General features: G+C 47.0%; 1 protein-coding gene across 2 annotated transcripts; it reads left to right on the top strand.

The window, feature by feature from the left end:
* The first annotated feature begins 47,954 nt into the window (after window positions 1–47,954).
* Window positions 47,955–102,302, top strand: LOC144596073 (collagen alpha-3(VI) chain-like). Of its 2 annotated transcripts, XM_078404192.1 has the most exons (10): window positions 47,955–48,031; window positions 53,710–53,817; window positions 70,583–71,185; window positions 74,005–74,613; window positions 75,593–76,198; window positions 87,017–87,619; window positions 91,646–92,248; window positions 92,766–93,350; window positions 99,304–99,888; window positions 101,767–102,302. In XM_078404192.1, the coding sequence occupies exons 2-10, from the start codon at window positions 53,739–53,741 to the stop codon at window positions 101,772–101,774; spliced, it is 4,281 nt and encodes a 1,426-aa protein (XP_078260318.1). In that variant the 5' UTR covers window positions 47,955–48,031; window positions 53,710–53,738; the 3' UTR covers window positions 101,775–102,302. The 2 variants fall into 2 exon arrangements, with proteins under 2 accessions (XP_078260318.1, XP_078260319.1); XM_078404193.1 differs by lacking the exon at window positions 87,017–87,619.
* The last annotated feature ends 41,877 nt before the right edge of the window (window positions 102,303–144,179 follow it).

Below are 144,179 nucleotides of genomic sequence, written 5' to 3'. Positions count from 1 at the left end.
TCTACGGGAGGGCTCCAGGCCATTTGTTCTTTTAAAGGGAAGATAAATCTGTGGTCCTTGGCTAACCTTGGCTATTATTTGAACACTGAAATGAGAGTTCCAGATTGCTATCCGAAAGAAATATATGTGCCAATTACTGCCCTTTAGAATAGAAAGGGCAGTAAACATAACATATCACTTCAAAATACGTTTCACATCACATATCACTTCAAAGAATCTGGTGTGGACAAGCATATCCTCAGAGTAGGACAAAATGGTCAAAACTAACCTTAGATTAGTGCACACCCTACTCCGACGGATCTCCTGCTGGTGATCGCAGGTATCGCACCCGCCAAGCTTCGCAGAGAGTTCTTCACTCATAGGCTGGTGTGCAAGGCCCCATCGGACGCCAAACATCCTTTGCACCACCTCGCCCGGGATTCACAGCAGCTGGGACCTCAACGCCTGTCGTCTCGTCACCCTTTCTCCCGTCATGCAGCGACCCTCTGGCTCCGGTTTCAACATACTAGGAGCATGGGTCTGTACGGTCAAACTCCGTACAGACCGCAACTGACTATGGGTGCGGTCTGTACGGAGTTTGTACGTTCTTCCCGTGACCTGTGTGGGTTTTCTCCCGGTGCTCCGGTTTCATCCCGCATTCCAAAGACATCCAGGTTCGTCAGTTAATTGGCTTCAGTAAAATTGTAAATTGTCCCTAATGTGTGTAAGATGGTGGTAGTGTGTGGGGATTGCTGATTGGTGTGGACTCTGTAGGCCGGCGGGCCTGTTTCTGCACTGTACCTCTAAACCAAACTAAATGGGGTAGAATTTGTAAGAAATCTTCTAGTTAAGGATCCTCTAGGTATTATAAGTGATCACAAGGTAATAGAATTTGAGATAGAATGTGTGGGTGAACACATCAGATCTAAAACAAATGTCCTCGGTGTACAGTGCATTCAGAAAGTATTCAGACACCTTCACTTTTTCTACATTTTGTTACGTTACAGCCTTTAAAAAAAATGGATGAAATTCATTTTATTTATCATCAACCTACACACAATACTACACCCGCTAGATAGAGCTCTTAAGGATAGCGGAGACAGGGGGTATGGGGAGAAGGCAGGAACGGGGTACTGATTGAGAATGATCAGCCATGATCACATTGAATGGCGGTGCTGGCTCAAAGGGCCAAATGGCCTCCTCCTGCACCTATTGTCTATTGCCTATTGTCTAATACCTCAGAATGAAGAAGCAAAAACAGGTGTTTAGACATTTTTGCAAAGTAATTAAAAAGAAATAACTGAAATATCACATTTACATAAGTATTCAGACCCTTTGCTATGACACTCAAAATTGAGCTTATGTTCATCCTGTTTCCATTGATTACCCTTGAGATGTTTCTACAACTTGATTGGAGTCCATCAGTGGTAAATTAAAGTGATTGGACATGATTTGGAAAGGCACACGCCTGTCTATACAAGGTCCCACAGTTGACAGTGCACGTCAGAGCAAAAACCAAGCCATGCAGATGAAGGATTGTCCGTAGACCTCCGAGACAGGATTGTGTCGAGACACAGATCTGGGGAAGGGTATACAACAATTTCTGCAGCATTGCAGGTCCCGAAGAGCACAGTGGCCTCCGTCATTCTTAAATGGAAGAACTTTGGAACCACCAGGACTCTTCATAGAGCTGGCCGTCCGGCCAAACTGAGCAATCAGGGGAGAAGGGCCTTGGTCAGGGAGGTGACCAAGAACCCGATGGTCACTCTGACAGAGCTCCAGAGTTCCTCTGTGAAGATGGAAGAACCTTCCAGAAGGACAACTATATCTGCAGCACTCCACCAATCAGGCCTTTATGGTAGAGTGGCCAGACGGAAGCCACTCCTCAGTAAAAGGCACATGACAGCCCGCTTGGAGTTTGCCAAAAGGCACCTAAAGGACTCTCAGGCCATGAGAAACAAGATTCTCTGGTCTGATGAAACCAAGATTGAACTCTTTGGCCTGAATGCCAAGCGTCACGTCTGGAGGAAACCAGCCACCGCTCATCACCTGGCCATTACCATACCTACGGTGAAGCATGGTGGTGGCAGCATCATGCTGTGGGGATGTTTTTCAGTGGCAGGAACTGGGAGACTAAGGATCAAGGGAAGATGAACGGAGCAAAGTACAGAGGGATCCTTGATGAAAACCTGCTCCAGAGCGTTCTGGACCTCAGACTGGGGCGGAGGTTCACCCTCCAACAGGACAACAACCCTAAGCATACAGCCAAGACAACGCAGGAGTGGCTTTATGACAAGTCTGTGAATGTCCTTGAGTGGCCCAGCCAGAGCCCGGACTTGGACCCGATCGAACATCTCTGGAGGGACCTGAAAATAGCTGTGCATCGACACTCCCCATCCAACCTGACAGAGCTTGAGAGGATCTGCAGAGAAGAATGGGAGAAATTACCCAAATACAGGTGTGCCAAGCTTGTAGCGTCATACCCAAGAAGACTTGAGGCTGTAATCGCTGCCAAAGGTGATATTTCAGTTATTTCTTTTTAATTACATAGCAAAAATTTCCAAACACCTTTTTTTGCTTTTTTATTATGGGGTATTGTGAGTAGATTGATGATAAAAAAAAGTGAATTTAATCAATTTTAAAATAAGGTTGTAACGTAACAAAATGTGGAAAAAGTGAAGAGGTCTGAATACTTTCAGAATTCACTGGGCAATACATCAGGGCAACTGCTGAGGAATGAAGGAAGGTTTGTCTCAAGTGGGCTGGCAAAATAGGCTTAAGCATAAGTCAAAGATGAGCAGTGGCATGTATTTAGGAAATGATTTCATAACACTCAGCAGAATTCATCTCAAGCAGATTAAGGGGCTCTATGAGAAAGATGAACCATCTGTAATTAAAACAAAGAAGGTCAAGGAAAATATTGCATTAAAGAAAAACAAAATCTCACTTTTTTATCGTAAGAGGGGAAAGATTTAAAAGTTGCCCGAGGGGCAACTTTTTCCACAGGGAGTGTGGAGAACTAGCTCCCAGAGATATCGATAGAGGTGGGTATAATTATATTTAAAAGACATTTGGGCAGGTATGTAGATATGGGCCAGATGCAAGATTGGCTGGGAACTTGGTTAGCATGGACGAGTTGGGCAGAAGACCCTGAAGACTCTGTGCTGTATAGTTTGATGACTCTCTTACACTATAAATGTCAAAAAGCTGCTGTGGCACGGTGGTGCAAGGGCGCAGCGGTAGAGTTGCCGCCTTACAGCGCCAGAGCCCCGGGTCCTGGGTTCGATCCTGACTTTGGGTGCTGTCTGTCCCAAGTTTGTACGTTCTCCCCGTGACCTGCGTGGGATTTCTCCGGGTGCTTTGATTTCGTCCCACAGTCCAAAGATGTTTGGGTTTGTAGTTGAATTGACTTGGTATAAATGTAAATTATGTGCCTAGGATAGTGTTAATCTGCAGGGATCGCTGGTCTGTGCAGACTCGGTGGGCCGAAGGGCCTGTTTCTGTGCTGTATCTCGAAACTAAACTAAACCAGAGGACCAGGTCTTTGGGTGTATACAGGATGAAGAGTAGACTGTGAAATTAAAAATGAAAAAGAAGGAAATAACAGATAATAAATACCAGCCAGTCTCATGGTGGAGAAAGCTATAAATACCCTGAGGATAATAGCTGGGCCAGTTTGAAATAGGCAGAAAGAACTTGTAGCAATCCCTACAAAAAGAGATGAGGTTTTAGAAAGTTTTATAGGACAGAAGGATGACAAGTTGCCAGGATCTAGTGGCCTGCAGTCAAAATTGTCAAAAACAAAATGGCTACACAGACAGTGAAAGCATTACTTTTTCAAAACTGAATATACCAGCTGATTGTAAAACAGCAGATGTGATGTCCTTTAACGAGAAGGGCAGGTGACAGGAGGCTAGTTAGCTTAACATCTATTGAGTCTATAGTCAAGAAAGAAATAGGCAATTGTTTGGAAATGCTTAATGCAAACAAAGCAAATCAGCCCAGTTTTTATCAACAGGGAATCAAGATTCAAATATTTGCTGGTGTTCCTTGATACAACAAGCCGAGTCAAGAGAGGGGAACCTGGTGAAATTTGGAGTTCCAAAAGGCATTCAATAAGGTGGCACATAAACGGCTCATCGCACTGATAGTACGCACAAAATGGCGACCGTTCAAATAGACTGAAGACTGTTCACCACATCGAAGGCAGAGAGATGAACTAAGTAAATCTTTTGTAGGTATCACAAATAGCTGGAGTAACTCAGCGGGTCCGGCAGCATCTCAGGAGAGAAGGAATGGGCGTCGTTTGGGGTCGAGACCCTTTTTCTCGTCAAAGTTTAAAGGAGATGTGTGGGGCAATGATTTTGCGGAGAGGGTGGTGAGTGCCAGGAACGCACTGGTTGAGGAAGATACGATAGTGGCATTTAAGAGACTTTTGGATAGGTGAATGGATATGCTGGGAATGGAGGGACCTGTGTAGGAAGAAAGTGCAGATTCTGGTTTACACCGAAGATAGACACAAAATGCTGGAGTAACTCAGTGGGACAGGCAGCATCTTTGGAGAGAAGGAATGGCTGACATTTCGGGTCAAGACCCTTTCTTCAGATTCGCCAGATAAGAGTTGGTGTTGGCAAGAGACTGTGTTGTGCTGGACTGTTCTATGTTCTATGTTCTTTCGAAGAGCAACAAAAGTTAACTAAAAAGGCAATACGGGGAGAAAAGATGAGGTACGAGGGTAAACTAGCCAATGATATAAAGGAGGATAGCAAAAGTTTTTTTAGGTACGTGAAGAGGAAAAAAATAGTCAAGGCAAATGTGGGTCCCTTGAAGACAGAAGCAGGGGAATTTATTATGGGGAACAAAGAAATGGCAGACGAGTTAAACCGTTACTTTGGATCTGTCTTCACTGAGGAAGATACACACAATCTCCCAAATGTTCTAGGGGCCGGAGAACCTAGGGTGATGGAGGAACTGAAGGAAATCCACATTAGGCAGGAAATGGTTTTGGGTAGACTGATGGGACTGAAGGCTGATAAATCCCCAGGGCCTGATGGTCTGCATCCCAGAGTACTTAAGGAGGTGGCTCTAGAAATAGTGGAAGCATTGGAGATCATTTTTCAATGTTCTATAGATTCAGGATCAGTTCCTGTGGATTGGAGGATAGCAAATGTTATCCCACTTTTTAAGAAAGGAGGGAGAGAGAAAATGGGTAATTATAGACCAGTTAGTCTGACATCAGTGGTGGGGAAGATGCTGGAGTCAATTATAAAAGACGAAATTGCTGAGCATTTGGATAGCAGTAACGGGATCATTCCGAGTCAGCATGGATTTACGAATGGGAAATCATGCTTGACAAATCTACTGGAATTTTTTGAGGATGTAACTAGGAAAATTGACAAGGGAGAGTCAGTGGATGTGGTGTACCTCGACTTTCAGAAAGCCTTCGACAAGGTCCCTCATAGGAGATTAGTGGGCAAAATTAGGGCACATGGTATTGGGGGTAGGGTACTGACATGGATAGAAAATTGGTTGACAGACAGAAAGCAAAGAGTGGGGATAAATGGGTCCCTTTCGGAATGGCAGGCAGTGACCAGTGGGGTATCGCAAGGTTCGGTGCTGGGACCCCAGCTATTTACGATATACATTAATGACAGACGAAGGGATTAAAAGTACCATTAGCAAATTTGCAGATGATACTAAGTTGGGGGGTAGTGTGAATTGTGAGGAAGATGCAATAAGGCTGCAGGGTGACTTGGACAGGTTGTGTGAGTGGGCGGATACATGGCAGATGCAGTTTAATGTAGATAAGTGTGAGGTTATTCACTTTGGAAGTAAGAATAGAAAGGCAGATTATTATCTGAATGGTGTCAAGTTAGGAGGAAGGGGAGTTCAACGAGATCTGGGTGTCCTAGTGCATCAGTCAATGAAAGGAAGCATGCAGGTACAGCAGGCAGTGAAGAAAGCCAATGGAATGTTGGCCTTCGTAACAAGAGGAGTTGAGTATAGGAGCAAAGAGGTCCTTCTACAGTTGTACCGGGCCCTGGTGAGACCGCACCTGGAGTACTGTGTGCAGTTTTGGTCTCCAAATTTGAGGAAGGATATTCTTGCTATGGAGGGCGTGCAGCGTAGGTTCACAAGGTTAATTCCCGGAATGGCGGGGCTGTCGTATGTTGAAAGGCTGGAGCGATTGGGCTTGTATATACTGGAATTTAGAAGGATGAGGGGGGATCTTATTGAAACATATAAGATAATTAGGGGATTGGACACATTAGAGGCAGATAACATGTTCCCAATGTTGGGGGAGTCCAGAACAAAGGGCCACAGTTTAAGAATAAGGGGTAGGCCATTTAGAAAGGAGATGAGGAAGAACTTTTTCAGTCAGAGGGTGGTGAAGGTGTGGAATTCTCTGCCTCAGAAGGCAGTGGAGGCCAGTTCGTTGGATGCTTTCAAGAGAGAGCTGGATAGAGCTCTTAAGGATAGCGGAGTGAGGGGGTATGGGGAGAAGGCAGGAACGGGGTACTGATTGAGAGTGATCAGCCATGATCGCATTGAATGGCAGTGCTGGCTCGAAGGGCTGAATGGCCTACTCCTGCACCTATTGTCTATTGTCTATTGTCTATTGTCTATTGTCTATTCTATGTCTTCTGACTGGAAAGACATAAATTGTGGAGTCCCCCAAGAATAATGGCTTGACCCTCAATTATTTACGACCCATGTCAATGATTTGAAGATGTAGGGAGTGTAAGGTATCCAAGAAGCTAATGACGTTAAAAAGGCGGGAGGGTGTGAATATTTGGACTCTGCAAACAGGCCACAGATAAGTTGCGTAAGTGGAGAAACCTTGGCAAATGGAGTTTATTGTAGGGAAGTGTGAGTCATGCACTTCAGCACGAGTAATCAAAAGAGAAATTATTATCTAACTGAAAAGAGATTGTAAATGAGATTTAGGTGAATCATAAAAATATAGCATGCAGGTGAGGCGAATAACTAAGAAGAGAAATTGCACGCTGGCCTCTTTGCTACCAAATAGTGAAAGGCTTAGATAGAGTGGATGTGGAGAGGATGTTTCCACCAGTGGGAGAGTCTAGGGCAGAATACAGAATAGCTTTTATTGTCATTCGTTTTACCGAACGTAATTAATTTGCCAGCAGTACAAAAAAACAAAAAAACACAAGACACACAACCCCAACACAAACATCCATCACAGTGACTCCAAACACCCCCTCACTGTGATGGAGGCAAAAAAACTTCCTCACTCTTCCCCCATGCCCCTCCCACGGACAGACAGCTTGACCCCTACCGAGGCGACCGACCCGCACAGCCCCCGCAAGGAGATGGAAAGTCCCGCGGCCGAGCCGCACCGGGTGATGGAAAGTCCCGCGGCCGAGCCGCACCGGGCGCTGGAAAGTCTCGCGGCTGCACCGGGCGATGGAAGGCCCCGCGGCCGAGCTGCACCGGCGATGGAATGTCCCGCGGCCGAGCCGCGCCGCCCTGGAAAGTCCTACGGCCGTACCGTGCGATGGAAAATCCCGCCCGAGCCGCGCCGGGTGATGGAAGACCCTGCGGCCGAGCCGCGCCGGCGATGTTAAGTCCCGGGGCCGAGCCGCACCGGGCGTTGTTAAGTCCCATGGCCGAGCCTCGCCCCGAGGAAGAGACCTAAAAAAAAAAAGAATTCCCCCACCCCACCACCCCCCCCCCCACACCCCCCACACATACACAGCCAAAAACAAAACACCCCAACACCAACACACAAACAAAAAAGGCCAAAGGACAAACAGACTGCCAGCGAGCCGCAGCCGTTAGGCGCCGCCACAGGGCACTGCCTCAGATTAAAGGACGTTCCTTTAGAAAGGAGATGAGGAGTGATTTCTTTAGTCAATAGGGTGGTGAATCTGTGGGATTCATTAAAACAGAAGACAGTGGAGGCCAAGTCAATGATATTTTTAAGGCAGAGATAGATAGATTTTTGATTTGTACACGTGGCAGGGGTTATGGGGAGAAGGCGGGAGAATGAGGTTAGGAGGGAGAGATAGATCAGCCATGATTGAATGGTGGGGTAGACTTGATGGGCCGAATGGCCTAATTCTACTCCTATTACACTGTGGGCGGCACGGTGGAGCAGCGGTAGAGTTGCTGCCTTACAGCGAATGCAGCGCCAGAGACTCAGGTTCAATTCTGACTACGGCCTAATTCTACTCCTACCACTTATGAACGAACTTATGAAAATAGAGAAATATATTTCAACAATTACACATAGTGTTGTGAACACGTTTGGTCCCCTTAATAAAGAATAACACGAGACGAAGTCCAGAAAAGATTTCCTCGGCTGAATCCTGGGATTTGAGTCATTTTAGTTTAGAGATACGGCGCGGAAACAGGTCCTTCGGCCCACCGAGTCAGCGCCGACCGGCGATCCCCGCACACTAACACTAAATACCTGAGATCATCACCAATTGGGTGCAGACTAATCAGTTCTGCATTCTGTCGGTTCGATAGCAGTTCTGAGTTCTGTCGGTCCCAGGTCTATATCTTTCAGTTCCATTTGAGTTCGGATTTTGGGTTTTCTTCAGGACTTCTCGGTGAGCCTGCATTCGAGTCCTTTCCATTTCTGAGCCTTCGGACAAGCCGAGTCTGTGCTGACCAGCGATCCCCACATATAAACACTATCCTACGACAATCTAAACAAACACCAAGCCAATTAGTTGGCTTTTAGTTTAGTATTTTATTTAGTGAAATTCCCCCACATATCAAGTGGTCAGGTATTTGAGGGGGGAGCTGAGTGATCAGAGGACACAACAAGGCAGTGCAAAAAGTAGCAATTGATGATATTAGACAATAGGTGCAGGAGTAGGCCATTCGATCCTTCGAGCCAGCACCACCATTCACCGAGATCATGGCCTTCTCCCCATACCCCCTGACTCCACTATCATTAAGAGCTCTATCTAACTCTCTCTTGAAAGCATCCAGAGAATTGTCCTCCACTGCCTTCTGAGGCAGAGAATTCCACAGATTCACAATTATCTGACTGAAAAAGTTCCTCCGCATCTCCGTTCTAAATGGCCTACCCCTTATTCTTAAACTGTGGCCTCTGGTTCGGGACTCCCCCAACATTGGGAACATGTTTCCTGCCTCTGATGTGTCAAATCCCTTAATAATCTTATGTTTCAATAAGATCCCCTCTCATCCTTCTAAATTCCAGTGTATACAAGCCTAGTCGCTCCAGTCTTTCAACATATGACAGTCCCGCCATTCTGGGAATTAACCTCGTGAACCTCCGCTGCACTCCTTCAATAGCAAGAATGTCCTTCCTCAAGTTTGGAGACCAAACTTGAGGAAGGACATTGACTGGGTTTTTGATGCGGCCTCCTGTAGATCCCTTTTCCTCTGGGGAGATCAGCAACCGGGATGGATTTGCTAATGTTTCCCACTCTCTGTAATCTCCTTCATTCTGGGTACCTGAGTTGCCAAACCAGACCGTGCTTCATCCAGTCAATATGGTGTCTGTTGTAAACCTGCAGAAGTTCAAGAAGATTTGTCAACGTGTTGAATCTTCTCAATCTTCTAAGGAAATATACACCGATGAGCCAAAACATTATGACCACTGACAGGCGAAGTGAATAACATTGATTATCTTGTTACAATGGCAAGGGGTGGGATATATTAGGCAGCAAGTGAACAGTCAGTTCTTGAAGTTGATGTGTTGGACGCAGGAGAAATGGGCAGGAGTAAAGACCTGAGCGACTTTGACATGGGCCAAATTGTTATGGCCAGACGACTGGGTCAGAGCATCTCTGAAACGGCAAGGCTTGTGGGGTGCTGCTGAAGGATCTGCTGCTAATATTTTGGTGCCAGATACCACAGGACACCTTCAGGGGTCTTGTAGAGCCCATGCCTCGGTGGGTCGGCGCTGTTTTGGCGGCACACTGAGGACCAACTGCATATTAGGCGGGTGGTCATAATATAGATGTTGGTGAGTCTGAAGAAGGGTCTCGTCACCTATTCCTTTTCTGCAGAGATGCTGCCTGACCTGCTGAGTTACTCCATCTTTTTGTGTCTATCTGAGGTGTTGGTGGGCTTGTTTTGCGATTGCATTAACGTGCTGGGCCCAGGACAGATCTTCGGAGGTCTGCAACCTCGTTCTTTCATCCAGTTTTGCCTTTGGTTGGGGCTGAATTGAGATGGGTTGGGTGGGGGGGGGGGGGCGGGGGGGCTGGACAAATGGCTTTTCTTGTACTGCATTCGCGCTCTCCCATAAACCCAAGGTAAATGCTTGGTCGAATGGGGTGGAAAGGGATCAAATTGCAAACACATTCCATTCCCTGTTTGTCTGCCTGTATTCTCTCTCATGGCTATTGCCCAGCAGTGAATGTTTCAATTGGATATGATTGATAATTTGAAGATGTCCTCCTAAATCCATCATATAATCTTAATCCCATGACTCTGACTTTCCGTTGCGAGAATCTAACACCACTTGTCCTCCTCATTCTTCATCTGAAACCTGGATGGCCTCTGAGGCTGTCAAAATGTTCAAAACTAGTAGAACAGTCTGCCTTTTTTTTTTACCACAGCATGAATCATGATTAGTAACAGATGCTTAAAGAGATGTGTTGCATAAACTGGAAATATCAGATAACCTGATAGTTTGAACGTGATTTATAACTTTTAATTGGATTACCGACAAAACATTTTCAAGTCAACTTTAGAGATACAGCGCGGAAACAGGCCCTTCGGCCCACCGAGTCCGCGCCGCCCAGCGATCCCCGCACGTTAACACCATCCTACACACACTAGGGACAATTTTTACATTTGCCCAGCCAATTAACCTACATCCCTGTACGTCTTTGGAGTGTGGGAGGAAACCGAAGATCTCGGAGAAAACCCACGCAGGTCACGGGGAGAACGTACAAACTCCGTACAGACGGCGCCCGTAGTCAGGATCGAACCTGAATCTCCGGCACTGCATTCGCTGTAAGGCAGCAACTCTACCGCTGCGCTACCGTGCCGCTTTTAATTCGACAGCTTTAAGTCTACGGGCAGCATGGTGGAGCAGCGGTTGAGTTGCTGCCTTAGAGCGCCAGAGACCCATGTTCGATCCTGGCTTCGGGTGCTGTCTGTGCGGAGTTTGTACGTTCTCCCTGTGACCTGCGTGGGGGATTTTTTTCCAGGAAGCTCTGGTTTCCTCCCACACTCCCACACTCCACAGATGTACAGGTTTGTAGGCTAATTGGCTTGGTATAATTGTCAATTGTCCCTAGTGCGTGTAGGATAGTGTTAGTGTGTGGGGACCGCTGGTCGGCGCGGATTCAGTGGGCCAAAGGGCTTGTTTACAATAGACAATAGACAATAGGTGCAGGAGTAGGCCATTCAGCCCTTCGAGCCAGCACCGCCATTCAATGCGATCATGGCTCATCACTCTCAATCAGTACCCCGTTCCTGCCTTCTCCCCATACCCCCTCACTCCGCTATCCTTAAGAGCTCTATCCAGCTCTCTCTTGAAAGCATCCAATGAACTGGCCTCCACTGCCTTCTGAGGCAGAGAATTCCACATCTTCACCACTCTCTGACTGAAAAAGTTCTTCCTCACCTCCGTTCTAAATGGCCTACCCCTTATTCTTAAACTGTGGCCCCTTGTTCTGGACTCCCCCAACATTGGGAACATGTTTCCTGCCTCTAATGTGTCCAATCCCCTAATTATCTTATATGTTTCAATAAGATCCCCCCTCATCCTTCTAAATTCCAGTCTATACAAGCCTAATCGCTCCAGCCTTTCAACATACGACAGTCCCGCCATTCCGGGAATTAACCTAGTAATTTACGTGCTGTATCTCTAAACTAAACTGAATTGAAAGATTCTAACAGTTTGAGCTCAGGTTCCAGAGGTTAATCTTGGTGTTCGAGGCATACAGCACAGACACAGGCTCTTACCCCAACTTGCCCATGCCAAACAAACTGCCCCATACTAGACCAATCTGTCTGTATTTAGCCCAAATACCTCTAAACCTTCCCTGTTCATGTAACTCTCCAAATGTCTTTTGAAAGTTGTCTTAGTATCTGGCTCAAATACCTCCTCTAGCAGCTCATTCCATACACCCATCACCCTCTGTGTGGAAATATTGCCCCTCCGATTCCTCTTTAATCTTTCCACTCTCATTTTAAACCCATGTTCTCTGGTTCTTGATTCCCCAACTCTGGGTAAAAAGACTCTGTGTATCTACACTAAATATTCCCATCATGATCTCGTATACCTCTAAGAGATCACACCTCATCCTCCTGCACTCCAAGGAATAAAATCCTAGCCTGTCCAACATCGTCTTATCGCTCAGCCCCTCAAGGCAACGTCTTCATAAATCTTTGCTGCACTCTTTCTGCACTGCCTGCGTTCTTTCCAGCTTAAATCTTGGTACCAAATAAGGAGATCTGGTGGGCAGACTGGGACAGTTAATCTTGGTGTTATTAGTTACTTTTGAGCTACATCTTAGCCATACGCATTTCACAATAAATGACAGAGCAAAAGGCCAAAACAAAGTTTAGTTCCAAGAGAAAGCAGAAAGCCAGAAAAGATAGTTCTGGAGATAGACACAAAAAGCTGGAGCAACTCAGCGGGACAGACAGCTGCTGTATGACAGACAGCATCTCTGGAGAAAAGGAATAGGTGATGTTTCAGGCTGAGACCCTTCTTCAGACTGAGAGCCCGGGGAAAGCGAAACAAGAGATATAGATGGTGACTAGACCAAGACGGTTGGGCCCAAACCACTCCTGCATTGGTGCAGCACCCTCTCCTCCTCTCCCTCCGCTCTCCCCTCCCCTCTCCCTCCCCTTTTCCCCTCCCCTCCCCTGCCGCTCCCCCCTTCCTCTGCCCCCCCCTCCCTCCCTCCCTCCCTCCCTCCCTCCTCTCTCCGCCTCCTTCCTTCCCCTCCCTCCATAGGAGATAGATTTAAACTTTAAAATGTGAATAACTTAAAAAATATAACACCGATTTCAATGAAACTTTTTCCATTAGCACTGAAGGGACGACGGTGTGTAAGGTGGGCCTAAAATTGTCGCGCTATCGTGTACCGTTTTAGCTGTAGTTCAGGAACAAACAAACAAACGAGAGTTTTAAGGGCCTGTCCCAGTTCGGTGATTTGTAAGGCGACTGCCGGCGACTAGGCTGTCGACGCATGATCGCCGAGGTGTCGCGGGCATGGTCCAATAAGTCGTAGCAATTCTTGGGTCGTCGCGTAAATTGAATTCTGTTCAAAAATTTTCGCCGTCAGCTGGCTTGACGCCAATGATCGCAGCTTGTCGTATCCTGTCGTGGGCGCTGTCGTAGGTTGGCGCCAGGTTGGCGCCAGGTGACTTTGGTTGTCGCCCGTGCTGATCCGCCTTTTATAAGAATTTTGTTTGTTTGAATAAAGTAAATTTTTGGACATTTTGACCAAAGATTGACGTTTGAAGTTATTGTATTTCAGAGTAGTTTCTCATGGCATCTCTTTCAAATATTTTAATTTCATTTATTTTGACCATTAAAACAAAATAAAGCAAAATCAAATAATTTAATTTCAGATGCTGGTTAAACCGAAGACAGACGCGAAAAGCTGTAGTCAGGCAGAAGGTCAGGCAGCATCTCTGGAGAAAAGGAATAGGTGACTTTTGAAGAAGGCTCTCGGCCAGAAACGTCACCGATTCCTTTTCTCCAGAGATGCTGCCTGGTGCGCTGAATCACTCCAGCTTCTGTGTCCGTCTCAGGTGGATAGGTTAATTGGCCTCAGTAAAATTGTAAATTGTCCCTAGTATGTAGGATAGTGCTAGTGTGTGGGATGATCGCTGGTTGCCATGGACTCCGTGAGCCGAAGAGTCTCTGAAGTCTACTTGTCCCAAAATGACCACTTTGCGCAAAGCGGGAAATCTCCATTCTTTCACGGGTCAGGAAAGTATCGCGAACGAGCACCTTGTGTGGATCGACGTTGCTGTCGAATAGTTTTTTCTCATGCGCGTTTGTCATGCAAGGCGGCCGAGCAGAGCACGGCAGTCACGTGTGTAGGTGTGTAATGGTCGTTTCTAGATGATCTTGGCATATATCCGCCATCGGGAAATGAAACAAAGGCATGCTGCATCCCAGTGATCATTCTATCCGCCCACAATTGTCAAATGGATGAATATTGTGTGAAATGGGAACTGTGTTTTCTCCTACAATCCTCGTGCCTTTGTTGTGAGGTAGATATACTGACTGGTACCATTTTCTTATCGTGGGTCGCCGGTTGTTGTAGCTGCCCTTCGCCTAGGTGGTAGCTTGTCGTAGGCATTGTCGTGGTCATTGTCGTAGGGTTAAAAAAAACGAAGGTTTTTCGGTGATCTGCTACGACTTTGGCAGTCGCCTTAAAAATCGCCAAAGTGGGACAGGGCCTTTAGTATATAGATGTAGAGTGATATAGAACAAATTAATGAAAGATATGTAAAAAGGTAACGATGACAAAGGAAAATTCTATCGTATCGTACTGCATCATATCGTATTGCATCGTATTGAGAGTGTGATCTCGCTCAATAGGTTTTTGTAAATATAATCTTAACATGATAGACCGATAGCCACTTGGTAATTCCTGGCCCAAGCCAGCAGAATAACTGGGTCATGTCGAACAGTGCAGTCCTCTGATCTATGAGCTGCCCATGATACCTCGAGATAATCTGTATCCCTTCACCCCCCCCCCCTCTGTTCATGTACCTATCTAAATGCCTCATAGGTGCCACTGTCATCTCTGTGTCCCCCACCTCCCCTGCCCTTGCAGCACATTCCAAGCAGCTACCACACTCTACGGAGAAAACCTGCCTACAAATTAACCTCAAATTTCCCCCCTCTCAGCTTAAATCAATGCCCTCTAATATTTTACATTTTCACCCCGAGAAAACTGATGACATAGATACATAGGTGCAGGTATAGGCTTTTCAGCCCTTCGAGCCAGTGCGAATCAATGTGATCATGGCTGATCATCCACGATTACCTACCTGATTTATGCCTCTCATAACATTGTGTATCAGGCCACCAGGCCATCAGGTCACTGCTCCTTAAACAATCCAGGCTTGTCCAGTTTCTCCTTATTTACTCTCCAATACTCTCCAATCTAGGCAATACCCTGGTGAACCATTTCTGCACCTTCTCCAAAGCTTCCACATCTATTCTGCCGTGTGATGACTATAGTTTTACACCATGCTCCGAATATGGCCTGATCAACGTTTTACACAACTGCACTTTTATACTCAAAGCCCAGATGAAGGCAAGACTTACACCCTCTTTATTTCACTCTCCACTCGTCTTGCCACATTCAAGGAGCTATGGACTTCCTTTTCCAGATGTAAATCCTGCTCCTGCCGATCCCAAAAGTAAATCCTATCCCTAAGAATCTTCTCCAATAATCTCCCCACCACTGATGTAAGGCACACTGACTGACCTTAATCCTGCTTGCCAAGGACATTTTATTGCCCCTTCAAGGGCCTTTCCAATTTCATTTTTATCGCATCCTAAACCAAGTTTTGTAATACCTACAGCATTGTAGTTCCGTATACTGAACCAGGCCTTAAACTCAGTTGCTTTAGCTGTCCTATTACTTGCATTACAATAAATACATTTTTGCCCATCATTCCAACTGTGTTTATAGCCATGACATATTGGATTTACTTGACCTGACCACATAATAATAATAATAATAATAATAATAATAATAATAATAATAATAATAGTATATCTTTATTGTCATTGTACAAGAACAACAAGATTAAGATTGCAACCTCTGTATCGATGCTATAAAAATAAATAAATAAGGTGAAAATAAATAAATAAATAATAAGGTAAAAGGTCCTTATTAGGTCCATGTACACTGAGGTTAGGTCCATGTACACTGGACCTAATAGGTCCATGTACACTGAGGTTAGGTCCATGTACACTGAGGTTAGGTCCATGTACACTGAGGTTAGGTCCATGTATACTGGACCTAATAGGTCCATGTATACTGAGGTTAGGTCCATGTACACTGGACCTAATAGGTCCATGTACACTGAGGTTAGGTCCATGTACACTGGACCTAATAGGTCCATGTACACTGAGGTTAGGTCCATGTACACTGGACCTAATAGGTCCATGTATACTGAGGTTAGGTCCATGTACACTGAGGTTAGGTCCATGTACACTGAGGTTAGGTCCATGTACACTGGACCTAATAGGTCCATGTATACTGAGGTTAGGTCCATGTACACTGGACCTAATAGGTCCATGTATACTGAGGTTAGGTCCATGTACACTGCACCTAATAGGTCCATGTATACTGAGGTTAGGTCCATGTACACTGAGGTTAGGTCCATGTATACTGAGGTTAGGTCCATGTACACTGGACCTAATAGGTCCATGTATACTGAGGTTAGGTCCATGTACACTGGACCTAATAGGTCCATGTATACTGAGGTTAGGTCCATGTACACTGAGGTTAAAAATTACAGCAGCTGTCAGTGTGTTGTGATAAAGTCAGTGGTGCCAGATGATTATGGGGGCAAAGACAGATTATGGGGGGCACTTAGCAGACTGATTCAGTGCAGTTATAGCTCTAGTGGAAAAGCTATTTCTCAGTCTGGAGGTGCGGGCGTGGAAGGCCTTATAACGTCTGGCAGATGGAAGGGGTTCAAACAGACTGTGGCATGGGTGTGTGGAGTCCTGACAGATGCTGGTGGCTTTCCAGAGACAGCGTGCATTGTAGATGTCCTCCAGGGCTGGGAGCTGGATCCCAATGATCTTCTGTGGGGGCAGAGCAGCTTTTTTTTCACCATCCTTCTTCACAATCTCCCTGCCTGCTGACCTACTGCTCTGTTTGCCCCACTTTCCACACGAGTTTAAACCCTTCTGAATAGCACCTGTAAAGCTTCACACAAGGATACTGCTATCCCCGCCAGTGTAGGTGCAACCTGTACACTTGTATGGGTCTCACCTCGCCATTGCAGAGATCTCAGTATTCCCTGAAAGACAGACACAAAATGCTGGAGTAACTCAGCGGGTCAGGCAGGATCTCTGGAGAGAAGGAATGGCTGACGTTTTGGGTCGAGACCCTTCTTCAGATTGAGAGTCAAGGGAGAGGGAGACACGGAGATAAGGAAAGGTAAGGTGTGAAAACGAGACATCAAAAGAGATGGCGTTCAAGGAAAACGTGGAATAGATCATTGTTTGGTAGGAGAAGGTGTCAACAAAGCAATCAGAGAACAAATGTAACCAGGGGGACAGTCAGTATGGTCGAGGAACTAGGAAGGGGGAGGGATGGAGAGAGAGGGAAAGCAAGGATTATTTGAAGTTAGAGAAGTCAATGTTCATACCGCTGGGGTGTAAGCTGCCCAAGCAAAATATGGGGTGTTGTTCCTGCAATTTGCGCTGGGCCTCACTCTGACAATGGAGGAGTCCCAGAGCAGAAAGGTCAGTGTGGGAATGGGAGGGGGAGTTAAAGTGCTGAGCTACCGGGAGAACAGGTAGGTTTAGGCGGACTGAGCGGAGGTGTTCAGTGAAACGATCGCCGAGACTGCGTTGGGTCTCGCGATATATAGTAGTCCACACTTGGAGCAGCGGATACAGCAGATGAGGTTGGAGGAGGTGCAGGTGAACATCTGCCTCACCTGAAAGGACTGTCAGGGTCCTTGGATGGAGTTGAGGGGGGAGTTGAGGACAAGCCCTGGAGGATGTGCCAGTGGGAGAGGGTGGTGAGCAGGGCTTCCAACAGGATAATAATAATAATAATAATAATAATAATAATAATAATAATAATAATAATAATAATAATAATAATAATAATAATAATAATAATAATAATGATGATAATCCATTTTATTTGTCATATGTGGGTTGGCACAGGGTCAATGGAACAATGAAATGTATTTGACAAGACAACGGGTCACCTCAGCAGTAATATTCCAAGGATAAATAAGATTTAAAAAATGACATTAGTAAGGTAAAAAGACAATATTAAAAATAGATAAAAAGACAATATTAAAAATAATCAACATATCTGATGTGAAATGTGTTTATGAGTTCAGAAGCCTGATGGCCTGATGGTAGAAACTGTCCTTAAGTCTGGTGGTACGCGCAGTCATACTCCTGTATCGTCTGCCTGACGGTAACAAGGGGAACAGCCTGCGTGCTGGGTGGCTGTGGTCCTTGATGATGCTGCGTGCCTTCCGCAGGCACCGCCGGTAGTGAATGTCCTGAATGGCCGGGAGACAGTTGCCAGTGATGTGCTGTGCCGTCTTCACCACTCTCTGTAGTGATTTGTGGCTGTGGGCAGAACAGTTCCCGTACCAGACTGTAATGCAGCCCGTCAGCAGGCTCTCGATGGTGCGTCTGTAGAAGTTTGTGAGGATGCTGGCGTTCATGCCAAACTTCCTCAGTCTTCTCAGGAAAAAGAGCCGCTGGTGGGGCCTTCTTTGTTATTGTGTCCGTGTGCAGTGTCCAGGAAAGAACATAAGCTCAATGTGCTCCAAGTGATCCTCTACAACAGAGATGAGAGGTCCATCAATTACTGAAGACCCCGCTCCAGAGACTGCTACCTGCTGCCTCTTCAACAAATCTTAACTCTTTCAAAGCCCATCTTTAAGGTCACTGGAACCACATCTTGTGTGTATAAAATCATGAGAGAAATAAATTGGGTAGATGCACAGAGTCTCTTGCCCAGAGTAGGGAAATCGAGGACCAGAGGACACAGGTTCAAGGTGAAGGGGAAAAGATTTAATAGGAATCTGAGGGGTAACTTTTCCACACAAAGGGTGGTGGGTGAATGGAACAAGCTGCCAGAGGAGGTAGTTGAGGCTGGGACTATCCCAGCATTTAAGAAACAGTTAGGACAGGTTTGGAGGGATATGGACCAAGCGCAGGCAGGTGGGACTAGTGTAGCTGGGACATGTTGGCCGGTGTGGGAAAGTTGGGCCGCTCTGTGACTCTATGACTCTCTGACTCTATCTTTGCATTAACTTTCTCCGGTGCAAAGATGTTTGCTATTTTTTGAACGAGCCTCGCTAATTCTGGCTAAGACACTGGTCCTGGGTCTTATCCCACCATCTGGTGGTGTTGTTTTGGTTGACACGGCTATTGATGCAGTGAGGCGCATACAGCTTAATGCATTTTGATGCATTGGTAGTGATATGACTGGAACTGGTCTGAGGTCAAATCATGACTTCACCCAAAACTGCTTGTGGCCAGCTAGTCTGAATCGGATTTATCAAAAAAAAATGATTCAACGATCATTTGGGCGATTTTGAACTTTAGTAAAACTGGTATCAACCATTTACAAACACAAGCCACAGAACCTCTTGTGTTGCTCTCTCACGTTCTATTTGATTCTGTTGGTATTTTCCATTGAATTGAGCAGAACAGAGTCATAGAGTGATACAGCGTGGAACCAGGCCCAACTTGCCCACACCGGCCAACATGTCCCAGCTACACTAGTCCCACCTGCCTGCACTTGGTCCATATCCCTCCAAACCTGTCCTATCCAAGTACCTGTCTAACTGTTGGGATAGTCCCTGCCTCAACTACCTCCTCTGGCAGCTTGTTCCATACACCCACTACCCTTTATGTGAAAAAGTTACCCCTCAGATTTCTATTAAATCTTTTCCTCTTCACCTTAAACTGTCCTCTGGTCCTCGATTCACCTACTCTGGGCAAGGGAATTTGTGCATCTACCTGATCTATTCCTCTCATGATTTTATACACCTCTATACGATCACCCCCTCATCCTTCTGCCCTCCAAGGAATAGAGTCCCAGCCTACTCAATCTCTCCCTATAGCTCACACCCTCTAGTCCAGGCAACATCCTTGTAAATCCTCTGTACCCTTTGAAGCTTGACACCATCGTTCCTATAACATGGTGCCCAGAACTGAACACAATACTCTCAATGTGGCCTCACCGACGTCTTATACAACTGCAACATGGCCTCCCAATTTCTCTGCACAATACTCTGACTGAGCAGATATGATAGTGACGTTTAAGGGGCTTTTGGATAGACATAAGGAAATGCATTCAACGGAGGGATATGGATTATGTGCGGGTAGATAAGAACTGGTCTTTGCATCATGTTTGGCACAAACATTGTGGGCTGAAGGGCCTGTTCTTGCGGTGCACTGTTCCAGGTTCGATGTTCCATGTATCTGAGCTAAAGCTCCTGCAATTTCTTCTCCCGCTTGGATATACAGTGTCCTTGGATATATTTGATCATGCCCAGGGATATTTTACTGTTATGCCAAATGATTATGATTGAAAACCACTCATGAAGAGTTGAAATTGCTAGAGAAAGCATTAAGCATCAGATGGCTCATGAGATCCCAAAGCAGAACCCTCATTCTCTTAACTTAAAACAATTACAAAGTGGTGTGGAAAGTAGTGTGAATGAACATGCAGGGGAAAAGATGATACAAAAATGCCTGGTTTTGTAGATAGTGAAGATGGTTGTGAAAAATTGCAGCAGGATCTTGATCGATTGGCCAGGTGGGCTGAGGAATGGTTGATGGAATTTAATACTGAGAAATGTGAGGTGTTGCATTTTAGGATGTCTAACATGGGCAGGACCTACATAGTGAATGCTAGGCCTCTGGGAAATGTTGTAGAGCAGTGAGATCTAGGAGTGCAGGTGCATGGTTCCTTGAAGGTGCAGTCGCAGATAGATAGGGTGGTCAAAAAGGCCTTTCATCCAGTGAATTGGCCTCCACTGCCTTCTGTGGCAGAGAATTCCACAAATTTACAATTCTCTGGGTGAATTTTTTTTTCTCACCTCAGTTTTAAATGGCCTCCCCATTATTCTTAGACTGTGGCCCCTGGTTCTGGACTCCCCCAACATTGGGAACATTTTTCCTGTATCTAGCTTGTCCAGTCCTATTATAATTTTATACGTTTCTATAAGATCCCCTCTCATCCTTCTAAATTCTAGTGAATACAAGCCCAGTCTCTCCAATCTTTCCTCATATGACAGTCCCGCCATCAACTCATGAACCTACGCTGCACTCCCTCAATAGCAAAGATGTCCTTCCTCAAATTAGGAGACCAAAACTGCACACAATACTCCAGATGTGGTCTCACCAAGGCCCTAATCAAATGCAGAAGGACCTCTTTACTCCTATACTCAATTCCTCTCGTTATGAAGGCCAACATTCCATTAGCTTTCTTCACTGCCAACAACCTCGAGCATTCCGCTAAAAACAATCCAGGTCTGCCCAACCTCTCCCTATAGCTAATATCCCTAATCATTCTAGTAAGCCTCTGCACCCTTTCTAAAACCTCCAAGTCAAATCAGGGCAAGATCTTGACAGTGAATTGTAGGGCCTGGAGAGTTGTAGAACAGGGGGATCCTGGAGTGCAGGTGCATAGTTCTCTGAAAGTGGCGTCACAGGTAGCAATGGTGGTGAAAAAAACTATTTTGGTACATGGGCCTTCATCAGACAGGGTAGAATTTTAGATTTAGATTTTTAGATTTAGATTTAGAGATACAGCGCGGAAACAGGCCCTTCGGCCCACCGAGTCCGCGCCGCCCAGCGATCCCCGCACACTAACACTATCCTACACGCACCAGGGACAATTTTTACATTTACCCAGCCAATTAACCTACATACCTGCACGTCTTTGGAGTGTGGGAGGAAACCGAAGATCTCGGAGAAAACCCACGCAGGTCACGGGGAGAACGAACAAACTCCGTACAGACCGCGCCCGTAGTCAGGATCGAACCTGAGTCTCCGGCGCTGCATTCGCTGTAAGGCAGCAACTCTACCGCTGCGCCATTAATTAGTGTTAATGGTCGGCGCGGACTCGGTGGGCCGAAGGGCCTGTTTCCGCGCTGTATCTCAAAAAAAAAGAGAGTGGGAGGTGTTCATGGGCACAGATTCGCCCAAGGTTGTCCTCTTTGATGTGTTGTTTAGTTTAGTGTAGAGATACAGAGCGAAAACAGGCTCTTCGGCCCACCGAGTCCGCACTGACCAGCGATTCCCGCACGTTAACACGACACTCCAGGGACAATTTTGCACTTACACCAAGCCAATTAACCTACATACCTGTACGTCTTCTTAGTGTGGGAGGAAACCGAAGATCTCGGAGAAAGTACATGCGGTCACAAGGTCTGTTCAGACAGCACCCGGAGTGGGGATGGACGGAGAGGCGCGTCTTGTACAGGCTGCTCCTGCACACTCTCCACTTCCTCGCTCTCGTCTTCCATCCGGACACGCCCTGGCGGTCCGTGTTACCACCTGACGGCGGGAGCGGTCCCCAGTGGAGGTCTTTCTATAAGGGGGTCCTCCCGCTTTACATCGGGGACCTGGGGTGGAGAGTGTTGCATAAGGCTATAGCCTGTAACAGGTACTTGAGCCGGTTCACGGTCTCGTCTGCCGCCTGTCGCTTCTGCGGTGAGGAGGAGACCGTGTGCCGTTTGTATACAGAGTGCGTGAGGTTACAGCCCCAGTATCTGAAGGGGCTGCTCCTCACGTTCTGGCTCCATTTTAGCCCTACGCTTTTAATTTTTGGGCACCCGGTACAGAGGGGGGAGGGTCAGGAGGGAGGAGGGGGTCTCCATGTCGGTCTGCTCCTGGGCCTGGCCAAGATGGCCATCCGCGGGTCCAGGCAGCGGGCAGTCGACGGCCTCACAGAGGTCGGCTGCCTGCCCCTGTTCCGGGCTTACGTCCGTGCCCGCGTGTCCCTGGAGAGGGAACACGCACACGCGGTGTCCACGGGGACTCTGGAGGCCTTCCGGGAACGCTGGTCGCCGCGGGGGGGTCGAATGTATTGTTGACAGAGATGGCGGGGTTTTAATGTGATAATTGTTTATTTCGTAAACTGCCGATACAGGCGGCTTTTGTTTGATCACATTTTGCTGAGTATGTTTGTATGTTTTTCTTTGGAATAAAACTTTTATATTAAAAAAAATAAAAAAGGAGTGGGGATGGAACCCGGGTCTCCGGCGCTGCAAGTGCTGTAAGGCAGCAACTCTATTGCTACGCCCTGTACTATCTTCACTGCCCCTAATTCTAGGATGAACAGCCAGTGTCATCCTCCCAGTATCCTGAACTTCTCCTGAACACAACCCATAACCTCCGCGCTCCTGTATTTTTTCCCCTCCTTTTCCATTTTTCCCCATTTCTGGATGCTTATCCCACTATTTCTCCCCATTCCCTAGTCACTCCTCAACATACAGATATCCCCAGACACAGTCTTGAACTCTGCTCAATGCCTTTTACCTGATGTATCTCGGGGGTGAAACTGCCAACATGTTGACGTGACATTAAGCACTCGAGATTCCTGCATTTTGGGCAAACGAGTCGAAACGAGTCCAGTGAACAGTAGCCAAGAGGTTTAGAAAAGGGTCAGTGGAAAATTAATTGCCGGCTGGCACACTCTTTTGTTAGTTACATTTCATACCGCAAACTCTCTTAAGAGCAACCAATGGAGAGAAATAATCAAGCTGTTGCTGAGAATTTGGAATCCGACTTAAAGCCAGGCTCATCTGTCTTTACTTCAGGAAATTGTATTGCTTTCAAAGAAGGCTTAGGAGTTCAGTTTAGTTTTGTTTAGAGATGCAGCGCAGAAACAGGCCATTCACCCCCCCGAGTCCACACCGACCAGCGATCCCCGTACACTAATGCTACCCTGCACACACTGGGGACAATTTACATACATACCAAGCCAATTACCCTATACGTTTTATACGTATATAATATACACGTCTACATATTAAACGTATACGTTTTTTAGAGTGTGGGAGGAAACCCAAGATCCCGGGGAAAACCCACGCAGGTCATGGGGAGAACGTACAAACTCCGTACAAACAGCGCCCGTAGTCAGGATCGAACCCGGGGCTCTGGCGCAGTAAGGCAGTAACTCTACCGCTGCACCACCCAGTCCAATAAACCAGCAGTCCAAGATCCTTCTCCTCAGGATCCTGCCGTTTACTGAAAATGTTCTTCTGCATTTAACCTCACACCAGTCTGGGTTAAACTCTTTTAAGCATTTCTCTCTGGATATTCCGAAACAAACTCAGATAATTGGAGGTGTGGCATTTGAGAACTTCGCAATAGGACCACAGAGAGTGTTGTAGAGCAGAGACGTACAGATACATAGTTCCCCTGAGAGTAATGTCACAGGTAGAAAGGGTGGTGAAGATGGCTTTTAGCCTTCATCATTTAAGGAATGGCGTATAGAATCTGGGACGTTATTATACAGCTGTACAAGATGTTTGTGTGGCCACACTTGACGTATTATGTTCAGTTTTGATCATCAAGCTATATGATCGATATCAATAAACTGACAAGAGTGCAGAGTGGCCACTTCCTCTCCCCCCCCCCTCTCCCATCAGGCAAATGGTATAGAAGTGTGAAAACGCACACCTCCAGATTCTGGGACAGTTTCTTCCCAGCTGTTATCAGGCAACTGAACCATCCTATCATATCATATCATCACATCATATATATACAGCGCGGAAACAGGCCTTTTCGGCCCACCAAGTCTGCGCCGCCCAGCGATCCCCGCACACTAACACTATCCTACACCCACTAGGGACAATTCTTTACATTTACCCAGTCAATTAACCTACATACCTGTACGTCTTTGGAGTGTGAGAGGAAACCGAAGATCTCGGAGAAAACCCACGCAGGTCACGGGGAGGACGTACAAACTCCTTACAGTGCAGCACCCGTAGTCTGGATCGAACCTGAGTCTCCGGCGCTGCATTCGCTGTAAAGCAGCAACTCTACCGCTGCGCTACTGTGCCGCAATCACAACTAGTCCTGAACTACTATAGACAAAAAAAATGCTGGGGTAACTCAGTGGGACAGGCAGCACCTCTGGAGAGAAGGAATGGGTGACATTTCGGTTTGAGATCCCGAAGAACGGTCTCGACCCGAAACGTCACCCATTCCTTCTATCCAGAGTCGCTGCTTTTGCCGCTGAGTTACTCCAGCATTTATTGTCTATCTTCGGTGTAAACCAGCATCTGCAGTTTTTTCCTACACAGTCCTGAACTCCTATCTACCACATCGGAGACCCTCGGACTACCTTTGATCAGACTTAATCTTGCACTAAATGTTATTCACTTCAATCCGTTTATTGTGGATCTGTACACTGTGGACGGCTCAATTGTAATCATGTACGCAACAAAAGCTTTACACTGTACCTCGGTACACGTGACAATAAACTGCGCCACACCATGGCGGCACGGTGGCGCAGCGGTAGAGTTGGTGCCTTACAGCGAATGCAGCGCTGGAGACTCAGGTTCGATCCTGACTACGGGCGCCATCTGTACGGGGTTTGTACGTTCTCCCCTCCTGCATGGGTTTTCTCCGAGATCTTCGGTTTCCTCCCACACTCCAAAGACGTACAGGTATGTAGGTTAATTGGCTGGGCAAATGTAAAAATTGTCCCTAGTGGGTGTAGGATGGTGTTAGTGTGCGGGGATCGCTGGGCGGCCCGGACTCGGTGGACCGAAGGGCCTGTTTCCGCGCTGTATCTCTAAATCTAAAAAGAAATCTAAATCTAAACTCAACTAATCGTTAGGAACAGCAAGGGACAAGAATGTTTACGAGAATGTTGCCAGGACCTCATGGCCTGAGCTGTAGGGAGAACGGACAGGTTAGGACTTTATTCTGTGAAGGCCAGGAGGTTATGGGGTGATCTTGTAGAGGTGTATAAAATCAGAAAGGACATAGATGGGGTGCCTAGGTAAGGGAACCGGAAATCTGTTTATCCATATTCAACTGAATCCCCGACTTCCTCTTCAACTGACCTCAATTACCAACTGCGAGGGGAAGGAGGGTCTCGACTCGAAACGTCACCCATTCTTTTCTCTCCAGAGATGCTGCCTGTCCCGCTGATTTACTCCGGCATCTTGTGTCTATCCCAATTACGAACCTATTAGCAACAGCGCCTCCTCCTGGCTGACCATCAGCACAGGGCACATCAGGGCAGTGTGCAGACTCCCCTCTCTACTCTCTCCACGCGCTGACCTTGCGTCGAGACAGTGCTCCTGTGCCAGCTTCCAATCCGCTGATGGTACCACCTCATTCCTGAACTACTGTCGACCTTATACTACTAACATTGCATTATGTATAGGTTGGAGCTGCAGATGCTGGTTTAAACCAAAGATAGACACAAGAAGCTGGAGTAACTCAGTGGGACAGGCAGCATCTCTGGCGAGAAGGAAGGGGTGACGTTTTGGGTCGAGACCCTGCATTATATACTTTGGCTAGCATCATAATGGTCTGGTTTATTGGTATATATGGTAACGTTGTGTATTTATTTGTTGTGTCATTGCATTTAATGTGGCTATAATGCTGTGTAGAATGCAAGTAAGAATTTCCAGATTCTGGCCCCAGCGCATATGAAAATGAAATATTCTTCACTTGACTGTCTTAACTAATGAGTAGCTTTTTGGACAGGGCTGCGTAGAGATTTACCTACAAACCAGCTACGTCTAAGGATCAAACAGTGTTTGTCGTTCCTCTGCAGTCCTTCACAATAGTCTTCAGGGCCAAAACTGGTCGTCTTTTGTGGATCCACCAACACATGCCTTGGGCCCCATAAATCTGCATTTTGGAGTCACAAATGGCTTTAGCTCATTCATTCCACTGACTCACAAAACATATTATTATCAACAACGCACAGGAACACTCTGTATCGCTGGCAATATTATACACATGCCAAACATTTTCTCATCAATCTTCTGTGAAAACTGTGTTCACGCTGTCTGCATGAACAAAATTATTTGCCTCACAGACCTCATCTTCAATATGTCATTCCTGGGTTTGCCAGAGTCAAGGGCAAGACTTCACCAAGCCGATTTTATAAAGACGACAATGGGCTTTAGTTGTGGATTTCTGTGGTCTGCATGTCGAAGACTGTGACTTCCACAGTGATTTCATGTTTTGATTCTGAGGCACCGAGAGAAAAATAGAATGGGATAGGGCCATTTAAGATGGACAGCATTCTTCCTGTCTGTTAACAGGCAACTGAGCCATCCTATCACCAACTGGAGAGCAGTCCTGACCTACTATCTATCTCAGACTTTCGTTAATCTGACTTTACTGGTCTTTATTGAGGGCGTGCAGCGTAGGTTTACTAGGTTAATTCCCGGAATGGCGGGACTGTCATATGTTGAAAGACTGGAGCGACTAGGCTTGTATACACTGAGAATTTAGAAGGATGAGAGGGGATCTTATCAAAACGTATAAGATTATTAAGGGGTTGGACACGTTAGAGGCAGGAAACGTGTTCCCAATGTTGGGGAGTCCAGAACAAGGGGCCACAGTTTAAGAATAAGGGGTAGGCCATTTAGAACGGAGATGAGGAAAAACTTTTTCAGTCAGAGAGTTGTGAATCTGTGGAATTCTCTGCCTCAGAAGGCAGTGGAGGCCAATTCTCTGAATACATTCAAGAGAGAGCTAGATAAAGCTCTTAAGGATAGCAGAGTCAGGGGCTATGGGGAGAAAGCAGGAACGGGGTACTGATTGAGAATGATCAGCCATGATCACATTGAATGGCGGTGCTGGCTCGAAGGGCCGAATGGCCTCCTCCTGCACCTATTGTCTATTGTCTATTGTTTATCTTGCACTAAACATTATTCCCCTTTATCCTGCACACTGTCAATGGCTTGATAGTAATCATGTATAGTCTTTTCACTGACTGGATGGTATGTAACAAAAAGCTTATCACTCGACCTTGGTACATGTGACAATACTAAAGCAAAATAAAGTAAAATAAAGTAAATTAAACTATTGTGTAGGAAGGAAGGAACTGCAGATGCTGTTGGATTCATGGGTGGTGGTCTTGGAAGGGAGGATGCTCCTCAAACTGCGGAGCATCTTGGACAATACAGCTCACCCCCTCCATGACTACACTGGTCAACCTGAGGAGCACCTTCAGCAACAGACTGGTCCCACCAAGATGCAGCACAGAACGCCACAGGAGATCCTTCTTCCCTGTGGCTATCAAACTGGACAACTCCTCCCCCTTCTGTCGTGGGGTAGACGGACTCCCCCCCCCCAATCTTTGCACATCCCCAATCCTTTCCACTTGTCACTTGAATGAATTTCATGTTTCACATATCTTTTGTTTTATGACTGTTGGCAGATCAATTCTTGCTATTGTGGGCGTGCAGCGTAGGTTTACTAGGTTAATTCCTGGAATGGCGGGACTGTCGTATGTTGAAAGACTGGAGCGACTAGGCTTGTACACACTGGAATTTAGAAGGATGAGAGGGGTTCTTATTGAAACATATAAGGTTATTAAGGGGTTGGACACATTAGAGGCAGGAAACATGTTCCCAATGTTGGGGGAGTCCAGAACCAGGGGTCACAGTTTAAGAATAAGGGGTAGGCCATTTAGAACGGAGATGAGGAAAAACTTTTTCTGTCAGAGAGTTGTAAATCTGTGAAATTCTCTGCCTCAGAAGGCTGTGGAGGCCAATTCTCTGAATGCATTCAAGAGAGAGCTAGATAGAGCTTTTAAGGATAGCAGAGTCAGGGGGTATGGGGAGAAGGCAGGAACGGGGTACTGATTGAGAATGATCAGCCATGATCACATTGAATGGCGGTGCTGGCTCGAAGGGCCGAATGGGGGCTATCAAAAAGGATATGGCAGTAGAAAAAGATGAAGTTATGTACATACATTTTCAAGATAGAAGGTGGGGATGTAATTGGTAAAACAAGTACACATAGAATGGATGAAGCCCTTGATTTGGATGGACTGCATCAGCCTATACTGAAAGAAGGTAGACAAAGTAAGCAATTGAAAAAAAGGGAAATTGTCAGTGCTCTGACTCATGGCTATTCTTGAAGATTGAACAAGTTTAGGAAATGAGGAACCAATCAGGTTAACATTGGTGACAGGTGCGGTGACATCTGCAGACACCCACAGCTATTTAAAACCATTTACAACCTGAAAATAGGCTCCAGCTGGCAGATTACATTTCACAATGCAAGTTATGACTTGAGTTTTCCAAGGAAGTAAAAGAAAGGACAGAGATATAGTCATAGAGTCATGTCGTGACACAGCATGGAAACAGACCCTTCATAGAGTCATAGAGTGATACAGTGTGGAAACAGGCCTTTCATAGAGTCACAGAGTGATACAGTGTGGAAACAGGCCCTTCATAGAGTCACAGAGTGATACAGTGTGGAAACAGGCCCTTCATAGAGTCATAGAGTGATACAGTGTGGAAACAGGCCCTTCATAGAGTTATAGAGTGATACAGCGTGGAAACAGGCCCTTCGGTCCAACTTGCCCACACCGGCCAACATGTCCTAGCTACACCAGTCCCACCTGCCCGCATTTGGTCCACACCCCTCCAAACCTGTCCTATCCATGTGTATAAGAAAATAACTGCAGATGCTGGTACAAATCGATTTATTCACAAAATGCTGGAGTAACTCAGCAGGTCAGGCAGCATCTCGGGAGAGAAGGAATGGGTGACGTTTTGGGTCGAGACCCTTCTTCAGACCTTCTGTCCTATCCATGTACCTGTCCAACTGTTTCTTAAAGATTGGGACAGTCCCAGCCTCAGCTATCTCCTCTGGCAGCTTGTTCCATACACCCACCACCCTTTCTGCGAAAATGTTACCCCTTAGATTCCTATTAAATCTTTTCCCCTTCACTTCAACCTAGAAACTGAAGGTGGTGGATGTTTTATACGTGGATCCTAGGAAGGCTTTGGCCTCACAGCAGAAGGGTCAACGTGGTGGGGCTGGACACTGCAAGTGTCCTGAGCTAATCCTGCTACCACCATCGTCTACTGTACAAGTGATGGCTCCCACTGATTGTCGCTGGAAGCTTGCGTCCTTTTCAGGACAAGCGATGACAGTGATGTAACATTTGAATGATGGAAACGAAAGAAAGGCTTTTGTTGATGTCCCTCATGGTAGGCTGATCATGATTTATGGCATTCATGATGATTTGGTCGTATGGATTCACAACTGGCTTATTCATAGAAGTCAGAGGGTAGTGGTGGAAGGTAGGAGGTCCATGACCAGTGGAGTTCCACTATGACCGGTGGACTCTGGACTGGACTTGCTGGACTGTGCATGACCTTTCATTTCACTGCACATCTTGTTTGACTTGACTTGACCGATGGAGGCAAGAGACTCTGTGCATCCTGGCCAGAGATGTGTAATGTTGTTGATGAAATATGCTTCCAATCATTTTCAAAAAGCATTTAGTAAGTGACATAGCTAAGATCGGAGCACATGAATCAAGGGTGACAAGTGCCAAAGCAGAATACACTGAGGGCGGGTCCGACTTTGTACACTGTGATGATCGACACGGACTGGCACTATGGACATGTTAGTCCACAGTTTCGGGATGATGTTCTATGAATTGGAATTTTAAGTGCAATTTTGAATCACAGCCAACGCCAAATTAGGGAGTATAATAAACACAAAGTAAGAATATGATAAAACCAAGTAAAGAGGAGACCTGGGTAATTGCAGATGCGACAGAGGAAAGTTTCAACTAGAGTGGGCTGGGAGTGGGAGCCAGAGTAGTAAGTCAGCAATTGGAAGGACTTAATGTGAAGTTTAGTTAATGTGAAAGTGGTTAGGAGCAGTAAGTCTCAAAGGAGTTACAGGCAGGGAGAGGTTAAGGAATATGGTGGAGCTGATGGGCTGATGTGTGTTTATTTCAATGTAAGGAGTATCGTGGGGAAAGCAGATGAACCTAGAGGCTGGATCGGTGCCTGGGACTATGATGCAGTGGCCATTGCAAGAGGCACAATCAGCAGATTAATGTCCTGGGGTTTCAAAGTTCCTGACATGATCGAGAGGGAGGGAAAAGAGGTGCACTTCAGGGAGACACATGGCAGCACTCAGAGAGGACAGACTGGAGGCTTCATCCGCCGAGGCGAAAATGGTAGGCCTCTGTTGTAAGAAAGATGCAAGCACCCTTATTGGGATTATACTATAGGATAAAGGAGGGATGTTGTGCTTGGTGAAGTGCTGAGCGAGGTACTAAATGAGTACTTTGCATCTGTGTTCACCAAGAAGCAGGGTTTGGAGGGCAGTGGGCTCAGTGTGGAGAATGCTAATGTGCAAGGGCAGTTTGAGATCAAGATGGAGGGCATGTTGGGGGCTCTTGATTGGTGTTAAAGTGGATAGATACCCAGGGCCTGTTGGGATCTGTCCCAGGAGGCAAGACAGGCAAGAGAGGAGATTTCAGGAGCCTTGATGAAGATCTTGGCATCACCTCTAGCCAGCGGAAAGATCCCAGAGGACTGGAGAGCAGCCATTGTTCAAGAAGAGAAGTAGAAATAATCCATGGAATCAGAGGCTGGCAAGCCTCGTGTCAGCGGTAGGAAAACTATTGGAGAATATATTTCGGAATAGGATTTATTCCAATTTGGAAGAGAACGGGTTAAGTAGGGAGTCTCGGCATGGAGTGTCGGCATGGTGATGTGTTTGATGTGTTTGTCGAAGGAAAGGGTTTGATCAAGGATGATTCCTTATCCTGGGGGATTTAGTTCTTCCTGTTATTGCTACAGCCATTAGACAGCCAACGTCAGTTGGAAGCAGAAATCATAGACGGCACATCCACTAATTTCCCTCACACACGCTATCCCTTCCATCTTCAAACAATTACAGTCCAGTTGTCAAGTGTGATCAATCTTGGTGGTGAATCCATGGTTTGCTTAACAGTTTGACAAGTCTAGTCACTGTTTCCCAGATGCTCAGTATTGACTGGGCGATCATTTCACTGGACATCTCCGCTCAGTCCGTCTGAGCCGACGTGATCTCCTGGTTGCCAAACACTTTAACTCCCCTTCCCATTCCTTTTCTGTTCTGAGCCTCCTCCATTGTCAGAGCGAGGCCAAAAGCAAATTGGAGGAACGGCAACTCGTATTGCGCTTGGGCGGCTTACAACCCAGCGGTATGAATATTGATTTCTCTAACTTCAAATAACCCTCGCATCCCCTCTCTCTCCGTCCCTCCCCCACCCAAGTGATTGTACTAGTTTCACTTGTTGTCCTGGTGAAGTTCATTGCCTGTATAACTCGTTATCACAGCCAACAATGGCCTGTTTCCTTTGTTATCGTTACTTTTTCACATATCCTTCATTCATTTGTTCTATAATCTCTCTATATCACCGTCTATATCTCTCTTTTCCCTTTCCCCTGACTCTCAGTCTGAAGAAGGGTATTGACCCTAGGGTACTGACTTCAAACACTTCACTTCCAATTTCCATCCTTCCCTTAAATATACCTGGACTATCTCCGACATCTCCCTCCCGTTTCTGGACCTCACCATCTCTATCACAGGAGACAGACTAGTGACGGACATTTACTATAAACCCACCGACTCCCACAGCTATCTGGACTACACTTCTTCCCACCCTGTCTCCTGCAAAGAGTCTCTCCCCTACTCCCAATTCCTCCATCTACGCCGCATCTGCGCCCGGGATGAAGTGTTTCACACTAGGGCATCGGAGATGTCCTCATTCTTCAGGAAACGGGGCTTCCCCTCTTCCATTATAGATGAGGCTCTCACTAGGGTCTCTTCTACATCCCGCAGCTCCGCTCTTGCTCCCCCTCCCCCCACTCATAACAAGGACAGAATCCCCCTCGTTCTCACCTTCCACCCCACCAGCCAGCGTATCCAACAAATCATCCGCCAACATTTCCGTCACCTACAACGGGACCCCACCACTGGCCATATCTTCCCATCCCCTCCTCTTTCTGCGTTCCGCAGAGACCGTTCCCTCCGTAACTCCCTGGTCCACTCGTCCCTTCCTACACAAACCTCCCCATCTCTGGGCACTTTCCCCTGCAACCGCACGAGATGCAACACCTGTCCCTTTACCTCCCCCCTCAACTCCATCCAAGCAGTCTTTCCAGGTGAGACAGAGGTTCACCTGCACCTCCTCCAACCTCATCTATTGCATCTGCTGCTCTAGATGTCAACTTATTTACATCGGCGAAACTAAGCGCAGGCTCGGCGATCGCTTCGCTCAACACCTGCGCTCGGTCCGCGTTGGCCAAACTGATCTCCCGGTGGCCGAGCACTTCAACTCCCCCTCCCATTCCCAGTCTGACCTTTCTGTCATGGGCCTCCTCCAGTGCCATAGTGAGGCCCACCAGAAATTGGAGGAACAGCACCTCATATTTCGCCTGGGCAGCTTGCAGCCCAGCGGTATGAACATTGACTTCTCCAACTTTAGATAGTTCCTCTGTCCCTCTCTTCCCCTCCCCCTTCCCAGATCTCCCTCTATATTCCTGTCTCCACCTATATCCTTCCTTTGTCCCGCCCCCCTGACATCGGTCTGAAGAAGGGTCTCGACCCGAAACGTCACCCATTCTTTCTCTCCTGAGATGCTGCCGACCTGCTGTTACTCCAGCATTTTGTGTCTATCTTCGGGTTAAACCAGCACCTGCAGTTCCTCTCCACACATTGTATCTTTCGTAATGGACTCCATCACTTTCCCCATTGCTGATGTCAGGCTAATGCTCTACAATTGTTTGTTATCTCTCTCTTACTTGTTTTAAATCATGAGTGCACATTAGCCACCCTCCAGTTCAGAGTTTAAAGAATGTTGATCCAGAGTCAAAAATATGTTCCCTAAATATTCCCTAAATACCCACTGATGATTCAATCAGCTTCCACTCCCATTAGTTTTCCTCACAATATTTTCCTACAAATAATGACTCCCTTCATCTTACCAGTTCCTGGATTCCCTGACATATCCAGAGGTCATATGGAGATGAGGAAAAACTTTTTCAGTCAGAGAGTTGTAAATCTGTGGAATTCTCTGCCTCAGAAGGCAGTGGAGGCCAATTCTCTGAAGGCGTTCAAGAGAGAGCTAGATAGAGCTCTTAAGGATAGCGGATATGGGGAGAGGGCAGGAATGGGGTACTGATTGAGAATGATCAGCCATGATCACATTGAATGGTGGTGCTGGCTCATACAGCCGAATGGCCTCCTCCTGCACCTATTGTCTATTGTCTATTGTCATTGAAAATAGCAAAACAAGTGATTTTCCTTGTTGGCCTGAGCGTGGAACACAAGAGGCAAGAGGTCATGCTGCAGCAGTACTAAAACAGCCAGCCACAGTTTATTATTGCATAGTGTTCTGGACTCCATGCTGCACCAAATGATGATCTAGCACTCGAGAAGATACAAAAGAAACTGTTGAAAATGATGCCAGGAACTGGGAATTTTAGAAATGGGAGGAGAGCTGCTTTCACCCTTTCACACAAAGGGTGGTGGGTGTACGGAACGAGCTGCCAGAGGAGGTAGTTGAGGCTGGGACCATCCCAACGTTTAAGAAACAGTTAGACAGGTACATGGATAGGACAGGTTTAGAGGGGTAAGGGCCAAACGATTGCAAGCGGGACTAGTGTAGCTGGGACATGTTGGCCACTGTGGGCAAGTTGGGCAGAAGGGCCTGTTTCTACACTATGACTCTAATAGCTATGTTGGGATTGAAGAGAGATTACATTTTAATGTATAATTAAGAAAACCCGATTTATCATAAGATCATGCGATCATAAGTGATCGGAGTATAATTAGGCCATTCGGCCCATTGAGTCTAGGCTGCCATTCAATCATGGCTGATCTATCTCTCCCTCCCAACCCCATTCTCCTGCTTTCTCCCCATAACCCCTGACACCCGCACTAATCGAGAAATGCGGAGAGAAAGTGGAGATATGGGGAGAGAGAGGATCATAATTGTCAGCAGAGAGGCCAATGATGAGGGGAGGAAGAGTTAAGGTATTGGCTCAAGGATCAGAGAGTAATGGAGGAAATATTTTACTTGGTGGCTGGGGAGAAGGATAATCTGGAGCTTGCTGTCATGAACAGAAATGTCTATTGCGTGTAAAAGGCTGGCGTATAAATTCTTGCCATACCACAATCTACATAGCAAGGACAATAGACAATAGACAATAGACAATAGGTGCAGGAGGAGGCCATTCGGCCCTTCGACCCAGCACCACCATTCAATGTGATCATGGCTGACCATTCTCAATCAGTACCCCGTTCCTGCTTTCTCCCCATACCCCCTGATTCCGCTATCCTTAAGAGCTCTATCCAGCTCTCTCTTGAATGCATTCAGAGAATTGGCCTCCACTGCCTTCTGAGGTAGAGAATTCCACAGATTCACAACTCTCTGAGTGAAAAAGTTTTTCCTCATCTCAGTTCTAAATGGCCTACCCCTTATTCTTAAACTGTGGCCCCTGGTTCTGGACTCCCCCAACATTGGGAACATGTTTCCTGCCTCTAACGTGTCCAACCCCTTAATAATCTTATACGTTTCGATAAGATCCCCTCTCATCCTTCTAAATTCCAGTGTACCGAAGGCTGGGAAATGGAACTAGCAGGGTATGGCTTTCATGATTATTGTGAGCACTGGAAATGAAATGGGGTGTTTAGTGCTGTAAATGTGTACGACTCTGTGAAGGGGTTGCGAATGGCAGTGTGGTTCTCAGTGGCCATGTCCTGCTACTGTGCTTGTACTGGATTCAAGAGCCAGGCAATGAGAGGATGCTGTTTGTCTCTCTTACATAGAAAGATAGAAAATAGGTGCAAGAGGAGGCCATTCGGCCCTTCGAGCCAGCACCGCCATTCACTGTGATCATGGCTGATCGTCCCCAATCAATACCCCGTGCCTGCCTTCTCCCCATATCCCCTGATTCCACTAGCCCCTAGAACTCTATCTCTCTAACTCTCTCTTAAATCCATCCAGTGATTTGGCCTCCACTGCCCACTGTGGCAGAGAATTCCACAAATTCACAACTCTCTGGGTGAAGAAGTTTTTTCTCACCTCAGTTTTAAATGGCCTCCCCTTTATTCTAAGACTGATCACGTTATTCATGGTGGATCAACTATGGATGTGAGGATGGGCTCACACAATACAAGGTTTGCTCTGCGACCTCTGGCTCACCTCATCCATGCTGCCTAAATATGCAAACTCCATTGGCCCACAATGGGGTTATGTCCATTTTTGTGCATTTCCTATCCAAGTACCTGTCCAAAGGCCTTTTAAACATCGCGATTGCATCTGCCCCGACCAACTCCTCTGGCAGCTAGTTCCAGATATTCACTACCTTCTGTGTGAAAAATTTAACCTTCTGATTCTCCTTTAAATTTCCCCACTCTAATGTTCAATCTGTACCATTTTGTTCTAGACTCTCCTGCTCCGCAAAAAAAACCTCTGGCTATTTATCCAACCTGTCTGTATGGATTTCAGCAAAGTATTTGACAAGGTTCTGCATGGTAGGCTGCTTTGGAAGGTGAGATCTCCTGGGATCCAGGGAGCGCTAGCTGACTGGATAGAAAATTGGAGATATTTATTCACAAAATGCTGGAGTAACTCAGCAGGTCAGGCAGCATCTCGGGAGAGAAGGAATGGGTGACGTTTCGGGTCGAGACCCTTCTTCAGACTGATGCCGACGAGAAAATTGGCTTCATTGAAAGAAGCTTTTTCCTCATAGAAATGCCTTTTAAGTTAAACAGCTGCACGGAAGCAAGGCAAATGTGAATGGGACTAAAGACATTGTTCTGCTGGAAGCTGGAATGGACTCCGTTGGCTAAATGGCCGCCTTCTGTTTATTCACAGAAGGACACAAAGTGCTGGAGTAACTCAGCGGGTCAAACAACAGGAAGTGGATAGGTGGCATTCTGGGTAGAAATCCTTATTCGGACCCGTGCATGTTCTCCAGAGAAGTGTAGGAAGGAACTGCAGATGCTGGATTAAACCGAACATTGACGCAAAACGCTGGAGTAACAGGCAGCATTTCTGGAGAGAAGGAATGGGTGACGTTTCGGGTCGGGACACTTCTTCAGACCGTTCTTTTTTCTTTCGTCACCTCTGCCTCCACGCCTTTTTCTATGGAAAGGAGTCCTCACCACCCAGTGATGACCCCTTCTCCGGTCTCCACCGGCCCCCCTCCTCTTGGACTCCCCCGAATGACCTTCTCCAGAGATACTGCTGAGTTACCTTTGTGCACTTTGTGCCCTCTTGTGTATTCAACCAGCATCTGCAGTCCTTTATTTCAATTTCTTATGTTTATTGATAGGCATGTGTTAATGTGAAAATGTCTGTCAGTGCACTTTTCCAGGGCAAGTATTTTACAACAGTCTTGCAAAAAAATAAATAAATATATTTTTAGGGTCCTGGTGGTGGGCGAGGGCTGCATTTATTATCCAGCCCTAATCGCTTTGAACTAAGTGACGTGAGGGTTATATCATTTGCCTCAGAAGGCAGTGGAAGCCAATTCTCTGAATGCATTCAAGAGAGAGCTAGATAGAGCTCTTAAGGATAGCGGAGTCAGGGGGTATGGGGAGAAGGCAGGAACGGGGTACTGATTGAGAATAATCAGCCATGATCACATTGAATGGCGGTGCTGGCTCGAAGGGACGAATGGCCTCCTCCTGCACCTATTGTCCATTGGTGCCTCTGGAGTAATACAAGTATGGGCTGGACTGGTTAAAGAGGGCAGGGTTCCTCCTTTGAAATACTGCACAGTGGTGAATCAAATGGGTTTTTACAATGATCTATTCTAGCAGTTTAACGATTCTCTTCTTCTTGCGTTTGAGGCAGCAGAAGTTATGAAGCTGCTTCTGCTTCTGCTGTCTCTGTTTGTTGTCGTTCGCTTGACTGAGGTCAGTTGACAGGGCTCACCACGGGGAGGTCCACAACGTGAGCCCCTTTAACGATCTTCATATAGACACTTCTCCCCTTCTCCCCTTCTCCCCTTCTCTCCCGAGATGCTGCCTGACCTGCTGAGTTACTCCAGCATTTTGTGAAATAAATACCTTTGATTTGTACCAGCATCTGCAGTTATTTTCTTACACTTCATAGAGAGAGACACACACACACACACACACACACGCACACACACACACACACACACACACACACACACACACACACACACACACACACACACACACACACACACACACACACACACACACACACACACACACACTCACTCACTCACTCACTCACTCACTCACTCACTCACTCACTCACTCACTCACTCTCTCTCTCTATAATTAGGTCATTCAGCCCATCGAGTCTACTCTGCCATTCAGTCATGGCTGATCTATCTTCCCTTCTCAACCCCATTCTCCTGCCATCTCCCCATAACCGCTGACACCTTGACCAATCAAGAATCTGTCGATCCCCGCCTTAAAAAGTGTCCACTGACTTGCCCTCCACAGCCTTCTGTTGCAAAGAATTCCACTGATTCACCACCCTCTGACTAAAGAAATTCTACCTCAACCTTCCTAAAGGAACATCCTTTAATTCTGAGGCTATGACCTCTGGTCCTAGATTCTCCCACTGGTGGAAACACCTTCTCCACATCCACTCTATCCAAACTTTTCAATATTCGGTAAGTTTCAATGAGGTCCCCCCTCATCCTTCTAAACTCCAGTGAGTACAGGCCCAGTGCCATCAAACACTCATCTAATGTTAACCCACTCATTGCTGGGATTATTCTTGTAAACCTCCTCTTGACCCTCTCCAGAGCCAGCACATCCTTCCTCAGATATGGGGCCCAAAACTGCTCACAATACTCCAATACTACAGTCTGACCAGCGCCTTATAGAGCCTCAGCATTGTATTCTAGTCCTCTCAAAATAAACGCTAGCATTGTGTTTGCCTTCCTTACTACCAATTTGACTTGCAAATGAACTTTTTGGGAATTCTGCACCAGCACTCCCAAGTCCCTTTGCACCTCCGATTCCTGAATTCTCTCCCCATGTAGAAAATAGTCTACGCCTTTATTCCTGCTACCAAAATGCATCACTCCACACTTTTAAACTATGTTCCATCTGCCACTTCTCTGCCCACTCCCACAAGCTGTCCAAGTCCTTCTGCAGATTCCCTGCTTTCTCCACACTACCTGCCCCTCCACCGATATAAGGAAACCTGCCATCTTTAACCAGTCCAGCCCATAATATTACTCTAGAAGCACCAATGCAAATGAAATAGCATTATCCTGTGGCGGCTCCCAATAAGTATGTACAGTAATTGGTGCCTCTCGAGCAATATATGGGCTTGACTGGTTAAAGATGGCAATAGGTAGGTAGATAGACAGGTAGTTAGGTAGATAGATAGGTAGGGAGCAAGGTAGGTAGATAGGCAGATAGGTAGGTAGGTACTTAGGTAGGTAGATAGATGGGTAGATAGATAGGTAGATAGGTAGGTAGTTAGGTAGGTAGATAGCTAGGTAGATAGATAGGTTGGTAGATAGGTAGGTAGATAGATTGGTATGTAGGTAGGTAGGTAGATAGGAAAATAACTGCAGATGCTGGTACAAATCGAAGGTATCACAAAATGCTGGAGTAACTCAGTGGGACCGACCGGCAGCATCTCTGAAGAGAAGAAATGGGTGACGTTTCGGGTCAAGATGCTTCTTCAGTAGGTAGGTGGATAGATAGATAGATAGTTAGGTAGGTAGGTAGGTAGGTAGGTAGATAGATAGGTAGATAGGTGGATAGATAGGTAGATTGGTAGGTAGATAGATAGATAGGTAGGTAGGTAGATAGGTAGATAGGTAGATAGGTAGATAGGTAGATAGGTAGATAGGTAGATAGGTAGATAGTTAGAAAGGTAGGTAGGTGGAGAGGTGGATAGATGGGTGTATAAATAGAAGATAGATAGAACAAACCTCTGGTCTCTGGATTGTTGTTACCTCCACCATGGACATGAGCAGGTAAGTGGCAGCCATTATGTTTGGAACTTGTCCTGTTTCCTTCTGATTATCTGATCTGTCTGGACATTCCCAGTCAGATTGGATGCCTCACTGCCTGACACTGTAATCCAAAGAGTAATGTTTGGATGGCTTCCTTAAACTTTTCTGTGTTCATCTTCTGATTGGCAGCAGCCATAAAGAATTTCTCAGGCTTTCTGGTAAATACGCTAATAATTCACAGCAGGAAGAATGAATTAAGCTCCTTCATCCTGGATTTCTTCACCTCCCAGTTCACTGTTGAAAGTATTGCTATGTTAAATTGGAATTGTTAGTTCGAACAAATTGTAACTATATCATTCATTTTAAATAGTAAGATGTTATAAAATGATTTATAGAATTTATCACAACGTTTAAGCAACATTTAGACAGGGACATGGATAGGAAAAGTTGAGAGCAATATGGGCCAAATGCAGGCAGGTGCGACTAGTGTAGTATGGGACGTTGGCCGGTGTGGGCAAGTTGGGCCGAAGGGCCTGTTTTCATGCTGTAAGGCTCTATGCCTGTATAATAACTGGTATCAATTAAAATTTAACCCAACTTCTAGAAAATATAACATGACATCATATGAGTCATAGAGTGATACAGTATGGAAACAGGCCCTTCGGCCCAACTTTCCCACACCAGCCAACAATGTCCCAGCTACACTAGTCCCATTTGCCTACGCTTGGTTCATATCCCTCCAAACCTGTCCTATCCATGTACTTATCTAACTGTTTTTTAAACAATGAGATAGTTCCAGCCTCAACTACCTCCTCTGGAAACTTGTCCCATACACCCACCACACTTTGTGTGGAAACGTTACCCCTCGGATTCCTATTAAATCTTTTCCCCTTCACCTTGAGCCTATATCCTCTGGTCCTCGATTCCCCTACTCTGGGCAAGAGACTCTGTGCATCTACCCGATCTAGCAAAAGGTTTGTGAAGAGTTGGCTTCTGAAGAAAGAGAGAGAGGACGAGGAATAACTAGGTCCATCGGAAGAAGAACTCAAGAGTTAAAGAGATAAGTAGCTAAGAAGCCAAGTGCCAATGACGGAGTGAGTAAAATCAGGAATGATAACAGTCCAGAATGCAAGGATTGCAGGTATCTAGGAGAACTGGGTAAAAACCCAGGCAGAGATTAAACCAAGAAATGATTTGCAAACATGGATAATAATTTTGAATTCAAAGCACTGTTTGACAAGCAGGGATTCTCCCAGGTAAATTAATGGAGCCTGTTGAAAGTTAAGATACAAGCAGTTGTGTTTAGGATATCAGCAAGTTCATGTAGGGTAAAATGAGGGAGGGGACCTTGGTATATTGCAATTAACCTAGAACATAGAACAGTATAGCAGAAAAACAGATCTCCAGCCATAATAAGATCAACCTGAACATAATCCATAGCCTGCATATCCATTTGCCTATCCAAAAGTCTCATGAATGCCACTATCGTATCTGTTTCAACCATAATCCCTGGCCTTGTGTTCCAGGTCCTGGGCACCCTCTGTGGAAAGGAAATATGACCTGCTCATCTCTTTTACACTATCTCCTTCTCATCTTAAAATAACGCCCTCTAGTATTTGATTTTCCCATCTTGGGAAAAAGTCCTGGTCGTCTTCCCGATCCATGCCTCATGGTCTTGTACACTCCTGTAAGGTATTCCCGTAACCTCTGGCCTTCCAGAGAAAATAATGCAAGTCTGTCCAACCCATCCCTGTAGCTAGCACCCCCGAATCCAGGCATCATTTTGGTAAACCTCCTCTGTGCTCTTTCCAGTGCCTCCACATCCTTTCTGCGGCAACCAACACTGCATGCAATGCTCTAAATGCGGCAGAACCAAAGTCATATAAAGCTGTAATATGACTTCCTGACTCTTTGACTCATAAAAGCAGACACACCATATTTAATTTAGAGATACAGTGCGGAAGCAGGCCATTTAGGCCTACCAAGTCTACGCAGACTTGTGATCCCCGCACACTCACACTATCCTACGCACACTATGGACAATTTACAATTAACCTACAAACCTGTACGTCTTTGGAGCGTGGGAGGAAACCGCAGATCCTGGAGAAAACCCACGAAGGTCACAGGGAGAACGTACAAACTCCGTACAGAAGGCGCCCATAGTCAGGATCGTACACGGGCCACTTTGTCCCTGGTGCTGCAAGGCAGCAACTCAATTGCTGTGCCACTGTGCCACCATATGTTTACTTCACCACTCAATCGACTTGTACTGCCATATTTAGGGGGCTATAAACTTGGATCCCATGGTCCACCAATGCTGTTAAGGGTCGTGCCATTAATTGTGTATTTTCCCCTTAGATTTGAACTCCCAAAGAGCAACTCCTCACATTTGCTCCTTCTGCTACTTCTCCACCCATTTCTGTAGCTGGTGTATCATGCTGTTTACTTTGACAACCTTCCTCACAGTCACAACCCCATCAATCTTGGTGTCACCTACAAACTTGGTGTCGTCAACTAACCAACCCAACTACATTTACATTCAAGTCAAGTCATTTTCCAAAAAGTAAATCTGTAGGCTGTCAGGAAGGCAAATGCAATGTTAGCAGTGCTTTGAGAGGACTAGAATATGAATAAAATAAGGGTGTTGTCTGTACGGAGTTTGTACGTTCTCCCCGTGACCTGTGTGGGTTTTCTCCGAGATCTTCAGTTTCCTCCCACACTCCAAAGACTTACAGGTTTGTAGGTTAATTGGCTTGGTAAATGTAATAAATTGTCCCTCGTGTGTGTAGGATAATGTTAATGTGCGGGGATCGCTGGTCGGTGCAGTCCCGGTGGGCCGAAAGGGCCTGTTTCCGCGCTGTATCTCTAAAACTAAAAAAAACTAAAGATGGCTGTGTAGGCCAAGTCATTGGGTATTTATATATATATGTATCACAAACCACAGCGGTCCCAGCACAGCTCCCTGTGGCACTCCACTGGATCACAGACCTCCAGTCAGTATATTGGCCTTCCATCATACAACATCGGAGCAGAATTAGCCTATTCGATCAATCGAGTCTACTCCGCCATTCGATCATGGCTAAACTAGTTTTCCATCTCAACCCCAATTTCCTGCCTTCTTCCCGTAACCATTAATAACCTTACTAATCAAGAACCTATTAGTCTCAACTTTATAAATACCCAATGACTTGGCCTACAAGCCCCTTTGCATCTCTGATTTCTGAAACCCCTCCCTGTTGAAAAATAATCTACACCTTTATTTATTCTACCAAAGTGCATGACATGCACATTGCTACGAGATATTCCATTTACCATTTCTTTGCCCACTCTCCCATTATGTCCAACTCCTTCTGCAGGTTCTCAGCACTAACTGTCCACCTACGTATCTTCGTATCATTCGCATGAAAAGTAGCGTATCTAACACCGACCCCTGCAGAAAGCCACTGGTCACCGGTAGCCAGCCGGAAAAGGAGCCTTTATTCCCACTTTTTGCCTTCTGCCAGTCATCAAATCTTTTCATCCATGTTAATACCTTGCCCCGAATGCCATGGGCTTCTATCTTGCTTAGCAGCCTCACATGTGGCACCTTATCAAAGGGCTTCTGAAAATCCCCCCAAAAAAATTCCAACAGATTTGTCAGGCAAGATCTCTCCTTAAAAAACATGCTGGCTTTGTCCTATTTTCTCATGTGCTTCCAAGTATCCCAAAACCTCATCCTTAAAGAACGCAAAAATGTTACTAACCACTGAAGTCAGACTAACTGGCCTACAATGACCTTTCCTCTGTTTCACTCCTTTCTCAAATGGTGGAGCCACATTTGCGATGTTCCAGTCCTCTGGAACATTCCAGGCTAGTGATTCTTGCAAGATCATTAGTAATGCCTCCACCATCTTCGCTGCTACTTCCTTCAGAACCCTGGGGTGTAGTCCATGTGGTTAGAAACGTAGAAACATAGAAAATAGGTGCAGGAGTAGGCCATTCGGCCCTTCGAGCCTGCACATTCTATGGCAAGAATGTCTTTCCTCAGATTAGGAGACCAAAACTGTACGCAATACTCCAGGTGTGGTCTCATCAATGCCCTGTACAACTGCAGCAGAACCTCCCTGCTCCTATACTCAAATCCCCTCGCTATGAATGCTAACATACCATTCGCTTTCTTCATTGCTTTGGTTTTTCCTGCTCTGATTTCAGCTTGTGGCTGAGGCAGTTGGGAATAGTGAAGGCTGGTTGATTTTAACTACTGCCATTGTGAAGGCTGGTTGACTTTAACCAGTGGAACATATCTACATAATTCTACAGGTGCCCTGTGTTAGTCTCTTAATATGTATCAACCATTCTGCAGGAGAATGAAAAAAAAACCATTTATACCAAAGAACTTTTGTGAGGATTTCCAGGCAATGTTGAGTGGACGAGCATGCTGGGAAGAGATGGTGGAGGGAAGGAATGTTTCCTTATTTTTCCAAATGAAGCATCCTATCCTCCCATCAGACCTCCCCAAGCACCTTCTCCTCAGTAATAACGACTACACTCACTTCTGCCTCCCTGAATCTCTTGAATTTCTGGCATCTTGCTGGAGACTTCCATTGTGAAGACTGATGCAAAATATGTATTTAGTTAGTCTGCCAGTTCTTTATTCTCCATTCCTACTTCTCCAGCATTGTTTTTCAATTGTCCAATATCCACTCTTGCCTCTTTTACTCTTTATATATCTGAAAATCACGGCACGGCGGCACGATGGCGCAGCAGTAGAGTTGCTGCCTTACAGCGAATGCAGCGCCGGAGACTCAGGTTCGATCCTGACTACGGGCGCCGTCTGTACGTAGTTTGTACGTTCTCCCCGTGACCTGCGTGGGTTTTCCCCGAGATCTTCGGTTTCCTCCCACACTCCAAAGACGTACAGGTATGCAGGTTAATTGACTGGGTAAAATGTAAAAATTGTCCCTAGTGTGTGTAGGATAGTGTTAATGTGTGGGGATCGCTGGGCTCGGTGGGCCGAAGGGCCTGTTTCCGCGCTGTATCTCTAAATAAAAATAATAAAATCGTTCAGCCGTCTGTGAATCCATATGACCAAGTCACTGTTCATTCCGATCATCCTCATCTTCCGGATCAGCCTACCAAGGGGGGGGGGGCGGGATTTTATCGAATGCCTTACTGAAATACATGCAGACAACATCCACTGCCCTACTGCCATTGATCACCTCTGTCACCTCCTCAATGGTCACATCAAGGTGTGATGAAAGGGCGCAATGAGAAATTTGTTAGCAGTTGAGTTAGATGCAGAGGTGAACTTTTACAGAGGGTGATAGTGTTTTAGTGCTCAGGCAGATTTGTTGTTGATATGTATGTGTTCATGTGAAAATTAAGCTGAGGGTTACATGTTGCTGTTGTTGTTCGTCCTTCGGGTTCGAAGACGACCACGACTTCACTTTCAATCTTATTATTTTGACCGCTGATTGGGATCGCCGCCAGGCGCGGTGCGTACGCTGGCCGAGGTTGAAGTCATGACTTGCGCTTGACTTGGATTTAAGTGAGGGGGCGTTGCGCAGATCGCCGGCCTCACTCTCTCGTCCCGGCCTATCGGGCCCCAGCAGCAAGACATAGTCGAGGGTTACATATGACACCACCCAACATTATCTCAGCAGCATAGAAACATAGAAACATAGAAAATAGGTGCAGGAGTAGGCCATTCGGCCCTTTGAGCCTGCACCACCATTCAATATGTTCATGGCTGATCATCCAACTCAGTATTCCGTACCTGCCTTCTCTCCATACCCCCTGATCCCTTTAGCCACAAGGGCCACATCTAACTCCCTCTTAAATATAGCCAATGAACTGGCCTCAACTACCTTCTGTGGCAGAGAATTCCACAGATTCACCACTCTCTTTGTGAAAAAAAACGTTCTCATCTCGGTCCTAAAAGACTTCCCCCTTATCCTTAAACTGTGACCCTTTGTTCTGGACTTCCCCAACATCGGGAACAATCTTCCTGCATCTAGCCTGTCCAACCCCTTAAGAATTTTGTAAGTTTCTATAAGATCCCCCCTCAATCTTCTAAATTCCAGCGAGTACAAGCCGAGTCTATCCAGTCTTTCTTCATATGAAAGTCCTGCCATCCCAGGAATCAATCTGGTGAACCTTCTCTGTACTCCATCTATGGCAAGAATGGCTTTCCTCAGATTAGGAGACCAAAACTGTACGCAATACTCCAGGTGTGGTCTCACCAATGCCCTGTGCAGCATCACTGGTGAGTGGTGTCATATGGTCGAGACCCTTCTTCTGACCCTTCTCGAGCTGAAGCATCACCCATTCCTTCTCTCCAGAGATTGTGCCTGTCCGGCAGAGTCACTCCAGCACTTTATGTCTACCTTCGGTGTAAACCAGCAACTGCAGTTCCTTCCTACACATTGTTGTGAGCAGTTTGACTCAGTCTCAGAGTAGGATGTAAGTTTGTGGCTGGGGCAGCTTTAGTGCAGCAACACAAATATATTGCTCTCAGTCTTTTCACGATTTATTTGGAGGGATTTTCATCGTAGCAGGACTGGTTGTTGGGTGAAGAGTCGAATAACGTGGAGATTGTGGAGGGACTGTGGTTGATGAAGATGATGCTGAGATAGTGTTGTGTGTTGTCAGTGTACATTTGGAAAATGCTTTTGTCCACTTGATAACGTGGATCGCTGCCAACACACTTACTAAGACCAAAGCAGGGAATGTTGCAAATGCACAGCATTTAACTTTATATTTAAAAGTACAAAGAGAGCGCCATTTTTGGCTCTGAAATGGATCCATTCAAAACATGCTTTGCTTTTTCCTGCTCCGATTTCAGCTTGTGGCTGAGGCAGTTGGGAAGGGTGAAAGCTGGTTGATTTTAACTACTGCCACTGTGAAGGCTGGTTGACTTTAACCAGCGGACCAAATCTACGTCATTCTACAGGTGCCCTGTCTTAGTCTCTCAATATGCTTCACCCACTGTGCAGGAGAAACAGAATGAAAAAATACCCATTGAGAGCAAAGAACTTTTGTGCGGATTTCCAGGCAATGTTGAGTGGAAGAGAATGCGAGGAAGAGATAGTGGAGGGAAGAAATGGTTCCTTATTTTTCCATATGAAGCATCCGGCTTTGCTTGGCCCCATCGGAAAATGAGAAGAATATTCAAAGTTTACCTTCTTCCATGATGTTAACCTGGAGAGAGATCCCCCCGAAAGGGCATCAAATATATATTTAAGAAATGATCTTTGCATCATTTTTAAATTTTTTTTTTTTTTCATATTTCAGATACAGCGCGGAAACAGGCCTTTTCGGCCCACCAAGTCCGCACCGCCCAGTGATCCCTGCACACTACCACTACCCTACACACACTAGAGACAATTTTTACATTTACCCAGTCAATTAACCTACATACCTGTACGTCTTTGGAGTGTGGGAGGAAACCGAAGATCTCGGAGAAAACCCACGCAGGTCACGGGGAGAACGTACAAACTCCTTACAGTACAGCACCCGTAGTCAGGATCGAACCTGAGTCTCCGGCGCGGCATTCGGTGTAAAGCAGCAACTCTACCGCTGCGCTACCGTGCCGCCCTGTCTGTCTGAGGTCTGAGATACAAAGATACAAAGAGCACAGTAATTAAGACAATGAAAGAGTTGAGGTTTCGTTTCGTTGGTTGCCAGAATACAGAACAATAAAAACAATGGTAAAGTGTAGGAAGGAACTGCAGATGCTGATTTAAACCGAAGATTCGCACAAAATGCTGGAGTAACTCAGCGGGACAGGCAGCATCTCTGGAGAGAAGGAATGGGTGACGTTGCAGGTTGAGTTAGATAGAGCTCTAGGGGCTAGTGGAATCAACGGATATGGGGAGAAGGCAGGCACGGGGTATTGATTGGGGACGATCAGCCATGATCACAATGAATGGCGGTGCTGGCTCGAAGGGCCGAATGACCTCCTCCTGCACCTATTTTCTATGTTTCTATGTTTCTATGAGACCCTTCCTCAGACAGACATTGTTTCTTCAAACCCATGATAACTTCACTTCCAGCAGATATTGACGTGGCAACCCCACGTTGCTAACGGAGGGCTCGGTTCCGTGAAGTAAAGACCAATCAAGAACACGTTGCAATAGATGAAGGCAGTCTGAGGCACAAAGTATCTAAAGAGCCAAAAACACAATGAAAAATTGACTCTGACCAAAGCCAAAGATGTCTTTGGTCGACTCCCAAAATATCCACCAATGGTGAGCACACACATCTTCGTACATGCCCCTTGTTCTGAGTTGAGTAGAAAAAATACTGTATATAATACTCTTGAAATTGAGAGAAGCAGTTCTGACTCAACTTATTACTTCACCAGAAGAGATCAACAAATGAACATCTTGTACGCATTTATTGTATTAGAACGCCTTTGAGGGTAAGTGACTGCTGCACAATTTTAATTAGAGCACAGGAGTGACTTCATTTTAAGAAGCCAAAAAGCCACAATTAAGTTTATCATTTTATTTTGTTTTATTTCGAAAATCTACTATCAGCATTACCTGAGACATACTCTGATGTCTTCCCCCGGAGGGAATAATTAGTTTGATAGTAAGCTGCTAATATAATTTATTTACGTTGGAGAAGGCAATTTTCTGGAACTGACGTAAAAAATTCGGCGCTAAAGCATGTTAGACAAGTAAAGGGTTATATTTTCAATATTATTCACCTTGTGAAACAAGCAGCTTTTCCCCATCTTAGTTTCACTTTTCTCTGAAATGATTGAATTTCAAAGTTAAGAACATTTCGGCCAAATACCAGTTTATGGCTGAGAATGACATTCAGTGACTTGTCCGTTGCTAATCTTTGGGTCGTTGGTCCATTACAAGATGAACCTTATCTCTCTGTGAAATATCCAGACCACGTTCAATATCTCTCAGCGAAACAGTTCTGAGATCAAATGGTGATGAGAGGAGGAACCCACCTAACGTTAGCCTCTGCTTGCTGCCAACCACACCAGAGAATTGAGCCTGTAATCTACTTTGCTGCAGTTCAAAGGGAATTGCTGTATTTTCTGCTAGATGTTAAGGCTCAGTCTGCCCTTCCAGGTGCATTTGAAAAGTACTCAAAGAAGAGCAGTAACCTCTCTCAGGGCAACCTCTTGCTGCCCCCACTTCAGATCGCTTCCAGTAAGTGAGAGATTAGAATGATACAGCGGGGAAACAGGCCCTGTGGCCCAACTTGCCCACACTGGCCAACATGTCCCAGCTACGCCAGTGGCCCCTGCCTGCATTTGGCCCATATCCCTCTAAGGCTGTCCTATCCATGTACTTTGTAGACCTCCCATTCAGTTTGCCTGCACCTCCATCTTCTGCCTCGGAGGTTCCAACTCTGGTCACAGCTTAAGGATAAGGGGGAAGTCTTTTAGGACCAAGCTGAGAAAACATTTCTTCACACAGAGAGTGGTGAGTCTGTGGAATTCTCTGCCACAGAAGGTAGTTGAGGCCAGTTCATTGGCTATATTTAAGAGGGAGTTAGATGTGGCCCTTGTGGCAAAAGGGATCAGGGGGTATGGAGAGAAGGCAGGTACAGGTTACTGAGTTGGATGATCAGCCATGATCATATTGAATGGCGGTGCAGGCTCGAAGGGCTGAATGGTCTACTTCTGCACCTATTTTCAATGTTTCTATGGTCCAGACCTCCCAGTTCAATTCCTTCCTACACATGTACTTGTCTAATTGTTTCTTAAACGACACGATGGTACCTGCCTCAACTACCTCCTCTGGCCTCTCGTTCCAAACACCCACTACTCCTCGTGTGAAAAAGTTATCCCTCAGGTTGCTATTAAATCTTTCTCCCCCCCCCCCTCACCTTAAAAGAATGTCCTCTGGTCCTCGATTCCCCTACTCTGAGCAAGTCTATGTATTTCTGTGTGGAAATGATAAAGTTAATTTGTCATAGAAACATAGAACATAGGTGCAGGAGGAGGCCATTCGGCCCTTCGAGCCAGCACCGCCATTCATTGTGATCATGGGTGATCGTCCACAATCAGTAACCCGTGCCTGTCTTCTCCCCATATCCCTTGATTCCACTAGCCCCTAGAACTCTATCTAACTCTCTCTTAAATCCATCCAGTGATTTGGCTTCCACTGCCCTCTGTGGCAGAGAATTCCACAAATTCACAACTCTCTGGGTGAAAAAGTTTTCTCTCACCTCAGTTTTAAATGGCCTCCCCTTTATTCTAAGACTGTGGCCCCTGGTTCTGGACTCGCCCAACATTGGGAACATTTGTCCTGCCATGCACACTCATATTGCCAGTCAGGCATCCATGACATAGACACAAAAAGCTGGAGTAACTCAGCAGGTCAGACAGCATCTCTGGAGAAAGGAAACTGGAGTCGTTTTGGGTCGAGATCCTTCTTCCAAAAATAATTTTTAAAAATAAATAAATGACAGCGGTTGAGGAAGAAACAGGGGGGCTTTAAGGCCTTCCTGGTGAGGTGTAGAGTGGCTGAACTTGGAAGAAGGGTCTCGACCCGAAAGGTCACCCATTCCTTCTCTCCAGAGGTGCCGTCTGGCCCTCTGAGTTACTCCAGCTTTTTGTGTTTATCTTCGGTTTAACCCAGCGTCTGCATTTCCTTCCGACATACCCATGAGACGGTATGCAGGTGTTTAACACTGTCTTCAGTGCGTGACTGCACTGTTTCACAGCTTCTGCACTACCAGCAGGAGCTCAAGTTGCTGCAACAGCTGTGAAAGGATCTGGAAATAAACAAATAGAGGATGTGAGAAATGTTCCAGAACATTTTTCCTGCCATGTTCCATGAACATTTTTCACTCCATATTTTGGAATTTAAAAAGTCTGCTCCGATCATTTTTAAAGCCGGGCTGCTGATGGGAATCTTGCTCCTCACAGGTGCCAATTTTGCAGCAAATATAAACTGGAGGAAACTGGATCCTGATTCTTTTCCTCAGTGTTTTGTTGCCAAATACTGGCCGGGAATGGCTTATAGCAATTCAATTCCCAGCACTGATAGGATGAAACACGGAAAACACCATAACAACTGAATGCTGCGAATGGAAGTGAAACTCTTGCAGAGAATTTTAATTAAAAACAAAATCACCCGATCAATAAACTTTGGAAATGTTATTTTGATTAAAAAAAAAAAAAATTTCTTTTACTCTCTATTCCCTGGCTTTTACTGGGTTCTCTCAAGAACCAAACAATAGACAATAGACAATAGGTGCAGGAGGAGGCCATTCGGCCCTTCGAGCCAGCACCGCCATTCAATGTGATCATGGCTGATCATTCTCAATCAGTACCCCGTTCCTGCCTTCTCCCCATACCCCCTGACTCCGCTATCCTTAAGAGCTCTATCTAGCTCTCTCTTGAATGCATTCAGAGAATTGGCCTCCACTGCCTTCTGAGGCAGAGAATTCCACAGATTCACAACTCTCTGACTGAAAAAGTTTTTCCTCATCTCCGTTCTAAATGGCCGACCCCTTATTCTTAAACTGTGGCCCAAACGAATGAGTGCTCTAGAAAGGAACCAAATCAAGTTGGATTCAGTTCAGTTTAGTTTATTGTCACGTGTACCGAGGTACAGTGAAAAGCCTTTGTTGCGTGCTAACCAGTCAGCGGAAAGACAACACATGATTACAATTACTCAAATCAAATTATTGCTATTGAAAATGTCTTTATTGTTGAAAATCCTGAGGGCAAATAACGTCGTGATTGAAAGTCTGAAATCCTTTAGCCGCTAACCCCCTTTCCCCATCGATACATTTGTCTTCAATAACCTGATTCTCCACTACACGACCCCAATGAGCTACTGTATATCCCAGTTTATTGTCAGAAGCAACAGAGGAGATTGCTGAGGCTTTGATGACAATCTTTGTACCCTCTCTGGCCACAGCCAGAGTCACCAGAGGATTGAAGAATAGTCAATGTTGTTATTTTGTTTAAGAAGGGAAATAGGGATAATCCATGAAATTCCAGGCTACCTATACCTCACATCAGTGCTGGGGAAGGTATAGAAGGGGATTTTTGTTAATAGGACTTACTCACATTTGGAAAATTTGAGGAAGGATATTCTTGCTATTGAGGGCGTGCAGCGTAGGTTTACTAGGTTAATTCCCGGAATGGCTTGTATACACTGGAATTTAGAAGGATGAGAGGGGATCTTAAGTCATTGATTTTACCCAGACCCCAATGGGAACTGAAATATTCAGATTGGAGTTGGTGATAGTTGGAGTCCAGAACCAGTGGCCACAGTTTAAGAACAAGGGGTAGGCCATTTAGAACGGAGATGAACAAAAACCTTTTCACTCAGAGAGTTGTAAATCTGTGGAATTCTCTGCCTCAAAAGGCAATGGAGGTCAATTCTCTGGATGCTTTCAAGAGAGAGTTAGATGGAGCTCTTAATGATAGCGGAGTCAGGGGGTATGGGGAGAAGGCAGGAATGGGGTACTGATTGTGGATGATCAGCCATGATCACATTGAATGGCGGTATTTATTCACAAAATGCTGGAGTAACTCAGCAGGTCAGGCAGCATCTCAGGAGAGAAGGAATGGGTGAGGTTTCGGGTTGAGACCCTTTTTCAGACTAAAGAAGGGTCTCGACCCGAAATGTCACCCATTCCTTCTCTCCTGAGATGCTGCCTGACCTGCTGAGTTACTCCAGCATTTTGTGAATAAATACCTTCGATTTGTACCAGCATCTGCAGTTATTTTCTTACACTACATTGAATGGCGATGCTGGCTTGAAGGGCCGAATGGCGTACTCCTGCACCTGTTGTCTATTGTTTATTGTCTGTAACTATGATGTCCCTTTTATAACCCTCGTATCTATTGTTAACCTCAAGTTCCTATTTTAATGCATTTTAACATTTAAATGTACATGAATTGGGAATGGTCAGAGGTTAATTGTTTTTAATTGAAAAGCTCTCCCAGGAATTTAATCCTTTTCTATCTTTTAATGTGGTATTAGATATCTGGGACAAGAGTTCATAGCCTCAAAATTAAAGGATGTTCCTTTAGGAAGGAGATGAGGAGGGATTTCTTTAGTCAGAGGGTGGTGAATCTGTGGAGTTCTTTTCCACTGAAGGCTGTGGAGGCAAGTCAATGGATGTTTTTGAGGTAGCGATAGACAGATTCTTGATTAGTACGGGTGTCAGAGGTTATGGGGAGAAGGCAGGAGAATGGGGTTAGAAGGGAGAGATGGACCAGCCATGATTGAATGGTGGAGTAGACTTGATGGGCCGAATGGCCTAATTCTGTTCCTATCACTTATGACCTTATGACAAATATTTGGCAACCAGGGACCAGAGGAAAGAGGTGCAACTTTTGAATAGGGAGTTTGACGTGTCCCCAGCAACCCTCACAATTTTTTACTGATGTGCTGTAGAAAGCATTCTATCAGGATATCTGAGGAAGGGTCTCAGCCCGAAACATCACCCATTCCATCTCTCCAGAGATGCTGCCTGTCCCGCTGAGTTACTCCAGCATTTTGTGTCTATTATCAAGATGCATCACAGCTTGGTTTGAAACCATCGTAAAAACAAACACACAAACACGCGCGCACGCGCCCACACACACACACACACACACACACACACACACACACACACACACACACACACACACACACACACACACACACACAAAAACACACAATCACGAGGAATGCAGTACTTGCACCTATTTATCTATTCCAAGCCTTTATTTTTAGTTTCATCTTGTTTTAGTTATGCAGATAGGCCTTTGACGTTCATGATAATCATGATTCCTGAAGCTCGATGTTAAAATGATACAAGCACTTCACTCAAATAAAGTAAAAGTAGGAACATCCATTTCTAAAGCAGGTTTAATATGGAAAGAAATAGACAATAAATGAAACAGTAGGTACAGTCAGTTATCACGCACACACACACACACACACACACACACACACACACACACACACACACACACACACACACACAAGCACACAAAATACATGATAGCACAAAATTCTCTGCTGCAGTGAATGTTTGCATTTCATCGCTGATAACAGGCACAAATGCCCGCTTCACAATGCAAAGCATACTTTTGACATGCTTTCCCTTTGGTTACAGGTCTTACCACAAAGGACGTTACCCCAGCAATGAAAATGAAACGCTTTGTGTCGCTGCTGGTCGAGCTCGGCCTAGTCCTCTTATGCTCCGTGACTGAAACCGAGCAGGGTAAGGAAATCTTTCAAATTAAACTCCCGCATAAAGGTCACCTTTCTGTCCAGTTGTGTCTCGCAGTGCAACGATGAACCTGTTACGAGGAAATTTGAGCAGTGAAGGATTTGCAACAATCCTCAGAAGCTCATTGATGTCCGGTTGAAAATTAAGAGATTCAAAGTAGAGGGAACATAATCAGGAAATTCGAGGAATGCAGTACTTGCACCTATTTATCTATTCCAAACCTTTATTTTTAGTTTCATCTTGTTTTAGTTATGCAGATAGGCCTTTGAAGTTCATGATAATCATGGTTCCTGAAGCTCGATGTTAAAATGGTACAGGCGCTTCACTCAAATAAAGTAAAAGTAGGATCATCCATTTCTAAAGCAGGTTTAATATGGAAAGAAATAGACAATAAACGAAACAGTAGGTACAGGCAGTTATCAGGGTGCCACACAATCCTTCGTTTTTCATTCCTTTCTGTGAAATTCTTCTTTCATTCTGAAGAAAATATGTAAGGAAAAAATGAAAGCTTCAATTGGCCAAGGATGCTTATTAGCAGCTGGATAGCATTCGGGAGTGGGCAATGACAACCATGTAGCTTATTTAAGAGGAAACTGTATTTACTTCAGGGCAACCTTCAGGATTCAGGATTCAGGATTCAGGATAGGATTCAGGATATCTTTATTTAGTCACCCACAGTCCAACAATAAAAGCAGTAAAATAAGCAAATTACACAACCACAACCAACACAAAAAAAAGAAACATCCATCCCAGTGATTCTCCTCCAGTCACCTCCTCACTGTGATGGGAGGCCAGAATGTATTTTCTCTTCCCCTGCCGTCTTCTCCCATGGTCAGGCTGTTGTACTTGCCACGTTCCAGGCCGCGCCGGCCGGTGAAAGGACCACAGCAGGCCGACCCAAGCCCCACGATCCGGGGCAGGCGAACCTATAAGGAAGACAACCCTATCTTTATTGTGTGATATCTCTTCGGCCCCCACTGCACGTTACATAAAATCAGGGCACAGTGCTAATATGTAGGAAGGAACTGCAAATGCTAGTTCACACCAAAGATAGGTACAAAATGCCGGAGTAACTGAGCGGGACAGGCAGCATCTCTGGAGAGAAGGGATCTTATCGAAATGTATAAGATTATTAAGGGGTTGGACACGTTAGAGGCAGGAAACATGTTCCCAATGTTGGGGGAGTCCAGAACAAGGGGCCACAGTTAAAGAATAAGGGGTAGGCCATTTAGAACGGTGATGAGGAAAAGCTTTTTCAGTCAGAGAGTTGTGAAACTGTGGAATTCTCTGCCTCAGAAGGCAGTGGAGGCCAATTCTCTGAATGCATTCAAGAAGAGAGCTAGATAGAGCTCTTAAGGATAGCGGAGTCAGGGGGTATGGGGAGAGGGCAGGAACGGGGTACTGATTGAGAATGATCAGCTGGCTCGAAGGGCTGAATGGCCTCCTCCTGCACCTATTGTCTTTCGTCTATTAGGGATAAGGGAAACTAGGTAAAAAGTCAGTGATGGGGAGAGATAAAGAACAATCAATGAAAGTTATGGAAAAAAAGTAACGATGATAAAGGAAACGGGCCATTGTTAGCTGTTTGTGGGGTGAAAATGAGAAGTTGGTGCGACTTGGGTGGGGGAGGGATGGAGAGAGAGGGAATGCCGGGGCTACCTGGAGTGAGAGAAGCCAATATTCATACCACTGGGCTGTAAGCTGCCCAAGCAAAATGCGAGATGCTGTTAACTGGCATAAGATGAGGTGGTCCGCATTGACCAAACTGATCTCCCGGTGGCTGAGCACTTCAACTCCCCCTCCCGTTCCCAGTCTGACCTTTCTGTCATGGGCCTCCTCCAGTGCCATAGTGAGGCCCACCGGAAATTGGAGGACCAGCACCTCATATTTCGCCTGGGTAGTTTGCAGCCCAGTGGTATGAACATTGACTTCTCCAACTTTAGATAGTTCCTCTGTCCCTCTCTTCCCCTCCTCCTTCCCAGTTCTCTCTCTATCTTCCTGTCTCCACCTATACCCTTCCTTTGTCCCGCCCCCCTGACATCGGTCTGAAGAAGGGTCTCGACCCGAAACGTCACCCATTCCTTCTCTCCCGAGATGCTGCCTGACCTGCTGAGTTACTCCAGCATTTTGTGAATAAATACCTTCGATTTGTACCAGCATCTGCAGTTATTTTCTTATACTATATATAAGATGAGTTGTAGTCTGGGGCAGATCAGCCGCGATTACATTTACCATTGGGGCAGAACTGAGGGGCAAGTTAGTCGACCCCTCCTAGTTATCTGTCTTATTTAAAAATTCAGACTTGTTGCACATAAAAGACTTCCAAATAACATTCTCAGCCTGAAACCAAACGTGAGACCTTGAAGAGAGAGGACCATCCATCCATCTGCACCATCTCAGTCCACATTTTAGGAGTATTTTCCATGCAGGCATGATTGATATTTCTAAGAAATCAAATCTAAGAAATTCTACTTTGCAGCATTCTGTCTGAAGATTTCCACTTAGAGAAGCCAACAACACTAATCCTATTTTCAATGTTTGCTACCTAGTGTCATTGAGACCTGCTATTAATACTATGTATAACTACAACACCATACTTTTCAGTACCGGATTCTTAAATCATAACAGATGTTTGAAGCAGCATGTTCAAGTTAACTAAAAACTGTACATTTAGACGGTTCCGTTTATCTGGACAATGTTTAGTTTAGTTTAGAGATACAGCGCGGAAACTGGCTCGTCAGCCCATCGAGTCTGCACCGACCAGCGATCCTCGCACATTAATACTACCCTGCGCACACGAGGGACATATTTTTACATTTATAACCAAGCCAATTCACCTACAAACCTGGACGTCTTTGGAGTGTGGGAGGAAATCAAAGATTGCATAGATCTCAGAGGTCCTTCTGCAGTTGTACAGGGCCCTAGTGAGACCGCACCTGGAGTACTGTGCGCAGATTTGGTCTCCAAACTTGAGGAAGGACATTCTTGCTATTGAGGGAGTGCAGTGTAGGTTCACAAGGTTATTTCCCGGAATGGCGGGACTGTCGTACGTTGAGAGACTGGAGCGACTGGGCTTGTATACTCTGGAAGTAAGAAGGATAAGAGGGGATCTTACTGAAACATATAAGATTATTAAGGGATTGGACAGGCTAGAGGCAGGAAACATGTTGCCGATTTTGGGGGAGTCCCGAAACAGGGGCCACAGTTTAAGAATAGGGGGGGAGGGCATTAAGAACGGAGATGAGGAAAAACTTTTTCAGTCAGAGAGTTGTGAAGCTGTGGAATTCTCTGCTTCAGAAGGCAGTGGAGGCCAATTCTCTGGATGCTTTCAAGGGAGAGTTAGATAGAGCTCTTAATGATAGTGGAGTCAGGGGATATGGGGAGAAGGCAGGAACGGGGTACTGATTGTGGATGATCAGCCATGATCCCGAACGGCCTACTCCTGCACTTATTGTCTATTGTCTATTGTCTAAAACCTGCGCAGGTCACGGGGATTTAGTGTTGTGTAATGAACCGGATTTGATAAGGGAACTCAAGGTAAAGGAGCCATTAGGAGGTAGTGACCATAATATGATGTTTTAATCTACAATTTGAGAGGGAGAAGGGAAAATCGGAAGTGTCAGTGTTACAGTTGAGCAAAGGGGACCATGGAGGCATGAGGGAGGAGCTGGCCAAAGTTGACTGGAAGGAGACCCTAGCAGGGATGACGGTGGAACAGCAATGGCAGGTATTTCTGGGAATAATACAGAAGGTGCAGGATCAATTCATTCCAAGAGGAAGACAGATTCTAAGGGGAGTAAGAGGCAACTGGCTGACAAGGGAAGTCAAGGACAGCATAAAAATAAAATAAATGAAGTGTAACATAGCAAAGATGAGCAGGAAGCAAGAGGATTGGGCAGCTTTTAAAGAGCAACAGAAGATAACTTTGGATCTGTCTTCACTAAGGAAGATTCAAACAGTCTCCCAGATGTTCTAGGGCGGCACGGTAGCGCAGCGGTAGAGTTGCTGCTTTACAGCGAATGCAGCGCCGGAGACTCAGGTTCGATCCTGACTGCGGGTGCTGCACTGTAAGGAGTTTGTACGTTCTCCCCGTGACCTGCGTGGGTTTTCTCCGAGATCTTCGGTTTCCTCCCACACTCCAAAGACGTACAGGTATGTAGGTTAATTGGCTGGGTAAATGTAAAAATAGTCCCTAGTGGGTGTAGGATAGTGTTAATGTGCGGGGATCACTGGGCGGCACGGACTTGGAGGGCCGAAAAGGCCTGTTTCCGGCTGTATTTATATGATATGATATGGATGTGGTGTAACTGGACTTTCAGAAAGCCTTTGATTAGGTCCCACATAGGAGATTAGTGGGCAAAACTAGAGCACATGGTATTGGAGGTAGGGTACAGACATGGATAGAAAATTGGTTGGCAGACAGGAAACATAGAGTGGGGATAAATGGGTCCCTTTCAGAATGGCAGGCAGTGACTAGTGGGGTACCGCAAGGCTCGGTGCTGGGACCACAGCAATTTACAATATACATTAATGATTTAGATGAAGGGATTAAAAGTAACATTAGCAAATTTGCCGATGACAAAGCTGGGTGGTAGTGTGAACTGCGAGGAAGATGCTATGAGGATGCAGGGTGACTTGGACAGATTGGGTAAGTGTACAGATGCATGGCAGATGTAGTTTAATGTGGATAAATGTGAGGTTATCCACTTTGCTGGCAAGAATAGGAAGGCAGATTATTATCTGAATGGTGTCAAGTTAGGAAAAGGGGACGTACAACGAGATCTGGGTGTACATCAGTCACTGAAAGTAAGCATGAACGTACAGCGGGCAGTGAAGAAAGCTAATGGCATGTTGGCCTTTATGACAAGAGGAGTTGAGTAAAGGAGCAAAGAGGTCCTTCTCCAATTGTTTAGGGCCCTAGTGAGACCGCACCTGGAGTACTGTGTGCAGTTTTGGTCTCCAAATTTGAGGAAGGACATTCTTGCTATTGAGGGCGTGCAGCATAGGCTCACAAGGTTAATTCCCGGGATGGCGGGACTATCATATGTTGAAAGACTGGAGCGACTGGGCTTGTATACACTGGAATTTAGATGAGAGGGGATCTTATTGAAACGTATAAGATTATTAAGAGATTGGACATGCAAGAGCAGTATTTCTCAACCTTTTTACTCTTGCGGAACCCTTGAAATAATGTTCATGTCTCAGGGAACCCCTACATAAAAATTCGTCATGTACAGCTCCTGTACACTGACCGCTAAAGGCCGTTTCACACAGCCGCCATATAGACATCGCTAAATATATTCCCTATGATTATTATACTTTTAAATGACATACAGATTGAAGACTTTATTACAATACCCAAGAATTTTCCAAGAATATGCCGTATGTGTATAATAATTTAGAGTATAATGTCATCTTGCTTATTGAAGTATACATTGAAGTACTTGTTGAAGTAAATTTGCACATAAATTAATCATCAGCCAAAAAAGGTGGCAATTGGCTTTTCTGCTGTGTTTTATATTTTAACCACGTCTTAATTGGATGTTAGGAGGTTGGACAGGTTGAGTGAGTGGGCAGATGCGTGGCAAATGCAGTATAATATAGATAAATGTAAGGTTATCCACTTTGGCGGCAGAAACAAGGAGGCAGATTATTATCTCAATGGAGTTAGGTTAGGTAACGGGGGGGTGCAGCGAGACCTGGGTGTCCTTGTGCACCAGTTACTGAAAGTTGGCGTGCAGGTACATTAGGCAGTGAAGAAAGCTAATGGAATGTTGGCCTTCATAACAAGAGGATATCAGTATAGGAGTAAAGAGGTCCTTCTGCAGTTGTATAGGGCCCTGGTGAGACCACATCTGGAGTATTGTGTACAGTTTTGGTCTCCTAATTTGAGGAAGGACATCCTTGTAATTGAGGCAGTGCAGCGTAGGTTCACGAGATTGATCCCTGGGATGGCGGGACTGACATGTGAGGAAAGATTGAAAATACTAGGCTTGTATTCACTGGAGTTTAGAAGGATGAGAGGGGATCTTATCGAAACATATAAAATTATAAAAGGACTGGACAAGCTAGATGCAGGAATTTTTTTCCCAATGTTGGGCGAGTCCAGAACCAGGGGCCACAGTCTTAGATTAAAGGGGAGGCCATTTAAAACTGAGGTGAGAAAAAACTTTTTCACCCAGAGAGTTGTGAATTTGTGGAATTCTCAGCCACAGAAAGCAGTGGAAGCCAAATCACTGGATGGATTTAAGACAGAGTTAGATAGAGCTCTAGGGGCTAACGGAATCAGGGGATATGGGGAGAAGGCAGGCACGGGTTACTGATTATGGACGATCAGCCATGATCACAATGAATGGCGGTGCTGGCTTGAAGGGCCAAATGGCCTCCTCCTGCACCTATTTTCTATGTTGCTATGTTTTCTATGTTAATTAATTGATATAGTTATATCATCTTGCACTTAAATTTAATATTCACTCATTACAGTTCCACCACTGAGTTTCTGGCACTCTTGGTTCCAGAAAATCAGAAAATGGTTTATCCATTTTACCTGACCAAAGGAGGTTGCGGCCTCCGAGAGGTGTACAATGGTACTGGAACGGTCCAGCTAGGCTGCTGGTCTGGGGGCTGAGATACCAGCCTGCAAAGCCGGCCAAGGAAGTCAGATAGATGTGCTGACACCAGCTGGGCTGGAGTTCCAGAGCCCCCGGCCGCAGGTTGCAAATGCAACCCAACGATCGGCTGTGGAAGTCCCAATGAGGTTGAGATTAGCTACCTTGCCACATTTTCGGGGAGACTTCCAGGGCACGCAGGGGGGATTTCTCGCGGAACCCCTAGTGACCTCTAGCAGAACCCTAGTGTTCCGGGAAACCCCAGTTGAGAAACGCTGCAATAGAGGCAGGAAACATGTTCCCAATGTTAGGGGACTCCAGAACCAGGGGCCACAGTTTAAATATAAGGGGTAGGCCATTTAGAACGGAGATGAGCACAACCTTTTTCACCCAGAGAGTTGTGAATCAATAGACAATAGACAATAGACACTAGACAATAGGTGCAGGAGTAGGCCATTCGGCCCTTCGAGCCAGCACCGACATTCAATGTGATCACGGCTGATCATTCTCAATCAGTACCACGTACCCCCTGACTCCGCTATCCTTAAGAGCTCTATCTAGCTCTCTCTTGAATGCATTCAGAGAATTGGCCTCCACTGCCTTCTGAGGCAGAGAATTCCACAGATTCACAACTCTCTGACTGAAAAAGGTTTTCCTCATCTCCATTCTAAATGGCCTACCCCTTATTCTTAAACTGTGGCCCCTTCTGCCTCTAACGTGTCCAACCCCTTAATAATCTTATATGTTTTGATAAGATCCCCTCTCATCCTTCTAAATTCCAGTGTACACAAGCCTAGTCGCTCCAGTCTTTCAACATATGACAGTCCCGCCATTCCGGGAATTAACCTAGAAAACCTACGCTGCACGCCCTCAATGGAATCTGTAGAATTCTCTGCCTCAGAAGGCAGTGGAGGCCGATTCTCTGGATGGGTTCTATTGTCTATTGAGAACATACAAACTCCATACAGACAAGCATCCATAGTCAGGTAGTCAGGATCAAACCCGGGTCTCTGGCACTGTAAGGCAGTAGCTCTACCAATATGCCACCGTGCTGCCCAAGAGTGGTTTATAAATACTTTATTGGACACAATGTTCAAGGTAAAATAACATGGTTATTGAAATATAACTTCTTGTTCCTTATTCACAAAATACTGGAGTAACTCAGCAGGTCAGGCAGAATCTCAGGAGATAAGGAATGGGTGACGTTTCGGGTCGAGACCCTTCTTCAGACCCGAATCGCTTCGACCCGAAGCATCGCCCATTCCTTCTCTCCTGAGATGCTGCCTGACCTGCTGAGTTACTCCAGTATTTTGTGAATAAATACCTTCGATTTGTACCAGCATCTGCAGTTATTTTCTTACACAACCTCTTGTTCCTGATCACTCTGCACTTCCATAAACCATTAGGCTCCTGCCCTGATGGTGAGCTTGTCCATTGACATTTAATGTCTGATTAAAAACGCAAAGAACACGAATAGTACCTGATATTTAGATCACATCTGGAAAAGCACCCAAGCTGGCTTCAGTATTTCAACAATCCATGAGAAAATTCACACAATTTGAGAACCTCTGACATTTCGTAACTGCTAAAATCTATACACTAAAACTCTCGTTTGTTTGTTTGTTTGTTCCTGAACTATAGCCAAAACGGTACACGATAGCGCGACAATTTTAGGCCCACCTTACTCACCGTCATCCCTTTGATGCTAATGGAAGAAGTTTCATTGAATTCGGTGTTATATTTTTAAAGTTATTCACATTTTAAAGTTTAAATCTATCTCCTAGGGAGGGAGGGGGGGGGGGGAGGCAGGATAAGGGGGTGTTGAGGGGGATGGAATGGGGGGGGAGGGGAAGGGGAGGGGGAGAGGGGGGAAGAAAGGAGGGAGGGGGAGAGGGGGGGAGGGGGGCTGCACCAATGCAGGAGAGGTTTAGGCCCAACGGGTCCACATGATCTAGTACACCTATAAATATGTTCAGTCTGAAGAAGGGTCTCGACCCGAAACATCACCCAATCCTTCTCTCCTGAGATGCTGCCTGACCTGCTGAGTTACTCCAGCATTTTGTGAAATAAATACCTTCGATTTGTACCAGCATCTGCAGTTATTTTCTTACACTATAAATATTTTAAAGTCTATTGGAACCTCTTTTCTCCCTAACCTCAATTAATTGTTTTATATGTTCTCCTGAATATTCACGGCAAAGTTTAGTGCAAATCCATCTATTACACAGACCATTAACATCGACCACATTTTGTCTGACATTAAGCAGTTGGAGAGCTTGCACTTGGCTTTATTCTTATGCTTAAAAGTATGAATAGTAATATAAATGCATGTTTGGGAGTTCATAGCTATTCATTAATTTCTAGTACACCAATGTAGGTCATTTATATGTGGATCAATTAAACTCCTTTTCCCTGCATGCTAAGTCACCACTGGAGTGAAGGTCATTTTTAGGGGGGATTAATGTTTTGGTCTTGTTCAGTACACGGGTGTATCAATTAATCTTAATGTTCCATAATTCTTTCCTCTTTTTAGGAAATTCTGCATTATCCGAGCTTTAGTTCACAGCTGAACTCACTGGAGCACTTTTCGGCGGCAGAGCTATTTTTCGATCCAAACACATCTGTTTTCCTCGAGAATGCCATTCTTCATATAATGTCTTCAAATTCTTGACCTCTGATTTAACACCACTACTTTGTCACTTTCAATTTCAAATTTATGACTCCACCAGCTGTTCTCAAATGTCGTCATGCACATTTCTCTGTTGACCCTAAGGTTTCTAAATGTTCTCTTGCACATGTTTGATGGTACTTGCATGCTATTAACCTACCATTGGATGGCCCTTTGATTTGAGTAAGCATTGAAGCACGATACGTTAGGATATGATAGAACTTTATTTATACCAGGAGGGAAATTGGTCTGCCAACAGTCATAAAACACAACAAGAAGCATGAAATATCAAATTAAAGTGATGAGTGAAAAGGCCAGGGCTGGGGATGGGCAAAGATTTGGGGGGGGAGGGGGGGGAGGGGAGTCAGTCTACCCACGACAGAAGGGGGAAGAATTGTACAGTTTGATCCAGTTGATACTGTCACATCAAGTTGTACCGGGCCCTGGTGAGACTGCACCTGGAGTACTGTGTGCAGTTTTGGTCTCCAAATTTGAGGAAGGATATTCTTGCTATTGAGGGCGTGCAGCGTAGGTTTACTAGGTTAGATTTTTATTTATTAATTTTTTTAGAGATACAGCGCAGAAACAGGCCCTTCGGCCCACCGGGTCCACCCCGCACAGCGATCCCCGCACACTAATTCCCGGAATGGCGGGACTGTTGTATGTTGAAAGACTGGAGCGGCTAGGCTTGTATACACTGGAATTTAGAAGGATGAGAGGGGATCTTATCGAAACATATAAGATTCCGCTATCCTTAAGAGCTCTATCTAGCTCTCTCTTGAATGCATTCAGAGAATTGGCCTCCACTGCCTTCAGAGGCAGAGAATTCCACAGATTCACAACTCTCTGATTGAAAAAGTTTTTCCTCATCTCTGTTCTAAATGGCCTACCCCTTATTCTTAAACTGTGGCCCCTGGTTCTGGACTCCCCCAACATTGGGAACATGTTTCCTGTCTCTAACGTGTCCAACCCCTTAATAATCTTATACGTTTCGATAAGATCTCCTCTCATCCGTCTAAATTCCAGTGTATACAAGCCTAGTCGCTCCAGTCTTTCAACATACGACAGTCCCGCCATTCCGGGAATTAACCTAGTAAACCTACGCTGCACGCCCTCAATAGCAAGAATATCCTTCCTCAAATTTGGAGACCAAAACTGCACACGGTACTCCAGGTGCGGTCTCACTAGGGGCCTGTACAACTGCAGAAGGACCTCTTTGCTCCTATACTCAACTCCTCTTGTTATGAAGGCCAACATTCCATTGGCTTTCTTCACTGCCTGCTGTACCTGCATGCTTCCTTTCAGTGACTGATGCATTAGGACACCCAGATCTCGTTGTTCTAACTTGACACCATTCAGATAATAATCTGCCTTCTTATTCTTACCACCAAAGTGGATAACCTCCCACTTATCCACATTAAACTGCATCTGCCATGCATCCGCCCACTCACACAACCTGTCCAAGTCACCCTGCAACCTCATAGCATCTTCCTCACAGTTCACACTACCACCCAGCTTTGTATCATCAGCAAATTTGCTAATGGTACTTTTAATCCCCTCATCCAAGTCATTAATGTATATTGTAAATAGCTGCGGTCCAAGCACCAAGCCTTGTGGTACCCCACTAGTCACTGCCTGCCATTCTGAAAGGGTCCCATTTATCCCCACTCTTTGCTTTCTGTCTGTCAACCAATTTTCTATCCATGTCAGCACCCTACCCCCAATACCATGTGCTCTAATTTTGCCCACTAATCTCGTATGTGGGACCTTGTCGAAGGCTTTCTGAAAGTCGAGGTACACCACATCCACCGGCTCTCCCCTGTCAATTTTCCTAGTTACATCCTCAAAAAATTCCAGAAGATTAGTCAAGCATGATTTCCCCTTCATAAATCCATGCTGACTCGGAACGATCCTGTTACTGCTATCCAAATACTCTGCAATTTCGTCTTTTATAATTGACTCCAGCATCTTCCCCACCACTGATGTCAGACTAACTGGTCTATAATTCCCTGTTATCTCTCTCCCTCCTTTCTTAAAAAGTGGGATAAGATTAGCTACCCTCCAATCCACAGGAACTGATCCTGAATCTATAGAACATTGGAAAATGATCACCAATGCGTCCACAATTTCTAGAGCCACCTCCTTAAGTACCCTGGGATGCAGACCATCAGCCCCAGGGATTTATCAGCCTTCAGTCCCATCAGTCTACCCAACACCATTTCCTGCCTAATGTGGATTTCCTCCAGTTCCTCTGTCACCCTAGGATCTCTGGCCACTAGAACATCTGGGAGATTGCTTGTATCTTCCTTAGTGAAGACAGATCCAAAGTACTGGTTCAACTAGTCTGCCATTTCCTTGTTCCCCATAATAAATTGTTACATCCCAGTTGCTCTCAGCTCTCTCTTTGATTTCATCAGCAATACTCACATGATTGTTTCCCTGGAATTTATTTTCCTCCTCCTCTCAAACATGCTAATCTACACAATTTCTTCCTTTACCTGTGATCATCGTTAATTGTTCAATCCCAGGACTCATTTATTCTTTGTAAGGGTTTGAACGCAATTGAAATCCTGCCCATCTCATTCAGTTTACTCTCTTGCAACATGTACTTTTTTGACAAAGATAGACACAAGATGCTGGAGTAACTCAGCGAGGCAGAATTCAGAGTCTGAAGAAAGGTCTCAACCCGAAATGACACCCATTCCTTCTCTCCAGAGATGCTGCCTGTCCTGTTGAGTTACTCCAGCATTTTGTGCCTATCTTCAATGTATAAACCAGCATCTGCAGTTCCTTCCTACCCATACTTCTCCTCAATAACTTCCGGTTCCCAGGCCCCCGCTCCCTCATCTTTACCATGGATGTCCAGTCACTCTACACTTCCATCCCCCACAAGGATGGTCTTGAAGCCCTCCGTTTCTTCCTCGACCGTAGAACCAGCCAATCCCCATTGACCAACACTCTCCTCCGCCTAGCAGAGCTGGTTCTTACACTTAACAACTTCTCCTTTGACTCCTCCCACTTCCTCCAAACCCGAGGCGTAGCTATGGGCACTCGCATGGGCCCTAGCTACGCCTGCCTCTTTGTCGGGTACGTTCCGGACGTACACCGGCCCCATCCCCGAACTCTACCTCCGCTACATCGACGACTGCATTGGTTCCCAATACAGTACCATGTACCCATGCAGGACTCACTGACTTCATACATTTCACCACTAATTTCCATCCTGCTCTTAAATATAGTTGAAACATCTCCGACATCTCCCTCCTGTTTCTGGACCTCACCATCTCCATCACAGGAGACAGACTAGCGAACCGACATCTACTATAAACGCACTGACTCGCACAGCTATCTGGACTACACTTCTTCCCACCCGGTCTCCTGCAAAAAGTCTCTCCCCTACTCCCAATTCCTCCGTCTGCGCCGCATCTGCGCCCGGGATGAAGTGTTTCACACTGGGGCATCAGAGATGTCCGCATTCTTCAGGAAACGGGGCTTCCCCTCTTCCATTATATATGAGGTTCTCACTAGGGCCTCCTCTATATCCCGCAGCTCCACTCTTGCTCCCCCTCCCCCACTCGTAACAAGGATAGAATCCCTCTCGTTCTCACCTTCCACCCCACCAGCCAGCATATCCAACAAATCATCCTCCAACTTTTCTGTCACCTACAACGGGACCCCACCACTGGCCATACCTTCCCATCCCCTCCCCTTTCTGCGTTCCGCAGAGACCGTTCCCTCTGTAACTCCCTGGTCCACTCGTCCCTTCCTACCCAAACCACCCCATCCCCGGGCACTTTCCCCTGCAACCGCAGGAGATGCAACACCTGTCCCTTTACCTCCCACCTCAACTCCATCCAAGGACCCAAATAGCCTTTCCAGGCAGAGGTTCACCTGCACCTCCTCCAACCTCATCTATTGCATCCGTTGCTCTAGATGTCAACTTCTTTACATCGGCGAGACCAAACGCAGGCTCGGCGATTGTTTCGCTCATCACCTTCGCTCAGTCCGCCTTAACCAACCTGATCTCCCGGTGGCTGAGCACTTCAACTCCCCCTCCCACTCCCAGTCTGACCTTTCTGTCATGGGCCTCCTCCAGTGCCATTGTGAGGCCCACTGGAAATTGGAGGAACAGCACCTCATATTTCGCTTGGGCAGCTTGCAGCCCAGCGGTATGAACGTTGACTTCTCCAACTTTAGATAGTTCCTCTGTCCCTCTCTTCCCAGCATCTGCAGTTATTTTCCAACACATGGTTTAGTAATGTCCTTTGCTCAGATTTTGAAATAATACTTGGTAAATTCCCAGTGTTCTTTTCCTAGACATCACACATGAAGTAGCTTAATTAACTTTTGTTTGCAGGATACTGCCGAGGTTGTGATCCATAAGAAGACATAAGGACTCAAATCATTAACCATCAACAGTTGGTTTCTTTAACTTGCACAGGGGGAGAAGGGTCTCAGTCAAAGGCTGTGATCACATCTCCCAAAGTTAATTCAGAACAGCAGGACAATTATGCACCCAAAAGATGACAACTGAGGAAATACAAAGGTGAAGGTAGACACAAACTCAGCGGGTCAGGCAGCATCTCAGGAGAGAAGGAATGGGTGACGTTTCGGGTCGATACCCTTCTTCAGACTGATGTCAGGGGAGGGGGCGGGACAAAGATAGGATGTAGTCGGAGACAGGAAGACTAGTGGGAGAACTGGGAAGGGGGAGGGGATAAAGAGAGGAAGCAGGGACTACCTGAAGTGGGAGAAGTCAATGTTCATACCGCTGGGGTGTAAACTACCCAAGCGAAATGTGAGATGCTGCTCCTCCAATTTGCGCTGGGCCTCATTCTGACAATGGAGGAGGCCCAGGACAGAAAGGTCAGATTGGGAATGGGAGGGGGAGTTGAAGTGCTGAGCCACCAGGAGATTAGGTTGGTTGAGACGGACTGAGCGGAGGTGTTCAGTGAAACGATCGCCGAGCCTGCGCTTGGTCTCGCCGATGTGAGGTAGAGATGATGTAGATTGATGTGCTGATCACAGGATCTATACTTAATCTTACATTGTACAAACGTCGTGACTTCTTGGTTCCGAACGCAATGGAGTATAAAGGTAAGGATGCTTAATATGTTTACAACTGATGCTAGATCGCGACTTCTCGGTCTGTGTTAAACGGGATACAAAGATAATGACAGTAAACTAGCAAATGTGTAGGAAGGAACTGCAGAAGCTGGTTTCAACTGAAGATAGACACAAACAGCTGGAGTAACTCAGCTGGACAGGCAGCATCTCCAGAGGGCAGGAATGGGTGACGATTTGGGTCGAGACCGAAACGCCACCCATGCCTTCTCTCCAGAGATGCTGCCTGTCCCGCCGATTTACTTCAGCTTTTTGTTGCTCGCGAGTACCGACTGGTGGCTTCCGAGTGCCGCAGGTGACAAGATAAGGACAATGGACATGTTGACAACTGATACCAGCGGGCATCCTCGGAACTTCGCATGCAGTGGAGTTCAAAGGTAGCGACCAAGAATGTGTTAACAGCAGGTCTGTGTGTATTGGAGGTGTAGCTGCTGGTGACAGCGGGGATGTGAAATAGCAAGTACTGGCTGGCGTCTTCTGAACTCCCACTGGAGTGGAGTTCAAAGCGAGGGAAAATGATTGTGTGAAATAGCAGCTACTAACTGACGACTTGTTTAAATGCGTTAATGAATTGTACACCTTGCGTTAATGAATTGTACATGAGTCGGGAGCCTCGGTCGCCTCGGCAGATGTCAGAGAGTTGTGAATCTGTGGAATTCTCTGCCTCAGAAGGCAGTGGAGGCCAATTCTCTGAATACATTCAAGAGAGAGCTAGATAGAGCTCTTAAGGATAGCGGAGTCAGGGGGTATGGGGAGAAGGCAGGAACGGGGTACTGATTGAGAATGATTAGCCATGATCACATTGAATGGCGGTGCTGGCTCGAAGGGCCGAATGGCCTCCTCCTGCACCTATTGTCTATTGTCTAAGTCGAACTATCTGTCCGTGGGAGAAGCATGGGGGTAGAAAGAAGAATTTTCTTGCCTTCCATCGCAGTGAAGGGGGTGCCTGGAGGAGCCACTGCGATGGATGTTTGTGTTAAAATTGTGTGTCTTGTGTCTTTTACTCTGTACTGTTGTGGCTACGTGGCAAATGATTTTCGTTCAATTCAATCTGAATGACAATAAAGACATTATTATTATTATTATTATTATTATTATTATTATTAACATATAACATATAACATATAACAACTACAGCATGGAAACAGGCCTGTCCGGCCCTACCAGTCCACGCCGACCATTCTCCCTGACCTAGTCTCATCTACCTGCACTCAGACCATAACCCTCCAATCCCCTCCTATCCATATACCTATCCAATTTACTCTTAAATAATAAAATCGAGCCAGCCTCCACCACTTCCACCGGAAGCCCATTCCATACAGCCACAACCCTCTGAGTAAAGAAGTTCCCCCTCATGTTACCCCTAAACCTTTGTCCCTCAATTCTGAAGCTATGTCCCCTTGTTGGAATCTTCCCCACTCTCAAAGGGAAAAGCCTACCCACGTCAACTCTGTCCGTCCCTCTCAAAATTTTAAAAACCTCTATCAAGTCCCCCCTCAACCTTCTACGCTCCAAAGAATAAAGACCCAACCTGTTCAACCTCTCTCTGTAGCCTAAGTGCTGAAACCCAGGCAACATTCTAGTAAATCTCCTCTGTACCCTCTCCATTTTGTCGACATCCTTCCTATAATTTGGCGACCAGAACTGCACACCATACTCCAGATTTGGCCTCACCAATGCCCTGTACAATTTCAACATTACATCCCAACTTCTATACTCGATGCTCTGATTTATAAAGGCAAGCATACCAAACGCCTTCTTCACCACCCTATCTACATGAGATTCCACCTTCAGGGAACAATGCACAGTTATTCCCAGATCCCTCTGTTCCACTGCATTCCTCAATTCCCTACCATTTACCCTGTACGTCCTATTTTGATTTGTCCTACCAAAATGCAGCACCTCACACTTATCAGCATTAAACTCCATCTGCCATCTTTCAGCCCATTATTATTATTATTATTATTATTATTATTATTATTATTATTATTATTATTATTATTATTATTATTATTATTATTATTATTATTATTATTATTATTATTATTATTATTATTGTTATTGTTATTGTTATTGTTATTGTTATTGTTATTGTTGTTGTTGTTGTTGTTGTTGTTGTTGTTATTGTTATTGTTATTGTTATTGTTATTGTTATTGTTATTGTTATTGTTATTGTTATTGTTATTGTTATTGTTATTGTTATTGTTATTGTTATTATTCAACAGCTTTTGGGACATCTGCGATACACTTTGTTTGATTAACTCGAGAACGTGAATGAATCCACGATTCTGCAATAATTTTCTGAACCACATGTCTTAACATGTTCACCTTTTTCCATTTGTCTTTCCCTTGAAAGCGCAAGAATCAGCTGACGTCATTTTCCTAATTGATGGATCGAACAACGTGGAGCCTGTTGAATTTCACTCCATACGCTCCTTCCTTGCAAATTTCGTTGAAGGTCTGAATATTGGCCCCAAAGCCATCCAAGTTGCTATGGTGCAGTACAGCAATCTCCCGCGTACTGAGTTCTATTTCAACACGCACAGCACAAGAATAGAAATTCTCAAAGCCCTGGGACATCTTCATCAGAAAGGCGGACGCGAAGCCAACCTGGGATTAGCCCTCAAGTTTCTGATGGACAATCACTTCATTGCAAAGGCTGGAAGCAGGACAGAAGAGAAGGTTCCTCAGGTAATGATCCTTATAACCTCCAGGCACTCCAGCGACGATATCACGACTGCTGTGTTTTCGATGAAGAAGTTGGGGACCTTTACATTTGTCGTTGGTGTGAAGGACGCGGACGCTGACGAGGTCAAAATGATAGCTACTGACCCTTCATTTACTATGGTCCTATCCGATCTCCAACAAATAGGTTCTGCACGACAACAGATGATGCCCCTGCTTTCATTGGTGGCCAAGAAACAATTGGTGATTGAGGTGCAAGAATCGAAGGTCAAAGGTGGGCAACATCAAACATTTCTATGCTTTATGTATTTCGATTAGTCTACAGAGGTAATAATTATGCAAAAAGTCTTCAACACGCCTCATGACTTTCTTCCTCATAAAACAACTGGTGTGGCACAGTGGCACAGCGGTAGAGTTGCTGCCTTACCGCACCAGAGGCCCAGGTTTAGCTGTCTGTACAGAGTTTGTACGTTCTCCCCGTGACTGTGTGGGTTTTCTCCAGATTTAGTCTGGTTTAGAGATACAGACTGGATACAGACCCTTCGGCCCACTGAGTTCGCACCGACCAGCGATCCCCGCACATTAGCACTATCCTACACCCATCAGGGACAATTTACACTTGTACCAAGCCAATTAATAGACAATAGACAATAGACAATAGGTGCAGGAATAGGCCATTCAGCTCTTCAAGCCAGCACCGCCATTCAATGCGATCATGGCTGATCACTCTCAATCAGTACCCCGTTCCTGCCTTCTCCCCATACCCCCTCACTCCGCTATCCTTAAGAGCTCTATCCAGCTCTCTCTTGAAAGCATCCAACGAACTGGCCTCCACTGCCTTCTGAGGCAGAGAATTCCACACCTTCACCACTCTCTGACTGAAAAAGTTCTTCCTCATCTCTGTTCTAAATGGCCTACCCCTTATTCTTAAACTGTGGTCCCTTGTTCTGGACTCCCCCAACATTGGGAACATGTTTCCTGCCTCTAATGTGTCCAATCCCCTAATTATCTTATATGTTTCAATAAGATCCCCCCTCATCCTTCTAAATTCCAGTGTATACAAGCCCAATCGCTCCAACCTTTCAACATACGACAGTCCCGCCATTCCGGGAATTAACCTAGTGAACCTACGCTGCACGCCCTCCATAGCAAGAATATCCTTCCTCAAATTTGGAGACCAAAACTGCACACAGTACTCCAGGTGCGGTCTCACCAGGGCCCGGAGTCCTTGGAGTGTGGGAGGAAACCGAAGATCTCGAAGAAAAACCCACGCAGGTCACGGGGAGCACGTACAAACTCCGTACGGACGGCGCCAGTAGTTGGGATGGAACCCGGGTCTCCGGTGTTGTAAGCACTGTAAGGCTGTATCTCCACCACTGGATCACCGTGCCGTCCGAACGTTCCGATTTCCTCCCACATTCCAAAGACGTGCAGGGTTGCAGGTTATAGACAATAGGTGGGATTCGATAAGATCCCCTCTTATCGGTCTTCTGTCAATTGCCCCGAGTGTGTCGGATAGAACTAGTAATCGCTGGTTGGCGTAGACTCAGTGGGCGGAAGGGCCAGTTTCCATGCTGTATTTCTCATCTAATCTGAAACTTTGTTTGTACTCAGGATATAAAGAGATAGAGGCCTGTTGAAAGATTGGGGCGTTATGTTGAAGGACTGGAATTTAGATGGATGAGAGGAGATCTTATCGCAACGTATAAGATTATTAAGGGGTTGGACACGTTAGAGGCAGGAAACATATTCCCAATGTTGGGGGAGTCCAGAACCAGGGGCCACAGTTTAAGAATAAGGGGTAGGCCATTTAGAACTGAGATGAGGAAAACTTTTTCAGTCAGAGAGTTGTAAATCTGTGGAATTCTCTGCCTCAGAAGGCAGTGGAGGCCAATTCTCTGAATGCATTCAAGAGAGAGCTGGATAGAGCTCTTAAGGATAGTGGAGTCAGGGGGTATGGGGAGAAGGCAGGAACGGGGTACTGATTGAGAATGATCAGCCATGATCGCATTGAATGGCGGTGCTGGCTCGAAGGGCCGAATGGCCTCCTCCTGCACCTATTGTCTATTGTCTATTGAAACAGGCCATTGTTAGCTGTTTGTTGGGTGAGAACGAGAAGCTGGTGCGACTTGGGTGGGGGAGGGTTGGAGAGAGAGGGATTGCAGGGGTTACTGGAAGTTTGAGAAATCAATATTCATGCCCCTGGGCTGTAAGCGCCCAAGTGGAATATGAGATGCTGTTCCTCTAATTTGCGTGTTTGCTGGTTTAACCTGAAGTTAGACACTAAAAGCTGGAGTACCTCAGCGGGTCTGACAGCATCTTTGGAGAAAAGGAATAGGTAACGTTCCGCGTCGAGACGATTCAGTCCGAAGAAGGGTCTGGACTCGAAACATCACCTATTCCTTTTCTCCAAAGATGCTGTCTGACCCGCTGAGTTACTCCATCTTTTTCGCGTCCCTCCATGCTTGCTACTTTCAACCTTCATTCCGTTCACCACAGGCACACAGTGGCTGCAAAGTGTACATCTATGAATGGCAAGTGGGAGGAGAAATGAGAGATGGAGTTTAATCTCGGCAAGTGTTAGGCATTGTACTTTGGGAGGTCGAATGGCAGGGGAAAATATACAATTAGTGGAGGCATGTGAAAGTATTAGATCCTGTAGATAGGGTGGACAGTCAGAACCTCCTCCCAAGATGGAAATATTAAATACTTGAGGTCATAGGTTTAAGATGGAAGGGGCAAACTTCAAAGCAGATGTGTGGGGCAAGTGTTTTACACAAAGGGTGGTGAATGCTTGGATTGCACTGGATGGTGCTGGAAGCAAACACAATAGTGACATTTAAGAGACTTTTGGATAGACACGTGGACATGGAGGGATTGGAAGGATATGGATAATGTGTCGGCAGATAAGAGTTGGCCTTGACATCGTGTTCGACACAGGTACAGTGTTGTTCCTGTGCTGTAATTTCTATGTTCTCTGGTCGAGCTTCTCCATCATGGTTTGAGTATCAAAACAACATTTATTTTTAAGATGAAGCAAATGATTTGAGGCAATTGTTTCTATTTTTCAACTTATCAAATGTTGCTTTGCAGCCCAAGTCAGGAAGAGAGACATAATATTCCTCATCGTGGGCAGTTCCAATGTGCAACGCCCAAACTTTTTGGAAATGGTCAAGTTTATCTCAAGCATAGTCAACGACTTTGTGATTGGACCAGACTCTGTGCAAGTTGCAGTGGTTCAATACAGCGATCGACTGCTGGCTGAATGGCACTTAAACACCTGCGCAACGCAATCTGATTTGCAAAATGCCCTGTCAGGACTCCGAATGAAAGGTGGCTGGGCGGTTAAGGCTGGTGCGGCCCTGGACTACGTTTTCAAAAACCACTTTACCAGAGCGGCAGGAAGCAGGAAAGAGGATGGAGTCCCCCAGCTTTTGGTGGTGATCACCGGAGAAAGATCTGTGGATGATGTCAAGCTACCCGCAGAGGCCCTGAAGCAGGCTGCTGTAATGACCATTGCTATCGGAGTCAAGGATGCAAATCTGGCACAGATGAGTGATATCGCAATTGACCCCAGTTTAATCTTCAACGTGGAACGTTTCCAAGATCTACAAGGGATAAAGAAAGAAGTGATGACACCCCTCTCGACATTGGCCGGTGTAGCTATCACTTATGACCAACCAACTGAGCCATCTATTAAAGGTATCTAACCTTTTAGAAACTACTTTGGCTTTGACTCTCTCACTTTATTACTAATTGAACTCCTGCCAGATAATGAAGTGGAAAAGTCCAGGATGAGGGATGTGCAAAGACGGTGGGGGGGTGGGGGGGGGGGGGGGGGTGGGGGGGAGTCAGTCTATCTATGGGCGGCACGGTGGCGCAGCGGTAGAGTTGCTGCCTTACAGCGAATGCATCGCCGGAGACTCGGGTTCGATCCTGACTACGGGCGCCATCCGTACGGAGTTTGTACGTTCTCCCCGTGACCTGCGTGGGTTTTCTCCGAGATCTTCGGTTTCCTCCCACACTCCAAAGATGTACAGGTGTGTAGGTTAATTGGCTGGGCAAATGCAAAAATTGTCCCTAGTGGGTGTAGGATAGTGTTAAGTGTGCGGGGATCGCTGGGCGGTGCGGACCCGGTGGGCCGAAGGGCCTGTTTCTGCGCTGTACCTCTAAATCTAAAAATCCCACGACAGAAGGGGGAGGAGTTGTACAGTTTGATAGCCGCAGGGAAGAAGGATCTCCTGTGGTGTTCTGTGCTGCATCTTGGTGGGACCAGTCTGTTGCTGAAGGTGCTCCTCAGGTTGACTAGTGTAGTCATGGAGGGGGTGAGCTGTATTGTCCAGGATGCTCCGCAGTTTGAGGAGCATCCTCCCCTCCAAGACCACCACCCATGAATCCAACTCCACCCCCAGGATGGAGCCAGGCTTCCTGATGAGCTTGTTGATTCTGTTGCCATCCGTGGCCTTCGCCCTGCTAGGCCCAACTTGGTAATTGGAAAATCTATGAAAATAGTTAGTCTGCTTAACTTATGTTTCAAGTTTACAAAAAAAAGAATGATCTCCTTAGCTTAAGAAATGAATTACTCCCAAATTAAGAGCGAGCCATTACCTTTATTGAATAGAGTTTGTAAATGCTGACATTGCATTGCAGTAACTGTGTATTTCATTTGGTAATGGAACAGACGTGGACAAGAAGGACATTGTGTTCCTTGTTGATGGCTCGTCCAACATTCGGAGAAGAAATTTGCCTATTATCCGGAGATTCATCACGAAGACGATCGAGGCCTTTGACATTGGAAGTGAGGCTGTGCAAGTAGGCCTGGTGCAGTACAGTGACATTGCAAAGCCTGAGTTCTTTCTAAACACCTACTCCTCAAAAGAGGAAATGCTCTCTCACGTGGGAAAGCTGAGACTGAGAGGTGGCACTGTTCTCAAGACAGAAGACGCCTTGAAGTACGTCCTGAAGTACATTTTCAACAAATATTCAGGAAGTCGGTGTGAGGAAGGTGTCCCTCAGTTCCTTGTGCTCATCACTGGTGGACTTCTGAGAGATGATGTAAGCCAGACACGTGAAGCACTGTCACAAGCTGGCATTACAACTTTAGCCATTGGATTTGAGAACGCCATAATGCAACAACTTCAAGAGGTTACTTCCGACGCCAACTTGGTTTACGATATGAGAGACTTACGATCTGTTCCAGAAATACAGCGAGAAGTCCTGATGTACTTGTCAACTCCGAATATTCCCACACAAACCTCCGATCTGCCTTTACCTCTGGCTACCATAGGTAAATGAACTTTGAACTGAAGATAGACAGTAAATGCTAGACTAACTCAGCGGGACAGGCAGCATCTCTGGAGAGAAGGAATGGGTGACGTTTTGGGTCGAGACCCTTCTTCAGACTGATGTCAGGTGACAGGGCAATACCTAGATAAGGAAGCGTGAGGTGTGAAAAAACCCCAAAGGGGATTGGGATTAAGGAAAATGTCGAATAGATCGTTATCAGCTGAGAGAAGTTAACGACAAAACAAACAGAGAGAAAATGTAGTCAAGGACAGTCAGACCCGTCGGAGAACTGAGAAGGGGGAGGGCTGGAAAGAAAGGGAACGCAAGAGTTGCTTGAAGTTAGAGAAGTCAACGTTCTGATTTACGCTGAATTACGTGAACAGAAAAAGTATCTCCTTCCTCAACATCCCGCCAATCAAATCATATCATATCATATCATATATATACAGCGCGGAAACAGGCCTTTTCGGCCCACCAAGTCCGCGCCGCCCAGCGATCCCCGCACACTAACACTATTAACACTATCCTACATACTAGGGACATTTTTTACATTTACCCAGCCAATTTATCTACATACCTGTACGTCTTTAGAGCAATATTCTGCAAAATGACAATATTCTGCAAAATGACAATATTTTCATGAGGCTTCATATGAGGCTTCAGGAATAAATGAGAAACTTTTTCAACCGGAGATCTTATCTAATTTCCTTTTTCCAAAGATGCTGGCTGACCTGCTGAGTGTTTCCAGCATTTTCTGTTTTGCAACAGCTATAAAGCCTTTTGACTCTTGGGGTTAAAGTGGAAGTCAAGAATATTCTTTGACCATTATGTTTGGAAAATATCTTTGTAATACAGATCCTAGGGGCAGGGGGGGAGGGGGTGGCATGGTGTCGCAGTAATAGTGTTGCTGCCTCACAGCGCCAGAGACCCAGGTTCGATCCCGACTGCAGATGCTGTCTATACGGAGTTTGTACGTTCTCCCTGTGACCTGCGTGGGTTTTCTCCGAGATCTTCGGTTTCCACCCGCACTCCAAAGACGTACAGGTTTAGATTTAGATTTAGATTTAGAGATACAGCGCAGAAACAGGCCCTTCGGCCCACCGGGTCCGCGCCGCCCAGCGATCCCCGCACACTAACACTATCCTACACCCACTAGGGACAATTTTTACATTTGCCCAGCCAATTAACCTACATACCTGTACATCTTTGGAGTGTGGGAGGAAACCAAAGATCTTGGAGAAAACCCATTCAGGTCACGGGGAGAACGTACAAACTCCGTACAGACGGCGCCCGTAGTCAGGATCGAACCTGAGTCTCCGGCGCTGCATTCGCTGTAAGGCAGCAACTCTACCACTGCGCCACCGTGCCAGTTTGTAGGCTAATTGTCCCCTAGTGTGTGGAGGGTAGTGTTGATGTGTGGGGATCGCTGGTCGGCGTGGACTCGATGGGCCGAAGGATCAGTTTCTGCGCTGTATCTCTAAACTATTGCAGTTGCTCTCAAGTTTTCAAGCGATGTCATTTGATTTGACCATAGGTCACTGGGAAAAGAGCTGTTCAGTTCCCTTCAGAAAACATCAGGAATCTTATTAGCCCAAAATTAATGGTATAAATCAGGAGATGTTTTCTGCTCCAGCTCAACTTGTTGGCACTTTGTTGCAGAGGTCATATTATTATGCTCTGTAGAAATGAACTGCTGGTTTACGCCAACGATAGACCCAAAATGCTGGAGTAACTCAGCGGGTCAGGCAGCATCCCTGGAGAGAAAGAATGGGTGAGAGACCGAGAGTAGGGGAAGAGGGAGTCTAGAGTCTAGAGATATGGAGGTGTAAGGTGTGAAAACGGCTGATCAAAGCAGGCGCTGTTCAAAGGGAATGTGGAATGGTTCATTGTTAGTGGAGGGGAAGGTGACGAGGAGGCTTATATACACACAGTAAAGTTAATCAGGAGGACAGTGAAACTAGTCAGAGAACGAGGGTGGGGGAGGGACAGAGAGAGAGGGGACACCAGGGTTACTTGAAGTTAGAGAAATCAATTTCCATATTGCTGTGTTGTAAGCTGGCCATATATTATTATGCTGAAGATAGACACAAAAAGACAAAGTGACTCAAGGGGACAGTCTGAAGAAGGGTCTCGACCCGAAACCTCACCCATTCCTTCTCTCCTGCCTGTCCCGCTGAGTTACTCCAGCATTTTGTGTCTATCTTCGGTTTAAACCAGCATCTGCAGTTCCTTCGAACATATATTATTATGCTGTTTGCTAAATTCATCGTTCTCCCACACCATGGCAGGAAGCACTTGGAGAATAATTGGATTCCCGAGAGATAGGTAACATTTGCTCTATGAATGGAAAGAAAGCCATGTTATAGTGGAGGTGGACAACTTGTTCCTGTTTTCTGGTAGTGGGGGGGGGGGGGGGGGGGGGGTGGGGCGGGGGGGGGGGGGGGGTGGGGGGTGGGGCAGTGCACTTGTTCAGCTATCAGTTCCAGAGTAAAGTATAAATGGAGGGAATGTTTGCTACAACTCTACAGGACTAAACTGAGTGAGTACCTCTAAACTGGTTCCAACACATCCCTCCTTAAAGAAGGGAACCAAAAATATATAGACTATTTCATCTAAAGGTGTGCTTTAGTGTGCTTTAGGTGTGCTATTTCGTAGCAAACATTCCCTCCATTTATACTTTACTCTGGAACTGATAGCTGAACAAGTGGGGTAACTTTGGAACTGATACTTTAGAACATTTATACTTTACTCTGGAACTTTTATAACTTTGGAACATTTATACTTTACTCTGGAACTGATAGCTGAACAAGTGGGGTAACTTTTTCACACAGAGGGTGGTGGGTGTATGGAACGAGCTGCCAGAGGAGGTAGTTGAGGCTGGGACTATCTCCACGTTTAAGAAACAGTTGGACAGGTTTGGAGGGATATGGACCAAGCGCAGGCAGGTGGGACTAGGGTAGCTGGGACATGTTGGCCGGTGTGGGCAAGTTGGGCCAATGGGCCTGTTTCCGCACTGTATCACTCTATGACTATGACTCTATGAAATTGATGAAAGCACACCTTGAGATGAAATAGTCTGTATATTTTTGGTCCCCTTCTTCAAGGAGGGATGTGTTGGGGCCAGTTTAGAGGTGCTCACTCAATTTAGTCCTGGATTCCTGGCTGTGTTTGAGCAGGGTGTGCCTATACACATTGGAATTTACAAGGGTTAGAAGTGGCCTTGCAGAAATTCTGAGGAGGCTTTGCAAGGTAGATATTCCTCTCTGTGGGGAAATCCAGAATAAGGTGTTGCCTCATTTAAGATGGTAATAAATTTTTTTTATTTCCCTCAGAGGATCTTTGGAATGATCTGTCCCGAGGTACTGGGAAAGACGGAATAATTCAAAGTCCAGATGGACTAATGTTTTACACATAGAGAGGTCAAGGGTTGAGGGGGAAGGACAGGAAAGTAGAACTGAGCCCTGGTTCTGATCTGTCATAATGTTATTCAAATATGGACCACCCATGAGTGGTTACTTTTTACGCCCCCATCTTTTCGTGTTTAGTAACTGGCCTAGAACTGCCAGTTAATAGGATTGCAAGGTCTGTACATTCCTTACGCTTACGTGCGCAATGAATCTAACAACGCAAATTGGAGGAACATCGTCTCATATTTTGCTTGGGCAGCTTACAGACCAGTGGTGTGAATATTGGATTTATCTAACTTCAAGTAATCCTTGCTTTCCCTCTCTCTCTCTCTGCCCCCCCCACCCCCACCCCTCCCCCCCCTACCCCTCCCCCCCCCCCAGTTAATTTTACTGATAATATACATTCTGGTCACCTCCCCTTCAGCTAACAATCAACCATTCTACATTTTCTTGACCATCATCTGCTTTGATCTGTCGTTTTCCCACCTTACCCCTCCATATCTCGAGACTCCCTCTCCCCTGCCTCTCAGTCAGAAGAAGGGTCCGCCTGATTAATTTTACTGTTTGTGTACCTCGTTGTCACCTTCTCCTCAGCCAACAATGAACCATTCTACACTTCCTTGAGCATTGTCTGCTTTGATCTCTTCTTTTCACACCTTACATGTTCTTTGTACCCTTCCGGAGACTCAGGTTCGATCCTGACTACGGGTGCTGCACTGTAAGGAGTTTGTACGTTCTCCCCGTGACCTGCGTGGGTTTTCTCCGAGATCTTCGGTTTCCTCCCACACTCCAAAGACGTGCAGGTATGTAGGTTAATTGACTGGGTAAATGTAAAAATTGTCCCTAGTGTGTGTAGGATAGTGTTAGTGCGCGGGGATCACTGGGCGGTGCGGACTTGGTGGGCCGAAAAGGCCTGTTTCCGCGCTGTATCTGAAATATGAAAAAATAATATGAAATATCTCTCATCTCCTTCTCCCCAGGTTCTCAGTCTGAAGAAGGGTCTCGACCAGAAACGTCACCCATTCCTTCTGTCATGCGTGGTCCACCTTTGAATAAGATTATGACAGATGAGATCCTCGGCTCGGTTCTACTTTCCTGTCCTTCCCCCTCAACTCTTGACCTCCATACGTATAAACCATGAGTCCATCTGGACTCTCAAATGCTGCCTGTCCCGCTGAGTTACTCCAGCATTTTGTGTCTATGCCAACTCTGCTGCCGTGATCAGCCCTGAGTCCAAGCTGAGAGTCTAGTTAGACTGAACTGTGGAGCTAGATATACCCAAGAATGGGTAGGTTAACCTATGATGAGCGTTTGTCGGCACTGGGCCTGTGCTCGCTGGAGTTTAGAAGAATGAGGGGGGACCTCTATGAAACTTACCGAATAGCGAAAGGCTTGGATAGAGTGGACGTGGAGAGATATGAGATCTTTCCACTACTGGGAGAGTCTAGGACTAGGGGTCCATAGCTTCAGAATTAAAGGACGTTCTTTTAGGAAGATGAGGATACATTTCTTAGTCAGATGGTGTTGAGGCTGTTGAATTCTTTGCCACAGAAGGCTGTGGAGGCCAAGTCAGTGAATATTTTTAAGGCAGCTATAGATAGATTCTTGATTAGTGCGGGTGTCAGTGGTTATAGGGAAAAAGAGAGAGAATGGGGTTAGGAGAGAGAGATAGATCAGCCATGATTGAATGGCAGAATGGACTTGATGGGCCGAATGGCCTAATTCAACTCCTATCCTTTATAACCTTGCTTCCTATTTCGCTTGAAATAGTTTAACCACTTGAATAGAAAAGGTATGTAAAGCCAAATGGCTTGCTTCATTTTACATTATTTAAATCTATTTAACTGTTTATAGACGTTCTGGTCCTTAAAGGACATTTAAACAGAGTGAGAAGTCTTTTGACTGCACTAGATGTGATAGGTGATCGGGGTGCCTTGAAAGGGACTACACAGGTGGATTGGCCGGTGAAGAAGGCATATGGCATATTTGCTTTTGTCGGTCGGAACACAGAGTATTAAAGTCGGAACATTAAAACAAACAATGATGGTGCAATAATAACAATCTGTGTGTGGGGAAAAAAACTGCAGATGCTGGTTTAAGGTAGACACAAAATGCTGGAGTAACTCAGCGGGAGTAACTTCAGTCTGAAGAAGGGTCTCGACCCTTCAGAGCTTATTGAGGTTGTAGTGTTTAATAGCCCGATGGCTGTCGGGAAGAAGCTGTTCCTGAACCTGGACGTTACAGCTTTCAGGCTCCTGTACCTTCTTCCCGATGGCAGGGGTGAGATGAGTGAGTGGCCAGGGTGGTGTGGGTCTCTGGCCAGGGTGGTGTGGGTCTCTGATGATGCTGGCGGCCATTTTGAGGCAGCGACTCCTGTAAATCCCTTCGATGGTGGGGAGGTCAGAGCCGGTGATGGACTGGGCAGAGTTCACAACTTTTTGCAGTCTTCTCCGCTCCTGGGCGTTCAAGCTGCAATCTGATCTGCGCGCTTTACTACAACATGGTTTTGTATATATACAATAGACAATAGACAATAGGTGCAGGAGTAGGCCATTCGGCCCTTCGAGACAGCACCGCCATTCAATGTGATCATGGCTGCTCACTCTCAATCAGTACCCCGTTCCTGCCTTCTCCCCATACCCCCTGACTCTGCTATCCTTAAGAGCTCTATCTAACTCTCTCTTGAATGCATTCAGAGAATTGGCCTCCACTGCCTTCTGAGGCAGAGAATTCCACAGATTCACAACTCTCTGACTAAAAAAGTTTTTCCTCATCTCCGTTCTAAATGGCCTACCCCTTATTCTTAAACTGTGGCCCCTGGTTCTGGACTCCCCCAACATTGGGAACATGTTTCCTGCCTCTAACATGTCCAACCCCTTAATAATCTTAATAATCTTAATAATCTTAATAATCTTAATAATCTTAATAATCTCTCATGCGCAGGCACCAGCAGGCCCTCTCTCACAGTTTTCGTTCCGTGCCCTGCATTGTACCCTGGCTGGGATGCGCAGGCACCAGCAGGCCCTCTCTCACAGTTTTCGTTCCGTGCCCTGCATTGTACCCTGGCTGGGATGCGCAGGCACCAGCAGGCCCTCTCTCACAGTTTTCGTTCCATGCCCTGCATTGTACCCTGGCTGGGATGCGCAGGCACCAGCAGGCCCTCTCTCTGACTCTCCCACAGCTCCAGGCCTCATTCACCCACACCTGCAACGGGCCCCAACTATAGCACCTCATATTTCGCCTGGGCAGTTTGCGGCCCGGTGGTATGAACGTCGACTTCTCCAACTTCAGATAGCTCCTCTGTCCCTCCCTTCCCCTCCTCCTTCCCAGATCTCCCTCTATCTTCCTGTCTCCACCTATATCCTTCCTTTGTCCCACCCCCGACATCAGTCTGAAGAAGGGTCTCGACCCGAAACGTCACCCATTCCTTCTCTCCCGAGATGCTGCCTGACCTGCTGAGTTACTCCAGCATTTTGTGAATAAATCCCTTAATAATCTTATACGTTTCGATAAGATCCCCTCTCATTCTTCTAAATTCCAGTGTATACAAACCTAGTCGCTCCAGTCTTTCAACATAGGACAGTCCCGCCATTCCGGGAATTAACCTAGTAAACCTACGCTGCATGCCCTCAATAGCAAGAATATCCTTCCTCAAATCTGGAGACCAAAACTGCACACAGTACTCCAGGTGCGGTCTCACTAGGGCCCTGTACAACTGCAGAAGGACCTCTTTGCTCCTATACTCAACTCCTCTTGTTATGAATGCCAACATTCCATTGGCTTTCTTCACTGCCTGCTGTACCTGCATGCTTCCTTTCAGTGACTGATGCACTAAGACACCCAGATCACGTTGCACGTTCCCTTCGGCCCAACTTGCCCACACCAGCCAACATGTCCCAGCTACACTAGTCCCACCTGCCTGCGCTTGGCCCATATCCCTCCAAACCTGTCCAATCATTGTACCTGTCTAACAGTTTCTTAAACATTTGGATAGTCCCAGCCTCAACTATCTCCTCTGGCAGCTTGTTCCATACACCCACCACCCTTTGTGTGACAAAGTTACCCCTCAGTTTCCTATTAAATCTTTTCCCCTTCACCTTGAACCTATGTCCTCTGGTCCTCGATTCAGCTGTCCTGGGCAAGAGACTCTCTCATGATTTCATACACCTCTATAAGATCACCCCTCATCCTCCTGTGCTCCAAGGAATAGAGACCCAGCCTGCTCAACCTCTCCCTATAGCTCACACCCTCAAGTCCTGGCAACATCCTCGTAAGTCTTCTCTGTGCCCTTTCCAGCTTGACAACATCCTTCCTATAACATGGTGCCCAGAACTGAACACAATCCTCTGAATGCAGCCTCACCAACGTCTTACATAACTGCAACATGGCCTTCCAACTTCTATACTCAATACTTAGTTAAATATCATTTGATTAACAATGATACCAAATGTAGACTTCAATATAAATGATTAAACTTCCATCACTTGCTCTTGATGAAAACCTGGCTCTAATTGTAGATTATAGACAATAGGCAATAGACAATTGTCTATTGGCCATTCGGCCCTTCAAGCCAGCACCACCATTCAATGTGATCATGGCTGATCATTCTCAATCAGTACCCCGTTCCTGCCTTCTCCCCATAACCCCTGACTCCGCTATCCTTAAGAGCTCTATCTAGCTCTCTCTTGAATGCATTCAGAGAATTGGCCTCCACTGCCCTCTGAGGCAGAGAATTCCACAGATTCACAACTCTCTGACTGAAAAAGTTTTTCCTCATCTCAGTTCTAAATGGCCTACCCCTTATTCTTAAACTGTGGCCCCTGGTCCTGGACTCCCCCAACATTGGGAACATGTTTCCTGCCTCTAACATGTCCAACCCCTTAATAATCTTATATGTTTTGATAAGATCCCCTCTCATCCTTCTAAATTCCAGTGTATACAAGCCTATTCGCTCCAGTCTTTCAACATACGACAGTCCCGCCATTTCGGGAATTAACCTAAAGTATTACACGGCACAATAGATTAATTAAAAGAAGACACAGAACAGGAACAATCACTAAGATGCACCGAGAAGCATATTAATAACACCAAAACACACCATTAATATTGACATTTTCTGGAAAAGTGGCTTGTGGGAGAACTGGTGGTATATTCTTCTCCCCCCTTGTACCTCACTGCCTTCGTAAGAATAGGCTATGAATGGGTTGATGACCACCTGAAGATTTGAAGTAAATTAATTTTTAATGGAAGGCATGTTGTTGATAAGTTCATAAGTGATAGGAGCAGAATTAGGCCATTCGGCCCATCAAGTCTACTCCGCCATTCAATCATGGCTGATCTATCTCTCCCGCCTAACCCCATTGTTCTTAAGTTCACAAGTGTTAGGAACAGAATTAGGCCATTCGGCCCATCTAGTCTACTCCGCCATTCAATCATGGCTGATCTATCTCTCACTCCTAACCCCCATTCTCCTGCCTTCTCCCCGTAATCCCTGACACCCGCACTAATCAAGAATCTATCTATCTCTGCCTTAAAAATATCCACTGACTTGGCCTCCACAGCCTTCTGTGGCAAAGAATTCCACAGATTCACCGCCCTCTGACTAAAGAAATTCCTCCTCAATATGTTCACCGGATAACTATGTTGCGTTAGAATTATATATATTAAAGGCCACCAGAATTTCTTGGCTAAATACACTTATTTCTCCTGTATTCCATTGTGTTGCTGGAGATCGGCCTTGAGTAGCTGTGGGCACACGTGGCCATTGAACTCACCTAGTAGTCCTTCTTGCCCATTCCATTGAAGAATGGCCCAATGCAATGTGGATAAGTGTGGCTGCTCTCTTTCACTTGCATGGAATACACCATTTTGTTTCTTGTATCCAAGCCTAAGTCATGTCGCAAAAGGCAGGGGTTCACCCCTCATCCAGCATTCTCCCTGGCAGGTTGATGACATTTATATTTTATTAGACCAAGTTGACCCGTTGGGCCCAAACCTCTCCTTCATTGGTGCAGCACCCTCTCCCCCCCCTCCCCCTTCTCCCTCCCCTCCCTCTCCCCTCTCCCACCCCCCCTCCCTCCCTCCTCCCCTTCTCTCCCTCCTCCCCCCTCCCTCCCCCTCCATCCTCCCCTCCTCCCCCACCCTCCAACCCCCCTCCCCTCCCTCTCCCCCTTCCCCTCCCCCTTCCCCTCCCCCCTTCCCCTCCCCCCTTCCCCTCCCCCCCACTCCATCCCCCTCAACCCCCATTATCCTCCCTCCTCCCCCCCCCTCCCTCCCTCCCTAGGAGATAGATTTAAACTTCAAAATGTGAATAACTTAAAAAATATAACACCGATTTCAATGAAACGTCTTCCATTAGCACCAAAGGGCCGACGGTGTGTAAGGTGGGCCTAAAATTGTCGTGCTATCGTGTACCATTTCAGGGAATCTCAGTCCCTCAGGGAATCTCAGTCCCTCATTAAATTCCACGCAAAGCAGTGAGTTGGAAGTGGTTCAGTAGATTAGGTTTAGCTTGTTATGGATAAAGGAGCAAAGAGGTCCTTCTACAGTTGTACCGGGCCCTGGTGAGACCGCACCTGGAGTACTGTGTGCAGTTTTGGTCTCCAAATTTGAGGAAGGATATTCTTGCTATTGAGAGCGTGCAGCGTAGGTTCACTAGGTTAATTCCCGGAATGGCGGGACTGTCGTATGTTGAAAGGCTGGAGCGATTGGGCTTGTATACACTGGAATTTAGAAGGATGAGGGGGGATCTTATTGAAACATATAAGATAATTAGGGGATTGGACACGTTAGAGGCAGGAAACATGTTCCCAATGTTGGGGGAGTCCAGAACAAGGGGCCACAGTTTAAGAATAAGGGGTAGGCCATTTAGAACGGAGATGAGGAAGAACTTTTTCAGTCAGAGAGTGGTGAAGGTGTGGAATTATCTGCCTCAGAAGGCAGTGGAGGCCAGTTCGTTGGATGCTTTCAAGAGAGAGCTGGATAGAGCTCTTAAGGATAGCGGAGTGAGGGGGTATGGGGAGAAGGCAGGAACGGGGTACTGATTGAGAGTGATCAGCCATGATCGCATTGAATGGCGGTGCTGGCTCGAAGGGCTGAATGGCCTCCTCCTGCACCTATTGTCTATTGTCTATTATCCGTTGTACTGTCTGCTGTGTGTGATTGCATCATCTGGACTGCTTTAATTTGGCTGTACTTTGTGTGGTGACAATAAAGGTTTTTTACATTTACATTTACATTTACCATTTAGGTAGTGGTTCAGGAACAAACAAACAAACAAACGAGAGATTTAGTATATAGATAAGGCATGACTCCGAAACCTAGTAGAGGCAAGGGAGCAAAGGAAAATGGCAAATTTCAGCAAGGTCTTTTTAAGAATTTACTGCAAACCCTAATAACTGTTCTCTTGGTAGGAAATGCTGCCCCCCAGGAACGAGACATTGTGTTCTTGATCGATGACTCGTGGAGAGCTGCTGCTTCATTTGATTCCATCAAGGAGTTCCTCTGCGGCGTAATTAAACAGCTCAACATCGGGGAGAGTGGGAATCACGTCGCGGTGGTGCAGTACTGTGAGAAGGCAAGGGTCGGGTTTCCGCTGAATGCTTACTCGGACGAAGGTGACGTACTGGCTGCCGTGCGGGGACTGAGGCCGGCAGGCGGAAGCACGGTGAACACGGGGGCTGCGATGAGGTATGTCCTGGAGAACGTCTTCACCACGGCCGCTGGAAGTAGGCGAGCCGATGACACACCTCAGATACTGGTGCTCCTCACGTCCGCAAAATCAATGGATGACGTTAAGGAGGCAGCAGGTAGACTGAAGGCTGCTCCCATTGTCACCTTTGTCGTAGGGGTCGCGCACGCTGACAGACAGGAGTTGCAAGAGATTGTCTACTCCCCCAATCTGCTGTTTGAAGTCCAAGATTTCAAGTCACTTCCAGAGATCCAAGATCAATTGGTGCAGCCCTTGAAAACACTGATCATTGAAATTATTAAAATGCCACCTGGAGTTACTGAAGGTATGTTTGAATACATTTTTTTTTAACTGCCTTTCAGCGCTAAGTGTAAGAAGTAACTAACTGAGTCAGAAGGAACTGCAGATGCTGGTTTAAACCGAAGGTAGACACAAAGTGCTGGAGTAACTCAGCGGGACAGGCAGCATCTCTGGAGAGAAGGAATGGGTGACGTTTCGTGTCGAGGCCCTCCTTCCGACTGAGAGTCAGGGGAGAGGGAAACGAGAGACATAGACGGTGGTGTGGAGAGATCTAGAACAAATAAATGAAACATATACAAAAAAAGTAACGTTGACAAAGGAAAGAGGCCATAGTTAGCTGTTTGCTAGGTGAGAACGAGAAGCTGGTGCGACTAGGGTGGGGGAGGGGTGGAGAGCGAGAGAATGCAGGGATTATTTGAAGTTAGAGAAATCAAAATTAATTGAGTGTCTCCACCCAAGTGCCTCCACCATTCCTTCTCTCCAGAGATGCTGCCTGTCCTGCTGAGCTACTCTAGCATTTTGTGTCTATCTTCAATATTCATACCGCTGGGGTGTAAGCTGCCCAAGCGAAATATGAGGTGCTGTTCCTCCAATTTGCGTTTAGCCTCACTCTGACAATGGAGGAGGCCCAGGACAGAAAGGTCAGTGTGGGAATGGGAAGGGGAATGCAAGTGTTTGGCAACCGCAAGGTGGGGAGATGTGTTGGCGTGACATGTTGTCTCGGATAAAGTGCTGTGTGCGGTAAGGTGACAAACTCCAGCTCTGCGTCGACACTTTCCCACAACAACGCCTGTTGCCTTCGTCGAGAGACAAGGTCTTGGAAACTATTTCATTTTTCGGGATGTGCGCTTGAAGGAAGTAACGTCGGCCCGGCCTACATGACAGTGTCTGAGTTGGTGGAAGAATCTCAGTCCCTCATTAAATTCCACGCAAAGCAGTGAGTTGGAAGTGGCGCTGGTGAGACAAAGTCGTACAAACCATATCAGAGCAGAAACGATCAAGAGTAACGGTGAGTAGAGAGAAACTATGAGGAAGAGAACGAGGAAAGGGGAGAATAAAAATGAAAGAAATAAAGCTCCAAATCTAAAAAAACATTCATAGTGAATGAATAAGAACAACCATCTATGTGGATGATGATGAGCTAACTAGAAGTGGAATAGGGAGACATAGACAATAGACAATAGGTGCAGGAGGAGGCCATTCGGCCCTTCGAGCCAGCACCGCCATTCAATGTGATCATGGCTGATCATTCAACAATCAGTACCCCGTTCCTGCCTTCTCCCCTTAACCCCTGACTCTGCTCTCCTGAAGAGCTCTATCTTGCTCTCTCTTGAATGCATTCAGAGAATTGGCCTCCACTGCTGGCTCGAAGGGCCGAATGGCCTACTTCTGCACATATTGTCGATTGTCTATTGATGAAGGGCATCGGTTTTATGAAATGTTCGGCTGAATCTCCCAGCTGATTACGTTTCGATAAGACCCCCTCTCATCCTTCTAAATTCCAGTGTTTACAAGCCTGGAATTTTGGGTGGAGGTGACCTGTATAAGAGAGGGGTGGATTGCACCAGAACAACAAGGGGGCATTATGGTGGTGGGCAAATTTGCTCATGCCAATCGTGAGGGGTTAAATTAGATTAGCTGAAGGGATGGGACCCACTGCATGAGTGATACAGGTGGGAGTCTGGAATGAATGAATTAATGAATGAATGAATACTTTATTGTCACATGTGGCAAGTCACGGTGAAATTCTTTGCTTCCACGCACAAGGTACGCAAATGGTCACCACATAATGGGCGCTGACAAATTTACAAAGTATCCCGCACCAGGTCTACCTTTGTTCTCCCCCACCCCACTCCCTCACGCCAGGTCCTCCATTGTCCATTGTTCAACCTCCCCCCTCCCTCTCTCACAGCGGTTGTTAACAACAGCAGGTTCAGTAGACAGGAAAGGCAAGAAAATAGCAGGGAGCAAGGAAAGGCGGTTGGATTAAGTTGCATTTAGTTCAATAGGAGAAGCCTGGAGAGGCAGGGATGATGAACTCAGGGCCTGGATAGGTATGGGTGGGACAATGTAGCCGACACCTGGCAATGGGAGAATCAGGACTGGCAGCTTAATGTTCCAGGGTATGGTCCTACAGTGGGACTGAGAGCAGGAGGGGGTAAAAGAGGTGAAGGTGTTGCTTTATTAATGAGAACAAGATGACTTTACTGAAGGATCGTCCTGGGTGGACCTGAGAAATAAAAAGGGGGTTGAGTGAACGAGAATAAAGATCTTGAGGGCAGAGACGTAGAGTGAGTGGAGAAAGGTTTAATAGGTGTCAGAGTGGCAAATTTTTCATTCAGAGGGTGTTGGGTACATGGAACGAGCTGCGAGAAGAAGTAGCTGAGGCAGGCAAAATATCAACATTTAAAAGACATTTGGATAGTTACATAGGTAGACACAAAACGCTGGAGTAACTCAGCGGGTCAGGCAGCATCTCTGGAGAGAAGGAATGGGTGACGTTTTGGGGTCGAGACCCTCCTTCAGACTGATGTCAGGGGAGGGGGCAGGGCAAAGATAGGATGTAGTCGGAGACAGTAACAGGGAAGGGGGAGGGGACAGAGAGGGAAAGCCAGGACTATCTGAAGTTAGAGAAGTCAATGTTCATACCGCTGGGGTGTAAACTACCCAAGCGAAATATGAGGTGCTGTTCCTCCAATTTGCGCTGGGCCTCACTCTGACAATAGAGGAGGCCCATGACAGAAAGATCAGATTGGGAATGGGAGGGGGAGTTGAAGTGCTGAGCCACGAGGAGATCAGATAGGTTAAGACGGGCTGAGCGGAGGTGTTCAGCGAAATGATCAGCGAGCCTGCGCTTGGTCTCGCATAGGTGGGGAAGGTTTAGAGGGTTATGGGCCAAACGCAGGGTTTAACTTAGATGGGGCATTTTGGTTGGCATGGATGAGTTTGGCTGAAGGGCCTCGTATTCTCTTGTGCGCCTCTTTGACTTTACGAGTCCATCACTGGTGAGGGGTGTCCCAAAAGGCAGGGGTTCACCCCTCATCTAACATTCTCCCTGGCAGGTTGATGACATCTATATTTTACTAGACCAAGTAGACCCGTTGGGCCCAAATCTCTCCTGCATTGGTGCAGCACCCTCTCCCCCTCCTCTTCCCCCCTTCCCTCCCGCCTCTCCCACCCCCCTCCCTCCCTCCTCCCCCCTCCCCCTCTCCCTCCTCCCCCTCCCTTCCCCTCCATCCTCCCCTCATCTCCCCTCCCTCCCTCTTCCCCTCCCCTTCCCCCAGCCTCCAACCCCCCTCCCCTTCCTCTCATCTCCCCCCAATCCATCCCCCTCAACCCCCATTATCCTCACTCCTCCCTCCCTCCCTTCCCTCCTCCCCTCCCCGTCCCCCCACCCTCCAACCCCCCTCCCCTCCCCCTCCCCTCCCTCTCCCCCTCACTCCATCCCCCTCAACCCCCATTATCCTCCCTCCTCCCCCCTCCCTCCCCCCCCCTCTGCCCCCACCCCCCTCCCTCCCTTCCCCCCTCCCTCCCTAGGAGATAGATTTAAATTTCAAAATGTGAATAACTTAAAAAATATAACACAGATTTCAATGAAACGTCTTCCATTAGCACCAAAGGGCCTAAGGTGGGCCTAAAATTGTCGTGCTATCGTGTACCATTTCAGGGAATCTCAGTCCCTCAGGGAATCTCAGTCCCGCATTAAATTCCACGCAAAGCAGTGAGTTGGAAGTGGTCCAGTAGATTAGGTTGAGCTTGTTATGGATAAAGGTTTATCCGTTGTACTGTCTGCTGTGTGTGATTGCATTATCTGGACTGCTTTAATTTGGCTGTACTTTGTGTGGTGACAATAAAGGTTTTTTACATTTACATTTACCATTTAGGTAGTGGTTCAGGAACAAACAAACAAACAAACAAACGAGAGATTTAGTATATAGATAAGGCATGACTCCGAAACCTAGTAGAGGCAAGGGAGCAAAGGAAAATGGCAAATTTCAGCAAGGCCTTTTTAAGAATTTACTGCAAACCCTAATAACTGTTCTCTTGGTAGGAAATGCTGGCCCCCAGGAACGAGACATTGTGTTCTTGATCGATGACTCGTGGAGAGCTGCTGCTTCATTTGATTCCATCAAGGAGTTCCTCTGCGGCGTAATTAAACAGCTCAACATCGGGGAGAGTGGGAATCACGTCGCGGTGGTGCAGTACTGTGAGAAGGCAAGGGTCGGGTTTCCGCTGAATGCTTACTCGGACGAAGGTGACGTACTGGCTGCCGTGCGGGGACTGAGGCCGGCAGGCGGAAGCACGGTGAACACGGGGGCTGCGATGAGGTACGTCCTGGAGAACGTCTTCACCACGGCCGCTGGAAGTAGGCGAGCCGATGACACACCTCAGATACTGGTGCTCCTCACGTCCGCAAAATCAATGGATGACGTTAAGGAGGCAGCAGGTAGACTGAAGGGTGTTCCCATTGTCACCTTTGTCGTAGGGGTCGCGCACGCTGACAGACAGGAGTTGCAAGAGATTGTCTACTCCCCCAATCTGCTGTTTGAAGTCCAAGATTTCAAGTCACTTCCAGAGATCCAAGATCAATTGGTGCAGCCCTTGAAAACACTGATCATTGAAATTATTAAAATGCCACCTGGAGTTACTGAAGGTATGTTTGAATACATTTTTTTTTAACTGCCTTTCAGCGCTAAGTGTAAGAAGTAACTAATTGAGTCAGAAGGAACTGCAGATGCTGGTTTAAACCGAAGGTAGACCCAAGGGGCCACAGTTTAAGAATAAGGGGTAGGCCATTTAGAACGGAGATGAGGAAAAACTTTTTCAGTCAGAGAGTTGTGAATCTGTGGAATTCTCTGCCTCAGAAGGCAGTGGAGGCCAATTCTCTGAATGCATTCAAGAGAGAGCTAGATAGAGCTCTTAAGGATAGTGGAGTCAGGGGGTATGGGGAGAAGGCAGTAACGTGGTACTGATTGAGAATGATCAGCCATGATCACATTGAATGGCGGTGCTGGCTCGAAGGGCCGAATGGCCTACTCCTGTACCTATTGTCGATTGTCTATTGTCTATTGATGAAGGGCATCGGTTTTATGAAATGTTCGGCTGAATCTCCCAGCTGATTACTATTTGTCAGATTGCCCTGATTATAATGTCTTTCTTTCATATTGCAGGCCACAAGCGAGATATTGTTTTCCTGATTGATGGTTCTTCTGATGTGGGAATATATTTCTATTTAATTCGTGACTTTGTCACCAACTTAATCCCTAACCTTGACATTGGGAAGGACAAAGATCGGATCTCAGTGGTGCAGTACAGTGACGACACAAGGGTGGAATTCCCTCTCGACGCACTGACTAACAATGAGGACGCCTTGGCCGCGGTCAAGATGCTGCGGCTGAAAGGCGGGCAGGGGCTCAGGACGGGCGCCGCGCTGGACTTTGTCAGGAGGAATGTCTTCAGCAAATCTGGCGGAGGCAGGAAACACCTGGGCACGTCGCAGATCCTGCTGCTGATCACGTCGAGGAAGTCGCAGGACGACGTGAGGCAGCCGTCCGCGCAGCTGAAGCGAGCCGGAGTGATGGCCTTCGTCGTCGGCATTGGCGGCGTGGAGAGAAGCGAACTGCGCCAAATCGCATATTCCCCCAAGCTGTGCTTCCAGGTCAACAACTACAGGGATCTTTCCGATCTGGACCTGCACATGCTCACCGTCTCGCAGCGCACCGAGACTGCCCACATACCGCCCCCCATCGCCTCAGGTAATCGGCCACCGTCAGGTTCGCGACAGTGAAAATAACGCACGGAGGAAAATGGCCAAGACACGACACGTCAATCGTCCATTTCCTTCCACGGATGGCATTCAACCCAATTCAGTTCCCCCAGCAGTTATAAAGTCATAGAGTCATAAAGTCATAAGGGATAGCAGTAGAATTAGGCCATTGGGCCCATCAAGTCTCCTACGCCATTCAATCATGGCTGATCTATCTCTCCCTCCTAACCCCATTCTCCCCATAACCTCTGACACCTGTACTAATCAAGAATGTTATAGAGTCATAGAGTGATACAGTGTGGAAACAGGCCCTTCGACCCAACTTGCCCACACTGACCAACATGTCCCAGCTACACTAGTCCCACCCGCCTGTGCTTGGTCCATATACCTCCAAACCAGTCCTATCATGTACCTGTCCAACTGTTTCTTAAATGTTGGGATAGTCCCAGCCTCAACTACCTCCTCTGACAGCTTGTTCCATACACCCACCACCCTTTGTGTGAAAAAGTTACTCTCAGATTTCCCTTCATCTTAAACCTATGTCCTCTGGTCCTCGATTCCCCTACTCCGGGCAAGAATCTGTGCATCTACCCGATCTATTCCTCTTGATTTTATACACATCTATAAGATCACCCCTCATCCTCCTGTGCTCCAAGGAATAGAGTCCCAGCCTGCTCAACCTCTCCCTGTAGCTCAGGCCCTCTAGTTCTGGCAACATCCTTGTAAATTTTCTCTGTACCCTGCACAACATAACAACATCTTTCCTCTAACATGGTGCCCAGAACTGAACTCAGCACTCTAAATGTGGCCTCATGAACTTCTTCTGCAACTGCAACATGACCTCCCAACATATATGCTCAATACTCTGACTGACGAAGGCCAATGTGCCAAAAGCCAGTTTGTTTTATTTTGTTCCAGATTCTAACGTCTCTTGTGCTTCCAAACTTAGCAAGAGTTTTGAGCAGTTTTTGGGGCAAAGGGCTATGCCAAAGCAACAAGACCTCGAACTCCTTCCAAACCCAGTCCAGTACAACCTGTTTGCCTCCATCTCCCAACCCCTTCAATTCCCACAAGCGCTGGGCTCTAATTGATTAGTACAGGTGTCAGGGGTTATGGGGAGAAGGCAGGAGAATGGGGTTAGGAGGGAGAGATAGGTCATCCACGATTGAATGGCGGAATAGACTTAGACAATAGACAATAGGTGCAGGAGGAGGCCATTCGGCCCTTCGAGGCAGTACCACTATTCAATGTGATCATGGCTGATCATTCTCAATCAGTACCCCGTTCCTGCCTTCTCCCCATACCCCCTGACTCCGCTATCCTTAAGAGCTCTATCTAGCTCTCTCTTGAATGTATTCAGAGAATTGGCCTCCACTGCCTTCTGAGGCAGAGAATTCCACAGATTCACAACTCTCTGACTGAAAAAGTTTTTCCTCATCTCCGTTCTAAATGGCCTACCCCTTATTCTTAATCTGTGGCCCCTGGTTCTGGACTCCCCCAACATTGGGAACATCTTTCCCGCCTCTAACGTGTCCAACCCCTTAATAATCTTATACGTTTTGATAAGATGGGCCGAAGGAACTAATTGATGGGCCGAATGACCCATCCTCCTATCACATGACCTTATGCCCTGATTGCTATATTAATATTGTCATGTGTGCTGCGATACAGTAAAATATGTTTGAAGTGTTTAAGTGTTTATGATTAAAGCAAATCATACCAAATATAAGTACATAATAAGTTCATAAGTGATAGGAACAAAATTAGGCCATTTAGTCCATCGAGTCCATTCCGCCATTCAATCATGGCTGATCTCTGCCTCCTAATCCCATTTTCCTGCATTCTCCCCATAACCCTTGACACCCGTCCCGATCAAGAATTTGTCTATCTCTGCCTTGAAATTATCCACTGACTTGGCCTCCACAGCCCTCTGTGGCAATGAGTTCCACAGATTAACTACCCTCTGACTAAAGAAGTCCCTCCTAATACAGTACAGAACTTTATTGTCATTCGGTACAAATACCGAACGAAATTACAGCAGTCACAAAACACAACAAAAAAAAGAAAAAAGTACACAGGACACAGGACACACGACCCCAAGACAAACATCCATCACAGTGAGTCCAAACACCCCCTCACTGTGATGGAAGGCAACAAAACTTCCACTCTCTTCCCCCCGCACCCACGGACAGACAGCTCGACCCCTAACGAGGCGACCGACATGCACAGCCCCTGCAAAGGGATGGAAGTCCCTGCGGCCAAGCCGTACCGGTCTAAAAGAGCGCCCTTTAATTCTGAGGCTGTGACCTCTGGTCCTAGACTCTCCCACCAGTAGAAACATCCTTTCCACATCCACTCTATCTATGCCTTTCATTATTCTGTAAGTTTCAATGAGGTCCCCCCTCGACCTTCTAAACTCCAGCGAGTACAGGCCCAGTGCTGTCAAACGCTCATCATATTCTAACCCACTCATTCCTGGGATCATTCTTGTAAACCTCCTCTGGACTCTCGCCAGAACCAGCACATCCTTCCTCAGATATGGGGCCCAGATTTGCTCGCAATACTCCAAGTGCAGTCTGACCAGCGCCTTGTAGAGCCTCAGCATTACATCTTCTTAGACTTCTGAGGAAGTAGAGACATTGGTGTGCTCGCTTGGCTGTTGTATCAGTGTCTTTGGAACTGGAGAAATGACTGAGAATATTTGCACCAGGGAACTTAGAACTCTTAGCCATATCTACTTCAGCAACATGGATATGCTCAGAGTAGTTGAACCAGGAAAAACTGCTGCAAATATTTTCACCAAGGGAATTAAAGCTCTCGGCCATCTCGACTGCACCAAATGTGTAAGAAGGAACTGCAGATGCTGGTGTAAACCGAAGATAGACACAAAAAGCTGGAGTAACTCAGCGGGTCAGGCAGCATCTCTGGAGAGAAGGAATGGGTGACGTTTCGGGGTCGAGGCCCTTCTTCAGACTGGTTAGGGACAAGGGAAACGAGAGATATAGACGGTGATGTGGAGAGATAAAGAACAATGAATGAAAGATTTGCAAAGAAAGTAACGATGATAAAGGAAACTGGCCATTGTAAGCTGTTTGTAGGGTGGAAATGAGAAGCTGGAGTGACATGGGTGGGGGAGGAACAGCATCTCATATTTCGCTTGGGCAGCTTTCAGCCCAGTGGTATGAATATTGATTTCTCTCACTTCAGGTAGCCCCAGCATTCCCTCTCTCCCTATCCCTCCCCCACCCAAGTCGCACAGAGATACAGTGCGGAAACAGGTCCTTCAGCCCACCGAGTCCGCATCGATGCATTAACACTATCCTACAAACACTAGGGACAATTTACACTTATGCCAAGCCACTTAACCTACAAACCTGTACATTGACGACTGTATCGGTGCTGCCTCCTGCACCCGTGCAGAACTCATGGACTTCATCAACTTCACCACCAATTTCCATCCTGCACTCAAATTCACTTGGACCATCTCCGACACCTCCCTCCCCTTTCTTGATCTCACGGTCTTCATCACAGGAGATAGACTATCGACTTTCCAAATACACAGGACAAGATGTTAGAAATCCAGTGTCAAATCCCAACTTGCTCCCGGTGGTGATGGGAGGCTTATGCACTCACCTATGCTCCTCCAATGTTGAGAAAGGCTAGGCTGACACGTCATTGGGGTTATCAAGTGGGCACCTACTTTCATCGACGTTTCGCTGATTGGACCCACGACGTCTCCAGTAGGCTCAGCAGTGCATTCTGGTGTCCCAGACCTACCCCCCTCTGCATCTGCCTAGCCGGCTTATTTGGGAGACCAGATTGGGTCTTTCCTCTTCAGCCAGAGCCACTGGCTACTCCGCTCTCCCACCCCTGATGTGTCCTTGATAGCCTGGCGTAGGGCTTGTCCGCTGATCCCCAGGTCCTTCATCAGTCTTACGGTAGATGTTGCCACAAATCCTCGACATCCAACTTGTACCGGGCAGATCTTTGCTCTCCAGCCCCGCTGTTCTGCCTCCACTGCAAGCTCTGTATATCGCAGATACTTTCTTTCGAAGGCTTCCTGCACAGCATCCGCCCAAGGGACTGTGAGCTCCACAAAATACACCATGCGCTGAGAGTTGGACCAGAGGACAAGATCAGGCCTCATAAACTATGTCTATTATAAACCTATTGACTCTCACAGGTATCTAGACTACACTTCTTTCCACCCTGCCTCCTGCAAAGATTCAATCCCCTGATCAACCCCTCCCTTCCCACCCAAACCACGCCTCCAAGGTACTTTCCCCTGCAACCGCAGGAGATGCAACACCTGTCCCTTTACCTCCCCCCTCAACTTCATCCAGGGACCCCAACAGTGTTTCACGTGAGACGGTGGTTCACTTGCACCTCCTCCAACCTCTACTACTGTATCTGGTGCCTCCAGTGTGAGCGTAGACTTGGCGATTATTTTGCTGAACACTAATGCTCAGTCTGCCCTGGCCTATGCAACCTCCCAGTTACCAAACATTTGAACGGCCCTTACCATTGTCATACTGAAGTGGGCCTCCTCCACTCCACTCCACATGCAAATTGGAGGAACAGCACCTCTAACATATTTCTCTCATTTCAAGTAACCCCTGCAATCCTTCCCCCACCTCCAGCTTCCCCACCCTGGGTGACCTACTTGTTCCAATCTTCCCATAATGGGCCATTATGGAATCCACCCTTCCTAAGGCCTTCTGTTGTCAGCCCTGTTGTGTTCTGGCCTCCTCTGTCTTTCAGTCTGAAGAAGACCCATTCCTTTTCTCCAGAGATGCTGCCTGACCCGTTGGGTTACTCCAGCATCTTGTGTCTATCTTCGGTTCAAGTGCCACATAGTTTTTGGGGAAGTAGGTGTTTCTGAAACTGTTGGTGTCCTCCAAAGTCTTTACATGTTTACTAAAGTACGGCGCATAAAAATGTGCTGTAAAGAGCAGCGGAAATAAGGAGTAGGTAGACAGAAGGAAGACAGTTGCAGGCTAAAGGTAGAGCACAAATACTGACCTAGACTAGCTGAACTAAGCTGCATATTCTATATTCACAAAGTGCTGGAGTAACTCAGCAGGTCAGGCAGCATCTCAGGAGAGAAGGAATGGGTGACGTTTCGGGTCGAGACCCTTCTTCAGTCTGAAGAAGGGTCTCGACCCGAAACGTCACCCATTCCTTCTCTCCTGAGATGCTGCCTGACCTGCTGAGTTACTCCAGCACTTTGTGAATAAATACCTTCAATGTGTACCAGCATCTGCAGTTATTTTCTTATACTGCATATTCTATATAATCCTTTGTACACACATGCAAATGACTGGTGCTGAACCATTTGAGGGAAGAACAATGTACTCCGCCAAAGATAGACACAAAATGCTGGAGTAACTCAGCAGGACTTCAGTCTGAAGAAGGGTCTCAACCCGAATCGTCACCCATTCCTTCTCTCCTGAGATGCTGCCTGTCCTGCTGAGTTACTCCAGCATTTTGTGTCTATTTTCGATTTAAACCACAGGAACCCACAGTTCCTTCCTACACACTATCATATCATATCATATCATATATATACAGCCGGAAACAGGCCTTTTCGGCCCTCCAAGTCAGTGCCGCCCAGTGATCCCCGTACATTAACACTATCCTACACCCACTAGGAACAATTTTTACATTTTACCCAGCCAATTAACCTACATACCTGTACGTCTTTGGAGTGTGGGAGGAAACCGAAGATCTCGGAGAAAACCCACGCAGGTCACAGGGAGAACGTACAAACTCCTTACAGTGCAGCACCCGTAGTCAGGATCGAACCTGAGTCTCCGGCGCTGCATTCGCTGCAAAGCAGCAACTCTACCGCTGCGCTACCGTGCCGCCCCAATTGTACTATGTACTCCAGCAATTAGTTTCACCTGAAAATGCTTCAACAATTGACCCTTGCCTTGTTTCAGGTGTCGACAGAAGGGATATCGTTTTTCTCATCGATGGTACTTCCAATCTTGGAAAAGGATTTCAAGTCGTTCGCAAGTTTATGGCAAAGATGGTCGAAGGTTTCGACGTGGGAGAGGGGAAAGTTCAGTTCGGCGTGGTGCAATTCAGCGAGGATCCACGAACTGATTTTTTGCTAGGTTCTCACTCGACCAAGAAGAAAGTTTTGGTTGCGATCAAGAAACTCAAGCTGAAGCGGGGCAAGAAAATCAACATTGGTCAGGCACTGGACTATGTCATGGACACGGTGTTCACCAGCACAGCGGGTAGCAGGATCGGCAATGCCATTCCGCAGATTCTAGTCCTCCTCACCTGCGGGAAGTCAAACGATGATATCGTACTGCAGGCGGATAAATTAAGGGAGCTGGGAATCGTGCTATTTGGGATTGGCCTTAAGGAAGCTGATGAAATGGTACTGGAGCCATTGGCCTACTCTCCTGCTTTAGTCTTTCCCGTGAAAAACACCGCGGGTTTACTCAGAATTCAGAGTCAACTCAAGCAAATCATGAAAACCGTGGCCGTGGAAGTCGTCCAATATTCTGCTGGAGGTATTTGTATACTATTTTTTTCCTATTGTATCGAAGGGCTTTGAAGTACTTAGATTGAAACAGAAAATAATAGAAAATGTTTTAGCTTTAGTTCGCCTGATGGATCAGTTATTTATAGGAAGGAACTGCAGATGCTGGTTTAAACCAAAGATAGACGCAGAATTTGTGTTTAGATCAGTTATTTATCTCCTTTAAACAGAGATCAAGGTGACTTAAATACCAGTTATAGCTTCATGCGGATTAGGCAGCTACAAAGATTTCATTACTTCCTTTTGATCATCGCGCAGTAACCATAAAGAGGGCTCTTTTCCAATACCTCACGCTGCCTCGGCAAGGCCAGAGGCACAATCAAGGACCAGTCACATCCCGGCCACTCCCTCTTCTCCCCTCACCCATCGGGCAAAAGGTATAGAAGTGAGAAAACACACACCTCCAGATTCAGGAACAGTTTCTTCCCAGCTGTTATCAGGCAACTGAACCATCCTACCACAACCAGAGAGCAGTGCTGGACTACTATCTACCTCTTTGGTGACCCTCGGACTATTTTTGATCGGACTTTACTGGCTTTACCTTGCATTAAACGTCATTTCCTTATCATGTATCTGCACACTGTGAATGGCGCGATTGTAATCATTATTGTCTTTCCGCTGGCTGGTTGGCACGCAACAGAAGCTTTTCACTGTACACGTGACAATAAACTGAACTGAACTTGTTCCCCTACTTACCATGACTCTGTTCTGGTGACGTTTCACTGACTTTCCAGCGATCTTTAGAGACTTCACGTCAGTGGTTTGGAAGCTATTGGAGAGAAATTCTTCAGGATAGGACTTACCTGGATTTGGAAGGGAATGTGATAATTCGGAAATGTTAGCATGGCTTTGGCCACCACGATCGTGTTTTACTAACGATTGATTATTTTGAGGAAGTGACAGAGGTGAGGGCAGGACAATGGATGTTGTCTACATGGATTTTAAGGTCTGGCATTTGATAAAGTCCTTTACGGCTGGCTGGCCCAGAAAATTAAGATGCATAGGATCCAAGGAGGCTTCAAGTCTGAATTCAGAGTTGGCTCACCCATCAAAGACAGAGGGGGAGTGGTAGAAGGGTGTCATTCTGTCATGGAGGTCCGTGACACAAGAATCTGTGCTCAGGTGAACAATTTGGATGTTAATGTAGATGGACTGGCTAGGACGTTGGCAGACGATGCCAGGATTGCTGGAGTTGCGGGAAGTGAGGAAGGCTATCGACGGACTCAGCTGGATATAGACCAGTTACAGAAGTTACAATAAACATCCACCACAGCGGTTCCCCCACATTCCTCACTGTGATGGAATCTTCTTCCTCTTTATTCTCCCGCGGTCGGGGCTGTCGAAACATCCGCAGCCGGTGATTGAAGCCCCCGCGTCAGGGCGATCGAAGCTCCCGCGTCGGGGTGATCAAAGTTCCCGCGTCGGGGCGATCAAAGCTCCTGCGGCTTGGAGCTCCCAAGGTCGGTCCCCGACAGGGACCGCGAGCTCCACGATGTTAAGTCCCACAGGCTCCCGCGGCTGGAACTCCCGAAGGCGGTCCCCAGCAGAGGCCACCAGCTCCTCGATGTTAGGCTGCATTGCGGATGGGGATACGATACGGAAAAAAATCGTATCTCCATCGAGGTAAGAGATTAACAAAAGTTTCCCCCAACCCCCCCAACCCCCCACGTAAAACTTGCTAAAGAACACTAAAACATACGTTTAACACATCCTAAAAAACAACACGAAGGACGGGGCAGACAGACTGTTGGCAAGGCACCCAGTGCAGCGCCACCAGGTGGTTGTTTATAGCCACGACAATTATAAATAATACGTTTAATTGACCCATTTATTTTTCTTTCTTTCATAGACAAGTAACTATCGTTCCAGGCGACTGAACCTGCGTGGATCTACTGGTTAATAATTTGCGACCACAAAGTTCTGCAATATATCCGGACGTACAGAGTGATCTCTGACAAAGGAATTAGTTCTGCTTCAAAAGGTTAATCAGTAGAATTAGTGTGATTTTTGTGACGTCATGATAAAAGATTGAGTGTTTTAGTGATTGCTGCAATTACAAATGTAAAATCTTCACCTATTCTCTGTATATTTTATAAAAACTGCAGTTAATGGGGGGAAAAAACAGCATGTATGTCTAAATTTGCATGAGATCAGATGGCTTCATTATGAGTGCATTCTTCGGAGGTTATGTACTCTGGGACTATTAGTCTAATTCTATTTGATTACAGTTCTGTGTGTTGTCAGAGGAGTGTGTTGTCAGTTCATGAACATCTTTCAACTTTTCTGTTTAACCTGTCCTTGTGGGGAAGAGTAATTTCTGAAATATTCATCTAAAAATCATAAAATTGGTATGCTCCATGTATTGCATCTTTCCAAATAAAATATTCAGCTTTGAATCACGAGTGCTTGTTTTGTTTTGACAAACTTGGTTTCCAATAAACTTGAGGTTGTCGGAGAGAGGAGGTGCAATAGATAATTGCAATATAATTTGCCAACAGTCGATGGATTCCAACCTAACTCAGATCTCCTGGTATTTAAATACCATTTCTCCGCTATCTTTATTTTAGTTTAGGGATGCAGCGTGAAAACAGACCCATCGGTCCACCGAGTCTGCGCCGACCAGCGATCCCCGCACATCAACACTATCCTACACACACTACGGACAATTTACATTTAGACCAAGCCAATTAACCTACAAACCAGTACGTCTTTGGAGTGCGGGAGGAAACCGAAGATCTCGGAGAAAACCCACGCAGGTCACGGGGAGAACGTACAAACTCCGTACAGACGGCGCCCGTAGTCAGGATCGAACCTGAGTCTCCGGCGCTGCATTCGCTGTAAGGCAGCAACTCTACCGCTGCGCCACCGTGCCGCCCATCCCAAAGCTGGGATAATCTCACAGCAATGCAGAAATCTTCACACTACAGTTCCTTCTTCTAAATCTGATGTTAATGCTGGCGATGAAACGAGGGGGTCTTGTTTCACTAGTATAAGAAAATAACTGCAGATGCTGGTACAAATCGATTTATTCACAAAATGCTGGAGTAACTCAGCAGGTCAGGCAGCATCTCGGGAGAGAAGGAATGGGTGACGTTTCGGGTCGAGACCCTTCTTCAGACTGTATTTCACTTGTTTCACTAGTACGCTTGGTACATGAAAAAAAGAAAAATTCCTTCATGAAATAAACACACCTTCATCACAAGGGTAGAATTGCCCTGGAACTTAAATTTCACCCATCAGCTTCCGTATCCAACACATGATTCCCCGACATCTCCATTATCTTTAACGGGATCTCACCACCAGTCACATCTTCCCATCCCCACCCCTTTCTGCTTCCACAGATACTAATTCCGTTGCAAATCCTCGGTTCACTCATCCCTTCCCACCCAAACTAATCCCTCCCCAGGTACTTTCCCCAGCCACCACAGGAGATGCAACACCTGTCCCTATACCTCCTGCCTCACCTCCAATCCAGGGACCCCAACGGTCCTTCCAGGTGAGACAGAGGTTCGTGTGCACTACCTCTAGCCTCACCTACTGCATTCAGTGCTCCTGATATGGCCCCCTTTACATCGGCAAGACGAAGCGTAGGCATGGCGATCGTTTTGCTGAACTCTTGAGCTCGATCTGCCAAGGCATGCTAGATCTCCCAGTTGCTAACCATTTTAAATCTCCTTCCCATTCCCACCTGACAGTTCCGTTCTGGGCTTCCTCCATTGCCAGAGTGAGGCTACATGCAAACTGGAGGGACAGCACCTCGTGTTTTAAACTGTACAAATCCTCCCCCTTCTGTCATGGGGTCACCTGATCTTTGCACACCTTTGCACACCCCCAATCCTTTCCTCTCATCACTTTCATTTCATGTTTCATGTATCGTGCGTTTTATGACTGTTGGCCATTGGGTGGCACCAGCAATGGCTGCCTCGCCAACAGTCTGCCTGTCCCTTCCTTGTTTGTTGTGTGATAGTATGTGTAGAATGTGTTTTCAGTGTTCTTTACCCAGAGTTCCCTGGAGATGATGGTTCCAAGGAACTTAAATGACTCCACAGATGTGACTGTGGTGTTGTTGATGGTGAGTGGGGGGAGGGGAGGGGGATCTCTTGGAAAGTCTACAATTAGTTCCACTGTCTTGAGAGCATTGAGCTCCAAGTTGTTGCGTTGGCACCAGGACGCCAGCTGTGTCACTTCCCATTTGTAGGCAGATCACTCCCAATCCTGGATCAGTCCAATCAGGGTTGTTTCATCCGCAATCTTCAGGAGCTTGACAGAGGAGTCTGTGGAGGTACAGTCGTTGGTGTAGAGAGAGTAAAGGAGAGGGGAGAGTACGCAGCCTTGCGGTGCTCCTATGCTGAGGGTCTGCGGGTCCGAGATGTGCTCTCCCAGCCTCACTTGCTGCTTCCTGTACGTCAGGAAGTCGATGATCCACTGACAGAGCGGTTCAGGCACAGTCAGCTGGGAGAGTTTGGAGTGTAGTAGCCCTGGCACAATGGTGATAAATGCAGAGCTAAAGTCCACAAACAGAATCCTGGCATAGGTCCTCTTGTGGTCTAGGTGCTGGAGGATGGAGTGCAGGCCTAGGTTGCTATTGAGGTATTGCAGCGTAGGTTTACTAGGTTAATTCCCGGAATGGCGGGACTATCCTATGTTGAAAGACTGGAGCGACTAGGCTTGTATACACTGGAATTTAGAAGGATGAGAGGAGATCTTATCGAAACGTATAAGATTATTAAGGGGTTGGACACATTAGAGGCAGGAAACATGTTCCCAGTGTTGGGGGAGTCCAGAACCAGGGGCCACAGTTTAAGAATAAGGGGTATTAACCTAGGAATTAACCTAGGCTGCACGCCCTCAACAGCAAGAATATCCTTCCTCAAATTTGGAGACCAAAACTGCACACAGTACTCCAGGTGCGGTCTCACTAGGGCCCTGTACAACTGCAGAAGGACCTCTTTGCTCCTATACTCAACTCCTCTTGTTATGAAGGCCAACATTCCATTGGCTTTCTTCACTGCCTGCTGTACCTGCATGCTTCCTTTCAGTGACTGATGCACTAGGACACCCAGATCTCGTTGTACGTCCCCTTTTCCTAACTTGACACCATTCAGATAATAATCTGCCTTCCTATTCTTACCATTGTTGATTGCTTTCAATAGCACAAGATTTTGTCCTATGGAACAATATTGCAAAGCAACCCATGGACACTGCAACAGCTCAGAGTTTTTTGAATCTCTGACTCCCTCTGCTGTTGGTTTCTGTAAAGGCACCAACTTGGTTTTGAATGTAACATAGAAAGAATTTTTCCAGCTCTCCACCAATTCACTGAATTGACCTTTAATTAAATGTATGTCTACTTATATCTAATTCCGTCCATAGCGACCTTATGTGCTCCTTGAATAGGGAGCTTTAAGCTGATTATTAGATCATAAGGTCATAAGTGATATGAGCAGAATTAGGCCATTCGGCCCATCAAGTCTACTCTGCCATTCAATCATGGCTGATCTATCTCTCCCTCCTAACCCCTGCCTTCTCCTGCCTTCTCCCCATAACCTCTGACACCCGTACGAATCGAGAATCTATCCTTAAAAATATCCACTGACTTGGCCTCCACAGCCTTCTGTGGCAAAGAATTCTACAGATTCACCACCCTCAGAAACCAAAGATAGTCTCAAAAGGCTGGAGTAACTCAGCGGGTCAGACAGCATCTCTGGAGAAAAGGAATAGGTGATGTTTTGGGTCAAGAGCTTTCTTCAGACTTTTCCCCCATTGTCAAAAACCAAGCTGGGGTCTTAGCTGTGATCAGCAAGCTGAACATAGATCAAAGTTTGAAACGGGGACCAGCATGGCATGAATTATTAAACAGTTGATACATTTGTACAGTTTGTAAACTGATGTGGTTTTTATAGTTCACTTTATGCTGCCTTCAATTGTGAAACACTAATGTTACATTCTACAGTCCCTTATAAACAACTACGTGGAGATAAGGACATTTGGAGTATTGTGTTCAGTTCTGGGCGCCATGTTGGAGGAAAGTTGTTGTCAAGCTGGAAAGGGCGCAGAGAAGATTTATGAGGATGTTGCCAGGGCTAGAGGGTGTGAGCTATGGGGAGAGGTTGAGCAGGCTGGGTCTCTTTTAGACAATAGACAATAGGTGCAGGAGGAGGCCATTCGGCCCCTTGGCCCCTCGAGCCAACACCACCATTCAATGTGATCATGGCTGATCATTCTCAATCAGTACCCCGTTCCTGCCTTCTCCCCATACCCCCTGACTCCGCTATCCTTAAGAGCTCTATCTAGCTCTCTCTTGAACGCATCCAGAGAATTGGCCTCCACTGCCTTCTGAGGCAGAGAATTCCACAGATTTTCCTCATCTCCGTTCTAAATGGCCTACCCCTTATTCTTAAACTGAGGCCCCTGGTTCTGGACTCCCCCAACATTGGGAACATGTTTCCTGCCTCTAACGTGTCCAACCCCTTAATAATCTTATACGTTTCGATAAGATCCCCTCTCATCCTTCTAAATTCCAGTGTATACAAGCCTAGTAGCTCCAGTCTTTCAACATATGACAGTCCCGCCATTCCGGGAATTAACCTAGTATTCGGGGAATTAACCTAGTTTTCCTTGGATGGCAGGATGATGAGGGGTGATCTTATTGAGGTGTATAAAATCATGAGAGGAAGAGATCGGGTAGATGCATAGAGTAGGCGAATCGAGGACCAGAGGACATCGGTTTAAGGTGAAGGGGAACAGATTTAATAGGAATCTGAGGGGTAACGTTTTCACACAAAGGGAGGTGGGTGTATGGAACAAGCTGCCAGAGGAGGTAGTTGAAGCAGGGACTAATCCCAATGTTTAAGAAACACTTAGGTTTATGGATAGGCCAAGTTTGGAGGGATATGGACCAAGCGCAGGCAGATGGGATTAGTGTAGCTGGGACACGTTGGTCAGTGTGGGCAAGTTGGGCCGAAGGGCCTGTTTCCACACTGTATCGCTCTATGACTCTATGACAGCTTCCCTTGCTCACTTGCCATATCTTGGAATGGCAACTCGCCATAAACTAACTTGTTGGTTTTGTTTTGCACTGAGTGGCTTGGAAATCCATGTTTCCCCCCCATTTCCCTTCCCCACCCCATCCTGAGAGGGTGAGATAATCTTGGCTTCTCCTTGTGGACCGGGTGGAGGCTGGCTATTTGGTGGCACTCATTCTCTTGGCCATGGAATACTCATGCAAGACAAGCTGATGAGTGTGTGTGTGGGGTGGTGGGGGGGGGGGGGGGGGGGGGGGTAGGGGGTGAGGGTGAATGAAATGAAATACCAAACCAAACTGTGCAGATGTGGAAGACTGTAATCCTTCCGACAGATATACCCCCCAGGGTCTACACTGAGAGAAAGTACAGGATATAATTAAAGCCACATCAGCATTATGTAAAATAAGATGGGGGAAGAGCCAGACGCACATCGATTTCCATCGTTGGTGTTGGATGGAAAAATGCAATGATGGATGAAAGCTCACTCCGTGTTCCAGTCCTGAGCAATAGTGGAATCCCCATCGTGGCAGTGGTTCCGTGTGCTCCTGCCCTAAGTGTGAGTCACGGTAATTAAAAACAGTCAGTGTGTTCCCAGTAGGTTTTCTGCCTCCGCTGTGATGCATGCCCAGAGTGGATTAAAACTTGCCCTTGGTACAGGCTGTCTCAGTCCAGGATGTCTGGAGGCTCGTTTGTGGCTGGGGCAGTACTACGTTATCTTGAAGAAAATTTGCAGTTGTCTGCAGCCCAAATGATTCATAACCTCACACGATTCTTTAAATCTTGCCTCGATATTAACCCTAGACTCCAAGAACATGAGAACAAGTCCAGGCTGTTTGCATGTGTCCTGCCAATGAATGACATTCGGTTGATTTGTAACCTCATTCCATCTCCCCGACGGAAGTTGCTCAAGGAACTGTAGATGCTGGTTTACACCAAAGATAGACCCAAAATGCTGGAGCAACTCAGCGGGTCAGGCAGCATCTCTGGAGAGAAGGCATGGATGACATTTCAGACCGAGACCCTTCATCAGATTCATGTTTCAGGTTGAGTCCATTTTCCAGGGTCTGAAGGAGGGTCTCGACCTGAAACATTACCTGTTCTTGTCCCGCTGAGTTACTCCAGCATTTTGTGTACATCTACCATTGAATCTTACATGCCTTTGTTTTACAGAAATCTAGTTACTCTAGATTTATTAATAGGAAACTAATATCGGGAAAAATCTAACAATGAGCTAGTGTTTATTGCTTGGGGCGTTGAATGGAAAATCGATGAGATTAAGTTTCAGTTACAAGGGCATTGTTGAGATCACTTCTGGAGTTCTGATTACTTTAGTTTAGTTTTTAGTTAGAGATACAGCGATCCCCACACATTAACACTATCCTACACACACTAGGGACAATTTATATGTAGGAAAATAACTGCAGATGCTGGTTCAAATCAAAGGTAGACACAAAATGCTGGAGTAACTCAGCAGGACAGGCAGCATCTCAGGAGAGAAGGAATGGGTGACGTTTCGGGTCGAGGCCCTTCTTCAGACTCAATGTATACAATTTATACTTCCACCAAGCCAATTAACCTACAAACCCTGTACGTCTTTGGAGAGTGGGAGGAAACCGAAGATCTCGGAAAAATCCCACGTGGTCACGGGGAGAACGTGCAAACTCCCTCCAGACAGCACCCGTAGTCGGGATCGAACCCGGGTCTCCGGCGCTGTCAGCGCTGAAAGGCAACAACTCTACCGCTGCTCCACCGTGACACCATGCCTACTGCCTCCGTGTGCTTATTTAGAAATGATGTGACTGTGTTGCAAGCAACTCAAGTGAAGGTTTACCAGGACAATATCAGGCACGGACGGGCAGGCTGTTGTATGAGGAAAGGTTTACTGGAGTGGAGAAGAATGAGAGGGGCCCTGCTTGAAACCTGCACGATCGTGAGAGTTGCTGCAGAGTGTGGATGGACAGCATGCTCCCTTTTGTGGGAGATTCTTCAACTAGGGCGACCGTTATCTGAAAATAGGTTGCGGTCCATTTCAGACAGAAGTGAAGTGAGGGGATAGCCATGATCGCATTGAATGGCAGTGCTGGCTCGAAGGGTTGAATGGCCTACTCCTGCACCTATTGTCTATTGTCTATAAGTGAATTTTGTTTTCTTGGAAGTCATGTGTTTTTCAAATTCTTCTTCGATGAGCAATAGACAATAGATGCAGGAGGAGGCCATTCGGCCCTTCGAGCCAGCACCGCCATTCAACGTGATCATGGCTGATCATTCTCAATCAGTACCCTGTTCCTGCCTTCTCCCCATACCCCCTGACTCCGCTATCCTTAAGAGCTCTATCTAGCTCTCTCTTGAATGCATTCAGTGAATTGGCCTCCACTGCCTTCTGAGGCAGAAAATTCCACAGATTTACAACTCTCTGACTGGAAACGTTTTTCCTCATCTCCGTTCTAAATGGCCTACCCCTTATTCTTAAACTGTGGCCCCTGGTTCTGGACTCCCCCAACATTGGGAACATGTTTCCTGCCTCCAACGTGTCCAACCCCCTAATAATCTTATACGTTTCGAAAAGATCCCCTCTCATCCTTCTAAATTCCAGTGTGTACAAGCCTAGCCGCTCCAGTCTTTCAACCTAGGACAGTCCCGCCATTCCGGGAATTAACCTAGTGAACCTACGCTGCACGCCCTCAATAGCAAGAATTTCCTTCCTCAAATTTGGAAACCAAAACTGCACAGTAGAAGGCGAGTCTTTGAACATTTTTAGGGCAGAGTTAAATAAATACCTGATACTAGTGAAGTTGTCATGAATGCAACATTGAGGTTAAGGTCAGATCAGCCGTGATCTTTTTGAAAGGGCATAATGTCATAATGTCATGTGATAGGAGCAGAATTAGGCCATTCGGCCAATCAGGTCCACCCCGCCATTCAATCATGGCTGATCTATCTCTCCCTCCTAACCCCATTCTCCTGCCTTCTCCCCATAACCCCTGACACCGGCACAATAGACAATAGACAATAGACAATAGGTGCAGGAGTAGGCCATTCAGCCTTTCGAGCCAGCACCGCCATTCAATGCGATCATGGCTGATCACTCTCAATCAGTACCCCGTTCCTGCCTTCTCCCCATACCCCCTCACTCCGCTATCCTTAAGAGCTCTATCCAGCTCTCTCTTGAAAGCATCCAACGAACTGGCCTCCACTGCCTTCTGAGGCAGAGAATTCCACACCTTCACCACCCTCTGACTGAAAAAGTTCTTCCTCATCTCCGTTCTAAATGGCCTACCCCTTATTCTCAAACTGTGGCCCCTTGTTCTGGACTCCCCCAACATTGGGAACATGTTATCTGCCTCTAATGTGTCCAATCCCCTAATTATCTTATATGTTTCAATAAGATCCCCCCTCATTCTTCTAAATTCCAGTGTATACAAGCCCAATCGCTCCAGCCTTTCAACATACGACAGTCCCGCCATTCTGGGAATTAACCTAGTGAACCTACGCTGCACGCCCTCCATAGCAAGAATATCCTTCCTCAAATTTGGAGACCAAAACTGCACACAGTACTCCAGGTGCGGTCTCACCAGAGCCCGGTACAACTGTAGAAGGACCTCTTTGCTCCTATACTCAACTCCTCTTGTTACGAAGGCCAACATTCCATTGGCTTTCTTCACTGCCTGCTGTACCTGCATGCTTCCTTTCATTGACTGATGCACTAGGACACCCAGATCTCGTTGAACTCCCCCTCCTCCTAACTTGACACCATTCAGATAATAATCTGCCTTTCTATTCTTACTTCCAAAGTGAATAACCTCACACTTATCTACATTAAACTGCATCTGCCATGTATCCGCCCACTCACACAACCTGTCCAAGTCACCCTGCAGCCTTATTGCATCTTCCTCACAATTCACACTACCCCCCAACTTAGTATCATCTGCAAATTTGCTAATGGTACTTTTAATCCCTTCGTCTAAGTCATTAATGTATATCGTAAATAGCTGGGGTCCCAGCACCGAACCTTGCGGTACCCCACTGGTCACTGCCTGCCATTCCGAAAGGGACCCATTTATCCCCACTCTTTGCTTTCTGTCTGTCAACCAATTTTCTATCCATGTCAGTACCCTACCCCCAATACCATGTGCCCTAATTTTGCCCACTAATCTCCTATGTGGGACCTTGTCGAAGGCTTTCTGAAAGTCGAGGTACACCACATCCACTGACTCTCCCTTGTCAATTTTCCTAGTTACATCCTCAAAAAATTCCAGTAGATTTGTCAAGCATGATTTCCCCTTCGTAAATCCATGCTGACTCGGAATGATCCTGTTACTGCTATCCAAATGCTCAGCAATTTCGTCTTTTATAATTGACTCCACCACTGATGTCAGACTAACTGGTCTATAATTACCCGTTTTCTCTCTCCCTCCTTTCTTAAAAAGTGGGATAACATTTGCTATCCTCCAATCCACAGGAACTGATCCTGAATCTATAGAACATTGAAAAATGATCTCCAATGCTTCCACTATTTCTAGAGCCACCTCCTTAAGTACTCTGGGATGCAGACCATCAGGCCCTGGGGATTTATCAGCCTTCAGTCCCATCAGTCTACCCAAAACCATTTCCTGCCTAATGTGGATTTCCTTCAGTTCCTCCATCACCCTAGGTTCTCCGGCCCCTAGAACATTTGGGAGATTGTGTGTATCTTCCTCAGTGAAGACAGATCCAAAGTAACGGTTTAACTCGTCTGCCATTTCTTTGTTCCCCATAATAAATTCCCCTGCTTCTGTCTTCAAGGGACCCACATTTGCCTTGACTATTTTTTTCCTCTTCACGTACCTAAAAAAACTTTTGCTATCCTCCTTTATATTATTGGCTAGTTTACCCTCGTACCTCATCTTTTCTCCCCGTATTGCCTTTTTAGTTAACTTTTGTTGCTCTTTAAAAGAGTCCCAATCCTCTGTCTTCCCACTCTTCTTTGCTATGTTATACTTCCTCTCCTTAATTTTTATGCTGTCCCTGACTTCCCTTGTCAGCCACAGGTGTCTCTTACTCCCCTTAGAGTCTTTCCGCCTCTTTGGAATAAATTGATCCTGCAACCTCTGCATTATTCCCAGGAATACCTGCCATTGCTGTTCTACCGTCTTCCCTGCTAGGGCCTCCTTCCAATCAATTTTGGCCAGCTCCTGCCTCATGCCTCTGTAATCCCCTTTGCTATACTGTAATACCGACACTTCCGATTTTCCCTTCTGCCTTTCCATTTGCAGAGTAAAACTTATCATGTTGTGATCACTGCCTCCTAATGGCTCTTTTACCTCTAGTCCCCTTATCAGATCAGGATCATTACACAACACTAAATCCAGAATTGCATTCTCCCTGGTAGGCTCCAGTACAAGCTGTTCTAAGAATCCATCTCGAAGGCACTCTACAAACTCTCTTTCCTGGGGTCCATTTCCAACCTGATTTTCCCAGTCTACCTGCATGTTGAAATCTCCCATAACCACCGTAGCATTACATTTTTGACACGCCAATTTTATCTCCTGATTCAACTTGCACCCTTTGTCGAGGCTACTGTTTGGGGGCCTGTAGATAACTCCCATTAGGGTCTTTTTACCCTTACAATTTCTCATTTCTATCCATACTGATTCAACATCTCCTGATTCTATGTCACCCCTTGCAAGGGAATGAATATCATTCCTTACCATCAGAGCAACCCCACCCCCTCTGCCCACCTGTCTGTCTTTTCTATACGTTGTGTACCCCTGAATATTCAGTTCCCAGCGCTGGTCCTCTTGTAGCCATGTCTCAGTGATCCCTACAACATCATACTTGCGCATGACTAACTGAGCCTCAAGCTCATCCACTTTATTTTTTATACTACGTGCATTTAAGTACAACACTAATCAAGAATCTGTCTATCTCTGCCTTAAAACTGTCCATTGACTTGACCTCCACAGCCGTGTGCGGCAATGAATTCCACAGATTCACCACCCTCTGACTAAAGAAATTCCTCCTCATCTCCTTCTTAAAAAAACGTCCTTTAATTCTGAAGCTGTGACCGCTGGTCCCAGACTCTCCCACTAGTGGAAACATCCTCTCCACATCCACTCAATCCAGGCCTTTGACTATTCGGTAGGTTTCAATGAGGTTTCCCCCATTATCTTCTTCCCTGACTGCCATGAAGCCTGCTGAATTATGGTCAGCATCTCACAGCGTTTCAGCACAGCCACCTCATGCTCTTGCCTGTTCGCATTCCTTTAGAGAACGTCAAGTACAATGGCCTCCTTCACTGTTTGACACACTCTTGAAGGTTTTTTTAATGAATTCTTCCCCAAGACATTAAGGCAATCCCTGGTAATATTTGGATGAGATCCCACAATAATACAACTCAAAGAGTCATAGATTCATAGAGTGATACAGTGTGGAAACAGGCCCTTCGGCCCAACTTGCCCATACCGGCCAACAATGTCCCAGCTACACTAGTCCCACTTGCCCGCCCTTGGTCCATATCCCTCCAAACCTGTCCTATCCATGTACCTGGCTAACTGTTCCTTAAACATTGGGATAGTCCCAGCCTCAACTACCTCCTCTGGCATCTTGTTCCACACACCCACCACCCTCTGTGTGAAAAAGTTACCCCTCAGATTCCTATTAAATCTTTTCCCCTTCACCTTGAACCTATGTCCTCTGGTCCTCGGTTCCCCTACTCTGGGCAAGAGACTCTGCGCATCTACCCGATCTATTCCTCTCATGATTTTATACACAATAAAGAATGAGGTATAAAATTCTTCCCAGCCTGCCCCGACTGGGCTTGTATACACTGGAATTTAGAAGGATGTCAATAGTCAATATCAATAGTCAATAGTCATTTATTTGTCACATACACATAAATGTGCAGTGAAATGAAAAATTACCCACAGTTCAACAATAAGACCAATAAGAATAATCAATAAAAATGCAATAACACATACAATCATAAACTAACACCAAACAAAAGAAACATCCATCACAGTGAGTCTCCTCCAGTCCCTCCTTACTGTGATGGAAGGCCAGAATGTCTTTTCTCTTCCCTGCCGTCTTCTCCCGCGGTCAGGCTGTTGAAGTTGCCCCGTCGGGGCGGTACATTGAAGCCCCCCGCCGGGCGGAGAAAATCCCGCGGCCTATTTCAGGCGGCGCCGGACGGTGAAAGGTTCGCGGTGGGCCGACCCAAGCCCAGCGATTCAGGGCGGGCGAAGACGCTGCCGCTGCCGCTGCTGGAGCTCCCGATGTCGGCCACCACCCAGGGGCCTGCGGGCTTCCGACGTCCAGGCGGCCCGCGCCGGAGCCTCCGGAGACGAGTCGCAGCCGCTCCCGCAGCATCCGAAGGCAGCCAGCGCCACAGGTCGTGAGTCCGGGCTGCGGGCTCTGCGAACCAGAACCCGGGTGGTCCCAGCCGGTGCCCGCCAGCTCCAGGTGCGTGGCCGATGGTAGGCCGCAGCGGGAACGGAGACACGACACAGAAACAAAGGTCGCGTCTCCGTTCGGAGAGACAATGTTACAGTTCCCACCCCCCCCCCACATAACACACAACCGCAAACACTACATCATATTTAAACTCCAATTAAGACAAAAACAACAAAAAACACACAAGACAATGGACTGCAGGCAAGCCGCAGCGCTGTGTGTATATTAAGGTCGGCACGGTGGCGCAGCGGTAGAGTTGCTATCTTACAGCCCTTGCAGCGCCGGAGACCCGGGCTCAAGAGCCTGAGAGGGGATCTTATTGAAACATATAAGATTATTAAGGGATTGGACACGCTAGAGGCAGGAAACATGTTCCCAATGTTGGGGGAGTCCCGAACCAGGGGCCACAGTTTAAGAATAAGGGGTAGGCCATTTAGAACGGAGATGAGGAAAAAGATTTTCACTCAGAGGATTGTGAATCTGTGGAATTCTCTCAGATTCCATCAGAAGGCATTTGAGGCCAATTCTCTGGACGCTTTCAAGAGAGCGTTAGACCAAGCTCTTAAAGATAGCGGAGTCAGGGGGTATGGGGAGAAGGCAGGAATGGGGCACTAATTGTGGATGATCACCCATGATCACATTGAATGGCGGTGCTGGATCGAATGGCCAAATGGCCTATTCCTGCACCTATTGTCTATTGTCTATTGTTTATTTTCTGTTGTAAAGCATCTGGTTCAAGTCAGTGGCAGAACTTTTTTTTCTCAAACGCCCTGTCCAACATAAACCGGTACCTGTGGCATTGTGAACATTTCCATTTCCTACACCAATCTTGGCATGACCAATGAAGGAGTGTGCAATTACCCACAACCTTCGTGCACTGTGGACAGTTGGAACTGGATCGAGATTAACCTTGTACTTTTAGTTTAGTTTAGTTTAAAGATACAGTGCGGAAACAGGCCCTTTGGCCCACCGAGCCCTTAACGACCTGCGATCCCCGCACATTAGCACTATCCTACACACACTGGGGACAATTTACGTTTACACCAAGCCAGTTGACGTACATACCTGTACGTCTTTGGAGTGTGGGAGGAAACCACTTCTCCGAAGATCTCGGAGAAAACCCACGCGGTCACGGGGAGAACGTACAAACTCCGTACGGACAGCACCCTTAGTCGGGATGGAACCCGGGTCTCCGGCGCTGCAAGGGCTGTAAGACAGCAACTCTGCCGCTGTGCCACCGTGCCGGCCTTATTGTACACATAGCCTTTAAAGGCAAATGTTTAGGATGCTTTATCCCATTAGTCTACACAAGATTCTGTTGTACTTTTGAACGGTAAATGGGGAGGGCTCTGAGACACTGTACCAGCCATAACAATATAAACTTTAACTTGGAAACATCCAAGCTGCGTTCTCATCCATAACTTTTGACTAAAGTATGTAACTAAAGGCAGCTTTATTAGTTTCAGATGTATGACTTAGATCTAATGCATTTTTCTTAAATAAAACATTGTAACTGTTTACATGTCATATATCTTAAAAGCTGCAAATTCATGTTTTGTGGAATAAATAAAGCTGATAGCTGCAGATGTCTCTAAAGCATACCATTATGTTAATAGCAACATTATATTAATACAGAATGCTATATTTATATTTATGTTGTTTTAAAAAAACTGGTAAAGTCACTTAACAGCATTCCAGACGAATGGACTTTATGTATGCGCCCATGTTTTTAATTTAGTTTGATTAGAATGTTGTTTTAATGTTTTTTTAATGCCGGAGACAGGAAACCGGGGGAGCAATTTTTTATCTATTCCAACGCTGATCCAAGATGGTTGACTCATTCCTTCCATAAACAAGATGACCTTATGTTTCGATTCCGTTTGCTGTTTAGAATGTCTCATCCAATCTGCGGTCTTCACAGAGCCATGCCTCAAGAGATGTCAAGACTTTGGAAACGATGTGGGGAAGTTTCAAAAGAGCGCTCTTTGGGAACAAGAATAGGGATACAATAATTTAGTTTAGTTTAGTTTAGAGATACAGGCCCCTTCGGCCCACCGGGTCCGCGCCGACCAACGATCCCCGCACATTAACACTATCATGTGGGATATACCCTATATATATATATCCCACACCCACTAGGGACATTTTGTTACATTTACCAAGCCAATTAACCTACATAGGTGCACGTCTTTGGAGTGTGGGAGGAAACCGAAGATCTCGGAGAAAACCCATGCAGGTCACGGGGAGAACGTACAAACTCCGTACAGACAGCAATAGACAATAGGTGCAGGAGGAGGCCATTCGGCCCTTCGAGCCAGCACCACCATTCAATGTGATCATGGCTGATCATTCTCAATCAGTACCCCGTAGACACCACACTTAGTCAGGATGGAACCTGGGTCTCTGGCGCTGCATTCGCTGTAAGGCAGCAACTCTACCGCTGCGCCACCGTGCCAATAAGGGACAGGATGAAAGGATGTGGTCGCAGACTTAAAAGTAACTTTGAGGACAGGGTTGAATTCACATTTCAAAAGACAAATGTTGCAAGGCTGAGGGGATTGTGACCAATTGGACAGTTCTTTCAAGAACCTTACTGGAGAACTAACCCAAGTCCTGTAGTCCAGCGCTGAGGCCTCTACTATTAAAACCCAAACTGCATAACTTTGAGGCTACCCAGGCACGTCTCCTTCAAATAACAAGGAAGCAGACTTCATGTGCACAGTGAAGGCCTGTTTCTGCACGTCTTTGATATGTGTGAGGACACTGGAGCACCTGGAAAAAACCCACACAGTCACAGGGAGAACGTACAAACTCTGTACAGACAGCACCTGCAGTCGGGATCGAACCCGGGTCTCTGGTGCTGTAAGGCAGCAACTCTACCGCTGCGCCACCGTGCCGACCTTGTTATGAACGATGACTTCTTACAATCTGCATTAGGTTCGATACTTTGCATTGAAAGTTATTTTTTATTTTGGAATTGAACTCCATCTACTGTAGTTGTTGACTCATGGGAATACTAATTTTAATATATCAAAACAGACCTCATCGCTCTCCAATTCTTTCCAAAAGAGCTGTAAAGCAGCTGTTTTTCAATTATTTAAATTTGTAGCACATAAGTTGTCCATTAGATGAAGACCAATGGCATGTAAGCAGAATAACAAGAGAATGAGAGGTCAGTGGAAACTTTAAGGCCAGAAATGTATGAGTTCAGATTCAATAAAGCTCCAGCCATCTATAACATTGCACAATGTAAATTCCCTTTGCCAGAATTAATACTTGTGAGAAATGAGCATTCCTGTGATGTATTTATGAACGCTCTGACTAATACCACTATGTTAATTTTTAAGAAGGACGGTTGGAAGGAAAGAGGGAAGAAAAAAATAAGGGAATGAGAATACAAGGATAAAAGGAAACGAAGAAAACAAATGGTGGCCGATTAGGAAAAGGGGAGATGCAACGAGACCTGGATGTCGTGGTACATCAGTCATTGAAAGTAGGCATGCAGGTGCAGCAGGCAGTGAAGAAAGCGAATGGTATGTTGGCATTCATAGCGAGGGGATTTGAGAATAGGAGCAGGGAGGTTCTACTGCAGTTGTACAGGGCATTGGTGAGACCACACCTGGAGTATTGCGTACAGTTTTGGTCTCCTAATCTGAGGAAAGACATAGAGGGAGTACAGAGAAGGTTCACCAGATTGATTCCTGGGATGGCAGGACTTTCATATGAAGAAAGACTGGATAGACTCGGCTTGTACTCACTGGAATTTAGAAGATTGAGGGGGGGATCTTATAGAAACTTACAAAATTCTTAAGGGGTTGGACAGGCTGGATGTGGGAAGATTGTTCCCGATGTTGGGGAAGTCCAGAACAAGGGATCACAGTTTAAGGATAAGGGGGAAGTCTTTTAGGACCGAGATGAGAAAGTCTTTTTTCACACAGAGTGGTGAATCTGTGGAATTCTCTGCCACAGAAGGTAGTTGAGGCCAGTTCATTGGCTATATTTAAGAGGGAGTTAGATGTGGCCCTTGTGGCTAAAGGGATCAGGGGGTATGGAGAGAAGGCAGGTACGGGATACTGAGTTGGATGATCAGCCATGATCATATTGAATGGCGGTGCAGGCTCGAAGGGCCGAATGGCCTACTCCTGCACCTATTTTCTATGTTTCTAAAAGTATAGAAGAGGAAGGAGAGAAACAAAGGAGAAAATACACCATGGGGCGGCACGGTGGCGCAGCGGTAGAGTTGCTGCCCCACAGCGCTAGAGACCCGGGTTCAATCCTGACCACGGGCGCTCTCTGTACGGAGTTTGTACCTTCGCCCCATGACCTGCGTGGGCTTTTCCCAGGTGCTCTGGTTTCCTAGCACACTCCAAAGACGTACAGGTTTGTAGGTTAATTGGCTCATGTAAATTGTGCCAAGTGTGTAGGATGGTACTAGTGTACGGGTTGGGTTGGTTGGCCGAAGGGCTTGTTCCCACGCTGCATCTGTTTAAGACGTTGGTGAGGCTGCACTTAGAGTGTTGTGTTCATTCTGGGCACCGTGTTATAGGAAAGATGTTGTCAAGCTGGAAAGGGTGCAGAGACGATTTGTGAGGATGTTGCCAGGCCGAGAGGGTGTGAGCTACAGGGCGTTGAGAGGGTGTGAGAGGGTGTTGAGTGGGCTGTGACTCTATTCCTTGGAGCGCAGGAGGATGAGGGGTGATTTTAACAGAGGTTTAGTGAGATGCAGGCAGAAAATAAACTTAACTCCCCACCTGCCTTGACAAGCTCGGTCGTGGTCTTATGTTTCATTAAGATCACCTCTCATTCATCTAGGTGCCAGTCAGTTTAATGTTTTCTCGTGAGAAATCCTTGGTATAAATATGGTGAACCTTCTCTGAAATGCCATTAGTAAGTATAGCCTTCCTTAAATAAGGAGACCAAAACTGCATGCAGTGCTCCAGATATGACAAGTACAGCCACCAAGATGTTTTATGTCAATCCTTACGCCAGACAGCTCCGGGCAGACACAAAATGTGAGATGCCTGACCTGAGAGAACGCCCAATGGAACAGTAAAAGCACCTGCAAATCGCAGATGAAATGACTTACTGGGTTGTCCAATATTTGTTTAATATTGATAATTATGTGGTGAGCAGTGGGACAAGAAAGGGAGCTACATGAGGTACAGACAAAATGTGTAGGAACGAACTGCAGATGCTGGTTTACCCTAAACATAGGCACAAAATGCTGGAGTAACTCAGCGGGACTGGCAGCATCTCTGGATGGAAGGAATGGGTGACGTTTCGGGTCCAGACTCTTCTTCAGATCGAGAGTCAGGGGAGAGGAAGACAGAGATAAGGTATGAAAATGAGACGTCAAAGTAGATGAGGAACCAAGGAAAATGTAGAATAGATGATTGTTCGCTAGGAGAAGGTGACCATGAAGCATACAGAGGTGAAATTTAATCAGGGGGACAGTCAGACTGGTCGGACAACTAGGAAGGGGGAGGGATGGAGAGAGAGGGAAACCAAAGGTTACTTGAAGTTAGAGAAGTCGATGTTCATACCGCTGGGGTGTAAGCTACCCAAGCGAAATATGAGGTGCTGTTCCTCCAATTTGCGCTGGGCCTCACTCTGACAATGGAGGAGGCCCAGGACAGAAAGGTCAGTGTGGGAATGGGAGGGGGAGTTAAAATATTTAGTAACCGGGAGATCAGGTGGGTGTAGGCAGACTGAGTGGAGTTTTTCAGCGAAACGATCGCCGGGCCTACCCTTGTACATAAAAAATTAGTAGGTCAACAGGCCCAGAAATTATGCATAGAAACTGGACTGCACTTACTTTTGATGCATTAAAACGTAATTTGTTTATAATGCTAACATTCAATTGTGGTTTCATTTAATAAACAAATCTCAAAATTGTTCAAAAAGATTTTTTCATGCAGAAGTGATCTCGAAGGCAAGTCTTGCCTTTGGGGAACATAACACTGTTGGCTGACGATCTCCACCAGGTGCCAAGAGGCAAAGTTTGGAAGGTGCAGGAAATTGGTCGAGGCCCACTGAGGAAGGGTGAGAATGTGTGAAGGGAGCTGGAACCCCATCAGTCCGGATACGGGTGCTGTCTGTACGGAGTCTGTACGCTCTCCCCGTGACCTGAGTGGGTTTTCACCTGGAGCTGCGGTTTCCTCCCACACTCCAAAGACATACAGGTTTGTAGGCTAATTGGCTTGGTATAATTGTAAATTGTCCCTAATGTGTGGAGGATAGTGTTAGTGTGCGGGGATCGCTGGTCGGTGCAGACTCGGGAATGTTTCCGCGCTGTATCTCTAAACTAGACTAAAGTAAACCCACTCAATTTATTCCTGCCTCCTTAAAGTCTCGTTCCATCCTTCGAGACACAAAATGCTGGAGTAACTCAGTGGGACAGGCAGCATCTCTGGAGAGAAGGAATGGGTGACGTTTCGGGTCGAGACCCTTCTTCAGATTTGAAATCAGCGGAAAGGAAAGAGAGATGTATAGACAATGATGTAGAGAGATGTACTGTAGAACAAATGAATTAATATGTAAAAAAGTAACAATGTTAAAGGAAAAAGGCCATTGTTAGCTGTTTGCCAGGTGAGAACGAGAAGCTGGTGTGACTTGGGTGGGGGAGGGATGGAGAGAGACGGAATGCAGGGGTTACTCGAAGTGAGAGAAGTCAATATTCATACCACTGGGCTGAAAGCTTCTCAAACGAAATATGAGATGCTGTTCCTCCAACTTGCGTTTAGACAATAGACAATAGGTGCAGGAGTGGGCCATTCGGCCCTACGAGCTAGTACCGCCATTCAATGTGCTCTAATTGAATAGTACGGGTGTCAGGGAATATGGGGAGAAGGCAGGAGAATGGGGTTAGGAGGGACAAATAGATCGTCCTCGATTGAATGGCGGAGTAGACTTAGACAATAGACAATAGGTGCAGGAGTAGGCCATTCGGCCCTTCGAGCCAGCACCGCCATTCAATGTGATCATGGCTGATCATTCTCAATCAGTACCCCGTTCCTGCCTTCTCCCCAAACCCCCTGACTCCGCTATCCTTAAGAGCTCTATCTAGCTCTCTCTTGAATGCATTCAGAGAATTGGCCTCCACTGCCTTCTGAGGCAGAGAATTCCACAGATTCATAACTCTCTGACTGAAAAGGTTCTTCCTCATCTCCGTTCTAAATGGCCTACCTCTTATTCTTAAAGTGTGGCCCCTTGTTCTGGACTCCCCCAACATTGGGAACATGTTTCCTGCCTCTAACGTGTCCAACCCGTTAATAATCTTATACGTTTCGATAAGATCCCCTTTCATCTTTCTAAATTCCAGTGTATACAAGCCTCACTCTGACAACAGAGGAGGCCTAGGACAGAAAGGTCAGTGTGGGAATGGGAAGGAGAATTAAAGTGTTTGGCAACCGGGAGATCAGGTATGTCCAGGCAGACTGAGTGGAGGTGGAGGTTCACGCTGATGTATTAGAGTCCACATCTTGAACAACGTTTACAGTAGGTGAGGTTGGAGGAGGTGCAAGTGAACCTCTGCCTCACTTGAAAGCGACTAGGCTTGTATACACTGGAATTTAGATGGATGAGAGGGGATCTTATCGAAACGTATAAGATTATTAAGGGGTTGGTCACGTTAGAGGCAGGAAACATGTTCCCAATGTTGGGTGAGACCAGAACCTGGGGCCACAGTTTAAGAATAAGGGGTAGGCCATTTAGGACGGAGACGAGGAAAAACTTTTTCAGTCAGAGAGTTGTGAATCTGTGGAATTCTCTGCCTCAGAAGGCAGTGGAGGCCAATTCTCTGAATGCATTCAAGAGAGAGCTAGATAGAGCTCTTAAGGATAGCGGAGCCAGGGGTTATGGGGTGAAGGCAGGAACGGGGTACTGATTAAGAATTATCAGCCATGATCACATTGAATGGCGGTGCTGGCTCGAAGGGCCGAATGTCCTCCTCCTGTGACCTATTGTCTATTGTCTATAAAGCACTGTCGGGGTCCCTGGACAGAGTCGAACAGTACTGTTGTTATATCCTTCATTTTTAATTCCAGATATTTCCCAACCAAAAACTCCAGGCTAACATGATTCTGCATTTTTTCCTTGTCTCCATTCCTAAATAGTGGAGTCATACTTGCACCGTGCAAACCGCCGGAATAATTCTCCACTCTGCGAAACTGTGGATAATAACCAGAGCAGACAATATCTTCAAAGCAATCTCTCTCTCAGAGCTCTGGCTTGTCTCCGTTATGAGGAGAGACTGAATAGGCTGGAGATGGACACAAAATGCTGGAGTAACTCAGCGGGTCAGGCATCATCTCTGGGGAGAAGGGATGGGTGACGTTTTGAGTCGAGACCCTTCCTCAGACTGAAGCGGCTGGGTTAGTTTTCCTTGAAGCAGGCGAGGAGTGTGTAAATTATGAGGAGCATACATCAGGAGGGGGGGGGGGGGGCATAGCAACTGTTTACTGGCAGCAGACATTTCTCAACCAGAGAGCATGGTCAGGTCTCAGGTCAGGTGCAAGAGGTTTGTAGGGGAGAGAGGAAGAATTGATTTTCACCCATGGGGTGGTGGGAACGCATTAACTGAGATGGTGGAGACAGAGGCTCTCACAGGTTTTCAGGATCTTTTTTTAGATGAGCTCTTCAATTGCCAAGTAATAAAAGACGAGAGGCCAAGTTTATTTTATTTTATTTGACTTCAGTTTAGGGGTACAACGTGAAACCAGGCCCATCAAGTCCACGTGGACCATCAATCACACATTCACACTAGCTCCATGTTACCCCACTTTCTCAAGCGTTCCCTACACGCTGGGAGCAATTTGCAGGGGCCGATTAATGTAAAGGCCCGTGTGCATTTATGATGTGGGAGGAACAGAAGTGGCTGCACCTTGCGGCTGTGGCTCACCGGCAGTCGGTCTGCCTGCCGTTTCCTTTCTTCGTGTATTGTTAGCGTTTAGATGTACGTAATGTAATGACCTATTTGTAGCCGTGTATATGTGAGGGGTGGTGGGGGGTGGGGGGTGGGGGAAACCTTTTGTGTTAAATCTCCTCCTCAACGGAGATGCGACCTTTACCGTGTTGTGTCTCCGTTCGTGCTACGGCCTAACACCGTGGAGTTGGCGGCCTCCAGCTGGGATCGACCTTGAAGGCTCCGGTCGCAGGGCCTGGACTTACCATCTCGGAGGCTTCGGCCGCGGGCCCTGTGGACCGCAACATCGGGAGCTCGCAGGTCCCTGGCTGGCGACCGGCTTTCGGGAGCTCCAGCCGTAACAGCTTCGACCACCCTGAACCGCGAGGCTCAATCGACCTGTTCGCAGGACCTTCATCGCCCTGCGTGGCTCGGCCTGGGACCCTTCCATCGCCTGGTGGGGGGGGGCTCAGCCTCAGGACCTTCATCGCCCTGAGTGGCTCAGCCTGGGACCCTTCCATCGCCTGGTGGGGGGGGCTCAGCCTCAGGACCTTCATCGGCCTGCTCGGCTCGGCCTGGGACTTTCCATCGCCCGGCGGGGGCTTCGGGAGTCGGGGGCCTCAATCGCCTCGAGGCAGCAGTTTGACGGCCTGACCGCAGGAGAGGAACGGAGGAGGAGATAAGACTTTTCTTTTGCCTTCCATCACAGTGAGGGTGAGCCTGGAGGAATCACTGTGATGGTTGTCTGTGTTAAACTGTAATTGTGTATCTTGTGCTCTTTATTGTCTGTGACTGCATGGTAATGACAATTTCGTTCAATTCATTTTGAATTCATTCATTATAAAAGCTGTTTGGTTTGATTTGATTTGATTTGAACCAGAGCACCTTGAAGGAAACCCACGCAGTCACAGGGAGAATATGCAAATCCCACTCACCACCCACGGTCAGGATCAAACCCATGTCTCTGGCGCTGTGAGGCAGCAGCTCTACCAGCTGCACCACTGTGCTGCCTGGAGTCAGTGCTGTGTGACCACATAGCTCCAAATCATTAAAGCCTTGAAAGTTCATAAAGGCACAGAGTTACACAGCACAGCCCAGGTCCTTCGACCCAGCTCGTCCACACTGATCGAGATGCTTAATTACGTAAATCAGATTTGCTTGCGTTCGGCCCACATCCCTCTTAACCGTTCTCTATTCATGTACCTGTCCAAATCTATATACTAAAACTCGTTTGTTTGTTCCTGAACTACAGCCAAAACGGTACACGATAGCGCGACAATGTTAGGCCCACCTTACTCACCGTCGTCCCTTTGGTGCTAATGGAAGAAGTTTCATTGAAATCGGTGTTATATTTTTAAAGTTATTCACATTTTAAAGTTTAAATCTATCTCCTAGGGAGGGAGGGGGGAGGGAGGGGAAGGAGGGGGAGGGGAGAGGATAAGGGGGGTTGAGGGGGATGGAGTTGGGGGAGGGGAAGGAGGGAGGTCAAGGAGAGGTGAGGGGGAGGGGGGGGAGAGGGATAGGAGGAGGGAGTGGGGTGGGAAGAAGGAGGGGGATGAGAGGGGAGGGGAGGAGGAAGGGGGAAGGGGGGAGGGGGAGAGGGGGAGGGGGGGTGGGGGGGAGGGGAGGGGAGGGGCTGAGAGGAGGAGGGAGTGGGGGAGGGGGAGGAGAGTGGGAGGAGGAGGGGAGGGGGTGAAGGGAAGGGGAGGGGGAGGGTAGAGGAACGAGAGGGCAGGGGAGGGGGAGGGGGGGAGGGGAGGGGAGGGGGGGAGGGGAGGGGGAGAGGAGGAAGAAGTGGGTTGAGAGGGGGAGCAGGGAGGGGGTGGGAGGGGGAGGAGAGTGGGAGTGGGGTGAGAGGGGGTGGGGGGGAGGGGGAGAGGAGAGGGGGAGAGGAGTGGGGGGTTAGGGGCGGTGGAGGGAGGAGAGGGGAGGGGGAGAGGGGAGGGGGAGAGGAGAGGGGGGAGCGGGGGGAGAGGGGAGGGGGAGGAGGGGGAGGAGGGGGAGAGGAGTGGGGGGTTAGAGGTGGGGAGGGGGAGAGGAGAGGGGGGAGCGGGGGGAGAAGGGAGGGGGAGGAGGGGGAGAGGTGGGGGGTTAGGGGCGGGGGAGGGGGAGAGGGGAGGGGGGGAGGGGGAGGGGGAGGGGGAGGGGGAGGGGGAGGGGGAGGGGAGGGGGGGGGAGGGGGAGGGGGAGGGGGAGGGGGGGGAGGGGGGAGGGGGAGAGGAGAGGGTGCTGCACCAATGCAGGAGAGGTTTGGGCCCAATGGGCCCACTTGGTCTAGTGTCTTTTTTAAGTTGTTTTTTATACCTGCCACTTTCACTTCCATACACCCACCATCCCCTGCCTGCAAAACCTGACCCTCAGATCCCCTTTAAAACTTTCCACTCTCACCCTTAAGCCAATACCCTCTAGTTTTTAAACTTCCCCACTCCAAGAAAAAGACCGACAATCTACACTACCTATGCGCCCCGTGAAGTTATAAACTTCCATAAGTTCACCCTGTAGCTTCCTTCACTCTGGGAAGAACAGTCCCAGCCGATCCAATGTATCCTTACAACACCAGCCCCCCAGTCCAGGCAAAATTCCTGTGAATCTTTTTGGCACTCCCTCTAGCTTAATCTTCTTAGTCATAATTGTCAGTGTGCAAGCTTCCCAACCTTTAGCTTTAGTTTAGTTTGGAGATACAGCGCGGAAACAGGCCTTTCGGCCTGTTGTACTTCGTGGTCCGGTTCCTGTTGTACCTTTAGTGACTCTGGAAGGACCACAAGTACACTTGTGTAAAAGGTTACATTGCTGGAGCTCAACTCCAGGCCGTTTATTCCGTGGCCACCTGCATCCAGAGTGACCGCCTAATCACACCAATCACTTATATACACAGCCATACAAAGTAGTCCTTGGATACACAAAGTAGTCCCAGCAATATCACAACATCCCCCTTGTCGTATATATTACAACATCCCCCTTGTCTTATATAAAATTGTTTTCTTTACCATTCGAGGGCTAAAATATATTTAACAAACAAAACCAAAACACCGTTGCTTTTTGCAAACAAAACCAATAACACAACTAAACACAATTAAACACAATTGCTTTTTTTCGCCGTCATGGTGGTCACTCACTCTGTGTGGTCACTCACTCCGTGTGGTCACTCACTCTGTGTGGTCACTCACTCCGTGTGGTCACTCACTCTGTGTGGTCACTCACTCCGTGTGGTCACTCACTCTGTGTGGTCACTCACTCTGTGTGGTCACTCACTCCGTGTGGTCACTCATCTCCGGGTGGTCACTCACTCCGTGTGGTCACTCACTCCGTGTGGTCACTCACTCTGTGTGGTCACTCACTCCGTGTGGTCACTCCACAGATATATACATTTATATACAAAAGCATCAAATATAATACATTAAGCTTTCAGTAAACAGATCACTACACAGATCATTTAACACAAAACATTCATTTTGTTCCATATCTTCCCCTCAAGAAGACGTGCTGTGTAGATCAAACGTAGTGTAGGCTCTAGATGCTCCACCACCATGATTTGGCTCACAACGTTGGGCTCCCACTGCTGGGCTCCCACTGCTGGGCTGGCACTGCTGGGTTCCCACTGCTGGGCTCCCACTGCTGGGCTCCCACTGCTGGGCTCCCACTGCTGGGCTCCCACTGCTGGGCTCCCACTGCTGGGCTGGCACTGCTGGGCTCCCACTGCTGGGCTCCCACTGCTCGGCTCCCACTGCTGGGCTCCCACTGCTGGGCTGGCACTGCTGGGCTCCCACTGCTGGGCTGGCACTGCTGGGCTCCCACTGCTGGACTCCCACTGCTGGGCTCCCACTGCTGGGCTCCCACTGCTGGGCTCCCACTGCTGGGCTGGCACTGCTGGGCTGGCACTGCTGGGCTCCCACTGCTGGGCTCCCACTGCTGGGCTGGCACTGCTGGGCTCCCACTGCTGGGCTGGCACTGCTGGGCTGGCACTGCTGGGCTGGCACTGCTGGGCTCCCACTGCTGGGCTGGCACTGCTGGGCTCCCACTGCTGGGCTCCCACTGCTGGGCTGGCATTGCTGGGCTGCAACTGCTGGGCTCCCACTGCTGGGCTCCCACTGCTGGGCTCCCACTGCTAGGCTGGCATTGCTGGGCTGGCACTGCTGGGCTGCAACTGCTGGGCTCCCACTGCTGGGTTGGCACTGCTGGGCTCCCACTGCTGGGCTGGCACTGCTGGGCTCCCACTGCTGGGCTCCCACTGCTGGGCTGCCACTGCTGGGCTGCCACTGCTGGGCTGCCACTGCTGGGCTCGCACTGCTGTAATCGCGGTGCGATCCCGCCTCCGCTGCAGTGCGCGCTGGCCCCGCCCACAGGTGCTCCCCGGCCCCGCCCACAGGTGCTCCCCGGCAACTGCCGCTCAAATTCAACGCGCTGCAGCTGCCTCGGGCCCAGGGCCGTCCCGACTCTCCGGTCGTCATGCCTGGGGAAGTATGTAGTGCCTCGGCCTTACCGGCCGCCGCAACTCCGCGGGTGGTCGGTCCCTCCGGATGCCGACCCCCTCCGGTCGCCGCACACCTCCGCGGTTGTCGGTCTCCCCCGGGTCTCTCCCGGTCGCCGCACACCTCCGTGGGTGTCGGTCTCCACCGGTCACCGCACACCTCCGTGGGTGTCGGTCTCCACCGGTCGCCGCACACCTCTGTGGGTGTCGGGTCTCCTCCAGGGCTCTCCCGGTCGCCGCACACCTCCGTGGGTGTCGGTCTTCCCCGGTCACCGCACACCTCCGCGGGTGTCGGGTCTCCCGGTCGCCTCCGGTCTCTCCCCCGCGAAGCAGTCGCAGGCTCCCAATCTCGGGCCTGCACAGGTGCTGGGGAGTGATGTGGGCCTTCCCTTCACACACCGCCCTCAGCAGCTTGCAGCGTCACGTCGGCAGCTCGCCGCTGACTACTGAGCAGGTAAGTATACCTACATAGATTGGCCCCTTACCGAGCGGGAAACTTTTTTCGTTCTTCAGGGCTCTATCTTTTCTTCCTGTTAACCTTGTTGCTGGGTTCCTTTTTGTTAACCTTCTTCTTTTTTTTCTTCTTTTTTTTTCATGCACTTGTTAACCTTTTTTCTTGTTTTTGTTGTTGTTTTCCTTTTCTAGGCTAAACACCCAAACCGCTGCCACCATGTTGTACTTCGTGGTCCAGTACCTGTTGTACCTTTGTTGTGACTCTGGAAGGACCACGAGTACACATGTTTAAGATGGGCGGCACGGTGGCGCAGCGGTAGAGTTGCTGCTTTACAGCGAATGCAGCGCCGGAGACTCAGGTTCGATCCTGACTACGGGTGCTGCACTGTAAGGAGTTTGTACGTTCTCCCCGTGACCTGCGTGGGTTTTCTCCGAGATCTTCAGTTTCCTCCCACACTCCAAAGACGTACAGGTATGTAGGTTAATTGGCTGGGTAAATGTAAATGTAAAAATTGTCCCTAGTGGGTGTAGGATAGTGTTAATGTACGGGGATCACTGGGCGGCACGGACTTGGAGGGCCGAAAAGGCCTGTTTCCGGCTGTATGTATATATGATATGATATGATATGATATGTTATCATGGTGGAGCTTAACTCCAGGCTGTTTATTCCAAGGCCGCCTGGATCCAGAGTGACCGCCTAATCACACCCATCACATATACACAGCCATACAAAGTAGTCCTTGGATACACAAAGTAGTCCCAGCAATATCACAACACGGCCCACCGAGTCTGCACCGACCAGCGATCCCCGCACACTAACACCATCCTACACACACTAGGGACAATTTTACATTTATACCAAGCCAATTAACCTACAAACATGTATGTCTTTGGAGTGTGGGAGGAAACTGGAGATGCCAGAGAAAACCCATGCAGGTCACGGGGAGAACGTACAAACTCCGTACAGACAGCACCCGTAGTCAGGAACTAACCCGGGTCTCTGGCGCTGCATGGCAGCAGCTCTACCTGCTGCACCACTGTGTCAACCCTTGTATTATTGTTTGCCCAAACCCTAGTTCCTCTGGCTATCCCAGACTCTCTAGACCTAAGATCAGGGCCGAAAAGGCCTGTTTCCGGCTGTATATATATGATATGATATGAAGATCGTCTGACATGACTAGCAGGCTTTGAATGGCTTGTGTCGTGGAGTTTATTCACAAAATGCTGGAGTAACTCAACGGGTCAAGCAGCATCTCAGGAGAGAAGGAATGGGTGAGACCCTTCTTCAGACTGATGTCAGGGGGGCGGGACAAAGGAAGGATCTTTGTGGAGACAGGAAGATAGAGGGAGAACTGGGAAGGGGGAGGGGAAGAGAGGGACAGAGGAACTATCTAAAGTTGGAGAAGTCGATGTTCATACCGCTGGGCTGCAAGCTGCCCAGGCGAAATATGAGGTGCTGTTCCTCCAATTTCCGGTGGGCCTCACTATGGCACTGGAGGAGGCCCATGACAGAAAGGTCAGACTGGGAGTGGGAGGGGGAGGGGGAATTGAAGTGCTCAGCCACCGGGAGATCAGGTTGGACTGAGCGAAGGTGTTGAGCGAAACGATCGCCGAGCCTGCATTTGGTTTCGCCGCTGCAGAGAAGTTGACATCTGGAGCAGCGGATGCAATAGATGAGGTTGGAGGAGGTGCAGGTGAACCTCTGTCTCACCTGGAAAGACTGTTTGGGTACTTGGATGGAGTTGAGGGGGGAGGTAAAGGGACAGGTGTTGCATCTCCTGCGGTTGCAGGGGAAAGTGCCTGGGGATGGGGTGGTTTGGGTAGGAAGGGACGAGTGGACCAAGGAGTTACGGAGGGAACGGTCTCTGCGGAATGCAGAGAAGGGAGGGGATGGGAAGGTATGGCCAGTGGTGGGGTCCCGTTGTAGGTGACGGAAATGTTGGAGGATAATTTGTTGGATACGCTGGCTAGTGGGGTGGAAGGCGAGGACAAGGGGGATTCTGTCCTTTCTACAAATGGGGGAGGGGGAGCAAGAGCGGAGCTGCGGGATGTAGAAGAGACCCTAGTGAGAGCCTCATCTATAATGGAAGAGGGGAAGCCCCGTTTCCTGAAGAATGAGGACATCTCAGAAGCCCTAGTGTGAAACACCTCATCCCGGGCGCAGATGCGGCCTAGATGGAGGAATTGGGAGTAGGGGAGAGACTTTTTGCAGGAGACAGGTTGGGAAGAAGTGTGATCCAGATAGCTGTGCGAGTCAGTGGGTTTATAGTAAATGTCAGTCACTAGTCTGTCTCCTGTGATGGAGATGGTGAGGTCCAGAAACGGTAGGGAGATGTCGGAGATAGTCCAGGTATATTTAAGGGCAGGATGGAAATTGGAAGTGAAGTGTTTGAAGTCAGTTATGAAATGAAGTCAAGTGTATAAAACGACATCTGGCTAACCTCATGTATTTCTGCATGAATATTTCGTGGAGTGTAACTTTAAGATCTGACACGTTTCACAGGATAAGTATCGCAGCCACACAACAGCTGCGAGTTTTGTAAGCAATCCCCTAAGGTATGGGGCAGGTCCTGTTTCAATACATAGTCCTCTGTGCAATCTGCCACAGCTCTATTGTGTAATGACTTCTGGCCAACGTCATGTATCTTTGCATGAGATTTAACCGGGTGTTGGTGTTATGCACAGCTCAAGGTCCATGCACCAACACAAGGCGATATCCGTCTTCATGCCAGCAGTGTAGGAAGGAACTGCAGATGCCGGTTTAAATCGAAGATAGACACAAAAAGCTGGAGTAACTCAGCGGGACAGGCAGCATCTCTGGAGTGACATTTCGGGTCGAAACCCTTCTTCAGACTGATGTCAGGGGAGGGGGCGGTACAGAGATAAAATATAGTGGGAGACAGTAAGGCTAGTGGGAGAACTGGGAAGGGGGAGGGGATGGAAAGAGAGGGAAACCAAGGGCTACTTGAAGTTTAGATTCTTTTAGATTTAGAGATACAGCGGGGAAACAGGCCCTTCTGTCCACCGGGTCCGTGCCGCCCAGCGATCCCCGCACATTAACACTATCCTACACACACTAGGGACACTTTTTACATTTACCCAGTCAATTAACCTACATACCTGTACGTCTTTGGAGTGTGGGAGGAAACCGAAGGACTCGGAGAAAACCCACGCAAGTCACGGGGAGAACGTACAAACTCCGTACAGACGGCGCCCGTAGTCAGGATCGAACCTGAGTCTCCGGCGCTGCATTCGCTGTAAGGCAGCAACTCTACCGCTGCGCCACCCTATAGAGAAGTCAATATTCATACCACTGGGGTGTAAGCTGCCCAAGCGAAATATGAGGTGCTGTTCTTCCAATTTGCGCTGGGCCTCCCTCTGACAATGGAGGAGGCCTAAAAACAGAAAGGTCAGATTGGGAGTGGGAGGGGGAGTTAAAGTGTTTAGCAACCGGGAGATCAGGTAGGTTTAGGCGGACTGAGACGAGGTGTTCAGAGAAACGATCGCCGAGCCTGCGCTTGGTCTTGCCGATATACAGTACCAGCGGCTTATCTGAAATCAGCCGTGAGACACCACGCAAGGAGGAGTGCGTTAGGGTCATGAGAAAAAAACGGGACTGCTGTAACAATAGCCATTGAACATTGAGGGCGTGCAGCGTAGGTTTACTAGTGTTACTAATTCCCGGAATGGCGGGACTGTCATATGTTGAAAGACTGGAGCGACTAGGCTTGTATACACTGGAGTTTAGAAGGACGAGAGGGGATCTTATCGAAACGTCTAAGATTATTAAGGGGTTGGACACATTAGAGGCAGGAAACATGTTCCCAATGTTCCCAGGGGCCACAGTTTATGAATAAGGGGTAGGCCATTTAGAACAGAGATGAGGAAAACCTTTTCAGTCAGAGAGTTGTGAATCTGTGGAATTCTCTGCCTCAGAGGGCAGTGGAGGCCAATTCTCTGAATACCTTCAAGGGAGAGCTAGATAGAGCTCTTAAGAATAGCGGAGTCAGGGGGTATGGGGAGAAAGCAGGAACGGGGTACTGATTGAGAATGATCAGCCATGATCACATTGAATGGCGGTGCTGGCTCGAAGGTCCGAATGGCCTACTCCTGCACCTATTGTCTATTGTCTATTTGGATGAAATCATTGGGGAAAAGATTAACAAACAATCTGGAGGAATCAACAGGTCCAGCATCATCTGTGGTGCGTGTGTGGACCAAGCTGCCAGAGGAGGTAGTTGAAGCTGGGACTATCCCAACGTTTAAGAAGCATTTAGACAGGTACATGGATAGGACAGGTTTGGAGGGGTGTGGACCAAGCGCAGGCTGGTTGGACTAGTGTAGCTGGGATATGTAGATCGGTGTGGGCAAGTTGGGCCGAAGAGCCTGTTTCCACACTGTGTCACTCTATGAGTCTATGAAAGGAACTGTCGACATTCCAACGTGAGACCTTGTGTCAGGACTGAGAGTGGGGGAGGGTTAGTATAAAGAGGAGAGCCTGTGAATGACAGGTGAACCAAGGAGGGGCAGATGGACCTGGATGGAGAAGGGGCAGGGATGGAGATGGGAGACAGAGGCAGGTGGATAATGTGTGTCAGAATGAACTGCAGATGCTGGTTTACACTGAAGATAGACACAAAAAGCTGGAGTAACTCAGCGGGACAGGCAGCATCAGTGGGGAGAAGGAATGGGTGGCCTTTCGGGTCGGGACCCTTCCTCAGACAGAGTTGGGGGGGGGGGGGGGGGGAGACACAGAGATATAGACGGTGATGTAGAGAGATATAGAACAGATGAATGAAAGATATGCAAACAAAGTAATGATGCTTGAAGAAACAGGCCATTGTTAGCGGTGTGCTCGGTGAGAACGTGTACAGGCAATGAGCGTCAACAAGACGACTTGGAAGCTGGTATGACTGGGGTGGTGGAGGGATGGAGGGAGAGGGGATGTTTATTCCAGCATCTGCAGTTCCTTCCTGCACATATTGCATACAGAGCACAGGTGCTGTGCATATCGGTGGCCGAGTCTGCCCATAGAAACATAGAAACATAGAAAATAGGTGCAGGAGGAGGTCATTTGGCCCTTCGAGCCTGCACCGCCATTCAATATGATCATGGCTGATCATCCAACTCAGTATCCCGTACCTGCCTTCTCTCCATACCCCCTGATCCCTTTAGCCACAAGGGCCACATCTAGCTCCCTCTTAAATATAGCCAATGAACTGGCCTCAACTACCTTCTGTGGCAGAGAATTCCGCAGATTCACCACTCTCTGTGTGAAAAAAAAATTCTCATCTCGGTCCTAAAAGACTTCCCCCTTATCCTTAAACTGTGACCCCTTGTTCTGGACTTCCCCAACATCGGGAACAATCTTCCTGCATCTAGCCTGTCCAACCCCTTAAGAATTTTGTAAGTTTCTATAAGATCCCCCCTCAATCTTCTAAATTCCAGCGAGTACAAGCCGAGTATCCAGTCTTTCTTCATATGAAAGTCCTGCCATCCCAGGAATCAATCTGGTGAACCTTCTCTGTACTCCCTCTATGGCAAGAATGGCTTTCCTCAGATTAGGAGACCAAAACTGTACACAATACTCCAGGTGCGGTCTCACCAATGCCCTGTACAACTGCAGCAGAACCTCCCTGCTCCTATACTCAAATCCCCTCGCTATGAATGCCAACATACCATTCGCTTTCTTCACTGCCTGCTGCACCTGCAAGCCTACTTTCAATGATTACATCAATGTAGAGAAGGTCATATCAGGATCGCCAAATGCAGTAGATGAGGTTGGAGGAGGTGCACGTGAATTTATGCCTCACCAGGAATGGGACTGTTTAGGTCCCTAGATGGTGTTGAGGGAGGAGGTATCAGGACTGTGGTTGCAGGGTAACATGCAGGGGTTGGGGAGGGGTGTGTGGGGAAAGAAGAGTGGATCGGAGAGCCATGGAGAGTAGACACAAAATGGTGGAGTAACTCAGCGGGCCAGGACAGGCAGCATCTCTGGAGAGAAGGAAGGGGTGACGTTTCGGCTCGAGGCCCTTCTTCACGGAGGGGAGTCTCTCTGGAAGATGGATCAAGGTGGGGAGAGGTAGATGTGGCTTGTGGTGGCATCTTGTTGCAGCTGGTAGACGGACAAAATGCGGGGCAGGGAAGGGGTGAGTTTTTGTTTTAGATTTTAGGGATACAGCGCGGAAACAGGCCCTTCGGCCCACCGGGTCCGCTCCGACCAGCGATCCCCGCACATTAACACTATCCTACACACACTAGGGACAATTTTATTTTTTACATTTGCCCAGCCAACTAACCTACAAACCTGCACGTCTTTGGAGTGTGGGAGGAAACCGAAGATCTCAGAGAAAACCCACGCAGGTCACCGGAGAACGTACAAACTCCGTACAGGCGGCGCCCGTAGACGGGATCGAACCCGGGTCTCCGGCGCTGCATTCGCGGTAAGGCAGCAACTCTACCGCTGCGCCACCGTGCCGCTGAGTTTTGAAGGAAACATAGTAAAGGCCTTCAAAATTTCTCTCAAAGTAGACCATGTCAGGCAACCCATCAAGACTTCAATACCAAAACTGACCATGGATGAGGGAAAAAGTTGATATGTATATTTCAAGAAGACAAACACAAATACTCAAGGCTGAACATTGAATATGAACTTGGTATGAACGTTGACTTCTAATTTACACCCTAGCGGTATGAACATTGACTTCTCTAACTTCAGATAGTTCCTCTGTCCCTCTCTTTCCCCTCCCCCTTCCCAGTTCTCCCAGTCTTCCTGCCTCCGACTACATCCTATATTTTTCCCGCCCCCTCCCTTGACATCAAGGGAGACAGAGGCAAGCGATCGAGAGATTGAAGCGGGCAAGAGAAGGGGACAATGGAGCCGCACTGTCTCTATCTCCCTCTTTGATCCCAGAATCCAACATCAGCAGTTTCTTGTGTCTGAATATTAACGATCTTTATATATTTTTAAAAAGAGTTTGTGTTGAGTGATAGACATGTGAAATCACAAACTGTTTGCAACTATTTTGAAGATTTAGTGCCATTACTAACTTGGGCCGGAATATAATGATGCATGAATGATACTTTATTGTCAGTGTAAGAAAATAACTGCAGATGCTGGTACAAATCGAAGGTATTTATTCACAAAATGCTGGAGTAACTCAGCAGGTCAGGCAGCATCTCAGGAGAGAAGGAATGGGCGACGTTTCCGGTCGAGACCTTTCTTCAGTCTGAAGAAGGGTCTCGACCCGAAATGTTACCCATTCCTTCTCTCCTGGGATGCTGCCTGACCTGCTGAGTTACTCCAGCATTTTGTGATTAAATACTTTATAGTCACCTGGGACATGTCACAGTGACAGTCTTTGTTCTGCACACCGTACACAAAGTATGCAAAGAGTCGCCACCTATAGGGTGCCGACAAAGACACAAAGTGTTCAATGTTGTCCCAATGGTCCCTCTTCATTCTCAGTGTCTCCCCACACCGAGTCCCTCTGTGTTCTCAGTGGTTCTCCCCACACCGAGTCCCTCTGTGTTCTCAGTGGTTCTCCCCACACCGAGTCCCTCTGTGTTCTCTCAGTGTCTCCCCACACCGTGTCCCTCTGTGTTCTCAGTGGTTCTCCCCACACCGAGTCCCTCTGTGTTCTCTCAGTGTCTCCCCACACCAAGTCCCTCTGCGTTCTCTTAGTGTCTCCCCACACCGAGTCCCTCTGTGTCCTCTCAGTGTCTCCCCAAACTGGGTCCCTCTGTGTTCTCTCAGTGTCTCCCCACACCGGGTCTCTCAGTGTCTCCCTACACCATGTCCCTCTGTGTTCTCTCAGTGTCTCCCCACACTGGGTCCCTCTGCGTTCTCTCGGTGGCTCTCCCCACATTGGGTCCTTCTGTGTTCTCTCAGTGTCTCTCCCCACACCGTGGTTCTCTGTGTTCTCTCAGTGTCTCTCCCCACACCGGGTCTCTCTGTGTTCTCTCAGTGTCTCCCCACACTGGATCTCTCTGTGTTCTCTCGGTGGCGCGTCCTTGACCAACGTCCCGTCTCCATCACAGGAGATAGACTATCGACTGACATCTATTATAAACCCACTGACTCCCACAGCTATCTGGACTGCACTACTTCCCACCCTGCCTCCTGCAAAGACTCCATCCCCTACTCCCAATTCCTCGGTCTATGCCGCATCTACGTCCAAGATGAGGCGTTCCACACCACGTCACGGTGGCACGGTGGTAGAGTTGCCGCCTTACAGCGAATGCAGCGTCGGAGACCCGGGTTCCATCCCGACTACGGGTGCCGTCTGTACGGAGTTTGTGCGTTCTCCCCGTGACCTGCGTGGGTTTTCTCCGAGATCTTCGGTTTCCTCCCACACTCCAAAGACGTGCAGATATGTAGGTTAATTGGCTTGGTAAATGTAAAAATTGTCCCTAGTGGGTATAGGACAGTGTTAATGTGCGGGGATCGTTGGTCAGCACGGACCCGGTGGGCCAAAGGGCCTGTTTCCGCGCTGTATCTCTAAACTAAACTAAACTGAACTGAAAACCAGGACATCCGAGATTCATCATTCGTTCGAGAACGGGGTTTTCCCACTTCCATCACAGATGAGGCCCTCACTCATGTCTCCTCGGTATCCCACAGCTCCGCTCTTGCTCCCCCTCCCCCTGGTTACAACAGAGACAGCCCCTCTAGTCCTCACCTTCCACCCGTTGCCTACAGTACATGATCCTCCACATCATCCCATCTCCACACCTTCCTGCTTTCCGCAGAGACCGTTCCCTCCGTAACTCCCTGGTCCACTCGTTCCTTCCTACCCAAACCACCCCCTCCCCAGGTACGTTCCCCTGCAACTGCAGGAGATGCAACACCTGTCCCTTTACCTCCCCCCTCAACTCCGTCGAAGGACCCAAACAGTCTTTCCAGGTGAGGCAGAGGTTCACCTGCACCTCCTCCAACCTCATCTCCTGTATCCGGTGTTCCAGGTGTGGACTCCTATATGTCGGCGAGACCAAACGCAGGCTCGGCGATCGTTTCGCTGAACACCTCTGCTCAGTCTGTCTAAACCTACCTGATCTCCTGGTGGCTCAGCACTTTAACTCCTCCCCCCATTCGCACACTGACCTTTCTGTCCTGGGCCTCCTCCATTGTCAGAGGGAGGCCCAGCGCAAATTGGAGGAACAGCACCTCATATTTCGCTTGGTCAGCTTACACCCCAGTGGTATGAACATTGACTTCTCTAACTTCAAGTAACCCTTGCTTTCCCTCTCTCTCCATCCCTCTCCCTTCCCAGTTCTCCGACCAGTCTGACTGTCCCCCTGATTACATTTTATCTCTGTCACCTTCTCCGAGCTAACAATGGTCTATTCTCCATTTTCCTTGATCTCCATCTCTTTTGATCTCTTACACTCCATTATCTCAGTAACTCCCCCCTACCCTGACACTCAGTCAAAAGATGGATCCTGACCCAAAAAGTCACCCATGCCTTCTCTCCAGAGATGCTGCCTGACCCGCTGAGTTACTCCAGCATTTTGTGTCCCTTTCACTGCAGGCTCAGTGATAATGCAGACGTGGTTTATGTTTTGTTGAGATCGAAAATCTGACATTCCTGTTTCTTAAGAGAATTAAAGTATCACAATGTGGTGGGTGTTAAAATTATACTGCGTTCTGAAATGTAGGAATGTTTTAAGAGGCTATGTTAAGAACAACACATATGGATTAAATTATGAAATAGGAAAGGGGAGCTAATAATTCTTGATGTGTGTTACAGACCATTGAGCACACTGTTGATAGATATATGTAAAAAAAAAAAAAAGCAAATATACTTAGAGATTTTCACAAAAAATAGACACAAAATGCTGGCGTAACTCAGCGGGACAGGCAGCATCTCTGGGGAGAAGGAATGGGTGAGGTTTCGGGTCGAGACCCTTCTTCACGTGACCCGAAATGTCACCCATTCCTTCTCTCCAGAGATGCTGCCTGTCCCACTGAATTACTCCAGCATTTTGTATCGACCTACGGTTTAAACCAGCATCTGCAGTTCCTTTCGACACAGATTTTGACCAAATCAGGCTCCACTGAATTAAAGTTGATGTTTGTGGTCAACTAAGAAACATGTTTCTTCCTTTTTAAATGCTGTGGTGTCTTCATGAAGATAATGAGACAGCTTCGGAGAATCATAGAGCTATACAGTATGGATATAGGCCTCAGGCCTCATTGTCCAAGCTGACCATGTTGGCCATCTGGGCTAATCTCATTTTGCCTGCATTTGGCCCAGTTCCCTCCAAATCCTTCCTTTCCACTATCATAACAGATGGAGATTTATGTAGAAGACAGGATACAAACTATTTACATGTTCAATATTTTAGACTTTCTGCAAGAAAGACAGTTTTGCAGACAATATTACATTGTTTGAAAAGCAGGCACACCATGTGAATTGTGTAGGAAGGAACCAGCAGATGCTGGTTTAAACCGAAGATGGACACAAAATGCTGGAGTAACTCAGCGGGACAGGCAGCATCTCTGGAGAGAAGGAATGGGTGATGTTTTCAGATCAGGTCTGAAGAAGGGTCTTGACCCGAAACGTTACTTATTCCTTCTCTCCAGAGATGCTGCCTGTCCCGCTGAGTTACTCCAGCATTTTGTGTCTACACCAATTGAATTAGAACATTCGGCCCATCAAGTCTACTCCGCCATTCAATCATGGCTGATCTATCTCTCCCTCCTAACCTCACTCTCCTGCCCTCTCCCTCAACCCCTGACACCCGCACTAATAAAGAATCTATCTATCTCTGCCTTAAAAATATCCAGTGGCCTCCACAGTCTTCTGTGACAGAATTCCACATGTTCACCACCCTTTCAGTAAATAAATTCCTCATCTCCTCCTTTTTAAAGGAATGTCCTTTAATTCTGAGGCTATGACCTCTAGTCCTAGACTCTCCCACTGGTGGAAACATCCTCTCCACATCCACTCTATCCAAGCCTTTTACCATTCGATAAGTTTCAATGAGGTCTCCCCTCATTCTTTAAAACTCCAGCGAGTACAGGCCCAGTGCTGTCAAACGCTCATCATATGTTAACCCACTCATTCCCGGGATCGTTCTTGTAAACCTCCTCTGGACCCTCTCCAGGGCCAGCACATCCTTCCACAGATATGGGGCACAAAGGGTATTCAATCTACAGAGGAAATGCAGTGGGAGCGAACATGTCCTTTAGAACCGTAACTGTTTGAGGCGATACTCGAATAATAAAAGCTATTGATAGAAATGGAAGTTTGGGAATTGGACGATAGATTCGCAGCACTCCATTATGAAAGGAAAATGGATCAATTCCTGCATTGGATGGACACAAAATGCTGGAGTAACTCAACAGGTCAGGCAGCATCTCCGGAGTGGAGTCTGAATAAGGGTTCTGACCCGAAAAGTCACCTATTCCTTTTCTCCAGAGATGCTGTCTTTTCTCCAGAGATTCCTTTTCTCCAGAAACGCTGAGTTGCCGCAGGTCTTTGTGCCTATCTTCGGTTTAAACCAACGTCTGCAATTTCCTTCCTACACAATTCCTGCAATTAAATACACTTAAGATCGGAATTGAGTTAACTTCACAAACGCTATGAGTTATCCGTCCAGGAGATTATTCGCAGTGGGTTTGGGCGTGGAGGAGAGGGTGCTGTAAAGGTGAGGGGGCAAGAATATTAATTCTGTGTAGGATTATACTCTTTGTGAATGGCATGTGAAATGGCGGAGGAGCCTATTTTATTTCCCGCCTCCAACTATGATTTCACAGTTAAATGGGTTAAGCCAGCACCAACGAAAGAGATGGACACAAATCGCTGGAGTAACTCAGCGGGTCAGGCATTTCGCGGACATTCACCGTCCGGCGCGGCCTGAAATAGGCCGCGGGATTTTTCTCTGCTCGGCGGGGACTTCAATGTCGGGAGCCATGATCGCCCCGACGTGCAGCATCAGCGGCAGCGTGTTCGCCCGCACCGGATCGCGGGGCTTGGGTCGGCCCGCTGCGGACCTTTTACCGTCCGGCGCGGCCTGGAACGTGGCAACCACAACAGCCTGACCGCGGGAGAAGACGGCAGGGGAAGAGAAAAGACATCCTGGCCTTCCATCACAGTGAGGAGGGGACTGGAGGAGACTCACTGTGATGGATGTTTCTTTTTTTTGTGTTTTGTGTTGGTTGGGGTTGTGTAATTTGCTTATTTTACTGCTTTTATTGTTGGACTGTGGGCGGCTAAATTTTGTCCAAAAAACTTGTTTTTTGGATGACAAATAAAGATATCCTGAATCCTGAATCCTGAATCTCTGGAGAAAAGGGGCAGGCAAACGTTCAGGTCAGGTCTGAAGAAGGGTCCCTACCTGAAACATCACCGAATTCTCTTCTCCTTTTCTGCCTGACCCACTGAGTTACTCCAGCACTTTGTGCCTATCTTCCGTCTAAACCAGCATCTGCATGTCTTCAATGAAAGAGACCTGAATTGGAGTCATACAGTACAGAAACTGCGACCCAACATGCCCCTGCCGACCAACATGTCCCATTTACACCAGCCCCACCTGTCAGCATTTGGCTCATCCCCTCTAAACCTTTTCTATCCATTTGCCTGTCCAAGTGCCTTTTAAACCTGATTTGTAAATACTGAAAGAACAGCATGGGCCTATTATATTATTAGCTGTCAGTTTCAATCCCAAGCGGTTTAAAGCTTAAGAATTTCTGCAGGTTTTCCCATTGCCTAACTTCCCCCCCCCCCCCCCCCCCCCCCCCCCCCCCCTTCTACCCCCACCTCCACTTTGTCAGCATGGATTGTGATAAAAAAAATCTATAAAGCAGATAAATTATTTCCCTTATTAAAGGGCATTTGCAATCTGGACTACCTGCCGTCGGGTATTAGATATCGTAATTCCGTTAAAGTTTGTTTAATTGCTTGTCAGAGCAAATGTCTTGAATTGTCGCCAACGAAAGGAAATAACTAATCCTTTCTTAAAAACTGGAACAGCTTTTAATACTTATCCCGGAACACCAGAGCTACATAGTTGGCCGCAGTATGTAATGATAACAATGTTCCAACGCACTGCAGCTTTGGTTCCCAGAGCAGATGTAATGGTAAATTATAAGTTAGGAGAAGCTGCTGCATTATCAGCAGTAGTACAGATAATAAAATGATTTGCAATGGGCTATAACTGATCAGTGAAGACAAATTCAGATGACAATGCCATCAATCCGGCCATGTGCGCACATCAGGATTGATCATAAGTAATGAACGCTACCATCAGCATTGAATCATGACCTCTGTTGTTGTCTGAGTTGAGTTCACACATTCTCCCTGTGACTGCATATGTATCTCCTGTGTGCTCTGGTCTCTTCCCACATTCCAGAGACGTGGTCCGTAGGTGAATTGAATTACTGGGCACGTGGGAGAGAACAGGTTGTAGGAAGACAAAGTGGAGCAGTGTGATGAATGGGATTGCTCTGAGAGCTGACATGGACTCAATGGGTCAGAACATGTCCCATGATGTTGCGAGATAATGGAATACGAGAACTAACAGGGTTCGTTGCAGTTTATCCCAGACAGTTTGTTGCTAACGTGACTGGGAGAAATAAAAAGCTACTCAGAAATGCATCTCAATTTTCAAGCATTTGTTGGTTAAATCACTACTGGGAAAAAAATTAAAATCTACTCAGAGATGCCTCTCAATTTTCAAGCATTTGTTGGTTAAATCACCTCTGGGAAAAAATAAAAAGCTTCTCAGGAATGCATCTCAATTTTCAAGCATTTGTTGGTTAAATCACTGGATATTTAGTAGATTCTTTAAGTACCGTAACAAAGCTAAAACCAAACATCAACCCCATAGGATTATAGAGACAGTTAAGAATCAGATTGTTACCGATAGTGATGAACAGTCGTTTTTTGACCGAAGTGAAGCTCTCCAAAGATTGGGCATTGGGCTCACTGTTCTTTCGAATATATTAGTTTAGTTTATTGATTATTGCCACGTGTACCGAGCGAGGTACAGTGAGAAGCTTTTGTTGCGAGCTATCCAGTCGGCAGAAAGACAATACATGATTACAATCGATCCAAGGTAAAGCCAGCAAAGTCCGATCAAGAATAGTCCGCGGCTCACCAAAGTGGTAGATGGTAGTTCAGCACTGCTCTCTGGTTGAGGCAGGATGGCTCAGTTGCCTGATTACAGCTGGGAAGAAACTGTCCCTGAATCTAGAAGTGTGCGTTTTCACCCTACTATACCTTTCGCTTAATGTATAAAGACGTACAGGTTTCTGATGTCGATGAACCAGTTTTTCAATTGACACATAACATGGGAATCTGGTAAACGACAAAGAAGGCAGGCACAAAAGGATATACAAACTGCCAAACTGATAGAACACAGGGAATTCGGTTTAGTAAGAGACTCATCCCTCATGATGAAGTGCTTTGAAAGGTTAGTTATGATGCAGACTGACTCTTGCCCTGGAACCATGACAATTCCCCTACAGTCATAACCGATCAACAGTGGATACAACCTAGCTGTCTCCCTACTCTGCCCTTGATCTCTTGGGCAATAAGCAACACGTAAGTCAGGCTGGACACAAAGGGCTGGAGCAACTCCACGGGCCAGACAGCATCTCTGGAAAAAAGGAATAGGTGTCATTTCTGGTCGAGACCCTTCTTCTGACCGAGAGTTACTCCAGCTTTTTGTGTCTATCGTCGGTTTAAACCAGCATCTGCAGTCCCTTCCTGCACATCATGTAAGTCAGGCTGAAGATAGACACAAAATGCTGGAGTAACTCAACTGCAAAGGCAGCATCTCTGGATAGAAGGAATGGGTAGCATTTCAGGTCGAGACCTTTCTTCGGATTGGAAGGAGGGCGGCACGGTGGCGCAGCGGTAGAGTTGCTGCCTTACAGCGAATGCAGCGCCAGAGACTCAGGTTTGATCCTGACTACGGGCGCCGTCTGTACGGAGTTTGTACGTTCTCCCCGTGACCTGCGTGGGTTTCCTCCGAGATCTTCGGTTTCCTCCCACACTCCAAAGACGTGCAGGTATGTAGGTTAATTGGCTGGGCAAATGTAAATATTGTCCCTAGTGTGTGTAGGATAGTGTTAGTGTGCGGGGATCGCTGGGCGGCGCGGACCCGGTGGGCCGAAGGGCCTGTTTCCGCGCTGTATCTCTAAATCTAAATCTAAAACCAGTCTGAAAAAGTGTCTTGACCCAAAACGTCACCCATTCCTTCTATCCAGAGATGCTGCCTGAGTTACTCCAGCATTTTGTGTCTATCTTCGGTGTAAACCAGCATCTGCAGTTCCTTCCTACACACGTATGTCAGGCTATTGTTCATTGACTTCAGCTCGGCATTCAACACCATCATCCCTTTTAAACACATCGTTAAACTCAGAGAACAGGGTCCCTGCTCATCCATACACTTGATTAGGATATACTAAAACATTTGTCTAATTCTGTTTTTTTTTTGCACCAGCAGAAATTTGAGAAACATATGAATGGAATTACTTCTTTAGTTTAGTTTGGTGCGGAAACAGGCCCTTCAGCACACCGAGTCCGCACCGACCAGCGATCCCCGCACATTAACACTATCCTACACACACTAGGGACCATTTACACTTATACCAAGCCAATAGTTTTTAGTCAGAGGGTCGTTAATCTGTGGAACTCATTGCCACAGAGGGCTCTGGAGGCCGTCAGTTTTTTTATATTTGATATTTTTAAGGCAGCAATAGACATATTCTTGATTTGAACGGGTTTCAAGGGTTATGGGGGAGAAGGCAGGAAAATGGGATTAGGAGGCAGAAATCATCCATGATTGAATGGAGGAGACTCGATGGGCCGAATGGCCTAATTCTACTCCTAGAACTTGTTAACTTGTGAACAATTAACCTACGAACCTGTACGTCTTTGGAGTGTGGGAGGAGACTGAAGAACTTGGAGAAAACCCACGCAGGTCACGGGGAGAACGTACAAACTCTGTGTAGACAGCACCCGTAGTCGGGATCG

Source organism: Rhinoraja longicauda, chromosome 8 (assembly GCF_053455715.1).
Source record: "Rhinoraja longicauda isolate Sanriku21f chromosome 8, sRhiLon1.1, whole genome shotgun sequence".
Taxonomy (NCBI): Eukaryota; Metazoa; Chordata; class Chondrichthyes; order Rajiformes; family Arhynchobatidae; genus Rhinoraja; species Rhinoraja longicauda.
Note: the sequence above shows the minus strand (reverse complement) of the source record. Positions and strands in the feature narration are given on the sequence as shown.

Bases quoted from the DNA above. Each gene is read 5' to 3' on its own strand.
- LOC144596073 (XM_078404192.1), top strand. From the start codon at position 53,739: ATGAAAATGAAACGCTTTGTGTCGCTGCTGGTCGAGCTCGGCCTAGTC. The intron at 74,614-75,592 runs GTATCTAACCTT...GTAATGGAACAG, and splicing joins AACTGAGCCATCTATTAAAG to ACGTGGACAAGAAGGACATT. The intron at 76,199-87,016 runs GTAAATGAACTT...TTCTCTTGGTAG, and splicing joins TTTACCTCTGGCTACCATAG to GAAATGCTGCCCCCCAGGAA.